This window comes from Hippoglossus stenolepis, chromosome 13, assembly GCF_022539355.2.
Source record: "Hippoglossus stenolepis isolate QCI-W04-F060 chromosome 13, HSTE1.2, whole genome shotgun sequence".
NCBI lineage: Eukaryota > Metazoa > Chordata > Actinopteri > Pleuronectiformes > Pleuronectidae > Hippoglossus > Hippoglossus stenolepis.
In genome coordinates, this window is record NC_061495.1 from 17,800,007 (window position 1) to 17,942,720 (window position 142,714).

Genomic DNA, 142,714 nt, shown 5'->3' on the forward strand with positions numbered 1-142,714 from the left:
CACTTAAAGCTATACACAGCATGTGAAAGTAAAATATTTTCAGATTTGCTCAGTTTCAAATTAGACGGCAAAATCAAGCAACATCATGCAACTGATGCTAAACTGACCCAACTGGGGACACTTTTCAAATCCTGCAACCAAGAGCTCTCTTTAAATCCATCTTGGCACAAACAGAAATCGTCTGGTCAGAAATTCGGTAGATCTCATATGTAGGTAATTCTGTAAAGGAGCTTTCAGCCTGAATTGGGACATTTATGTCCGTTTCACAGATGAAATCTCAGCCCTTGAAGTGATGTTGTTATTCACGAGAATGTTTAGTGACCAGAGTTGAGCTGCAAGTGGAAAAGTGATTCATGAGATGCTCACCTGTGCTATTCCTGTATGCCATCTGTAGTTCTGTGCTCAGGCTGCAGGGTCCAGAGTACTGGGAGAGTCCACTGAGTGAAAACTGAGGGGTGGTCGATGTGCGTCTGCAGTCTCTGATACTGGAGAAGGTGTGGGAGTGGGGTAGGCCGCCCCTCTGCATAGATCCTGTGCGGAACAGTCGAGGCTGGGGAGGAGGGAGCTGGTCGTACCCCTCATCCTCTTCCTCATCCTCCTCCTCCAGATCCATCTCGCTGCGCCTTAGGGAGTGAAGGGAGAAGCTGGAGCTGCGGCGACTGGCCGTTGATGAGGTAGTGGCGTAGTCCTGTCGGAGACCTGCAAGGAGACGGATCAATGCTTTAAGGAAAACATGTACAGTGTATGATACATTTAGTTCTGGAGCACCTCCTCATCCATTTCTCTGGATCAGTTGAACCCACTGATAACTGACTCTAAAGAACACTGGGTGTACTCGAAGATATGTTAACACCTTTTGGAAGAGGACATAAAATCTGAAGTATAAAATCAGGACTATAAGCACAGTTATGAAGATGCTTCCTATAAGTAATGTGAATTGGTTTCAGAAATAGAGGCAAGGCACTGAACACTGTGATATATTCACTTTCAAATCAATTTACGACTTTTAAAATGTGTGAATGTGTGAATGTAAAAGTCCAAGTGAAAGCCCATGGAGTTTCTGCAGACTTTCTCCCCCTCAGAAAGTCCGGAGAAGACGATGTGTGAACACAGCAGGAGATTCCCCCATTGGGTTCAACGCGAGCATCAGAGGATTTTCTTGATGTTGTGAAGGCGTCTGAGCAGAGAACCCCCCGCTGCGTTGTGCATGCATGAAAAGAAACTGCAGAGAAAGTCTGTACCTAAACTTTAGGTTCTCTTTCATTCAAGGTATATTTTGTTTTCTCTCCCCCCCCTAACGCCCACAAGACATTTAGACGGGCAACTCACTCTCCTCCTGAAGTCGTGCCATGACCTCCACATCTGTCATGTCCTGCAGTTTGTAGCCCATGGAGACGGACTCGTCCTCAAGCTCCGACACACCCACCTCACTGTCCAGGGAAGACTGCGGGCTGATGGCTGCATGCCGGCGACCCACGTCTAAAAAGAACACACACAAGAGAAACCCATCAACTTCATCAAGATATTTTAATCTCATCCAAGGGCAAGTGCACAACAGATAAGGGATGTGGGGTTTATTCTACAGAGGTGGATGGTGAATCACGGCAGAAATAATTGACACATCAGAAAATACAGATTTTCTTACTGTGGAGAGCAGAGTTCGACAGGAAGGTGGGCACTCTGTCACTGAGGCTGCAGCTCGTCCTGAGTGGGAGACTTGGCTGGAGGAAGGACTGAGCAGGTGATGGCAACGGGGCTTGAGAGGTGAGAAACACAGCAGAGAAGATTCACACATAGATAAAAACTCATGCAACATGCAAATCAAAAGTCAGCCTGCGTGATCAACCGTGTTCATGTCAAATATAGATAAACATCCACAAGGATTTTTTTTCTGGCAGAATTCGAGCTTTCACCATCTGTCTCCGAGCATGACCGGATAATCTCGCCCATGCAATTCGCTGTAATCTGATTGTAAACTGCAAGCGACAGGTTGTTGGAGGATCTGGGTTACGTTTATACCGCGAGCTCCCAAAACCCTGGGAGCGATTGATGGGATCTTATTACTTCTGATGTGGAATCGAGCGAGGACTAAGAGGTTTTCATCTGAGCAGTGAATGCAACCACATTAACGAACCAGATTGAATTGAGCATTGATTTGAAAGATAAACAGACGTTTATCTTTAAATGTCTGGCCCAAAGGTAAGCTAATCAGCCTTCATTTGCACATTCAGCGGCCATTTCTGTTAATTCACTTTAGATTTTAAAATGAGGGCAGTGATGGCCTGAAGGTTCGAAAAGTTCACCAGAGTCTCCACACTGGCAAAGTAAAACTGCTGAAATAAAGGTTACTTTCATGCTAATGGCTAATGGCTCTGTAAGGCAGTACGAGTGGTGATTATACCCAAAAGCTAACATTATCACTCTAATATGCTAAAATGTTCACTGTCTTAGTTTAGCATGCTAGTATGATAAGGTATGTAATTACCATTAAACACAAAGTAAAGCTCAGGTTTATGGGAATGTCATTAGTCTAAAAAGTATGTGGTCATTGATTGCACACGACAAATTTACACATTGGCCTGAAGGTGGAGCTGGATAAAACATTGACAGATCACCAGTCGTCATAGTTCATCCTGAAGGGGACATGAAAGTCTGTACAAAGCTTAGTGCCAATGTATCCAACACTCATCAAGATATTTAACTCAAAACAAAATGATGTCCAACTGCTCATGAAGCCAATACAAAAAAAGATTGTCATAACTCACTTAAGTCATAACAATTAATCCTCTGGGCACCATGAATGTCTGTTTAAAATTTTATTTAAACATTTTGTTTTTTGTCAATCCGTTCTCATAGTTGTTGAGATTTCTTACAGGATAGGTACAAATGTTGACCTGCTGATGGCACCAGGGTGGAAAAAATCCCCTAAGTCTTGAGGATTTATCCTCTTGGGACCGTCAATGTCTGGACACATTTTATGCCACAAATTAATGGCAATAAATCAAATCGTTTTTAAGATCTTTCAGTCTGGAGCAAATCAGTGAACTAACCAAACTACTGACCCTGCCATCCCTTGAACCAACTGATACCATGACTACAAATGAGAAGATGATAGACATAAAAAACATAATAATACTTACAATTTTTGATTAATAAATTACTCAAATAATAATTGATTATAATGAAATAGTAATTTTTCAGTTTAAATGTATTGCTGCTTTACCAAATCAAGTCTAAAATTCAGCAGCAAAGATCACTTTAATCAAACAGTCAGTTTTTACTGGTCTCATTTGACATGGGACAAACAACAACAACTTGAGGTTAGTCGCAAGGCTAGATCAGTGTGGGTTCAATGATTTGGTCGTGAATAAATAAACAAACCTCGATCCTCAAAGGCCCATCAGACGTTAGAGTGACTGTTAAGTTGTTAGCATGAGTTATATACGCATGTGTAGTAGTGGTTGTGGTGTAGTCGTGTTACCTGGGGACTCGGTTAGTGCAGCAGATTTAGTGTAAGGCAAGACGGGGCAGCTGAGTGTGGACAGCCCCTCGATGCAGCTGTATGGACGGACGGGGGAGACTCCTCTCCACCGCTTAACTGCACACAAGAACGCAGCGAAGGGAAAGTTAGTCTGATTACTTCACCATATACCACAAATACACAAACTCATACAGGACATTGACCATATTCAGACACACTCCAGCCAAATGTTAATCCGCTTTTTTACAGATCAGTATTGATGTTTTAAATGATTGGGACACGGCTCAGACGGAGGAGGCTGATACAGTAAGATGAGGGTTAGCTTACCACCGAAGCTTACTGGGCTAAACTAGAGATTTTTTGGAGGGATCTTGGGATAAGCAGGGATTGTGCATGTAGGTTACATCTCATTCCCAAAATCAGAATTAGATCCACTATATGTTTGACATTTGGGTGATGAGGTTACATTTATACTGTTAAAATGTGATGCTTTTTTATGTGTTACACATACAATATGTAACTTCAGCGGCTAAGGGTCTCTGGGCTTGAGCATCATTGGAAACATTTTTGATATTGTAAGTACACAAGTCAACAAACTATAGAACATAGTCTAGTACTATGATGAAACATTGTTACATATTATATCTTTAATTTCATGAAATAACAATGTTATATCATATTAAAGATTTATAAGCTGTAACTAATGGCTTTAATCATTGTTAAAACATCATTAATTAAGTTTAGAGCTCAGCAGTATAAACCATTGGCAGGCCTTTAATTTGATGTTACCAGGCTTTTGTTTGTTAGCTCCATTGACTGTATATAAAGATGGCTGACATGACAGCCCAAAAGTGAAGCCAAAGGGTCTCAGTCGCCACCCAGTGGCTGGCTGTTGTATAGATAATAAACCCCGCCTCCTCCATGTTAGTAGATTGGACATGGACCAAGTCAAAGTACACATCAAATTATTATTTTGTCAAAGATGGATTCTGTCATTTTAGGTAGTTCTTATCACACCAATGTTTGTTTAATTGTTAATTTTTCTGGTAAGTTTGGTTTTAAGTAGTTATTTGATGTTATATAAACATCATGATTGACAGCTGATACTGACTTGTGATTGGTTGTGCGCATGTCCTACCAGGACCTCGTTAGACCGAGGTTTCATCTCACAAGGTACTGCGCTGGCTCTGGCTCCAGATGACATCTTTGGCTCAAGTGGAAGTATTCTTAAACAGAATATTTTAGCTACAGTATATTTCTGGATAGTGTTTATATATATATTTCCATCTTCATATAAAGTCCATCAGCTTTGATGTTGTCTTATTAAATTGCATCATTTACAATGTATAAGTGCTTAATAACGTGCGCCTCATAAGAAAGTGTTACTGTGCTTTTTCACTGTCTTGCTGATTGGCAGTGAGTAGATTTGACCTGAAATGACACGACTGACTTGAGATAAACTGTCTTCAATGTGTAAACACTGGGTTCTCCCCCCTGATTGGTAGTCAGAGCGTTGCACGCCCGACAGAGCAGCGCATTTTGCATTCCCAGCGCAATTAGCCTCGAACGCTACTGGATAAAACTCACATTCACAGCAAGTTACACAAACAACGGCTGCTGGAGCTCAGTGACAAGGATGTATTCATGACCCCCAGGAGGGGAGCCAACCTTCACTGAATACAGCTCTGGTGAGAGAGGAGGACATTACACACTAAAGAACAAACCCCAAACAAATAAATATGTAGAATTTAATCACAGCTTTGACGAAGAATACGAGGATAACATAAAATCTGAAATGCCCACAGCATAAACCGATGTGTGCAGCAGTGTGCACTCTAACAGCACAAGAGTCTCTTATACAGGCTGTGTAGGACAAATCTGACTCTAAAACCCAGTTAATGTAAGCATGGTTTCTATGGCAACCATATCCCCTTGCATAAGTGTGGAAACAGTAAAGCACCAAATCTGAAACAGGGTCCAGCAGCAAAAATGTTGTTTAGTAGCACACTATATCCTGATTATAAGGGGGATTTGTTATATCCTAGTTATATCTTAGTGCATCTAAATATCATGTCCTTAATGTAGAAACAGCAGCGCGATGAGAAACACAGGATAGAAACAAATAACATATCCAGGTCGACCAAGAGCGTTGGTGCATCCTCAATTTGATTTGTCTAATCATTTCTTTATTAGTCAGAAAAACAAAAGAATGTGACAAATTAAAGTATGACAATAATAATGTTGTGGATGAATTGTATCCTCTCTCCAGCACTAAAGATTATTAAATGAAGAAAAAAAACAAGCCAAAATCCAAAGTAGGTTCAACTTCTTTTGAAATGCCCCACTACCAAATTAATATAGAAAGCTGGAAACTGAATTTAATATGATCCCAGCACATTTTCCAGTACATTCTAAATATAATCAAAACCAGGACAAGACTCAAATCCGGGGCACAAGTGTGAATGTAAATAGACTCTGTAGCAGCCACTTCATCCCCTGATCACTACTGCTCAGACTCTGGCTCCAGATTTCGTCTTTGGCTCAAGATATGTGGGCTTATTTTCTGGGTAGTGGGAGGAAGTGGACGTGTTGTGCATCCTTAGATACAGTCTATGTTAGCGATTTGTGGTCTCGCCCACGGATCCGTGTTATAGCTGATTGATGGACGGAGGGATGGATAAACTACTTTTGGGGTTGCAGCGTTTGACCAGCGCTTTCTAATCATCTCTATACTGTTGTTCATTAATACAATGTAACCTATTCCTCCAAAGTTATCAGTTTTGTTATATCTGCAGGGTTGCAAAATTTCTCTGTGGAGGTTGCGAAATGTGAAAAGTCCATCCAGCTTCACTAACACAGAAATAATCACTCCGTGGGAAAGTTAGCTGAAAGACATAAATATAAAGTTAAATGGTCGATTTGTTGTCACGACTGAGCTGTGTGAAGTGAAACGCTCCCACGGCTCAGGAAACTGAGGCTGAAATCCTGCTGCACGTGGAAACATTTTGCTGCTGAAGCTTATAGTCACATGTCAGTAGCCTGAGAGACAGATGTGGCAGATGTGGCTGCGGATGAGGGCTGTTAATCTCACTGGCAAACACACTGTACCTTGGTCCAGTCTGTGACAGAGGTTCATCTTCGCCAGCGCCACCTCAGGCCCCGGGTGGTCCAGTACCTGCCTGCACCACTGTAGAGGACTGAGGACACTCTCACCCTGCAGCTTGGCTCTGTGACTCACATACAGCCTGCAACACACAGCAAAAAGCCACAGTTTAGCACAAAAATTTTACACTGACATGAGCTGGAGGCTGCTGTGCACAACCAGTGCCCACACAGAATAAAAACTGGAGTTGAGTTTTACAGTGGGGATATTTCTCAGATGTGCAACAGTACAGTGCAGTAAAGCCTTTTTATAGCTAAAGTAAACCAGTGGTTGTGTAAAGGATCATGAAATCCAAATGCCAATACACCCGTAAAGTTCAAAATCTCCACAAAGAGCAATTTCCATTTTATTGACAACAACGTGAGCTCTGAAACCAACAGTGTCAAATAAAAACTAAAGTGCTGACAGCTTCATTCAGTGCAGTGATGTATAGGATGTGAGTGTTGCAACTGCAAGGATTGTAATATTGTTGGAATGTGGAATGTAGATACTTGTAATCGTCAATTATATTAGACAATCAACTAAAGGTTAATCAGCTATTTGGATAATCCATGAATAGTTTCAGTCAATTTTATGCAGAAAACTAATATTTTCTGGTTGCAGCTTCTAAAACTTGCTGCTTTTCTTTGACATATATTAGTAAAATGACATTTTTTGGGGATTGGATACTCCTGGGATTTGACAATACCACCTTGGGCTTTGGGACATGAAAACACAAAGCTATTTTCATTATTATTTAATGCACCAAATGATGAATCAAGGAAATAATCAATACACAACTTAAAGTCATCACTAATTGCATGATCTCGCATCTCTTGATATTTGTCCCTCAGCCAGAAAAAAACTGATAGAAACTGGTAAAATGGGGACGACTGAATAAAGACAATAAAGCATGGCCCACAGTAAAGCACATTCATCCACCAAAGGCCCAACAGTAAATGTAATGAAGCTAAACTAAATTTCACACTATTAGAAAAATCGGTCCCCTTAACACGCCTGATTGTTTCATCAAGATCTATAAATGATTCCCTGGGAAAACAGTGAAGATGTTGAAAAACGCACCTCGAAATTTAGTAGGTGCTTCCCTGGCATATACCTTCCACCAAGTTTCACGTTTTTTCACTCAGCGGGTTTTGCATAATCTTGCAAATAAACAAACAAACAAACTGACAGGGGTGCAAACACAATATCCTTGGCGGAGGTAATAATCAAACCGCCTGATTCGGAATCTTGCTTGCAATGACAAGATAATAATAAATATAAAAATGCGTGTGACTATGTGAATGACAGATTCTTAATGTGTCACTTCTGCGTCCAAGGAGAAGAAGATTATATACCGTGCAGGACTGAGTTGTCATTTGAAACGAGGCCACAGTGTTAAACACTGACTCGGGGGTCAGTTTGCTATGTTAAATGGACTGAGGATACACTGACACTCTCCACGGTTGCTGGATGCTGGATCCCATCCCTGCTGCATCCAGCTGTGTGCTACATTCTTCCACATGATTGCATCAGATGCATAAAGCTATAAACGCTTCAGCAGTCTGCGTGTTAGTGTGTGTGTGTGTGTGTGTGTGCGTGTGTGTGTGTCTTTGTGCTTCCCGAGTCTGCAGATACAGCGTTTCAAAGTAGTTCAGCCCGGGGCTCATGCTGCTGCATACAAAGACGAGCTGTTTGATCCCAGGCTGAAGCGGGTCATTGTTTCTAATTTCATCCCAGCGCTGTCTTCCTCCGAGCTGATACCTGCGCTGCTCACACGGTGCATGCTGGGATGCACAGAGCTTGTGTCAAACCTGGTTTTAGTTCTCCTTATTCTTCTTTCTTCCAGTAAAAACTCACAATGCAAGCATGTCAACACAGTCGACCAGTCGTGTGTTTTGCAGCTCAGGAAACTCTCAAAGATCAGCAGCATGTTTTAGAAGAAACCTAGAGGCTGTCATTCATGCCTTTGTTATCTCTCGTTTGGATTATTGCAATTCTCTTTTCACCTGCTTGAGCCGACTGAGTCGACATAGATCACAACTCGTCCAAAACACAGCAGCCAGATTTCTCACCCAATCCACCAAAAGAGGGCATAATACTCCGACTTCAGCTTCGCTTCACTGGCTTACAGTCAGTTTTAGAATTGATCTTAAGATTTTATTGTTGAATTTTAAGGCTCGTTCTGGACTTATAGGTACATATCTTTTGACAACATGTGTGTTGAGGAATTTTTGACCATCCTCACACATTACTGTATATGCCACTGTATATTATGTATATAGTGTATATTATTTCTGTACACCATTAAGAGAGTGGGGCCTATTTTGTTCCACAGATACTCCCTTCAGGTTATAGATAAAGGACCAACCAACAGTTCATTGTAGCGTTTACGCTTAGGGACTTTCATATCTAACTCAGATGCTCCAGACAGGGAGGCACCAACTTCAACTCTCACCAACTTCAACTCTTTTGCGTATTTCACCAGTGCTAAGACGTACGGACACAATGTGATTTAGGAATGCATATTTAGACTTAACAATCCAACACCTACATGTAACATAGAGAGTGACAGCCATTCTAGCCATTCATGGATGTGCTGTTGTAATGGGTGACGCAAGTAGAGGAAGTTATACTGGGATGCTGTGGGAGACATCTTCAGACTTGGGGGGGACAATTGTTCATGTAATTCTGTTAGCATTTGTATATTGTTGCACCTGCTGGTCTCCTTGATGCATCAAGTCTACATTAAAATCTTCTGCATAAGACATCAGCTGCTGCCTGAGCTCTCCTTTCACCAGCTTCCAGAAAACGTCCACAACAATATGTGCTTGGTCATAATCTGAGGTTCACAGCGAAGGCCCTACTCGGACCAAAGATGGACCTTTTGTCTCAGGGCTCCTACTCTTTGGACCAATCTCTCTATGAATAAAGTTTATTATTATTATAATTATAATTATTATTATATTAATAGTATAGTAGTAATATGTTTACCAGAGCCTGTAAGTCTACTCTTCCTGGATGAGAATCAATAATACAATCAATAGAGGACACATGCCAGGCAGTATTACAAATGATGTCTCACAACACCGCTGTGGCCTGTATAGAATCTGCACAGCCACAAAAACACAAACACTGATTTTAAAAATGCAACATCACAACCACACACTGAACATGCATGTGCAGTCAAGTGGTTGGTATAGTTACCAGCGATCAGGCTCTCCAACAGGGAGCACGGTGTTCAGGTCCAAAACATCCACCTCATCCAGGACAGTCGTGGCTCCGGCGGCGTCGCTGTCCTCCCCCGCAGCGGCATCAGGAGACGCCGAGCTCGCCTGGAAATAGGCGAACGGCTCCTCCGTCGGACTGCGGGCTCCGGGGGCGCACGGATGCTGCTGCGTGGGGCTGGAAACACCGTATTTAGCGTGGTAATCCTCGCTCGGACACGGCGTGCCAACGCCGCGCAGACCCGACAGAGACGTCTGGAGATGGTGGTGATGGTGAGGGCCGACGGAGCAATTGTTTACAGCGTTCGCTCGGCTCCGCAATTGTTCGTTCTGCCTCTCCAATTTTCGCACCAGCTCCTGCAGCTTCAGCACCTCCAGCTCCGCGTTGGTGATTTTATTGTTGCCATTGACGTCTGCCATCATCTGGGGGCTCAACACTTCTGCTTCCATCTGGTAACAAGCACATTGAGAGGGAGGGAGAGGCGGAGAGAGAGGCCTGCTGCTGCAGAGGGTCCTATTCAACTCAGAGAGGGTGTCCAGATCCCCCCTGTTTAGAGCTACTACTACTACACACACACTCACACACACTGATGCTGCTGCTGGTGAGACTGCACATCTTGCATCTCATTGGTCAGCAGCCTGGAGTTCAACTCCCATCACACCACTGCTGCGGAGGAAGTGTTTATTATAAAAACAGTATGGAGGCTGTTTGCACCCTTTAGAATTTTTATGTTTATATTTGCACAGTTCTAAATCTCAGAGGACAGGAAATATTCAAACAACAAACAAATACACTACATATCTCTAATAAATTATGCTTTAGAAACAAATAGCCTTCCGCATTCATACAAGTACAAAAAAATAAATCCCACAAGTACAAAAATATAATTAATATAATATTTTACTGCAAGTACAAAAGATTATAATAACTTGCTCATATTAAATATAAGAGATGACACAGATATTTCACCTCACTCTTGTTCATGGTGACCCCCACTGTCTGTATATCAAGTTTCAGAAGATTTTACTGTAGCATATTTGAAAAAATGAAAGGCAATGTTGCTACTTTTTCATTATGGCAATCATAACCTGTTCATATTCAATATATATGATTTTTAATCCTTGAGAGGTGACACAGATATTTCACCTCACTCTTGTTCATGGTGACCCCCACTGTCTGTATGTCAAGTTTCAGAAGAATTTACTGTAGCATATTTGAAAAAATTAAAGGCAAAGTTGCTACTTTTTAATTATGGCAATCATAACCTGTTCATATTCAATATATATGATTTTTAATCCTTGAAAGGTGACACAGATATTTCACCTCACTCTTGTTCTTGGTGACCCCCACTGTCTGTATGTGAAGTTTCAGAAGAAAATTAAAGGCAAAGTTGCTACTTTTCCAGTATGGCACCCATAATTTCCTCAAATTAAATATTATTAAAATATTCCATCGAGGTCAGGAATAGCGGTTGGAAAGGATATTATTTTGACTTCCCGAATGTATTAATTGGATGAACTGGCACAAACATTTGGCTCCAGACATTCATGGTCCCCAGATGAGGAATCGCAACGACTTCAGTGATTATCATTAATCTATCTCATTTAAAGTCTCAAATTTTTATTGTAAATCCCTTTGAGCTGTATTTTATGTATGAAAGGTGCTGTATAAATAAAATGTATTAATAATATTATTGTTATTATCCCAGACTATTGCTCTTGCGCAACAGTGACGTAGACATTTTTGGTTTGGAAGAAAATGTCTGGATAACTGTTGAGATTCAGGATTAATTAAAACTAGGGCTACGTTGTAGCACTAACGGGCCCGAGCACACGCATTTTGAAGCCTGTTGCGGTCGGTGGAGAGAGCGATCAATGACCAAGCGCACGTCTCTGCGTTGCATGTGTTTTGCGCACTGCGGCAAGGATAAATGCTTCACTTCCTGCGTCCGTCACGCAATGTCGATCCTTGCCTGCTAATTGCTCATTACGGTCCACGCTATCAATTGCACATCACACTGTGAACATTTTATATAAATTGAATGATAGTTGTAAAACAAAGCTTATTTCCTGTTGCCAGTACGTGGCGCCATCAGTATTATTACATACAGACTAATATATCTGTTCAAGTAGGGGCTCTGATGTAGCGTGAGCAATTTTGTGTCAATTGGACAATGTTACAACAACTTAATTATCACACTGATCAGTAGGTGGCACTATGACCCTGCACTAATATTAATATATGGAGCTGTTCAGGTCAGGATTGTGATCATAGGTCAGTAGTTCGGAGCCGGTTGGATAATGCAGAGTGGATTTACAAAGTACTTCCTGTTTCATGGCGAATCAGTAGGTGGCGCTATGACCCTGAGGAAATATTGACACATAGAGCTGTTCAGGCTTGGACTCTGATCATGAGACAGAAGCTTGGTGGTGATAGGACAATGCACAGTGGAGTTATGACAACATTGTCTCCTTTGGCGAAGGATGAATCTTCGCTGCACCTCAATGTTTACACGGTTTGAGGAAATGTCACAATTCTGACCATGGTCCTATGACTTGACTGAGCTGTTTTGAGCTGTATATTGTAAAGCAGCCAACAGCAGTGCATCAAAGTATAAAACATGTCACTTCCTGTCGCCAGCAGGGGGGGCTTTGACAACGAGTTAATATTGACACATGGATCTGATCAGGGCGGAACTGTGAATGTGTGAATGAGGTTTGAGGCTGATGGAACAATACACAGAGGAGTTATAATAAATCCCTCTTTCTTGGCGAATCATCAAGATTCTACGCCACACCACGGTCACACCGTGTGACGAAAAAGCGAAATTCAAGGTAGTTTACATCTCCATCTTGTTTAGATGACACTCACCTCAAAATGAAGTTGATCTGATGAAAGCCCTACGACAAGTTCGTCAAAGTAAAAAAGTGGAAAATGGACACTAAAGTCAAAATGGGGGGCTTCCTGTTTGGTCTAGCATATCTATCCAAGAGATTTATTTGTTTGTTATGAAAAGACACATGTCCCTATCGATTTTTGTACATGTCGGCCAATCGTAGTGCCGGGGCTGCACTTTAGGGGGCACTAGTCATTTTGCCACGCCCATTCCTTAAAACCATATAAATATCTTCATGGGGGGGCTGTTGTTACACAAATGTATTTTGAGGGAGACTGAAGCATGAACACTGAAGTTACAGCAATTTCGTGTGTCACGGCGAGTTGATGAACTTTAACGCCACGCCACTAATATGGCGTTTGACGAAAAGTCACAGTAATCTTATGCCTACATTATCAATATCTTGAGACCCATTTGATACAGTTTGACATGGTTGCGGTCAGTGGATGAGGAGGAATACTTCCAAGTGTAAGACGTTCAAAAAACAAGACATTTCCTGTTGCCACTAGGGGGCGCTGTGATTTTAAGTCATGATTTCTATGTAGATGTCATCAGGCCGGGACTCTTGTCTTACATGTCTAGTTTGGACTCGATTGGACCATGTATGTCCGAGATACAGAACCTCGTGTTTTGATGGCGTGTAATCAAACTTTGACGCCACGCCACGGTCACACCGTGTGACGGAAAATCGATCTTTGAGTTAGTTTGTATCTCCATCTTGTTGAGATGACACTCATCTCAATGAAGTTGATCTGATTGAAGTTGATCTGATGAAAGCCCTGGGACAAGTACGTCAAAGTAAAAATGTGAAAAATGGCCACTAAATGCAAAATGGCGGGCTTCCTGTTGCGTTTTTCATAATGCTCCTTGAGACTTTTTTGTGCGTCTGAACATGATACACCTGTGTATCAATTTTTCGTGAAGATCGGTCAAAGTGAACTCAGGGGCTGTGTATAGGTGGCGCTGTTGAGCCATTTTGCCACGCCCATTTCAAATTACGCCAGAATACGTACATTTCTCCAACTTTTGAATTTCCTGCAAAGTTTGGTAAGAAGTTGAGCATGTTAAAGCCCTCAAAAAGCCAATTCATTTGGCAGAGAATAAGAAGAAGAAGAGAAGAATCCTTTCAATTTCAATAGGGCCTCCCACCGTCGGTGCTCGGGCCCTAATAAGTGCAACAATCCCCAAACTCATCATGAAGCTCCATCATCTGCTCGAAAAGTCAAATATTCGTTTTAGTCTGAAAACTCCTGAACGCGTTTTTCGTCTGAACGCTTGCTGATTGGGTCTTTTCTGTCATGACGTACTCTTTGCTGATTTGCCAACTCCTATCACATGACGTCCATCCCGGAAGAAAACAACAATGAAGGTAGAAACCAACATGGATAACCAAACACAAGCGTTGCTGACTCTGTTGTCTCTGCTAACAGCTGTCGTGCAGTTAAACTCCGCATTTTATCACGCCACCACCGCGTACATGCGCAGGAGACGAGCCATCATTCGAGCCATCTGCGACAGCCCCCGTGTCCCGCGGCGCTTTCAGCCCGCAGCGGAGCGCCGTTTCTGGGTGAGACCGGGGAGAACGAGCGCCTGGTGGGATAACTTCACGAACGGGGTCGTGGCTCCAGAGGAATGGCGAGAAAACTTCGGGATGTCCAGGTCGGCCCTGATGCACCTGAGCGAGAGACTGCGGCCCCATGTGGAGGGAGCCGCGACTAAAATGCGGGCGCCCGTGGATGTTCTCACCAAGGTGGCGTGCACGTTGTTTTATCTGAACGACGAGGGGAGGCTCCGGAAAACCGCGAATGCGTTCGGGCTGTCCCGGCAGGTCGTGTCGGTCATCATCCGACGCGTCTGCAAGGCCATCACCGTCTTCCTGGGCCCGGACTACGTCAAGAAACCGAGCACGGAGCCTGAGGTGGAGGATCTTGTCGTCAACTTCCAGCAAACACACGGTCTCCCACAGTGCTTGGGAGCCGTCGCCTGCACCCACATCGAAGTGAAACAACCCACAGCGAACTCCACAGACTACATCAACACCAAGGGGGCATACTCTTTGAATGTCCAAGCCTTGTGCGACCACAAGTACTGCTTCATGGATGTGGTTGTGAAATGGCCTGGTGGTGTGCACGAAGCGCGTATGTTCACCAACTCCAAACTGTGCAGTGACCTGAAGGATGGGACGATCCCCTCCTGTCCTAAAGTGTTGGTGGAGGGCGAAGAGGCCGTCCCCGTGTTCCTTGTGGGTGATCCAGCTTATCCACTGATGCCCTTCCTCATGAAGGAATACCCGGATGGCGGAGTGACCCCACAGGAGCAGTCGTACGGGCTCACACTGTGCAAGGCAAACATGGTGATCCAGTGTTCGTTTGCACGCTTGAAAGCACGGTTTGCCGCCTTGAGGAGGGCCATGGACATAAACATGAACGATCTGCCTTTTGTCATCTACGCTTGTTTCGTGCTGCACAACTACTGTGAACTGCAGGGGCAGCCTGTGGATGACGAAAGCATGAATGCTGCTCTCCAGTACGACAGGGACTCTCAGCCACCCAGCACGTGTAGTAATTTGAGAGCAGACGACTATGAAGCTGAGGGGAAACGAGTGCGACGTGTGCTGACAACATTTCTTCACCCATAAAGTGATTTAAAAACTAGATTTGTGCCACATCTTCCGAGAGCAAAATGTTCTCCCTTTATACTTGGGTTATGTCCAGTAGTACCAGGGGTGCATATTTCATCTCATTGGTAACACACCAAAGGTCTTGGAAACCGGTTGAATATTCAATGAGTTATGAACATTTTAATCCTTGGTAAACCACCTGCCTTACATGTGCTTTAGAAGACGTGGCTGCACACGTACCAAGGTTAGATTTAATATTCAACTGTGAGGTAAAACAGCAACAAGATGCTGCCAGGTTGAATGAAAATGTGTTTTATTCTGCTGAGGGGTAGAATTAAAGCAACATGTCTGACACATTCTTTGTTTTTAGCTGCAGAGTTGCGACTAACTGGAGGTTAGTAACCACTGTGTGTGTGTGTGTGTGTGTGGGAAGGGCACTGGAGCAAACCGCTGCGAGGCAAATGAGAGGGAGTTTAATCTGCTCTATGTTGCATCTATAACCTCCTTGATATCCGCCACTGAGTAGTACTAGTACACTTTTGTGTGCTGGAGACTAAACCTCCTGCAGTCTTAATGTCACTGACTAAGGAGGCAGTGGTGGACTTTAAGAAGCAAAGGTCCTGAACCCAGTCATCATCAAGGGATCAGAGCTGGATGTTGTCCAGGAGTACAAGTACCTGGGCGTCCACATAGACACTTAGCTGGACACACATGCTGTGTAAGATACGTCAGAGTCGCCTGTTTTTCTCTGGCTCATGTCTGCAGATCCATTGATTTAGCAGATGTCTTATCACTGGTGGCCGGCGCCATTTTCTACGCTGTGGTCTGCTGACACTGAAGCCGTTTTTAGACTCGACCTCTGGAGGATGGACAGAGAATTATTTACGTCGGAACTTTCTTGGGAGGTGGTGCTGCAGGCAAAGGCAGGATCCGCTGCATAGATCACGTTCTTGTTTACAGGACATCAACACCATTGGCCCTTTAACCTAAAGCTCTTGTCTTCTTTGTCAGTGTCTTCTATGTTTGGCACCTTTTGAATCTCCTGCTGTATTCCCACATCTGCTCCTTCGGACATTGTGCAGACTTTTTACCAGGGGACTGGCTGGTGAAAGTCTGCAGATGCTGCCACGGACATTTGCGTTCACACATACATCCCCTCTTGAGAATGTCCTGACAATCTCCAGAGTTCAGCTTAACAGACTCAACAAGCTCTTCGGAACAGCTGGTTCTGTCCTGGGAGTGGAACTTCAGTCTTTGTTGGAGGTGACAGAGAGGAGGATGCTGAGGAAACTACTCAGTATTATAGACTGCCTCTCCACCCATGCATGCCACACTGATGTCACACTGCAGCACCCTCAGTGGTGGACTGAGACCAATGGCAGCACCACAGAACATCACAAGAAGTCTGTTCTTCCTGTGGCCATCAGACTGTACGACTCCTCCCCCTTCTGCAGGGAGGACCACTGATAATCAGACTCTTGGAAAATAATACCAACAATATATACAAAAGAAGCTTTTCTTTTTCATGTGCAATTTGACCACTCGTGCAATAATACTATTCTTTTGCACTGTGTAATATTAGTTTTTTTCCCATCATGTTTCAATATCGTGCAAAATTCCATATTATTTTCTATTTATCATTTCTGCTTACTGTGGCTTTTGTTTACTATTAGTTTGACTGTATTGTGTATCTTGCTTATTTAAATCTCACTGGTTCAACATTACTATGTACTTTTTATTTTATTAACAATTCTTAACAAGTCTTAATAATCTATTGCTTAATTCACTGTTTTATATTATACTGTAATCTTGGAGCAAGATGGAACAAGATTTTCCTTTGGGATTAATAAAATCTTATCTCTTCAGATGAATTTGATGATGTAGAAGCTACCTCATGAATACACATGAACATTCAAGCAAATTTGTGACAGGTTTCTAAATATCAAAAGAATGACATGAGAAGAATATTGTATCTTTGTTTATTAGAGAATTAGTAAAATATATTCAATGGGATCAAAATATATAGAAAACTAGAGCACCATTGTTATTCTGTAAATAGCTGATGGGATATCATAAGATGTGGTGCTGTGTTTCTTACTGACATAAAATTTAGTCTATACCAACAAGATTAATAATTGAACATTCTATAACTAATGTCAATTAATTATGTTCTATATTTCTGCAGAACTTTGACTGTAATCTATATATTAACTGCAGAATTATAACTATTCTTCAAACACACAAGAACCTTCACATTTTACAACTTTTTTGATAAAGATGCATTCGTGATTCTTATTGCACACAGAAAAAGCCCCCGGCCCTAATTTTTTGTAATATCTCTTGTCAGGTTACACATAAGAGTCCCCATAAAGGCAGCAGAACTAAGAGTATCAGAAATGCACATCTTCAAACTATGTTAGAATCGATACAGAGACATAAAATACCACGATGTCAAAAACACAGTAACAACTAGCTGCAATGCATTTTTAAGATAAAAAGTTATATTTGTATAATTAAAACTGTCTTTTGCCAGAACACCCAGATAAAGATCTGTCAGCTTGTTAAAACCTAAAGTACAGGAGAACCAGTATCACGCCCATGTTGATAAACAGTGATTCATCATCATTGATCCAGAGGCTGAATCTCCACTGAAAGCCGGCGAGAAACTCAACGCCGCCATTTATCTGTAAGGGAGGAAGAAATAATATTACCTGTTGGAATCAAGGTTTATTACTTGGACTTTGAAGATTAAAAACTGTATTTTTTTTAATGTTCTTACCTCTGGTAACCTCAAAGCAGTTCTCGCAGTGCACCATGCGGTTGTAGATCCACATGCTGTCCCCGGCCTTCATATGACCCAGAGTGCTGTTACACACCTCACACTGTTCACACACAAACAAACGCACACATGAGGGAAGAGATACACACTGAGCCACTGTTCAGCTGCACAGTCCCTCATAACATCTTGTCGCCAGCGGCAGAATGTAACTGAATACTCAAAATACTCAAGTACTACTTTACCTAAGTATTTTTATTTGGTGCAAATGTGTCTTCATCATTCATAGAACTACTGAACATTATGATGATTAACTAGAATTAGTTTTTATCTTAACCAGCAACATTAAAATGCCCCTGTGTACATTAATGCATCAGTAGTAACATATTTTAAAGCTAGAGCCTCCACCTCCTCTGCATAAATAGTACTTAAAGTAAACTTGCATTAAAGTATTTTGACAGTGTGGTATTGCAACTTTTGCTTTCATAAATGATCTAAATACGTCGTCCTACAACCGCTACACATTGCTGATTTATGTGTGTCTTTAATCTGCTCACTTTGAAGCAGGTAGCGTGGCAGTTGATCTTCAGGTCATCCAGGACCATCTTGGCGTCTCCAGTGAATGGCTTACGGCAGTAAGTGCACAAATCTTTCTCAAGCACCAGCCTGTGTGGAACATAGGTAAATAAAGTTCTTTATTTTATAACTATCAAAAGAATAGTAAGGATAGTTCATTCTTGACTTCGCGGAAGCAGTGGTTTGGCAAAACAAAAGCCAACGTACCTAATTATACATGAGTCTGGTAGATGGTCGATGACACTTCGGTTCAGACAAAGGTTGATAGATCTGAAGAACTCATATTCATGGTTCCAAGAGTTAAACCCATCTAACTATAGTGATCCTATGCCTTTTTCTAGTGCCACTGGCAGGTTGACATTTTTGGCTTTCAGTTAAATATCATGACAATTATTAATTGAACTGGTGCAAAAATTCGGTTCAGACATTCAGAATTTCGGACTTTTCTCCAGGTAGATACTTTTGGTTTTGAGTAAAACTGTTGAAATGCAGGATTTATTGTTTTGACATTAGTGATCCCTTAACTTTTCAGGAAACACCATCATCAGGCCAAAATGTCAATTAGCCCAAAACTTTAGTTTGTGAACAAATACGAGAGAAACTAATGTAACAGCCGTCAGCCTCAAGTGTAATTTGTGTCTTTAGTAACTGGGAATATATTTTAGCAAAACCAACTCGTCCAACATTAAGAAAGACATCGGACTTTTCCTACCTGTCAGTAGATCCGTACAAACTCTTGGTGGAGGACCTGGAGTAGGTTGAATCTCCTAGATTGTCATCTGACCTGCTGTGAGAATCACAGTTATCAGCTGGAGTCTTACTTTACTCTCATATAATGTATAACATACATCCACATTAAACCCATATCATCTGATACCTGCGGCTTCTGTACGATGATGATGATGATGAGTAGGCAGTGGGGCTGCTGATGCTGCGGTCATAGCTATACAAAGACAAAGTGAAGCACAGATCACACATGAGATTTAATCAATACAGAAGTAGAATGAAAATGAAAACATAATGACGTGAGGTGTTGGACGGCTCTGCGTCCTCCTACCTGCTGTCTGTTCTGGAGTAGGATTGACGGTCGCTGCTGTATGGGTCACTGTGTGTGCAATCACAGACCAGATTAGGAATAATAGAAAGTCTGCATCCATAGTGTCATCTGGTGTGTGTGTAACAGTGTGAGAGTAGTCAAATGAGTACCTGGGCGTGGTGCTGACGGTGTAGGAGGAGGTGCGGGTGGTGGGGGAATCGTCAGAGTACCCTTTGTAACTGTGTGTCAGAGGCAAAGGAATGAGTTGGGTACAAGCTGATTTGATTATTTTGGCCGATTAATAATAAAAAAACAGGAAGGTTGAGCAAAATATTCAAAGCATTTTTCAGATAATTCTAAATACTTAAAGACAAAATTACATATGTGGCAAAACGCCCCCTAGTGGTTCCTAGCTAGGGGCCTGAGCTATATTTTTCCACTCATACATGTTTATCTCTATTATTTTTAACTGCTTTAACTGCAACATGTTTACCTGCTTAGTCTTCCTGTGAAGGATGGTGATGTCAGAGTTGGGCTGTTGCTTCTAAATGACACAAAGGAAAATGTCAGAGGAAACCTGGTAATGTAGTAAATCTGCTGTACATAGAAAGACGCAGCACATTCTCCAACATCCATTCCCATCCACTCACCCTCTGCTGCTCTCCACTGTGACAGTCTCACTCCTCGTGATCCTGGAACTTCTGTGATAACAACAGTGTTTTGGGTTCACTGACAGAATAATTACATACTGGTTTTGTTAAGAGTTATTCATCTTAATTAGTATAGAGCTGTAAGTACATTTAAGTGCTTATTAATATGCATTATTTAAAAACATGAATACTTTATTTATCCATTCAAATAGTTCATAACAGTGATTTCAACTGTTGTTTTTGTTATTATCTGTTTATACACTACTATGCATGTCCAAAGGAGGGATTTAGCTGTCAAGAAATACATTAATAATTGCTTTTTTCTTTTTGTATATAATATTCTATCATGTTTTAAAACATGTATTAAACCTTTATTGTATAATTGTTTATTATAATTTTAGGGCTAATGAATAAAATTACACAATATGGGTAAGTTAAAGTAAAGTGTTGTCGATGAGATTAAGCAGGATCTCTCTGGTTTTATTAGTGAGTGCAAACATTACCTGTCTGTGAAATCGTCCTTGATAGCGCTTGGGATCAGTGTACTGTAGAGTTGGTCCTCAGCACTGCAGAGAAATAAATTCAGCAAAGTGTTAATAATGAATCATTAGTGGCAATAATATTAATGAATTATTTTTCCGTTATTATCGTTACTACAGGATGAAACTCACTCAGTGTCATTGCTGCTTCTCACTATCGAAGTCTGAGTTGTGGAGATGGTCCTTTTGCTGTAAAGAAGAAAATAGTACAGCTGATTAGTACAGTTAAAACTACTAATTGCCTGATGTCATGATCAATATAATTGATGGATTTGTAAAAGCATCACCTGTCTGTAGATGAGTAATCATCCTTGATGCCGGAGGGCAGGAGGGTGTCGTAAAGTTTCTCCCCCGCACTGCACAGAAATATATTAAAGACCGCTTCAATTATAGTGTCATGTATAGATTTGAGATTCAAATGTTATTCAATGATAACTTTTGTAACATCTGAAAAGATCTTACTCCTTATCGGTGGTAACAGTCGTCTCAGTCACTTTTGAGGTTCTGGTAGGTGTGATCTTTGAGTAAAGTCCCCTGTGTAGAGAAGATGTTGAAACTTATCTTTAATTCAACATTAGAGGATCAATCAAATCTATTTTCCAGCACTGTAACAGAACAGCAACAAGCTCACAGAGAGTGGAGCATGCATGCAGTCTCACTCCTCGTGATCCTGGAACTTCTGTGATAACAACAGTGTTTTGGGTTCACTGACAGAATAATTACATACTGGTTTTGTTAAGAGTTATTCATCTTAATTAGTATAGCGCTGTAAGTACATTTAAGTGCTTATTAATATGCATTATTTAAAAACATTAATACTTTATTTATCCATTAAGATGTATTTTATCAAATAGTTCATAACAGTGATTTCAACTGTTATGTTATTATCTGTTTATACAACAGCCCCTACTATGCATTTCCAAAGGAGGGATTTAGCTGTCAAGAAATACATTAATAATTGCTTTTTTCTTTTTGTATATAATATTCTATCATGTTTTAAAACATGTATTAAACCTTTATTGTATAATTGTTTATTATAAGTTCAGGGCTAATGAATAAAATGACACAATATGGATAAGTTAAAGTAAAGTGTTGTCGATGAGATTAAGCAGGATCTCTCTGGTTTTATTAGTGAGTGCAAACATTACCTGTCTGTGAAATCGTCCTTGATAGCGCTTGGGATCAGTGTACTGTAGAGAGCAGTGCAGAGAAATAAATTCAGCAAAGTGTTAATAATGAATCATTAGTGTCAATAATAATAATGAATCATTTTTCCGTTATTATCGTTACTACAGGATTAAACTCACTCAGTGTCATTGCTGCTTCTCACTATCGAAGTCTGAGTTGTGGAGATGGTCCTTTTGCTGTAAAGAAGAAAATAGTACAGATGATTCGTACAGTTTAAAACTACTAATTGCCTGATGTCATGATCAATATAATTGATGGATTTGTAAAAGCATCACCTCTCTGTAGATGAGTAATCATCCTTGATGCCGGAGGGCAGGAGGGTGTCATAAAGTTTCTCCTCCGCACTGCACAGAAATATATTAAAGACCGCTTCAATTATAGTGTCATGTATAGATTTGAGATTCAAATGTTATTCAATGATAACTTTTGTAACATCTGAAAAGATCTTACCCCTTATTGGTGGTAACAGTCGTCTCAGTCACTTTTGAAGTTCTGGTAGGTGTGATCTTTGAGTAAAGTCCCCTGTGTAGAGAAGATGTTGAAACTTATCTTTAATTCAACATTAGATGATCAATCAAATCTATTTTCCAGCACTGTAACAGAACAGCAACAAGCTCACAGAGGGTGGAGCATGCATGCAGTGGTAATTTGACATATTCTACCCCCCCCCAAAATATAATAGTAGACATATGTTTTCACCCTTGGCTTGAGGATTTGACTCGCTCAGTGAACGTCTCAGTCATAGTGGGAGATTTCATCACAGGAGAACTGCAAAATAACAATAACAACCAATTTTTATTTATCTGACACAAAGACTCAAAGTGCAGTAAAATAATCTGTGTGACGCTGCAGTGCTTTTTACCTGACACTCTGGGAGGTGGTGATGGTGGTCTCAGTGGTTTTGCCATCCTTGGAGAGGGTCCTGGTTGTGGTGCTGAAGGAAGAGACACACAAAGCTAAAGTTACAAAGTGCCTCAGTGTATTTTCTGTACGTTTCCTTGCTGGTTTGAGATATCTGTTGCGTACCTTGATTTTGGTTCCTCTGTAACAGAACTGGTTCTGTAGTGACATGATCAAAAAAAAACAATGTTACACATTATAGTGATACATGGAGCTTTGCATACAAAAATAAAATCACCAGACTTAGCAGGATTATTTGTGTTATTGTGGAAATTTACCTTTTGGTGTACGGGGATATGGACGTGCTGGAAGGGAGGGTGCTTCCAGTAGGAGAGAGGGAGACATTATTAAGCAACAGTACAGATTCAAATTACTGCAAGTGCATTGATTGGCAAAAAGACTATAATACTGTTTGCATTGTGTACCAACCTGCTCTTCGGCTCCTCCAGAGTTTCACTGAATCTGAAACGACGAGATCACAATCAATGTTTCTTTTCACAATCTGATCACATGACGTTTGCATAGAAATAGTAATGACATATATATAAAAAAATAGGTATCAGATGACAAGTACATTTAAAGAATCGTTACCTCTTGGAGAGAGCATTCACAGATGTTGTCGTGCTTATGGTTTTGGTGGTTTTTACTTCACTGCCTCCACTGTGAGCAAAGACAATGAATGACATTAAACAAAGAACTCAGTGGAGCACATTCCTCTGCCAAGGTCCAACAGTCCCCTTGAATTCAATCAAGCTACACTATACTTCACACTCTTAAATATCAGTTCCCAAAATGTGCCTAATTTGCTTTCCATCAAGATCCATGGATAATTCCCTGGGAAATCTAAACATATGACAAAATGACCTTGGAATAAATAAATAAAAATACGGGACCCGCCTCCCTGTGTAATCCTGCTCACAAACAAACAAACAAACCAACAAACAAACAGACAGGGGTGAAAATACAACCTCCTTGGCAGACATAATTTAAGAAAAATTATTCTTCCCGAAAGATGATAGCTTCCCATTATTTTGCCCTTTTTTGGAGGAATAGTGTTTTTACCTCACAACAGTCTCACTGGTTTTGTAACGGCCCAGAATAGATTTGCCAAAGTTTGGGTCGCGGCTGAGGGAGGAGAAAAAAAACAATAATTCACTCATACATTCAGAGATGATTCAACACTGCGACTTGCAAAAGGAATGTAGCAGGTCTTCTTTTTTTTAAGAAGGTGTAAACCGAGATGAACTACAAGTCACACCCAATAGTTTCGGAATGTTTGTGTAAGTTCAGTTCACCGCGTGGAATGTATGGAGTGTCTGTGCTGTGCGATTCCATTTACTTACTCGACATCTTCATCCTCTTCCTCGTCTTTTCTGATCCAGCTGCCGTCTTTCAGCAGGTTGGTGACCTTAGCTGCAAACACAAGGGAAACATGAGATCTATCACATATCATAAATACATATATCATAATTAACATTGGGCTCTGCTATATATATATATATATGTATGTATGTGTGTGTATTTTAGATTTTGTTTAAATTATTGGCACTACATGGAGTTTTAATAATTGATATTTATCAGTACTTACAAGTCTGATTCGTGTACCTGCTCATTTTGTTACTTCACCTGTAAGTGAGAAAGAACAAGAGGTGAATTCATCACATAATAACACTGCAGCACATTATCCACTAGGTGGTACTGTGGCCTGGGACCTTGCATATATACCATATAGCACCAGCTCTGTGTTGAAGTTTAACCTGAGGTCAAAAAACGCTTTTGGAATCAACGCTTTTCCTCTGCAGTGTCTCAGTATGATTTTCATCTCCTCACATGCACCCGGGTGCACATTTTCAGGCGCTTAGTCACGCTGTGGCAGGTTTGTCACGGAGGCTGCAGTGTATCAACCTAAACTCTGCTCAACCCCACACTCACAGTGATTAAGGACAGAACAGGTTTGTCTTGACCTGAACCCACATGAAGACACCCCCCCTCTCCACCTCCTCCATAACACACCTTCTCTAAACAGACCATTGTCAGCAAAACACAGGGGTGTACCCGTAACATGCCATTAGCTATTGATGATAAGGATCAGGATTTGACTACATGCACACTTTCGCACGAACACCTTCATAGCAGAGGCCTGATGACAGACATGAACAGTCGTGTGGAAAGTTGTAATGGCTATTTGGAAAAATTATATATAATTTTAAGACAGATTCAGTTAAATCTCTAGTTTCAAGATTTTATGGTTTGTAAGAAAAGAAAGTTGCTCCTGAGAATTATACAGTTATAATTCAAATGCCTTTTTCGATTCAGAAATCGTCCTTGATCTCCACAATTCTGCGTGCCAAATTATAATCTGGTTTGGTAACTTGAAAACTTTTACAAGACAGAACATGTTTTCAACTCAACATGTTAGAAAAATGTTTCATATAATTAAACTCGACAGCAATTCTGAGATTCATTTAAAGTCACGTTAGCAGGTTTGGACAGGAAATCCTAAATTATGAGATCGATTGTGTCATGTCCTTATGTCAAGTGTAAGACCGCATTTACATACTCAAAATATAGTCACTATAGAAGTACATTCTATCGTATTATCATCATCGTTGCATTAGTACATAATCTTCATACGTTATACCTGTGTTTCAGATTTTTATTTTTCCAAAATCATTACCAGAGATAAAATCATCTGTATTTTGTAAACCACATTGTCACATTATTGTAAATCACAGGCACGTTAATGGAAACTGACTGAGTGTGACTGAAAAAGTATTCTGCACTCACCTCCACGGGGGGACTCGCTGAAAGAGACTTAGTAGACTCTCACCACAGTTCGTGTCCGGACACCTGTTGATCTATCCGCAGTGTGCAATCCCACCCTTGTCTGCTGCTTTAATGCTGAGGGAGGAGATTCCTCTGACACCCAAGGGTGTGGCTTCACATAACGAATCAAAGAATACTCCCTCTCTGTGCCACTCTGGATGTTTCTCTGTCAGTCATCATCATTCATGCCTCATTACCTGCTCTGCTTTCTGTGCGTGTTTAAAAAAATTGACAGCTACATGGGTGGGGTGCTGAAGGACCTGCAATTCAACTTAGGTGTCAAGGAAGCAGAACTGAAAAATGCATTAGGATTTTTTACGACTTCCTCATTGAATGTAATGGAATATGATTTGAGACATAATTAAATAAGAAGATGCTATCCATATTCTGCAGGTAAAACTATTACATAATGTGTATTGAGGTTAAGCTCATGACTGATATACTACCTTGAATTTAACATAAGATGGACGACTGTTAAAGTATTACCCTGTGTATTAATATCCTTCTGACTTTTTAAATACACTACCTGGTTTACAGTGGCCTTTTACACACACACGCTAATAAAAGTACCGCGAGATAAGGCGCTTTCAACTTGATTTTCACGCTCAGGTTAAAGGTTTGGTTGAAGTCCGAGGAGTCATAATATCCCCGACTTTGAATGAATCTTCAGCTGAATGACATTTAATACCACAAATAATAATAATTACAAGACCTTTCAAACTTTCAAACGCACAGGTCTAAATAATCAGCAGTGGTTGTAAAACTCAAACGACAACCAGGCCTAAACCTGCATGTCATGTTGTCAGGGAGTGCCGTGTTTTATGCGATCAAAGGTATGAAAGGTGCATAGCATGCCAGGGTGTGACAACACACAGGACTGATAAGTGCGCCCCTCCTAGTCACAATGACAGCACGAAAGGAATGCAGACTTCTCGAAGTGACAGAACTACGAGGGGGAAACACCATATGTTCAATCACTTGCCTTTAACTGATCCAGAAGAATGGATGTGTTTGTCATCAGCTGAATAAAGCGTGTTCATAGAATTAAAGGGGAAAAGTCAACCACAAACTACCTCAATGAAACATATTGGCAATATTGTCATTCATTCATTCATTCATTACATTACATTGCATTTCATTTAGCTGACGCTTTTATCCAAAGCGACTTACAATAAGTGCATTCAACCATGAGGGTACAAACCCAGAACAACAAGAATCGAGAAAGTACAATTTCTTCAAGAAAGCCAGACTACAAAGTGCTATAAGTAAGTGCCATTTAAGTGCTACTAAATTGTTAGTTTAAAAATGTTATTCAAGGTATAGTCGGAAGAGGTGTGTTTTTAGTTTGCGGCGGAAGATGTGTAAACTTTCTGATGTCCTGATGTCATTGAGGAGCTCATTCCACCATTTAGGAGCCAGGACAGCAAACAGTCGTGATTTTGATGAGTGTTTAGCTCGCAGTGAGGGAGCAACAAGCCGATTGGCCGAAGCAGAGCGGAGTGAACGGGCTGGGGTGTAACGTTTGACCATGTCCTGGATGTAGACTGGACCCGATCCGTTCGCAGCACGGTACGTAAGTACTAATGTTTTGAAACGGATGCGGGCAGCAACCGGTAACCAGTGAAGGGAGCGGAGGAGCAGAGTAGTGTGAGTGAATTTAGGTTGAAGACCAGTCGAGCTGCTGCAGTCTGGATGAGCTGCAGAGGTCGGATGGCACTAGCAGGTAGACCTGCCAGGAGGGAGTTACAATAGTCTAGGCGTGAGATGACCAGAGCCTGGTCCAGAACCTGAACCGCCTTCTGAGTGAGAAGGGGACGTATCATCCTGATGTTGTACAGCATGAATCTACAGGAATGTGTTGTTATTCATCAGTCAATAGTAATAGTCAATAGTAATCTGCTGCTTTGTACGATACAGCTTTATAAACACAAGTGGAGATCACTGACACTGGGTGGTGCCAGATCCATAAAGGTGGAAATAGCAATACTGATAATTAAATATAAATAATTCAAACTGTTCTACTATGGTGAATAGAAGGGAGCTGTTATATCAGGACAACTAATTGTATTGATAAATCAAACCTAAATAGATTTTTACCAGCCCTCATTCCTGGATGTGTTCATGTCAACTTGATTTCATCTCCACCACTTCAGCTCATGTTTGTGTCCTGACCCATGATGACATCATCTTGGCCCACATACAATGCCAATCCTCCCTCCATCCTCCCTCCTGCAACTGGACAGAGCTGTGACAACCAGGGGTTAACAGTGAGCCACCTCTGAACGCTGAGAGCTGCATCTCCACCAGCTCAACGCCAAATCCTCCTCGTTTTATAACCTTCTATCTAAAAGGCCACTGAGGGAGGGAGGGGTGATGATAACAGCAGTTTGTTATCCAGCATATTTATGATGCTTTTACAACAGATTATTACTGCACACTTCGACTAAAACTCCTCTTCACCTCATGTTTCACACTGAACATCTAATGGCGCGACCCCTCAGTTTTTATGCTCATAAATTCTGCTGTTGGAGACTCAGTTGTCATCACTGATACATGCTCGTGCTCTGATACTGCGCATGATAATCTGTGAATGCTTCCTGGGTTGCTATGAGGAGAGACTGTGGACCGACCCCTCTCTCATCATTGGACTATTGCAAAGCCTTGCAGCCAATAAAGCACCACTAGGGCCTGTGTAAATCTCTCTCTCTCTCTCTCTCTCTCTCTCTCTCTCTCTCTCTCTCTCTCTCTCTCCCAATATATATGCTTCCACATATACATCCACATATACCACCTTTTTAAAGAGATTATATTAGATTTGAATTTGAATATAGGAAGATCCAGTTGATTAAAGCGTTTGAAAAATCCACTCACATGTTCATACATGTTCTCAGTCAGACGTAGAGCATCTGTGTGTCATATTATATGTATTTCTGTGGAATCTGTGCCTGCTTCCTGTGTCGCTTTGCGGGGTATTTTGGTCTTGACTGACATTTTGACTGATGTCGCCCAACTCACAGTGTCTCCTGGTGCCCCCCCTGCAGTGTTTCAGCTTTTTCTCCACTGTTGTCGCACCCTCGTCAGTATGGCAAATGAAAAATACATGTACTGTCATCATCATAATCAGCATCTTGCATTGCTGAGGCACTTCAGTATCCCCATGTCATTAGATATTTTATGCATTAACCCTCAAAATATTGTACATTTAGTATTTCCCTGAGTGTGAACCACATCATCTACAGTCTATATATTCTGTTTACATTGTATATATTGTCTCTATTTTATACTTATGGTCTTTTGTGTGTTTTCTTATTTATTACTTTTGCTGATGTCTCTATTTTGACTGTCCTCTTACTGCTGTGACACAAATATAGTGAACTATAATGATCATATAGTGTGTTTGTTGTATCGCTGAGTGTGAACCATATCCTCAGTATTCTACATATTTTGTAAATATATTTATAATTTATATATATTCTTAATAGTTCCTTGTGTTTATAGGCTAGTGCGTGTTTACTTGTTTATTACCTTCATCGATGTCATTATTTTGACTGTCCTCTTTGTGGCTGTAATGTGGCAAATGTCCCCATTGTGGGAATAATAAAAGATAATCTTGTCTACCTTATCTTATCTTACTTTTTAAAAAAGCACAGTAGTGTCTATGTGGGCCTCGACTGAGGTCTGCATAGTGAAGACCACTGTAACACTCAAGATGATTGAATGTGAAGGAGGCTGCAGCGCTTGTGCAAAACTAATGAGTTCAAAGGGCAACACCTCGCAGTTTCTCTCACTGGAGGATGAAGCCCAATGAAAACACTGAGCATTATCATTATTATTATTATTCCAGGAAGCTGCTGTTAATTGATTGTAAGTGTGACTGCATTTCATCGCTTTTAAGCATCACACTGTGCCAATTTTAGATCAAACTGGGAGGGGCTGTGGATGAACCCTCTGCAAATTAAATGTGCACAATCAAAGTGTCATGCAACATAGAAAAACAGCAGCATAGGTTTCTATCACGTGTCTGCAGTGCTATCGTCCACTTCCACTGATGTCAAACAAGAAACATGATCATAAATGAAACGAGCTGCGAACAGGGGAGGTCATTGTTCGGGTAGAAATCAATGATAGCTCGGTTTTGCTCGTATGAAAATATCCCGGCATGCTAGCGACGCAAGACTCCGCCAGGGAGGGGAGGGATGATGGAGCTAAGATGGCAGCCCAGCTGAGGGTGCTGCCTCTCCGGGGTCAAGAAATAATCAAGCAGCGACTGAGACCCAAACAACCATAGGGTGGATTTTTTCCCCTGGAAAATAGCGGTTCTGTTTATCCCACCAGATATTTTGTGATGGCTCGGTGAGACTCATTCTTCGGGGCGACGGGCACCGTGTTGACGCCGAGGCTGGATCGGAAGACCGTAGTTGCGCCACCGGATTGGCTTCAATTTGCGCTAATAACCGTGGATGCTAATTGTGGTTTTTCCCCGCAACTCGGAGCGAGCAGATGATGTAACATGTGGCGGATTTAACAATCGAGCGGACCCGCTTCTGATGGCTACATGTCACCTGGTCGTGTCGTGTTTTGAGTGATATATGCATTGTTCTCCAAGACGATGATGTGTGCTGCTGCGGCAGCGGCCGCCGGCGGTGGGATCCTGCCCTCCGCATCACCGTCCATGGGGCTGGGTGTCCGGGTCAATTCTGGAGCAGGAGCCGAGCTTTCAACCATCGGTACGGGCATGGGTTCCTGCCCGACGCCCGGAGCCCAGTCGGACTGTCGGACTCGGTACCAGCTTCTCCTCTCGGGACGAGCCCTGGCCGAAAGATACAGGCGGATTTACACGACCGCTATCAACGATAAAGAGCAGGGGTTGAATCAAGGAAGGTGAGTGATTTACGTGGGAAAAGACAGAGATGTCTGCCGGAGCTGGTCTGTCATTTGTGCTGCTAACCGAGCTAACGACCGTAGGCTAACATTAACCCTTGCTAAGCGGCACGTCGGAGCACCAGCAACACTCAAATTAAAACACATTCATGGCTCGTGAGTTAGTTTAACGCGTGTCACTGCATACATTGTTTGAAATGCTAACTACACACCAGGGGCTCCACGGTTTGGACGAACCGTTCTACGAGGATCGGCTTTGCTAGGTAGCATTTGGGCTTTGACTTCCCTAGCTTATCCGTGTCATCTAAGCTAACGTTGCTTTAGTTAACCCCTGCGCCGGGGATTTACACCACGGCTGCTCTCTGCCTGTACACCGTGTTTCAGCCTCACATCGACCGACACACTGTAATAAACTGTAAAGAAAAATGTGCATTCATTCATATATCGCCATATAGCCGGAACAAGCTAGCTGGCTAACTGTCATGACAGCAGGTTGACAATTTGTTTTGGGTAAATAGCTGCTACCTAGCTAAACGTAAACAAACGTATGGCTAGTGCAATACTTAAATTAGCTTGTTAGCCATTTCAAACTCGCATTGCTAACATTGTCATCACATTGTACACGACCTTACTGGGACTTTAATATAATTTTAGCAGTGTATATTCAGGCCCACTACCCGGTAACGTTTCGATAGCTAGCCCGTTCGCATCAGCCCTTCCCCAGGTTATGCTAACGTTTTACTTGGGTAGTACAAAATGTGTTTTAAAGCAGAGCTCATACAACATGCTGCTCTTTTCACGTTATAGCCATGTTTCTGGAGGAGGATGAACTCGTTTGTTTTTTACGACACCAGCGGTAAATGCAGTTACGTCATTGTCAGTCAGGTTGTAGTCTTGAGTAGCTGGGTCGTTGCAGCATCCTCCTCCCTCGTAAACAGATCTGTTTTTGCCTCAGACAGCCATTTACAATGCCTGCTTCAAAACGTGGGCCAGTACACTCGCATCCACATGCAAAAAGAAAAAGTTTGGGCCACCGAGACAAATCCAATCCTATCAAATATACTTAATTGTCCCCATGGAGAAAGCAGCAGAACAGTACATTGGGCAACAAACAACAAAGAAACAGTAAACAAGGACATATCGTGTAAGACCCAGAACAATTATGCAGAGTAAAAGTGAGTTGAATATAGCACCTGCCCTAAATACACTAAAAAAGATGGCACACTAAAAGGATATAACGCATAAAAGATGAAAAACAAAACTGGTATTAAAATCTAAAAACCAGAGTGTAAAATGTGCCAGACAAAGTGCAAAGGTTACTGAGACATGATGTGATGGACGTTGTGTCTTACACTTAAAGGCTCTGTAACGTCTACCTGAAGGTAACCAGTCAAAATCAGACAAACAGAATGCGTGACGGGTCATTAAGGATCCTGTGTGCGCGTCTGGCCACAGAAACGTCGTCGATGATCCGAAGGGAAGGATAGTTCTTTTTTGCCCATCACCTTCATATCTGTTGGCACAATCCCTGTGGCAAAATGCACTCTTATTATAATTAATGATCTTGAGAAAGACAAACACAAACTGTAATTGGGACACGTGGGAGACAAAGTTTGGGCACCCTGCTAAGTGTGTGGGTGGAAATCTTCAGTTTTGGGGTTTATGTGGCAGCTACCGGCACAGGAAACATCTGCACAGATGGAGGGAGGAAAGGATGCCACCAACTATCTGTACATTTGTGATGCAAATGTAATGCAGCAATTCGTCAAAAACGAAACCGAAGCTTCCTCAACAAGGCAATGATTCACAGCACGCCTCATAATCCACCATGAGCTACACCAAGGTTCACAAGCTGAAAGTATAGGGGTGACCCTCGCAGTTCCTGGACTCAGATAGATATTAAACATGCTGTGTGTGCAAGACGGCCTAAAAATATCTCAGCCCTCGAATTGATCTGCAAGAAGAAGGAGTGGGCGAAAATTCCCAAATCAAGAATAAAGAGGCTTCTACTACAGAATGGGTTTGCAAGCTGCGATATCTGCCATAAATAAATAAAATATGTAAATTGTCCTGGGGTGATATCCTGGGGTCTGTGATATGCGTCACTAAATTGATGAGTGCTTTTATCAATGGTCTGCAGACTTGGCTGGGGCAACTATCTAGCAACACAATGCTTTGTTCATTATGATACGTTGTGACATAATTTTCCTGTATTATAAAATTGCAGCACCTGCCATTTGGATATTTCATTTAATATCATTCCATCATAATATTATGATTTCGATAACATATTTCTTTCCCATAACCAGCTGCATTCTTAATCAACATCCATATTATCTCATAGCAATCTTTCTTTGATTTAATGGAATAGTCTTAGACTTTGTTTTGGACTGTTGAATGGGATCTAGAAAACTTTAATTTTCACATTTTATAGATGATATGAAGATGAAAGTTGCAGCCCAGGTCAGATAAATAGAATCTTTAGGGAATTAATTTGGAAGCCATTTCATATAAATGAGTGCCAGTTTTATATTCCCTGATGGATTTGTAGATATTACCAGTCTGAACAGTGGACAACATTATTATACTGTATTAACACTTATAAAATTGCCACATTTAAGTGTGATGAAAAACAATGATCTAAGTGAAAGATAATCCAAACAAATAAAATGATAAATGTTTTTTCACCGTAATCATGACCAGCTCAAAGAAAAATGTGGCGACATTACCTCAGCACAAGCTTTTCATCATTATGATAAAATGAATTATTTTACGTGTTGCTTTAAACATACATTATAAATTGAAAGATTTAGTGATCACTTTTTACTTTCAGGGGAAAAAAGGCTTTGAGTAAGAAGAAACTGAAGAGGCGACAGAAAGTCAAGTCAAAAGTGAAATCAAGAACAAAGGTAAGAAATGTTTTACTGTCAAATATATTACACAATTCTACACTTGTGCTTCTGTGTAATGGTATACAATTGCTATATTTACATTCAGATATTAATAATTGATGTGTTTTGATGGCTTGTAAGGCCAAGGCTACACTGTACAAGGCCCTCAAAAACCGTGGAGGTAATGATTGCAATGTTGAATCACAAATGGGTACATTATTCAACATCCTCAGTACTTAAACTATATCATAGACTAATCTTTGACAAATGTCGATTGTAGTATTTTGCTTTTTGAAAATGATAACATGACGGTTTTTATTCGCAACTTTCAAAGCAGTAGGTGTGCATTGGTTATTCCTTATAGCTGGTCGGACTATTTAATGAATTTAACTGATTGTAATAAGATTAAAGATAAAGTTAGATCATCTTAAGTCTCAAAGGTGTTTGGCAGAGTCATTTTCTTTTTTTGGTGGCGTTGGTCAGGTGCCAGGAAGCTCATGCACACATGAAGCCAGAGATTTGGACAGACAGAAAACGAGACAAATGGGAGTGGCTCTGGCTTGTGCACGATGTCCTGTTGCCGAGCGACCTAATGTGTTCCACGTTTCCACGGCAACAGCTACCGGCCTCCATCTCCCCCATCCGAAGCGGGAGCCGTAGTCTGTGTCAGAGGATGTGGTTGTATTTTTTTGCCTCTGCTGTATACTTGGCATGGACAACATAGGTTGACTTGTCGATCCCCAATTTATGTCAACATAATCCACTAAGATTACATCGACTCATCCCGTTGTTGTTTTCCTCAGAGTGAGAGAGCAGCCTGCTCTATGGTTGCTCTGTAATGCTGTTAGTCACTGCTTGCATTTAACCTTATTATATACATTTTTCCCAGCAGCTTGCAGACAGAGGCTAGAGAGATGTGATATTAGATAGTAACAGAAAAGGACAGTTATTCAGTGTAGAGTGAGCTAGTCAGTTATTTTCTCTCCAGATTGACTTGCTCAGCAAGTTGAACATTATCCGATATTATTTTTTAGGGGCAGAGAAGAGAGCCCGAGACAAGGCAGGCAGGCAGGCAACCAGGCATAAAAACATGGGTAGTTACACAGGCAGTCATGCTGTATTTGTATGTCTTGTCCTCACTATTGCTCTGTCATGCCTCTCACTCCGACACAGTCAGACAAGAGTGTGATTTCAAAGTGCCTCCTCTCCACCTTTTTTGTCTGCCTCTGTGTCTCTACACATCTGAAAGGGGAGGCAGAACAAAAGACAGAGCATAAACACTTATCATCCCAATGAAGGTGGTGATGTAACGTCTAGTGTACAGGGACATGAGTGATTTATCTTTTTTCAAAAACTATAATTATCATAATAATGTAATTGCACAAAATTATACATCTAATAGAAGAACTCGTCGGATGACCACTGGTTTGCCCGGGGACTGTTACACTTGATTGGCTGTTTCTCTTTCAAAATGGTTTGGCACAAACCGTTATTATTAAGTCATAAGGAAGGGGATGCCAGAAAGAGATAAGGAACAAAATCGGATTTCATCATTATAATTTGATAGCAATGCAGCAGTTTAGCTGTTGCAAGATGGCTCACATGCAATTTTCACGTGATTTGCAAAATTTGTTGTTGTGCCAGTAATCCCAGTTTCCTTCGGTATATCTGGTGCTCGACTTATTGGGGGTCTTGTCACAAATTGGAAAATGATCCCAGACTCAAATTTTAAACATCATGCTTGCGTTGTGGTAACTCGTTAGCCTCCCATGTGCTCATGTGTCCTAGCGTCAGTGCTGGTAATGTCAAAAGAGAGATGTGCGCACACAAATATTATTAAGATTAAAAGTGTCCTAATCTGCAATAACTAAATAAGGTTAATGGATAATGAGTATTGTTGATTTATTATTTCTTCTTCTATGGGCTATTGGTATTTTTGTGGTAATGCATTAATAATAATAAAAAATAACGCAGCATTTGAATACTGATTTGGACCTTGATTACCATGGCAACAGTCTAAGATAAGCACATTTAGGACAGCCTATACTAGATGGAGAAACAAATGAATAAGACAAGTTAAATCAAATTAAATCGTACATACAACTGTATGTCTATATGGATATATACACTAACTGTTGAGTTAGTTTTTTTTGCTGTAGTATCTGAAAAATTAGCAATCTTTACATATGAGGGGTAGAAGTCATTGTGTGCATATACAGCTTTAACATAACACTTGAGTAACATAGCTAAGCATCTTTGTCTTTGAGAAATGAACCTACATTTCCTCTTTATCTTTCAGAGGAAATGATGACAAACTTGACTTGAACATATGGAGAGTAACGAGCTGCTGAAGATGTCTTAAGTGCGGTCAGGGGCTTCATACCAGTCCTTTTCCAAAGCTTTTAGATGGCCATTAAATAATCATTTCAGCACAGGCAGAAACACAAAAGAAACGATCAGATGACCAGTAGTAAGAAAAGAAAGTGAACTCTGTGCAATTATGTCGTTTTCTGAATTAACTGGGTCATAAAATGCAATCTGATGGTCTAAGTAAGAAGTATTGACAAACACATTAGTCTGAAGTTAATAAAGCACAAACAGTTATAATGTTTTGTGTCTTTACTGAATACATTCCTTAAACATTCGGTGCTGGTGGAAAAAACAAGTGAAGCCTTGGATTTAGTTACTGGTCAAAACCTCTTTTGGCAGCAATAACCTCAAGCAATCTCCTTCTGCAGCTAATAGCAATTTTGTACCGTTCCTCCTCACAGAACCTCTTCAGCTCATCCATATTCTCAGGATGTCTGCTCTGAAATGCTCTTTTGAGGTCATTCCACAGCAGCTCAGTGATTATTTATTTTTACATCCTTAAAAATCTACTAAGGATTTTAGCTTTAAATGCTTTCAAAAAATGGAGACAACCAAAATATTGAAAAATCCATGAAAAACCAAGCACATAGGATCTTAGTAGGGGCCCCCCTGGTATGTGTCGGCTAAAAATGACTGAGCTTCCTATCTTAGTACTTTGGATTGTACTCCACCCTTTTGTTTTGCTGTTATCGCCCAAGAAACCAGTTTTTCTCTTGCATGCTGCTTTGGGTTTATAAAGCATTTCTACATTTTAGATTTAAGTGCTCATTCGAGGCAATCCCCTCCTCTGTGAACGCTGTACAATCACTTTGTCACAAATGCTACATTAGCAGCAAGCAAGAGAGCGGTAGACTGCACTGTTGGATGAGAGGGAAGCTAATATCCTCCCTGGTGGTTTGAGTTGAGAATGAATAACCCCTCTCCCCCAAATAGATGACATCACTCTCTGATGATTGTGATGCCAAAAGCGCAGCACTGAGAGAGAGGCCCAATCGATCAATACGGTTCTCTAGAGGTTGCCCCAGGACTGTAGTTAAAAAAGGCCTTGTGTGGCCTGATAGGGAAAAGCTTATCAATTAGTTAGTTCATCAAGTTTCTCTGTGGAGTGTACTTCCTGTAATCATAATGATTATTTGTACGTAAGCGTTTGAGCTTTTCTGTAACGGTTTTAATGTACATTTCCCCCAATGGCTTTTCCAGCTCGTTTATACCTAATTAAGTTTGACTCAATATCACAAATATCTCACAGTTCACAGTACTGACTCCAAAATCAACTCTTCCTAATCAACTCTTGATCATTTAAAAATACAAATGTATAACATAACAAAATAAATATAGTATAAGGATGACCCACATTTGGTAATCCTTGGAGTTGATGGGCAATAGTAATTTAAAATGTTGGGTAAGTCATATTGTATTGGTGAAAGCTGTGTTGAGCTGATCGAGAAATGTTTAAACACTTGTACAAGTGAAGCATACGAAAGCGAAAGTCCTTAGGAGTGAGTTCAAAGACAAAGGAGCTATTAAATTTCACAGTCGTGTCCCTGACTAAATACAAGACAATGACAGAACAGACTGTTTTAAAGACTGGTCATGTTGAGCTGAGGTTTTTCACTCCAAACGTATTGTAGTTAAGTTATTTTGCTTCAGGTCAACTGGCAAACAGCTAACATCTGTCGAGAGTCCTTTATGTTTATATCGGAGGGGCCTTGGGCCTCGCAAAGCCAGATGAGAAATTGCTCCACCTATTGTGGTCAGTTGGCGTCTGCTTTGGTCAGGAGAATCATTTTAATAACTACCAGCCAGTCTGTTTGACATCGTGTATTATGGCAAAAAATGTTTTGGTCTGGACCAAAAATAGCTGCTTCTGTCATTGAAAGCTCCAATCATTTCCCCAAAAATTGCTCACACCTTGGAGATCTCTGAAAATGTATTAAAACGTTCTACAAAAATGATCCGTCACTTTTGTCTTTTTAATGTTTTATTTTATATATTTTATTATTGTTTCTTGAAGGCAATGTTACAAAGTATGTTTCAACAAAACAATACAAAAATCCAGAAAGGTGACTTGTCAAGGATCAACAAAGGCTTCCTCCTCTTCATAAATAGGCCTGCTCATAAAGAATTGACATCGGGGGTTTGCTGTATTGATTATCAGTACTTGTGGTTAGCAAGAAAAGGTTTTGTTGACCTTGCTGACTACCTCCACTTCCTGTTTTTCCCCACAGGCCGAGAGTATAGATGGAGCCCTCTGTGTGCCGGACATCAAGCTGCACAGCAACCCATCTGCATTCAATGTCTACTGCAATGTGCGGCACTGTGTGCTGGACTGGCAGCAGAGAGAGGCCTCCCTCGCGCTGGCCTCCAGGAGCTCGGCGCAGAGTGGCGACTCAGACAGCGAGGAGGAAGAGGAGTACCGCGAGCCAATCATCAAGCTGCCAAAGGTATGAGCACAGGGTAGTCTTGGCTGCTTACATGGTGGTAGCAGCGCTTGGTTTCAAGGTGTGAGCCAGCCTGTGCTCTTTATCTGAGGCATGCACCAATCCTTTATCCCCTGGGGTTTGTATGTAGGGCTCATCACTTTTAATGTTGTGATAATTTACACTTTACCTGAGGTCTGAAACTCCTATTCTGTGAGGAATACAGCTAGTCCTGCACTGTTTCCTCCACCTCTGTCCTCTGCTCAGCACCTGCTGGTTTATTTTTTTTACTGTGGATCAGGGCAGTCTCTTTATTTTTATTGTGAACCATCCTTTAATTGTGGGAACAAAATTAAAAAGATTTATCTGTAAAGATCTTTTCTAAAAGTACCTGCCAGACTTAAATTTGCAGTTTGACACATACCTTAGGATTCTTTATTAATATGTATTAAAGATCAGTAAACTTTGCTATTGATGTCTTCTTTGATAACTTAAAATGGAGAAAACTATCAAGCCACAATGAACAGCGAAATTACAACACAAAAGCATCTGAAAAGCAAAGTGTCAAATGATTTTGTCAAGCTCAAATAAGAGTAGTAAAGTTAAGGGAATAGTTCACCCAAAAATGATACTTCACTCATTATCTACTCATGCCGATGGAGGGGTGGGTGAAGAGCTTGAGTCCACAAAACACTAACACTGGAGTTTCAGGGGTAAACAGCAGCAGCTGAATCCAATACAACTGAAGATATTAGGGACTTTTCTTCAGACGTAAACAAACAACAGAAAAAACATGTAACTTGTCTCCATACTGCTTGTGTGGCGTCATCCAAGTGTCCGTAAGCTCCAACATTCATATTCGACTTGAAACGGCATCATTTACATCGTGGAGGCTCGAAGACACAGAGCTGACTAGATTTCTAGCAGGCTAAATATCGATGAATGGGTGACAACCACAGCCAATTGGAGCACCGTATGTGCTGAACGCGTTATAAAGAGGTCGAAACCCAGAAAGGCCAGACCAGACTAGCTACCGGTTTCTCCTGGTGAAAGATGGTGTTGTGTGTGTGTGTGTGTGTGTGTGTGTGACCCCCAGTTGCCAGTCTGTGATATAGTATGACAACGACTGCAAGACTCCCAATCACAAGACAGCAAGTCATGTATTGTGAACTGCACAGCGATCTGACATCTCTGACGACAAGATTATTTAAATGTATTGTACTTATCGTGATATATCTTTTCCGTTTGGCACAAATTTTCTACATTTACTTACTCTGTTTTCTTTTTTGATTCGTTACACGCTCATGCTAAGCTTTATTTTTACTGTTACACAACAAGTTCTTCACTGAGACTGGAGAGAACATTGGATCATTATTTGATGAGAGAGAGAGAGAGAGAGAGAGAGAGAGAGAGAGAGAGAGAGAGCATCCTTTTCTAGGCCAAACTGCTTTGACTACCTCCCCTCTCCACACACTCAAGTGGGTCTCTCATTGTAAACAAAGTTAATGGTGAATGCTGAAGTCAGTGGTAGTAACTGCACTACCAGCCCCTTGATAAATGGAGTGTAGCATGATGAGATCAGGCTTTTAAAAGAAAACATCCACTCCAAGCTCTTGTTAATCAGTTCTGTTTCATTACAGTCCTGCCATACATCTACTTCTCTGCGCAATGTCAGCATGTTTAGTCTTCACATATATCCATAAAGTAGTATCACAGCTAGTCTAGCTCGATATTGGCTGGAGAATGTTAGCATGGGGTTCATTAGCTCATAGCAATCTGCTTTTTGTCTGTGTTTGTTTCTGCAGATCATTGGCATTGGCCTGTGTGGGGTATTTGAACTGATAAAAGAGACCCGGTTCTCTCACCCCTCACTGTGCCTGCGTAGCCTGCAAGCTTTGTTGGACATGCTACAGGGACAACAGCCTGAGGGCTTTCAGACTGAGCCTCCTGATGTGCTAGGTAAGGCTGTACATTAATAAACAAGAGTTTAATTAGGTGCATATGTACAATTCTATCCAATCACACTTACACAATTTTGATTACAAAGCTTAAAATCTGATCTTTTTTTGGGCCATAGTCCGTTGCAATGGCTAATTGGACCGCATTTTCATTTTTTCACAATTTTTAGTTCAGCCTGAATCACGTACATATTTTTGTTTTTCTCTGCACATATCTCTAAGCTCTCCTCCCCTTGTATGCTTCCTCAGAGTCTCTTTTCCAGCTTTTGTTGGAAACCACAGTCCGGAGCACAGGGCCCAATGACCCGACAGGACAGGCCATCACTGCCCTGTCCTGCGCCTGCCTCTTCAGTCTGGTGGTGGCCTGGGGAGACACCGGTAAAATCTTGCAGGCTGTGTCTGCCATCCTCACCAACAATGGCAGCCATGCCTGTCAGACGATACAGGTAATTCACCAGTTTACATCAAGTAAATTATACTGCACTATTTTATTCGTTCTTTATGCAACTCTGGAATTCATATGAAAAACGAAAATAAAACCGGGGGTGCTAGGAGAGCACATACCTCTGCTAAGGCTAACCCACTATCTTGCCATGTTATGCCCCACCCCTATACAGCATTTAATGGAAATCGGTCAAGTAGTTCTTGAGTAACCATGCTGACAGATAATGAAAAAAAAACCTCCTTGGCAGAGGTAATAAGACAGAAGAGTCAGTCAGTGTATTTTGTTATGTGAGGCTTTACTGGCACAAATATCTTTGCATAATCAGATGTCATCATCTAATCTTTGTACTGATCACCTGTTCAGACTGTTTCACACTAAACAAACACAGCGGAATTCCAGGTGGTCCTGTTTCCTGCAAAAAATTTAAAAGACATTCCATTTTCATATTGGTTGAATTTGACCTGTTATGTTTTCTTAACCAACTCCTCCAAGAGATCTCGACCTTTTTATTATCTATCCATGTATTTCTGCCAGATTAGTAGCAGTGCATCAGACCACCAAAGAAGCTTTTGGGTGGATGTAGTAACCTCTGGCTCCTCCAAGCATTTCCTCTGTGCAGTGTCTGGACAGCACAAATTAAGTTTCGGAAAATGTCAAGCCTCTCTGATTCTTCTGTTTGATTATGTTACCCGGCCTACATTCTTCCGCCAATTATCTGATCTTCTGTTTGCTTGGATCTCTAGTTTGTCTTCTCTCTCTACTTTGTTTATTCCTCTTTGCTTCTGCCTTATATCAAAACTGCTGTTGTAAAATGTTGGGAGAAACTTCAGACAATTTCAGTTCTGCTTGTCAATGAAAATGTGTCACCTTTACCTGCAAGTCCAATACTTGACCAGGGTTGCAGAGGGGGTTTTATTCACACATTTTACGCCCCACAGACATAGGCCTGTGTTTTTTTTTCTTTCCTCCTAGTTCATCACTTTTCAGATAATGAATGGACTGTGATTCATCACAATGGCAGGCAGGCTGAAAGGAAGTGGGGGCTTACGTGTGTTTGTGTTTATATGCATGTGTGTGAATGGTGAGAAAATGCAAATCCGCACTTACTATAGTCCCAGTTATTTTTAAACTTTTTCATTCAATCAGCAACAGAGAAATGTCCCTGTGTCTGTTTCCGCCTTGTGCAGACTATGCTTCTCAAATCCCCCCCCCCTTAAATCACCCTCACCACCCTCTCTTTCTTCCTGAATCTTACCAGGTGCCCACCATACTGAACGCGCTACAGAGAAGCGTACAGGCTGTCCTGGTGGGAAAGATCCAAATTCAAGACTGGTTTGGGAACGGCATCAAACGCGCGGCCCTGATGAACAAGTGGGTGCTGAAAGAGGTGGCCATCGACGAGGATGAGCGCTGTCTTCTGCAGACCGACGGCTCCTTTCTGTACTTGCTCTGCAAAGATGGACTGTACAAAGTGGGCTCTGGATACAGTGGCACTGTCAGGGTATGTAACACGTACAGCTGCATGTTTGCAATGTTTAGTAAAACTATATTTACATATAAATTTGGTGTTAAGATTTTTTCAGATAAATAGGATGTTTCTTTATGGGTTGAAAAGATGCTCTCCTCTTCATTTTGGAGTTCAATGATTTACACAATTGTCTGATGTGTGCAACAAAGAGCAATCAGTAGCTAAGAGTATGTACATTATACGCCCATTACAGATTTAGGTGAACTCAGCATTCTATAATATTAATAGGAGTTTATTATTTATTGTAGCCATTTTGCTTTATGTTAGTATTGGAGAACAATGACAGTAAAGAGCCCTAATTCTGCCTAAAACTACTCTCTGGCTTTGAAGAGGTTTATGACACAGATTTTTCTTCAATAAAACTCCAGCGTTTCGTCTGCCAACGTTGAATTAAAGGTTTTTCAGTGTTTGTGATCGTCTGCTCATGTGTTAACGATGCCTTACAGGGCCACGTGTACAACTCCACATCCCGAATCAGGAATCGGAAGGAGAAGAGATCATGGCTTGGCTTTGCTCAGGTAGGTAGTGGAGCTGTCATTAAGATGCTCCCCACATACACTTCAGTTGAAAACTTCTGATGTGACATTCTCAAGACGTGTAAGACTTTTAAAAAATCTAACTTGTTTAAATACACACTCATCTTAACCATTATTGACAGGCTATCCAAGTTAGAACATAAGCTACGCTGTCACTTACACAAGTTTAAGTAAATATTATGTTATGAATCGTCCTTTCTGATTGCAGATTAGTAGTAATGTCTGTGTTGTCTATTTAGGGATACTTGTTGTATCGGGACACAAGTAACAACAGTATGTCGGCCCTCAAGATCAACCCAGAGACCTTGGAGCATGAGGGGACTGTCACCATGCCAGGTGCTGAGAAGACACAAAAAAAAAACACCTCATGGGGGTTGATCATCAAAATATTAACTAACAAAATATTGAAATTCTTTTTGTGTTGCTCTCAGGGCAAAACTCAGACGGACAGAACATCATCTTCACAGATGGAGAGTACATCAACCAGATCGCTGCCTGCAAAGATGTAAGTTAAATATTCCAGCTAAAGCTCTTTAAAAGAACAAGACTGAAATGTGAAATAATTGAATCACTTTCATTAGGGGTGGACTTCAGAGTTCCTCTTGATGCATAACAGAAACCACTGACTTGCTTTATCACAGTGGTAAAGTTATGGTCTGACAGAGCAAATGTCACATAGTACTGTCAGCTGTTGTCCTACTAACTTAAGCCCCTTTTCCACTGGTCACAAAACCCACTAACACGCACATCTGGTCTGTGTCTGCAATGGGAATGGATACAATCAGCATTCACTCAAATGCTGTAGAAATGTCTGAGCGCCAGTAATGAAAATGTGACACCCAGGTGAACGCGCTAATTTGGCAAAACAGCGAGGTGAGAGAGTGTCTCAGTTTTCAGTGCGTTTGTGGCGTTGAACGTGACGCAGAAAGGAAAAATAAACTCTTCTTCTGGCAATGGGAAAAGAGTCGATCGCTTTTTTATCACGGGTTTACCCTCATTAAAAAAAAAAAAAGCTGCATATTCCTGCTAATGTTGGTGTAAAAGAGGTATTAATAACAGAATTTCCAAGTGATCATTTATTTATATGCATCAGTGCAATCACACAATCAATGTTTTAATCTTGTGCAGATGTTCCATTTTCCAAATCTTTTGTTAGTTTAAATAAAATAAATTGTTCCGTCACCTCCTCAGATGTAGAGGCCCCAGCCTCACTTGAGGGACCCTCATGATGACCAGCTGTGCCACACAGTTTGCAGCTCTGTATGAGTGTATATAAGTTATGCATATGTGGGCGTGGCAGTGAGGGCAGTGGGACCATATGTGGCCCTTCTCCAGAGAGCTTAATCTCACAAGCAGCAGTCATCAGCATAAGCACCATGTAATGTGGGTGGGGGAGGGGGAAGATGAGAAATAGACACATTTGCTGTCACTCCAGCCTCCCTCCTGGACAGCAGCTTCCTGGTTAATCAAGGGGGGTGGGGTCCTCAGAAGCTGTATGTATTTTACTGGTCAGCCAGCAATAGCAGATGTGGGGGGAAAGGAGGAAGAGGATGATGAGGAGGAAGGTATCACGCAAGGATAGAGGCGCTTACTTAATGATTTGAGTGCCACATGTGCTCTGCTCAGCAGGAGTCAAAGCACTATAGATGAGCCTGTCATCATTACCACACAGTGGAAACCAGATCATCCACACACTACCCCTCATCCTACTATTATATCCCTGTTGTCTCCCAGTTATTTCCCTGTTGTAGTCCTTTCTAAACTCTGTTCCTGTCCTGTAAATGTCCCTTTTCATCCACATCCCCTGTAGTATGACTAACCTGCATCTCCTGCAGCTGTATCATTTGTTATGTGACCTACATTGAGTGTGTGGGCTGTGGATAGATGTCACACCCTCCATGGTGTTTTAAGATATATGGATATACTATTAATACTGACATGGCTTAGGTTTTAACTACTAAATACCAAAAATGACTGTGACACATCCTCAGTAGACTGACCTCCTGCTGATAAATGTATCCATGACATAAACCATTAAGGTTGTAATCCATGTGTTAATCCAAACAGCATCCAGCAAAACATGCCTAATTTCCCACTGCAGCAAAATTCACACTTGCACCAGTTACACAAATGATTTGATGTCCAAACAATCATGTCTATGTCCCCGAAGCAAAATATTGGAAAATGACTTGCTTTTGAGAAATTAGCTTTCTTGCTATCTTCACATCTTTCTTATATATACACATATTTATCAATGTCACTCTCATGGCAGTACACTTAATATTCATATTTGTTGTGCTTCTATTTAAGTGGTGTTGATTTTCTTACTTTAGGCGAAACATAAAAGAAATGAACAAATAATTCTGAACCGTTCATTCATTCATTTTGATTGTGGCATTCAGTCATCTGAAGCAGGGATATGTTTGTCATCAATCAGATGGACTCTTAATGCCACACTGTGACGTAATGTAATGTAGAGTCGTGACACTTAACGGTGATTCCTCCTCTCGGCCCTGACTCCTGCAGGATGGTTTTGTTGTGCGGATCTATACAATGAGCGTAGACCCGGCCCTGCAGCAGGAACTGCAGCTGAAGCTGGCAAGGAAATGTCTGCACGCCTGCGGCATCTCTCTCTTTGACCTAGAGAAGGATCTGCACATCATCAGTAAGTGATATTAAATATACTATAATCTGTAGGTGCTTGTGGGAAGTGATTCCCATATGTTCTCTGTACACCTGCTACTTCATACTGTATGTGTCTACAAGGTTGCACATTTGTCAGAAGTTGCTCAAAACCCAGAGGAATAAAAAAAAAAGTACTTTGCAACCTTGTCTCCTTGTGTATTTGGCCCTAAATAGTATGTTGTTCTCTCAGGCACAGGCTTTGATGAAGAGGCAGCGTTGCTTGGAGCAGGCAGGGAGTTTGCTCTGATGAAAACTGCCTCAGGAAAGGTGAGACTAAAACTCTTCTGTGGTGGTGTGCCTTAACTGCTTAATGAAAGTTGGAACGAGTTCAACTGCTGAGCTCTTAACAACTTCTGTCTTGCTAATGACTTGCCAGGAAATTTAGAGAGTGAACCTGGGGGAAAGCTCCAAATGAATTATGTCCCTTCCTTCTACACTGGCCACATGAAGCCCATTATGCAAATTAACTCTTTGTTCAGAGCATCTGTAGAGAATTGGTTGTAGTCAGATTTTTGTGATGGAATTCTTAGCCCTTCTCATAGTCATGTGTGGATAAGATAAGATAAAACTTTATTGATCCACACACCGTGGCAATCAAGTTGTTACAGTAGCAGGCAGGTCAGAATGAGGGAGAGAAGAGAATAAAAAAGGCAATAAAAAAATGAATACAATTTTAATATTGTATTCACCTTTCACTGTAGTGGTTTGTATATAAATGTTATAAAGTAAAGAGTAAAGTTATATTTGACTTATTATATGCTGCTTTTCCCTACGAATAACCCAAATTCGTTTTTAACATATTTTCCTAAGACCGATTTCTAACAAAGCATAATAACAAGAGAACAATACATGTCCTCTTGTTTTCAAAATAATTGATGGCTTTCTTAGTTAAATTGTCTTCAAACAATATGGACTGAGGGAGCTGTATTTGTGGGATGTTCATTATGCTATAGACTGATCTATCATGAGGAGATTATAAGGTGACATCCCTGCTTAAATAGGAGTAATTTCCCCTCGCTCAGTAGTAGCTTATACTACTTAAACTGTTACTATTGACTATTGGGATCTTTATATTCCTGGTTATCAAGCAAAGTAGGGCCAATCATTGTCGGGAGGCATTGCCATGTTGAAGAAGATATTTCACTTTTTTGTGCACACTGTCTCACTCAAGAGAATGCTAAATATGTATGTTGTTGGGGTGTGTGGTGGGTGTGGTTGTTTGTCTCTGTACTTTAGGTGTGGTGCAGCATGCTTCTTTTGTAGATAGCTGTTGCACATTTCTGTGTCTGTGTTAAGACCTAATCTCATAGAACACTTTATCTACAGATTACCCTAACCCAGAGCGACTGGTTGGGTAAAAATAGGAGCAGCTGACCTGTGTCTTGGCACAAAGGTCACTCATCACTTGGGCTGGACATTGTGCCAAGCATGTGATACCACTTACAAACATCAGAAGCGCTCCCGATCTGTCTGCATCCAATGTTTTGTGTCAGAAGATTTGAGTAATAAAAATGATCTTGCCCACAAGCTGCCTCTGAATGAGTAAACATATAAATGGGTCTGCAGTGCATTAAAAACACCAGGTCCTCATTAGAGATGGCTACCAAAACCTGGTTATTAAACAGGCTCCCGTGCTTAATTATTAAAGGCCGAAGTATCAATTAGATGTTATCAGAGTATTAGAGAAATTAAGAAAATAGATTTTCTATTTATTAGTGAGGCATATAAGTTATTTAGCACGTTTTATCATTAATTCCGTTTTTGATTAAAGTATTTGTCCATGATGCATATTCACTATTTCCAGTTCAGATGACAGATCTCTCTCTCACAAGCTGCAGCCCCGAGCGGCACACACATTAAGAGAGACCTTGTTATTAGTGACAAAGGCAGAGAGTTAAAATGTGTGGTTATACTTCAGAGTTGATCTTGACAATGCTCTTTGCCACAAATGCAGCATGTATTTTACATGCAAGGGCAGAAACACAAGCAATCTGTCAAACAATCAATGAAAGTCCATCACATGCAGACTGAGTATGCTAGCATACTATATTTAAACTAAACTATACAAACATTGGTTAATGATTACATGTAACTTAGTTCAAATGATGCTCTTAACATTTCAGATTAAGTTATTAACGCAAACATATATGTTGTCTTATATTAGCCCAGGGTTGTCTGCTCAACCTTAGTCACGTCACATCACAGTCATACATGTGTATATATAGTACATTCTCTTCTCTTCAATAATGGCCTCTAATATAAATATTTTTTAATTTTCCTCTGATCGGTTTCCTCTCTTTCACTGTGTTTGACTGTCTTTCCTCTTCTCACAGATCTACTACACAGGAAAGTACCAGAGCCTGGGTATAAAGCAGGGTGGCCCGTCAGCTGGAAAATGGGTGGAACTGCCTGTTACAAAGTCTCCCAAGATAATTCAATTCTCAGTTGGCCATGATGGTTCTCATGCTCTGCTAGTGGCTGAAGACGGAAGTGTGTTCTTCACAGGCTCTGCCAGCAAGGGAGAGGATGGAGAGTCCAGTAAGACAACTTTAAACTGTCTACAAAAATTCAACAGTTGGCTCAACCTTCAGTAAACACAGAATCAAAAATTATCTCAGCTGAAGGTCTATAGTTGATGTTTGTTATTTTCCTCTGCAGCTAAAAGTCGCAGACAGCCCAAGCCGTACAAGCCCAAGAAGATGATCAAACTAGAGACCAAGACGGCAGTGTATACAGGGTGTAACAATGGCAGCAGCAGTATTGTCACCAAGGATGGAGAGCTCTACATGTTTGGCAAAGATGCCATTTACAGTGACAGTACCTGTAAGTTGACTGGGACATTTAAAAATGCTACGATTCTGGGAGTTTTTCTGAGGAATACTGTTTTAAAAATAAACAATTCATTTGCCTATAAATATATCTCTGTTCGAAACCCACTCTTTCCGCTCCACAGGCCAGGTGACAGACCTGAAAGGTCACTTTGTAACTCAGGTTTCCATGGGAAAAGCCCATACGTGTGTCCTGACCAAGAGCGGTGAAGTGTGGACATTTGGTGTGAACAACAAGGGCCAATGTGGCAGAGACACTGGAGCTATGAGCCAGACAGGGAAAGGTGAGATAATGTAAAAAACAATTACACATTACAATACACAGTATATTGTATCTTACACATGTGTATATTGACTCTAGTACATTCATTCTCCTGCCTTACCTGTTGGTGTGTATGCTCTGTGTAGCGTTTGGTGTGGAGAGCATGGCCACAGCCATGGATGAAGACCTGGAGGATGAGCTGGAGGAGAAGGAGGAGAAGAGTATGATGTGCCAGCCAGGCATGCACAAGTGGAAGTTGGACCAATGCATGGTCTGCACGGTATGTGGAGACTGCACTGGCTATGGTGCCAGCTGTGTCAGCAGTGGTCGGCCAGACAGAGTACCAGGAGGGTAAGAGGACACACACACACACACACACACACACACACACACACACACACACACACACACACACACACACACACACACACACACACACACACACACACACACACACACACACACACACACACACACACACACACACACACACAGACACACACACACACACAGTAGTAGAAGAATCAAAAATGTTTATCTGACTTGAGGATAATCTAAAATCTTTTTTACTCATTTTTTCTTCATCAACCAGTATCTGTGGCTGTGGGTCTGGAGAGTCTGGCTGCTCAGCATGTGGCTGCTGCAAGGCCTGTGCCCGGGAGCTCGATGGTCAGGAGGCAAGACAGAGAGGCATCTTTGATGCTGTGAAGGAGATGATTCCACTGGACCTGCTGCTAGGTAGAAAAGCTTTCTAATGACTTCATGTTCCCCCCTTTTTTTCTCTGTCATTCATGCAACATTTACATCTCATCTGTATCACCACTTCTGTTGCTTACATTTTGTTCAACACTACAAAGTCTGAAAGTCATAAGCATGTTGGAATCTCATAGGCCTACATGTACCCATTGCATACATTCATGGTGTTGACATTGGAGCCCGATCGATTTATCAGTCAATAATATTAATAAAATCGGTAGATATGCGCCTCGTACAGACATATTTGTTATGTAGCTTATGTTTGCTGAGAAGAGATTTATGTTTACAATTTATGCCCCAAAAAATTATGTTAATTTGATCAATTCAAGCTCTATATATTTGGTTGTATTGGTGTTTTCTTTATATATATTGATATTTATGTAAAGTTTATGGTTAAACTGTAACATTTAAACCCTCAAGTACATTTTTGTCATAAGGGTTTGATAACAACATCTTAGGAATCATTGCCAATTTCTTAATTATAATATATATATATATATATATATATATATATCAGTAGAGGAAATATTTTACTCCCCATAATTGGTATCAAGCATCAGCCCCCAGAAAACTCATCAGTCAGGCTCTAGTGGATATTACATTTGTTGGTGATTTGCGGTATCTTTGATCCTATATAATTGATCAAAATAATTGACTGTCTTGAGAACGGGTCTTGTGTAAGCTATCTGTCCTGAGCTGTGCCAGGTTGCTGCTTATGCTGCACATATCATCCTGTCTGTTGCATTTGCTTGGATGTAGTATTTTTGCGCACCTGCCGTCGCCTGGCCTTCATTTTGTTGTTGTGTTGTGCAGAGTCATTGCTTCTCCATCACCTCTCTCCATCTTTCATTGATGTATGTCTTGTTTTGTTCTGCTCCATCTTTCCGCCTCCTCCTCCTCCTCCTCCTCGTCCTCCTGCATCCTGTCTGGGCTGCCTGTACCCGGGGCCTTTTGTGTTTTCAGCTGTGCCTGTCCCTCCCCCCCCAGGAGTGAACATTGAGGAACACATTCAGATCCGCCAGGAGGAGAAACGACAGAGGATCAACCGCCGGCACAGGCTGGAGGAGGGCAGAGGTATGGAGCAGGGCTAGACGGAATATGATTATGTGAGGGGAAGGGCTTTGCGGTTTTTATTGGCTTTAAAAGGTAAATTTATCTAGGGTAGACCATTCAACATAGGCACAGGGGAGTGGGACTTAGAGAAGAGAGTGAAGCTAACATTATACCCTCCTGCTTAGTTTCAGATAACTTTCAGGGGCTCTGTGAGCTTGGGTGTTGTGCCTTGGTGACTTTCCCCTTGCTTGTGTCTTTTTTTTATAATTTTTCAGTGTGTGTGAATAGTTGTGGTGTAGTATTTTTTCATGTGTTCTTTCCCATTTGTGAGCATTGTGCATGCATGTGAAAGTTTCTTTCTCCCCCAGGCCCCCTTGTTTTTCCTGGTCCCATTTTTATGAACCAGCGTGAGCAGGCCCTAGCCAGAATAAGACCCCTTCAGGCACTAAGGCATAAACGGGACAAGCACAAAGGTACTACGGTCTTCACTAACTCAACGGGTGCAGAGACACCCACTTGACTCATCTCCCAATCTGGCTGTCCCGCCCACCTCCTCTCTCACTCTCTGAACGCAGGACTCTTGTGTCTTCACCAGGTTTCATGGTAACAAACAAATGTAGCCTATTAGCAAGAAGGACTCACTGTGACTCACAGTGGAGAAATAAATGGGCTTTTAGGCCAGGGTAAAGTCTAGTCTCTTTTAAAAGGTTGGTTCCCTTTTGTGTTTGATTATTTTAAGTTGTGTTATAATCTTCATGTAGAAAAGAACCAATGTAAAATTAAGATTTGGGCTGTTATACTACTAAAATTTCTGGTTTAACAGCTCTAATCCTCAGAGTAGGATGCCTGCTCTGCCCACTGCTGTTGTTCAGACCTAAATATAAACCAACGTCCTTGTCTAACTGGATTTGCCATCACTCCCTTAGCAGCTGATTTGTCACTTCCTGACTGCAGCATACAAGCAAACAAAACAAGCACTGGGGAGAGAAAAACTTTGATAAATAACAAGCTGACAAACACGACGCAGTAGGAAGTAAGCAGAGATGATAGCTTTAAAACATTTTTTGGAGATGTGAAGCATCTCATGGAAATGTTAAGAACTCACAGACTCACAAACATCTAAACATCTGTGGATCTAATATTAAGCTTTTCAGGCCCTTGACCTTCAGACAAGTTAGTGTAAGTGTAAACTCTCTGGAGAAATAAGTTTCAACCAATATGATTTGAATAGTAGCTGCATTAATTATTCAAATATTGAGCAGAAAGGACAGTACAGGGTTATCCTTTATTCCTATGCATTTTTTCTTTTGTTTTGTTTTGGCCTCGGAGTCTCAGCATCCTTTGTGTTTTGGAAAATGTGACAAAAAATTTGGATTTGGTTGTGAAGGTGTATTTTTCTTACCTTTCTAAAGGGATCAGGACGGAGGACACAAAATGACATACTGTCCAATGAATCTTGTTATCAGTATTTAGAGGCATATAAGCTTCAGTTAAAATATTAATTAGTAAAATATTAAAGGTCAAAGAAACACAAAGAATACTTATCACTGCACAAAAGCCTATTTTCTTACTAACGCAGGTTGCTCTGACACTTTATTTGGATGTCATCGGTTGGGCCTGATATTTGGTGACTAGCTTTCATGAAAGTGTGCCCTTGTTGACTGCCCCCTGAACATGCACAATTGGAAAGCCTTATCAATAGAAACTCATTGTTTGTGATAAATGGCTTTTTTTCATGTCACTCTTTTAAATGGGAAAGATTGACGCCACAAGGGTATTTTATTTCAGAGCAGCAGTGGTTTCCTCCTTTATGTCAGTTAGGAAACTGAGGCTGTCCTACTTTGCTGAATAACTTTTCTCCCGTTGTGGTTGATGCTCAGCTGTAAGGCTCGATGATTTGTGGTACCTCCCCTGAGCATCCTTCTTCATGGTTTTCCACTTATGAAGAGGAATGGAGGCTCTAAACCCCCCACCTACAATGCTGATGTTCCTGAAGCACTTCTGTGTAATCATCAACATTGTCAGTTGTGTCCATGAGCTCAACTTTAACCCCTTTCCTTTGAAACTTTGGGCCACGAGCCAGTCAGTATTTATTCCACATTAATTGGAAAGTTCAAGTATTACAACCAAGCTGTTTTCTGATCCGGCGGGCTTCAGTTACAGAGGCACACCACAGTGAGCTGGTTCCTGGTCCCAAAAATTATTGACAGTCATTATGTTTACCGTAATGCATGGGTCTCTATCCAACTTCTGCCACTCCCACACCACAACCTTGACCTCTAACACAGGGCTCTAGGTAAACCAGATTTCCTCATCCTCATTAAATACAGAGAAATGTTTAAAAGATAAGAAATTCTTTGCGAGATCATTTTGAAATTTTTAATGGGTCTGGTTGCCAAAAGCCTTTCTGTTAAAGAGGTGTTGTCCCCTCCTCCCTATTTCGGCATGCACTTCCCTTTTCTCCCTATTTTTTCTTTTGAGTCCTCTTTTCCCTCCAGCTCCCCTTTTCCAGGACTGTGCAGAGACATCAACCTCAGCGGTCTGAAGTCGCTACTAAACACCACTCTCTCCTCAAATGTGCTGACTTGAGTGTTTGCCTTTTTAGATGGTAGCAGCGAGCGAGGAGAGAAAGACGCCAGCAAAATCACCACCTACCCCCCGGGGGCAGTGAGGTTTGACAGCGAGCTACGAGCTGTACAGGTCAGCTGCGGTTTTCACCACTCGGGTACGTTCACTTTCTCTTGCTCCTTCAGGTCAGGTACTTCCAGTCGATTTATCAGCACATTACTTAAAGGAAAATTTAACATGAAAAAACATTTAACATGAGTGGTCTGACCTTGAAGTAAAGAAAGTGGGGAAAGTAATCAGGAGTAATTAGAGTCTTGATTATGCTGCTTTGCAGTGGTGTTGATGGAAAATGGAGACGTCTACACATTCGGTTATGGCCAACATGGGCAGCTCGGACATGGAGATGTCAACTCCAGGTACAGCCTATGTTGATTTTTTTTTTTACTTTAATGCGATTCCTATTTGAATTAAATTTATTAATCATGATATATATATAATTGTAAATTTGAGAAAATAAAATGCAGTGTTTCATTTCCATTTACAAATAAAGTAAATTCAACCAAATTGTTACATATTTTGGAAATCGCATTATAACCACAAACATTTAAACTGCACTTTTCTATCCGCCAGGGGTTCCCCTACTCTGGTGCAGGCCCTTCCGGGTCCGAGCGTCCAAGTGACAGCAGGGAGTAACCACACAGCCGTTCTCCTCATGGATGGACAGGTCTTCACATTTGGAAGCTTCTCGGTAAGACAAATATTGTTTCTCAATGAAAGGGCAATTCTTTAAAATCCCAAACTTCATTGTTCATACAAATTGGAGGTTACACTTGAGATGTAAATTAGAAAATGAATGTGTCTTCTTCTTGTCCAGAAAGGGCAGCTTGGCCGGCCTATCCTAGACATGCCCTACTGGAATGCCAAGCCATCCCCCATGCCCAACATCGGTGCCAAATATGGACGAAAGGCCACCTGGATTGGTGCCAGTGGAGACCAGACGTTCCTACGGATCGATGAGGCTCTTATCAACTCCCATGTCCTGGCTACTTCAGAGATCTTTGCCAGCAAACACATCATTGGCCTCGTGCCCTCCTCTTTGTCTGAGCCAGCTCCATTTAAATGCTTGCTTATCAACAAAATGGATGGAAGCTGCCGGACCTTCAATGACTCTGAGCAGGAGGACCTGCAGGGATTCGGCCTGTGTCTGGATCCTGTGTACGATGTCATATGGAGGTCAGTCCAGGGAAAAATTTCTGGGAATAGTTCTGTACCACATACTGTAATGTACTGATTTTTTAACCCCCTCTGTGTGCTATCCCTGTGTCCTCCCAGATTCTTGCCAGCCTCAAAAGAGATGTGGTGCTACAACGCAGTGATAGCTGATGCCAGGATGCCCTCTGCTACAGATCTACAGGCTCGCTGCAGCATCCTTAGTCCAGAGCTGGCTTTGCCATCAGGATCAAATGCAACTACCACACGCTCTCACGGAGCCCTGCACATCCTTGGTAATCCTCTGCACTTGCCATTCATTTGGGCATCTAGAACTAGTTTTCGATCAGTTTGGGGGGAAAGTTGATGTAAAAATATCTCTTAGATCATACCCAGACATACAGGTATACATTCTGCTTGCAGGAGTAATTACAGTACGTTATGAACTTTTGATTTCTATCCACATTTAACGCTAATAAATATACTGCGTTGTCCATTTAGGTTGCCTTGATACGTTGGCAGCCATGCAGGAGCTAAAGATGGGTGTAGCCAGCGCAGAGGAAGAGACCCAGGCAGTGATGAAGGTCTACTCCAAGGAAGACTACAGTGTGGTGAACCGCTTTGAGAGTAAGTGGCTTCTCACAGAATACATGACAAGTGATTCATGATACAGCATACTGGGAGATGCTTTTGGTTACAGTAAGCTTTGATTTGATTACTGTAAGTCAAAAACCTGCATTTAAATTGTCATTGTAGATAAACAACATACCCTGCACATTCTGTTCCTTTTTTTATTGATCCTATTGATCCCACGTGTGATGTTATAGGTCACGGCGGTGGTTGGGGTTACTCAGCTCACTCTGTGGAGGCAATTCGCTTTTGTGCTGATGCTGACATCCTGCTGGGTGGGCTGGGCCTGTTTGGGGGTCGAGGGGAGTACACTGCCAAGATCAAGGTGAGCGGTTCTGTGGCACAAAGGTCCATTGGCTTTTAAGCCCTTTGTTCAGTTTCCATCTCGTCTTTTGAATGTATTTTTTTCTAAATTAAAGCAAGTTCAACTGGGTTGTCAGTTGATTGTCAGAGCTTCCTCAAAAACATTAAGTTTCTGGACCCTATTCAGTTCACAAAGCTAGAAAACGTTAACTGCAAAAGACATGAATAAATTACCACTGGAGGATAATACACATGCTTTTAATATATATTTTCTCATTCTTCTTGTGCAGCTTTTTGAGCTGGGACCTGATGGGGGTGACCATGAGACAGATGGTGATCTGCTGGCTGAGACAGACGTCCTGGCTTATGACTGTGCTGCCAGGTACTGTTTATGTTTCCCTTCTGTTCTCACAAGTATTAACATAAGGAGAAAAATATGGAACGATACAGTCTTTATATTTGATTGCTATAAATGATGGTGTTTTTACTCCTAGGGAGAAATATGCCATGATGTTTGATGAGCCCGTGCTGCTGCAGCTTGGCTGGTGGTATGTGGCGTGGGCCCGAGTGTCTGGTCCCAGCAGTGACTGTGGCTCGCACGGACAGGCTACCATTACCACTGACGACGGGTAAACCTTCTGTCATTTGATCACATTTCAATAATGTTTGAATTTTGGTCACAGCCATTGATTGTTTTTTCCCCCCCTCTACAGCGTTGTCTTTCAGTTCAAAAGCTCCAAGAAGTCAAACAACGGTACCGATGTTAACGCGGGTCAAATACCTCAGCTACTTTACAGGCTAGTAAAGATCCTCACACTTTCTTACTAAATGAAAGCTTCTGTTTAGAGACTTGTCAACTAATTGTTTATCTAAAAATTCACTTATATTTTATCATTAGGCTTCCTTCTAATGATGGCAATGCATCGAAAGGGAAACAGCAGACCAGTGAACCAGTCCATATCCTGAAACGCTCATTTGCTCGCACAGTGTCCGTAGTGAGTACTGTCTCCATGGTTTCATGTGTCTTGCCTCCTATCTGTTTCTCCCTGGGTCTTAACAGGTCATTTTGTATAACTGTCTACTTCCATCTCTTTACAGGAGTGTTTTGAGTCTCTGCTGAGTGTCCTTCACTGGAGCTGGACCACCTTGGTTTTGGGTGTGGAGGAGCTGCGAGGGCTGAAGGGCTTCCAGTACACAGCCACCCTGCTGGACCTAGAGAGACTGCGCTTCGTTGGCACATGCTGCCTTCGCCTGCTCAGGGTCTACATCTGTGAGATCTTCCCTATTGCGGGTAGGAACACAGAGAACCTTAAAGTATTGTATCAATTTCTTTATAGTGGTGTAATCTTTGCAAAAAGAACCACAGTGGTGCTTTGAATTTAAAATAAGCACGTATAGTATATTTTCCTATAGTCAAGAAGATCTTTCTGAATGAAAGACAACAACCATATTTAGATAATGTCATATTCTAATCTCTTTGTCCTGTGTTTATATATCATGTACATAAAATAGTAACATCTTTTTTATTTAACAGAGAACATTTGAATGAAATCATAGAGGGCAGCTTTTGAAAAGATTTTGTTGTTTGACTGTTGTTTGATTTCCAGCCAGCACCAAAGCTGTGGTGGAGGAGTCGAGCAAGCTGGCAGAGTGCGTGGGAAAGACACGCAGCCTGCTGAAGAAGATCCTGTCAGAAGGCATGGACAACTGCCTGACCAAGCTGGACAATGACCCCCAGGGCTACTTGTCTCAGCCCCTTACCCTGCTGGAAGCTGTGCTTCAGGAGTGTCACAACACCTTCACCGCCTGCTTCCACTCCTTCTACCCGACCCCGGCTCTGCAGTGGGCATGCCTCTGTGACCTGCTCAACTGCCTCGACCAGGTATGATATTCACATCTACTTCAACTTTCCTAAACCTGAAAATCAGAGATCCCTGAAAGTATTTCCTTGGTTGTTGAAAGAACATCCGAAAAGTAAAAAAAAGATAAGATAAGCATTTCAAATTTGTTCTTCTTTTATTTCAGGACATTGCCGAAGCAAACTTCCGCACATCCAGCAGTCGTCTGCTGGCAGCCGTAATGTCAGCTCTATGCAACACCTCCGTCAAGCTGACGTCCATCCTGCCCATCGCGTATGACGGAGAAGTGCTGCTGCGTTCACTCGTCAAACAAGTCAGCACAGAGAACGACTCTGCCCTCGCTCACCGCTTCCCCCTGCTGGTGGCGCATATGGAGAAACTAAGCCATGTGAGTGGTCCATGTCATAAATGTACTTAAGGTATTAGTGGTGCACCGATGTATCGGCCGTATATCGGTAGCGGCCGATATTCGCCTCGTTTACTGCTATCGGCGTATCGGTAATAAACTTGACTTTCACCGATAACATTGGCCGATATTCATTGGTATGTTTTCTGCAGCCTGCCAATCTGGCATCCAGATTATGGTACACTGACGCCGGGTTACACCGGGCGCTAGCGCCGCGCAGCGCAGCGCCAAGGAGCCAGGCGCCTCCCCACCCCCACTACAGCCACACAAGCAGTCATATAGATAAAAAGAGAGAGGGGGGGCTAAAGGCTTGCTTGGAGAATACGTCATTTACCCCCGACACCCGACATTGAACGGGTTACATACAACAACAAGCGGAGAATCACGGGCTGACCGACGGGAGAAATGCGGGTCCGTGTGAACAGCCAGGCGGCTGCGCGCTGAGAATAACGCTGCGCGGCGCGGGGCGGCACTTCAGCGCCCGGTGTAAACCCGGCGTTACACACCAAGAAGGCCACATGCAAGTAATAAACAAATATCGGTATCGGCTATCGGCTAGATTGTTGTTTTAAATATCGGTATCGGTATCGGCCAAGAATTTCCATATCGGTGCATCCCTATAAGGTATCTTTATTTCAAAATGGTGGTTGGTATTATTGATGGAACTATGTGATCTACTGTTGTTGTTGAAAAACTTTGAATATCTTTTTTGCTCCTGCAGACGGAGGAGAACCTGATGGGCATGACCAGTTTTCGAGAGGTACTGGAGAAGATGCTGGTGATTGTGGTGTTGCCAGTGAGGAAGAGTTTGAGGAAGGAGGTGGAGCTCTTCTCTCCACACCTGGTCTCCAACACCTGTGGTCTGCTGGCCTCCATCGTCTCGGAGCTCACGGCCTCTGCCCTTGGCTCTGAGGTAACGACACTCGCATGCCCCAAACAAACACACACATAAGGCATGTGTATGGAGACGCAGGACATGGCTGAGGCAAACATATATTTCCAAGCCCTGATAGGCTTATTCTTTAAATAAACTCACTTGTTTTTGTCCTGGACATTCACAATGAATGTCCTTTGTTATTTGGATGGATCAAAGTTGTTGGTGTCACATCTATTTTAGTTTTGCATACAGCCTGCGTCATAATCGCATCCACTTCCCGTTCTGTTAAAGTCAAAGTTGTTATACAGCTTGAAGAGCTGTAGATAGGATCCATCAACTAGACTACATGTCTCCACATTTTTTCTCTCTTTATTTCCTCATGCCATACCCTCTTAATGACTCTTTCTCTTATCATCTTACTTCTTACCTAACACTCTATCCTTACTGAAGTCATTTTTCACAGTGACAGGCCTTTCTTGGGACGAGGTGCTGTCTTCTATCACTAGAAAAACGAACAGAAAGGGTATTGTTTTTATAATATACTGAGTCATTCAAAGGGTGGGACCGACGTCTGTCATTCTGCCTATTTCACACTCTTCTTGTTGTTATCCTCATTCGCCAGCTCACATGCATATCCGTATGCTTCAATCGGGACTCTTTAGCTCTGGTTGTCATAGTAACCGTCATTCGACGACAGCCCTTGACATCACTGTTATGCACCTCAGTCTGTTGTCAGGGAAACAAGTCTTCCTCCCAAGAGCACCCAGATAAGTCCCTCTGCGGCTATGTCTGGCTCTCTGTAGTCGGCAGGCCGATATAAATAGTAGTAGTTTATTTTAACTACCACAGGCCAAATATGAGATGGTCTTTTTTCAGTTCACATCATTTTTTACAGACCATCCATTTTCTCTCTGCACTGTCTTGGTCTATAAATAAAAAACATTGCTGGCCTTCACATTTAGGTAACAGCCATTATACACACATCTATGAGATCTTTAGATCTACAGTATTATTTGAAATTGATCAGTTTTATGCTTTGCTCTCACTATTGCCACCTGGTGGTATAGATAATAGTCTTAAAGTGTAAGGTGGTGGTTATACAGATACAGAAAATGATTTATATTCAGTAGTTCATTGTTTGCTTTTGTTTTTAGTAAAAATATCCTCCCTGCCTTTTATGGTTGTATAATAACCTGGGTAATATGTTCATGCTCTTAAGGTTGATGGACTGAACTCACTCCACTCTGTGAAAGCGTCTCCCAACCGCTTCACTAAAACGAGCCAGGGCCGGAGTTGGAATACGGGGAACGGTTCGCCGGATGCCATCTGTCTGACAGTGGACAAGCCAGGCGTTGTGCTGGTGGGCGTCTGTGTGTACGGTGGAGGGGGCATCCATGAGTATGAACTAGAGGTGTTGGCTGATGATGTAAGTGATTAGAAAAGATTTTGAGGTAAAAATGTGTTTATATTTGACACGTCATCTGGTGTTGCTTAACACGTTTAGCTCATTTTTTTGTTCCTTCACCCTTCAGGCGCAAACAGAGCATCCAGGGGACTCGGCACATTCTCACAGGTGGACATCTCTTGAGCTGGTGAAGGGCACCTACAGCACTGATGATTCTCCCAGTGATATTGCTGAGATTCGCCTGGACAAGGCTGTGCCACTCAAGGTACATACACTGTCAGAAAAGACATAGTTTTGTGTTGATATCCAGCTGTTACTGTAGCTGTTGTTGCTGGTTTGTTGTGAATGCAAACTATCACTGATGAATTTATTCTGTTGCAGGAAGGGGTAAAGTATGCCGTACGGTTGCGAAACTATGGCAGCAGGACAGCTAATGGGGACGGAGGTATGACCACAGTCCAGTGCTCGGACGGTGTGTCCTTCACCTTCAGCACCTGCAGCTTGAGTAGCAATGGGACCAATCAGACCAGAGGACAGATCCCACAGATTCTCTACTACAGGTATTCATTTTAAACTCTTTTTTTGATTGATGATTATGTAATGTTTCATCGTGATGTGTTTTTTCTGACTCAAATTTTTTTTCCTGGTGGAAGGAGTGAATATGATGGGGACCTGCAGTCTCAGCTGCTGAGCAAAGCCAATGAGGAGGATAAGAACTGCAGCAGAGCCCTATCTGTTGTCAGTGCTGTGGTCAGAGCTGCAAAGGACCTGCTTCATAGAGCATTTGCTGTCGATGGTGAGCACAGCAAACCTGCACCTGTCGTTCAAAATCACTGGTAATTATTGGATGAATTTAGATCAGATATGTTCAGCCTCTTTTCAGTTTTTTCTTTGTCCTTTGCTCTTTCCAGTTGAGGACATTCCTGAGTTACTAAGTTCCTCCAGCCTGTTCTCCATGCTCCTGCCCCTTATCCTGGCCTACATTGGCCCTGTGGCAGCATCTGTACCTAAGGTAAGAGGTCAAAGCAAACCCTTTGTCTTCTAGTCCTGAATGGAATATTGCTGGCATTGTGATAAAACCACTCCTCTTCTTCATCCAGGCTGCTGTCGAGGTCTTTGGACTGGTTCAGGAGCTGTTGCCTGCCGTCTCTGCCCTCAACCAAAAATACGCACCACCCACATTCAATCCCAACCAATCAACAGACAGCACGACAGGAAACCAGCCTGAGCAAGGCCTGTCAGCATGTACCACCTCAAACCACTACTCAGTAATGGAGAGTGATCACCCTTACAAGCAAGCGGGTGTTACACAATACAGAGTAAGATGGTTACTACTACTACTACTACTACTACTACTACTGCAATTTGAAAAAAACAAGACACATGAATATAATTTAAGTTGAAATTAATCTTGTTCTCTCTCACCTTCCCTCAGGTATCATTCCCAGACTGCGTCCGTTGGACCACCATTGAGTTCGATCCTCAATGTGGCACTGCACAGCCAGAGGACGTCCTACGCCTGCTCATCCCCAGCCGAACCCTCCACCTGTCCGGTGTGGGCGGCAAACCTCTGGTACATGACACCATCAACACCTGGACTGAGCTGAAGAAGTTCTCAGGCGCCACAGGCTGGCCAACAACTGTCCTTGTGCTGCCAGGTATGAATAGCTTGGCTGGTCAACGTTTATTGGACATGCAGCTTAAAATGTTATGATGAAATTAAATAAGGTTGCAAATACAAAGACATGCGCTACATTTTAGTAGTAGACTAGTGAAATACAATAGTACGTATTCAAGAACTTTAATATCTGAAATGTCTACCAAATTTTACTTCAAATAAATATAGAAATGTTAATATGAAGCACAGTTGTTTGCCAATTTTGAAGACTCTAAAATCAAGAAAGTTACCTTTGGAAGACAGATAATTACACATCACAAATTTGCTTTCTGCTTTTAATATCTTATATATAAAATAATGCCTTCATCTTTTGTCATTTTAGGTGCTTGCTAGACTTGAAGCTGAAAGCAGTCAAACATTAATCAAAAATGGGATGATGTGCGTCATGTGTTACTGGGCAAATTGAGGAATAGGAAATTCCCAAGGTTGCCTGTACAGTAGTGACCAGAAATCTGTAATAGGATAAGCAGGCCATCATATATTGTTTATTATGGTAGTGGCACTAATTGTTATTTGTGACAGCACTTGCAGTATTAATGATTGAACATGTTGCACGATTAAGCATAAATAATGAGCAATTAATTAGGGACACCGTTCCAAACTCAACGGTTATTCTTGCAGCCCAGTTGTTGTTCATTGATCTTAATTGTTCTCATGAGTGTTTTAATCTGCTTAATGGTGCTTTGCTGTGCCACCTGTCACAGCAGGCAGCCATTAGTTTACCAGTAGTTGCTTACAGATCTCTACCAACCTCTCTTTTCATCCATTATTTTCTGTTCTCCCAACTTCAGGAAATGAAGTTTTGTTCTCACTGGAAACGGCCTCAGATTATGTTAAAGATGAGAAGGCTTGTTTCTACGGCTTCAAGTGTGTGGCAGTGGGATATGAATTCAACACTGGTCCTGAAGAGGGTATTATCCAACTAGAGAAGGAGTTGGCCTACCTGGGCAGCGTTTGTGCTGCAGCCCTGATGAAGAAAGACCTGGCCCTCCCTATAGGTATGAGAAACTGTGGATAATAGAATTTGCCTGGACTACTCACTACTGGGAGCAGATTCATCTTGTGTGACATCTTGAGTAAAACATACCTCTGTTTTTCTAATATTTTTAATTTCAAGGCAATGAATTAGAGGAGGATCTTGAGATTCTAGAGGAAGCATCTTTACAGGTATGTTATCTGTTTAATTCAAGGATTTTCTTTAAGACTTGTTTTGGTCTTGTGAAAAGAGCACTATATCTTGTTCTTATTTCCTTTGCCCCTTTCACCAGGTGTGTAAGTCTCACTCAGGGATCCTTGGAAAGGGTCTGGCCTTGTCTCACTCCCCAACCATCCTGGAGGCCCTGGAGGGGAACCTGCCCCTTCACCTCCAAACCAATGAGCACTCTTTCCTTGAGGACTTCATCACCTGTTTACAGACCTCAAGTGGAGGACGTCTGGCCAGGTGAGATTTCGTGGCCAGCCTGCTGGAGCTCTGGCTGTCATTTTATTGCAAAATACTTGATATAGATTAGGTTTTGATTTGGCGATTCCTCTGCTTTAGAAATTCCAGTCATTTCCTTCCCTGCCTCTCTCCCTTTCTTATTTCGTCGCATGTAGGTGGCTGCAGCCAGACTCTTACGCAGACCCTCAGAAAACGTCTCTGATCCTGAACAAAGATGACATACGCTGTGGTTGGCCAACTACCGTGGTCGTACAGACAAAAGACCAGTATGGAGATGTGGTGCATGTTCCCAACATGAAGGTCGGGATAGCTCCTTTGGCTTTTCTTCGTCTAGCTGAAATTAACTGACTGTATAATTTTGTCTGTAAAGTCAAATCAAGATTGTTGTTATTGTTATTTGCAATTCAAAGGTGTTGCACCTTTTTGATTGAGCTTTTCCTTGGTTTCATGTCCAGGTGGAGGTAAAGGCTGTACCTGTTTCACAAAAAAAGTCAATGCAGCCCGAGAATATGAAGAAGCTGCAGCGGCTACCTGGAAGCTCCTCCCCTTCGTCCTCTGGTCCTGACCTTACCTTTGGAGGTCTGCCAATGCCCAAGCTGGAGGCTACGTACGAGCCCATGATTGTGAAAGAAGCTCGATACATTGCCATTACCATGATGAAGGTCAGCCTCGTGTAACTGGCTCATCACTCACCCACAAAGTCACTTGTTTACATTTAGTGGGCCGCAGATTCTCCACAAGGGGGAGTAGTCTGCTACCTATAGGAAATGGCATTGCAGACCTGAAGATGTAAACATGTTAGTCTTGTCAAATAAGCAAAAAAGCATAAACATTTGCACCACTGCACCTTTCAATAGCTGCTGATTTTATTCGTTAATACAAATCATCTAGTAAAAGAAAAACAATTTATGGAAAATGAAGCAAATTGGCAAAGAAAAATAAAACAAAACATTAAACTCACTAAGTAAAGACATGGTTTGGAATGGCTAATTTACTGTCAGATAACATAAAAGAAGCCATACACAATGAATCTTTATGAAGCAAGTAATGAGTTCTGACCAAATTCGCATACAAACACAATCCATGGCCTTTCATATAGCTAAAGATTAAAGGTGTTAAGATTAAATTTGAATTTAGGCAAAATAAAAAATATGACTTCCATAATTGTGAAATTGCCAAATATTGTTCGGCTATTTGTGGTGCTAACACGGTTTTATTTATTAGCCTTATAGTTGTGCTGTGTCTCTTTTAGGCGTATGAAAACTACTCCTTTGAGGAGCTGCGTTTTGCTTCCCCCACCCCAAAGAGGTAAGTGAAGTTATGCAGAAACAAAACTCACTGACCAGCGAGTTACAGTCTGTACTTACTGATCATTTCCCCACACAGACCCAGTGAGAACATGTTGATTCGTGCCAACACTGATGGAACCTACAGCGCCAACTGGACTCCAGGAGCAGTAGGCCTCTATACAATCCACGTCACCATTGACGGCATTGAAATAGGTAAGAAAATGTAAAAGTCTGTAAGAAATACCCCTTATTTTAACAACATGACATCTTTTACAATGTCCCCATACACTGTAAATTATCTTTTTGTATAGATGCTGGTATGGAGGTCGAAGTCAAAGATCCTCCCAAAGGAATGATACCACCTGGAACTCAGATGGTGAAACCGAAGGCCGAACCTCAGCCTAGCAAGGTGAGCTTTTTCTTTACCAACAGGAGCATGAACATAAATACACCGATAAAATGCATGTGTGCCTGCACTCACCCATCAAATACAACTCAACAGACCAGAAACAGTTTGTCCTCCCTTGTACCTGTTACCTTTAACGAAACTCTTTCCGTAAATGACACATTTAACAAGAACTATCAATATAATAATTAAACTAGGCAGTTCCATTAGTGCAAAAGGATTGTTTACATTGCCATTTCTAATTGCACTGAGATTCAGCATTTCAGTGTGCACCTCTGTGCAGCTTTTAGTTGTTGTCACCTCCTCCTTTTTTTGCTGGTTGGAAGAGCCAAACAAAAGCTAGTCCACAGAAAGCAGTGGAGTCTGACAGTAGGATATCGGACATTTAGCAAGGAAAAGAGACATGCATCTTTATACATTTCCTTTGTAACTTGAGGAGATTCTGTAAAGGATGCTTCATGTCCTGGACACCTCCTGTTTGACCTATTTCCCTCTGGCAGGTGTTACAGGAACCGAGACCACAAGACTCAAAGAGAATTTGTTTTCCAGGTCCACAAACACGCTTAACAACTACAAGCTCTGAATGATCACATATGGTGATCGTCCTTCTAGGGCAGGGGTCGGCAACCTTTACTATCAAAAGAGCCATTTTCCCCCTCTTCCGCCAAATAAAAGTAGTTTGGAGCCGCAAAACATATTTGATAACACAGTTTATAAAGTTTTATATATAGTTATACTCCGTGTTGAGCCAGTTCACACTTAGAATGAACTAGTTCAAAGTTCAGTTCATGCAGAAGAAAATGAACTAGTTCATGTTCATTTGTTCCATTTTTTTATTGGGATGATTTAGATGACAAACGTACGATCATGTTTTTAGATATTAATCGATGGTGTCATGTATGTGTGTCGCTGCTGACTGTGAGCGTCACGTCTCGTGTTGTATCGAGCACAAAATGTTGACGAGTCATTTTTCATTATGTTTAAATGCTGTCTCAAACTCTGGAGCGAATCAAACAAACACAAATTGACTTCATGTACTGATCAGGTCCTGATAACTAGTGATGAGTGTTTATTAGTTAAAGTGAGATACAAACCAACTGCAGCTTCTGCTCGGATCACTGAGCAGCTGTGACCGGAGAAGCTCTGTGTTTTCACTGTTCTTCCACAAAGTCACTGACCGGCTGCTTCACGTGAACGAGCTCTGATCTCACTGCGTGTGTCTCTCTGAGCGAGTGAGTGGGGCAGCGGGTTGTCGACCCTGTTCTAGGGCAATAAAAAAGTCTGCAGAGATTATTGCTCTGCATTCAGATTAGTGGTTGGAAGTTACTTTTGAAATCACACATGCAAAGAGCTAATTAGCATCAAGCTAATGTTCAGCATATTGTGGTCATCATCATTTTGTAAAACACGCACTCCCTAATGGGGAAACAAGCAACAACTTCTCAAAACGCTTTAAATCTACACTGGATATATTCCTTCTTAACGTATGTTCTATGGTTTTCCATGCACCCACTTATATGTAGCTGGTGCTACTGAAAATCGAGCAGCCAAAGTTTCCTCATCTTTTGCTGTGTGTATGTGCGCACTACGCAACAACAAGCTCTGTGTGGGTTAATGCACGCACTCTGCCACTGTCAACTTGTCCTGCTTCCTCTTCTTTCTCCTCCTGCTGCACTTCTTGTCTTTTTTTCTTTTTTAAATCTTTCTATTCTTTGCTCCTGCCGCTCACGGTCTCCATCTCCCCTCTGCCTCTCTCAGGTCCGCAAATTTGTGTCCAAGGACAGCGCAGGCCTGCGTGTGCGTAGTCACCCCTCCCTGCAGAGTGAACAGATAGGCATAGTGCATGTCAATGGCACCATCACTTTCATTGACGAGGTAATTGACTCTAGACCAGGTAGAATATAGTAGACTTTGCTGGAGCACTATCCACTTTTATTCTATTTCTGTGGTTTTTCTTCTTTAAATCAATAAGTAATAAATATTACAATACATTTTGTCTAGTTTATAAGGTACAAGTAGTTTTGAGTCTTAGATGGTTTCTGTGTATTATGTTATTCCATCTTTCTGTAATGATAACACTTTCTCTCAAAGCTTATACATTTGTTGCTCTTACCTTATGTTGCTTCATAGTCTTGCAAAGTGTTCTGAGGCTGCAGGAAAGGCCTCAATGCCTGCACCATACAGCCAATGGATGAGGTGGATTTAAATTCAAAATAAAAATTCTAGCAATTATTTAACTATTGCACATATACCAGTACTACACAATATTTGCAGTCTCACCCTTTTGTCACAACACTTGTGATACCATTCAGACCTGATGTCAATACATCTGCACTGAATGATCTGATCACAAGTGAACAGTGCTAAATACAGGTTACACATTATAAAATCTTTCTTCATAGATCTGTGCACAGCTCATTGATTCTCTCTCTCTCTCTCTCTCTCTCTCTCTCTCTCTCTCTCTCTCTCTCTCTCTCTCTCTCTCTCTCTCTCTCTCTCTCTCTCTCTCTCTCTCTCTCTCTCTCTCTCTCTCTCTCTCTCTCTGACACGACACAGACACACACACACAAACAAACACAAACATTGTCATCAGACACATCTGTAAACTCTGTCCAGCCGGGGGAAAAACATCATTTGCTCTTCGCCAGCAGAAATGACACAGACTTTGAAGTGAGATCTGATCACAAGTGGCCACAGGAGACACATTCAGGATGTATTTTAATGCAACATGTAAAAAGATCTCTCAGGACAGATGTTAAATACCAGGTCTGAACAGGGCCTATACGTATCAATTGCACCGTGCTGCAATAAATGTCAATTTACAGTCCTCCAATATGGCCTTTCCTGCATCCTCAGTGTGTGTGTGAGTGATTGACTGAGTGAGCGCCGTCCTTCCTGCTTCCACAGTAACAGGACGGCATGGCTGTGCTGTGCTCTTGTTGCTTGTTTTCCCGTAGATCCACAATGATGATGGTGTATGGCTCAGGCTCAATGATGAAACAGTAAAGAAGTATGTTCCCAGCATGAATGGGTACACTGAAGCCTGGTGCCTCTCATTTAACCAGCACCTGGGCCGGAGCCTACTGGTCCCAGCCGACGTAAGTAGAAGGCGGCCTGCTGAGCAGTCGGACTTAGTTTACTGATAGCAGAGGCTCCTGTGCTCTTCATTTGGGGAAACGCTCAGAGAGATTACCTTTGTTGGTTAATGATGATGGGTTTTCAAGGGCTTAATTGTGTTTGGCACTCACTCCACAAATGTCTTCAAAGCATGGTGGACCGAGAACTTAGGTTATAACTACAGGGGTGTTCTCCTGCATGAAACATCTATTAAAGCAACACTGAGTATGAGCCTTTTACTAACACACTGTTCAAAAGAACAGCAGCTGGGAGCATGCGTGCATTAATTCATGTTTGAAGGTTAAAACCATTACATGACCATTGTGTGTTTAGTTCAGTTGGACACAACACTTGTAAATGCTCACATGCCTGGGGGAGTATATTAGTGCACTGAAGTGTTCCCCTAAGCAGGAACTGACAGGTAGAGAAATGTAGTGTGGTAGAGTTCATTAGTCTGCACTGTTCAGTCTCTTGTTCTTTGTTGCCTCTCACTCACTACTCATGAAGACCTGCACACTACAGCATGTGTTAATGAAGGATTTCTCTTGTATTTTGCTCCATGCCACAAAAACCGCCGTAATATGCAACAGTATCAAATAAGGAATTTGACTTGATTTAAAAAAAAAAAAAAGACATGAATATTGCAGTCACAGGAAAGTATCAGAAAGAAGAGATGATAATATCCAGGTGGTTTTCTGTCATGAAGCAATAACTGGTCCATGAAAAGTTTCAATGGGAAAATGTACCTCTACTGCTCTACAGTTCCACCTTTACATTGGGATGCTTTAGGTGCTATAGGAGGGTTCCATGTAAGGTCTCTGTCTGAACAGCATGACACACTACATCATCCAAGTGGGGGATTTTTTTGGAAGTTTCTTCTTTAAATGTATTTGATTTGGTCGTGGATTTGGAAATAACGACCCTGTGGTTTTTAAGAGTGAATCTTCAATCCTTTCTGCAACTGGGTTTTCTATATTTTATAATGCATTTGAAGTTCCTTGCGGCCTCTTTTATCACTGCTCCACAACTAACCGGCCTCTCTGACACCAGTCAGATTCTGTCTTCTCCTCTCCACTTTCTCAAATAACCTCTGATCCTGGAAATTCCACAAGAGCCAGGCCAAAAAATGTTCTTCCAAAAAAATACACGAGCAACCCCATCCTGTTTTCTCTCCATTCTCGGGTCGTCTACTGTTTCTTGACTGTCTCACAATCTGTTGCTCAGACTGTCTTTAACGCTAGCCAAGGAGTCAGGGATATCGGCTTTTTGTCGTGGACCCCCTTAACTATATTCCCACCACAGGTGAGTTGTATGAACGAGGGATAAATAGCTTGACTGCCCCATAGCTTATCATCTATCTGTTGCGCTACTTGTCCTCTTGAACCCCTTGTGACTTTTTTAGTTCTTTTCCACAGTGTTAATCAGGCATAAGAGTTGGAACCACAGTTGCATGGTTGTGTGTACAGTGATGATACAGTACTGAATGTCAGCGACCACTTCTCTTGTAGACTACTAGAGTATTCACATTTTGGAATTTTGAGTAATAATTGTTCGAGAGTCTATGTTGCATGGGGTTGAAGATACTAATGTCCAGTCTGTTGCATGAGGCCTCGTTTGAAAAGCTTGTTTAATATAGTCCTGTATCATTGTGTGTAATAGCATGCCTCCCCTTAGAAAATAAGTGAACATTGTTTTTAATTGGTCTGTTGTTTATCGGTTTGCTAACTACATTCATTCACTGTTAAATGGGAAATTTAATTCTTTTTTGTAATTACTACGAGTACTTTCTTCAATTGAAACATTTACCTGCATTCTTGATATTTCGGGTTTTTGAATATGACTTGAAGCTGTTGAAGATGGAAGTTTATGTATGTTTTCAAGTAATTTAAAACAAGTGTTTAATCATTTGAGAGGAATATAGCCTTGCAAAATTGTTAAAAGGAATAATTCAACATTTTGGGAAATACGCTGATTTGCCTTTTTGATAGTTAGATGAGAAGAATAATACAGCAGTCTGTCTCTGAAATATAAGGTTACATGTTATCTTAGCTTAGTATAAAGACTGAAACAAAGAGAAAGCTTAGTTGGCTTTGTCTTTGTAAATGTTGTCTCATTTATTATCCATACAGATCAAAAGATGTGGGTTCCGATAACCATAAGAACATTGCGCAACCAAGAAATAGCCGCATACATAACTACCTCATTTTTATTTACAGATTAAACAAATGTGTGTGCTAGTGTTTATGCTAAGTTTAGCTAAGCTATGCTAAACGACTGTTGGCTGTAGCTTCAACATTGACAGACAGGTGTAAGTGTGTTTTCAGTCTTCTCATCTAAGTTTTGGCAAGATAGTCTTTTCTCAAATGTTGAACTGTCGATTTAAGACCTTGAGGTCCTCTGGATTTTTGATTTCTTGATATGAAAAATACATTTGTTGGCAATATTCATATTTAAAAAAAAATAAAAATAAAAAAAAATGTATACAGCAATGGTTGCCTGAGCACACATGCTCTTTTACGACACCCTGTTACACTTCTAATGGTGACTTTTCACCATTATAATTCAGGACTTTTAGTTGCCTGAGCCTTGTCTTGGTCTGATATTTCTGCAGCCTTTTGATGATTTGTTACTCTGCTTCTAATCCATGCTCTTACCTCTTGCAGGAGGTCAGGGGCCAATTGGAGGAGAACGTAAAGGAGGTGAGCAGCTGCCCTTCCCATGAGGCCCCCATTCGGGTGCAGAACAGGGCAGGGCAGGGCGGCGGCCCGGGGCTTTATAAGGTAGTGAAGACCGGCCCCTCTGGTCACAACATCAGAAGCTGTCCAAACCTTAGGGGTATCCCCATTGGAATGTTAGTACTTGGCAACAAGGTCAAGGCCATAGGCGAGGTACGCACTCACCCCAAATAATGCAATGTTTTTTTTGTGGCTGGAGATGATTAAATTAGTCTGTTTAGATCAAGTAATGTACTTATGTAGGTAGATTGGCCTTAATTCTCAGTAATTAGTTCCCTGTTTTTTCCTCAATGGATTTTGGATGTTAAGAACGTAATCTGTCTTTCTAAATAAATCTGCTGCTTCTGGGTGTGGGTGGGTGCTCTGTATCTTTCCACTTTTTGGGTTCTAATTAACTCTCGTGGCTGCTTCATTTCTGTGTGCCTCCTGACTTTACTAATTTCAGTTTGTCTATAAATCCATTGCAGTTTCAGGGTGTCATATTCAGCTGCCTTGGACTTCTCAGGGGGAAGTCTGATCACAAAATGCTGGAGCCGCTCTGTGCCTTGACTATATCTTTCTTGCACCTTTTGAACTATTCTGTCAATATACTTAATCTATATACTATCTAAAATTTTCTTTGGCCTGGTGATGAGTGGAGCTTATCCTCTTTTTTGGGATATTACCTGTCATTGGCTGCTGTGGTGTGTCATGCTGTTCATTAGGTTTTTTTTAACCTGAACTGAATGCCCTTTCTGGATCTGAGACTTGCAGCCTGCAAAAACTAATACTTCCACCTATGTTTGTTTTTGAAATGTTACTATTTCGGGAGGTTGAGGAAAAAACACTTGCATTTACCTGTCTTAAACCTGACTACGTTTTTATTTCAGTTTTTTACTGATACACAAAATCAATTTCATGTAATTTGCTGGTGTGGACGTGTCAATCAGATGAATTTGTGTCATGGTTTTGTCTGTAAAGTAATAACATGGGTGTTTGGGGGTTGATAAAATGGTAGTTTTTAATAGACATGGTGATTAAATGTGTGTGTCCCGTGTGTGTGTGAGTACAGATAAAGAGTATTGTTTGTGTATCAGGTGGTCAACTCAGAGGGGACCTGGGTACAGCTGGATAAGAACAGTGTCGTGGAGTTCTGTGAGAGTGACGAAGGAGAGGCCTGGTCACTAGCCAGAGACCGCGGCGGGAACCAGTACCTTCGCCATGACGACGGTAAGCCACAGCTTGACCTCTCTTCACAACACTGCTCATAATCTACATTTAAAACGTTTTTTAACCTCAATATATGAAGTTTTGCAAGTTAACATGATGTAATTTGCTCTTATAGAACAAGCATTGATTGAGCATGGTGCTCAGACCCCACCACCAAGCCCTTTCTCCGTTCAGGCCTTCAACAGAGCCGCGACTTCAAACGGAGCACAGGGCTTTGACTACGGCATCTCCAACAACAAAGGTGAGGTCGACTCGAGAAGTTTCAAGACACAACATTTTAAAAACATATCTCAATCTGCTTTTCTCTTTGCCTCTAACATCACCACATCCTTTGACTCTGTTCATTTCCATTTGAAGTTTTAATATCATCAGCCTTGTCAAAGCTTTTAACCGATGGTTTAGCATAACGGATGTATTCCTCACACTTTCACTGCACCCCATGCTTTTCACTGAGACTTTTCTCACAAACACTCTCATACATTATCACATTTCAATTGCACAATTAAGTCCATGTCGTAACACTACCCAGTCTATTGAAAATCACAGGAGCCCTTGGTCAATGATCTATCAAGTCTTTTTATTTATGCATGCTTTCTATTGTGTCTGCCGTCGTTATTTCATGCCGAACATCTCGTCGGTGTCAGACATACTGTATGTCTGTGTCTGTGTGCATGGGACAGTCAGTCACTGTGCTTCCGCTCATCTGGGAGACTGTGGACTTTGTTTAGTCGGGTACTGGTGGATAACTGACCCTGAACACGTCGCTGTGATTTCACCCTTTACTTCATGTTGTCTTGAATTCAATCTCTTAGAAGCCATTTGATCATTCACTGTTTACTCATAATTACTGGGAACATCACTTGAATGAGCTCATCAGTTTTGCTACTCCATCAGAGATTGGCTCGCTCCAAACATGTCTGTTTGTCTTTCTGCCTGAATACTGTGCTGACGCTGTGTCGAAATTTCCTCGCTTTTGCTTGAAAAAGGAGGTTGATCTGTTGAGACAGTTTGTTATCCAAATAAATCTGCTATCAGAATGCTTGCCGTCGCGGATTAAAGGCCACATTTTCACTTGTCCTTTCAAGTGTCTGGATAAAAGCCAGATACAATTTCTTTTCTCTTTGTTTTACGACACTAAATTAAATCTGTGTCGGTCTTACTCCAGTCTAGAGGTTGATGAAAATACACCTGAATCTGTTTGCTCCACAGAACACTAACATGCTGTTAAATTCTAACTCGTATAACTAATTTTAAAATTGCAGTTGCTGCTTTTTTATGACATAAAATTGTGACTAATAATTTCAGTGTCACTGTGGCTGCCATTAAAACAGACAGACCCTAAACGGTTACTTGACATGGAGAGATGGACATATTTAAACCCCAAACATTTGGATGTACTGGTGCAGCATCAGCCTAAAATACAGGATATGGAGAGTGGTGAATTATTTCCCCCCTGTACGTAACTATGTATCTTTGGATCCTCTGGTGTGGTCACACAGAGAGATTCTTAAGAATCTGAGGAGACCCCTCTCTACCCCTCCCTCAATACATCTTTTTCTCAAATAGAGTTGTGAAATGGGAGGAGCTGCTTGTTCTTGAAGGATTTATTTCTGAAGTCCTATGTGAACGTTTTCTATCCGTTATATTCTTCCTGATTGTTGGCGTAGAAACTCTTTGAGTTTTCTGGATATTTGAACTATGTGTTACCTTTGTATAATGACTATCAGATTTAGTTATTCAAAGAGATTATGTATTGGTTCATTATAGTAAATACTACAACAGCTGACATTGCTCTGGAGAGACATTCATATCAGAGCTTTAGCTTACTTGGAATGCTTTTTTTTTTTTAGCATAAATAAAATATCACAACATAGCTGTTGGATTTATCTAAAATCCCATAAGAATTAAAAGAAAACTAATTTTATACATCTTATGTAATCAGGTTTTTACAAAGTGTATTCTTTAACTTCTTTTCTGTTGCGTACACTTTAGCAGTGCATGCAAATGAATTCTGTCCTTGGTGATTGGATGCTTTTTGCCAAAGTAGTCGTAGTTCTATCGTCTTTCAGTTTTTTCCAAATACACACAGGCGTCTATCTTTTAACATTAAAATCAAACAACCAGATATTTCCTATAGCTGCTCACCTTTTGTTTTTCCGTCATCCAGCAGAGTTTCAGTTGCCCATCACTTGATGATGTCCACAAAGAAAATGAGCACAGCTTTAACTTTCAGAACAACGGATAGCTGTATTAGCTCCTCCCATTCTGCATATCTATTATGTTCCAGGAGAAGATTGGATCATTGATAGAAAAATTAACAGTGAATGACCCTCACCCCCTTTTGGAAACCTCATACCCTAGTATAAGCTGTAGTTTTTCCCCTTCCTCTGTCTCCATGTTTGCAGGTGACCGGTTGAGTGCCATACTGAATTCCATTCAGTCTGGGCCTTTCCTCTCAGCAGCTCCCTCCTCCTCCGTATTTGAGCAAGCCGCTCAACCTCCCTCCTCCTCCTCCTCCTCCCTTGTCCACAGCCCATTTGTGTTTGGACAATCCCCCTCCCAACTGTCTCAGCCACAACCACAGCTTCTGAGTAAGTCTGTCCTGCTTTCTGACAGCGCTCGCTTGCACAGGTGTAGCTCCTTCTCTTCACAGCTTTATTTTGTTTTCTGAATTTGCTCGTAGTTTTTTTTTCTGGGGAGGACGAGCAGCGATGTGTGAAACATAACGGTGCAGTTATGTTCTACGATGCAGAAATATCCATAACAAGTTAAAATGTCTATTATTCAATGTTTGAATCTTGTTTATGAAAAAACAAGTGAGGTGATATTGACTTGTTTTTTAAAACAAGATTTTAAACTGTAATACTAGACTAATCCTCTTGTTAAAATGGATATTTTTTGCCATGTGCTGAAGTAAAAGGCTGAGATACTTATTTTAATGCTTGCTTTCTTGTTCAATGGGCCTTTCCCTCCTCTTCTTTACCTTCTTCATCGCTGCTTCCACTTTGGATCTGCATCCTTCATGATTTAAACCTCATTTCCTGCTTCAACCAGCCCAGAGCTTCACTGACAAAATAGTTGCCTGTTTGTCTACACTAAATTTCTAAAACAGCTAATTTTGCATACCCTCACTATCTCACTGAATATTTCAAATAGAAAAACACAGAATCACAAAAAACAACAGAATCACAAAAAATTGTGTGTAACCTTTTCAGTCTGTAGGGCTTTCTTTCTTCCAGTCTATCTTTTCTTTGTCTTGCTATTTTCTCTCTATTGTAGGATTTACTTCACCTGTTTCTCTTTCTTAAGGAGATGTCATGGAGTAAAAAATCAACTTGGTGCTAACTTATCACCTTCATGCCATTAGTTGTGTCTTATATCATTCACACTCTCGATATGTTTGTTAGGTAGCAGCATTACACCAAAACTACTGGACAGATCACCATAAAACTTGGTGCGACGATGCAGTACAGGTCAGGGAAGAACCCATTGAATTCAGGTGTTGATCCAGGATTTTTCTTTATTTAACATTGCAAGATATGGCGTTTTCTCAAGAAATAATGCAGAGATCATTATAAACATAGCCTTTGTAGAACGCTATTATCTTGGATTATGTGACATTTTGTGAAGATCTGCATTTGATCTGGATTTTGTGAATCGAAATAAGTATTTTTTTGGGGGGGGTGATCTTTATTCTGTTACTGTAGGGTAACAAATGTTTCTTTCAACGATATCAGAGCATGGATATTTTGCCTACATTTACTGTAAACAATTTGCCTTTCTAACTATATTAAGATTTTGGATTTATATACCGGATATACTTTCGGTTTTATTTTTTTAATCCCTTAAACCAATTCACAGGATAACAGAATATTGTCAGACAACCATTCATATTGAGGATGTTGAATAAAACGTTTGGGTTCTGGAGAGCATTATAAATGTCTTTGTCGTCTTCTTCAAATTTGAGACAAACTGAATGCATCGTGCCAAAGGATGTTTCCTGCCCTCTATTAGTAGGGAGAATTTTCTTTTTCTCCATGACACCTCAGGGTTCTATCATTTCTTTTTTCTTCTTTAAGTGTTCTCTCCTCGTGTCTATCAGTTTCCCTTCCTATCTATTGATTGTTCGCTCATTTTAACGTGTTGTCCTCTTTGCCTTTTTCTATCTCACCCTCTTGACTTGACCACCATTGCCTCTTTGTGCTTTCTTTCTCTCGGCGGTGGCCTTGCATTCCATGGCTTGTTTGTTTACCTGCTCCACTGTTTTCCGCTGTAGATGGTTCATCTCGCAGCCTCGCTTCTCGTGAGCGTATGCACAAAAGCAGTGTGTCCGTGGCTGGGCATGGTACTGCTCTCTCATCTCTCGCTCTGAGGCAAAAGGGTGGGTAATCACAGCATGCATGCCTCCCTCAGACTGAACAGAGGGTAGGCAGGAACTCCGGAAAAACCCCCAAACACAAGTTTGTTGTACTTGAGCTTGTGAATAATACAATTAGTGCATTAAATATTAGTGCTTAGTTTACCTTCTAAACTGTACAGAAGTCAGTACCCGATTGACATGAGTTTTAATGCTACTAATTGACTTCCAGACAATTTTAGGAGGTTACTATACAAGATGCCTGATTTCTGGTTAAGACCAAGGCTTGATCCAATTTTAGTCGGAGAGATCCCAGAACTGGGCTGGAATTCATCTTTCATCAACTCCTCCATGGTTCACTAGCTATTCTCATCCATATCAGTTTGTCTGGTAATAGACAAAGCTGGCAGAAAAACCCAACTGCAAAACGTTGTTTTTCAAAATCAGTTGTTATTTTTACCATCCTCCACTTTTGGGACTTATCTGTCTTTCTGCCGTTCATTTCACTTGACCTTATCCTTTTAACATTACATTTTTTTTCACTCAGATGTTGATTTTGCAATCTAGAGTTGCAGTAAATGGTTAAACTCTTACCACTGATGCTGCACTGTTTTGTGGTATAACAGTTTAAATTTGCAACTTATAGGTGAACGAGGGAGCCTGATGTCTGGTGCACGACCCATGTCCCCATCCTCCAAACACCGTCAGGAGAACCGCTCGCCCAAACAGGAAAGTCGGGGAAGCCGTTCATCTGAACAGAGCAGGAGCAAGACGGGTGAGGGTGGACTCTCAGCCAGCGAAGCACTCATCCTGCGCTCAGACACGGCCAAACTGAGGTCCGACTCTCACAGTCGCTCTCATTCGCCAAATCACAACACTCTGCAAGCTCTAAAGGCAGACGGGAGAAATTCAGGGCTTCGGGCCGAGTCCCCAAACCCTGGCTCTCGCTCCTCTTCTCCCAAACAAAAAGCTGTATCCTCCTCAGGCAGGTTGAGTCCCTCCAATACCTCCTCCCAGCACTCCTCTTCAACCCACCATGACAAGAACCTCCCACCTAAAGTGAGTCCATCTTCCAAAGCCCGACTCGACCCTCCCAGAGAGAGATCCAAATCAGATTCATACACTCTGGACCCGGACACACTCAGAAAGAAGAAAGTTCCACTTACAGAGCCACTTAGAGGCCGATCTACCTCCCCCAAACCCAAACTATCTCCTAAAGATCCAAACCAAGGTGTTAGCAGTAATGCAGAGAACCGTGTTCCTTCTCCTCATGTGACCCAAGAGAACCTCCATAGTGAAGTAGTGGAGGTTTGCACCTCTAGTGCTCTCCTCTCCAACGAGGAGGGCAACGATGAGAATGTGGAGGCCAGTAATTCCGAGGATGGCTCGAGTAAGGTGCACTTTAGCATTGGCAAAGCTCCTGTGAAAGAAGAACTTGAGAGTCGCTCTTCACCTAAAGTCAGTCGCAAAACCTCCAGTCGACACACGCGCCCGAAGAAGGACAAATCTGGGCCCCTCTTTAAAGGTGAGAGCACATCGAGGGTCACAGAGCCTGCCAAACAGGCCATGTCGCCCTCTGTGGCCGAATGTGCGCGAGCAGTCTTCGCAGCATTCCTTTGGCATGAAGGTATTGTCCATGATGCCATGGCCTGCTCATCCTTCCTAAAGTTCAACCCAGACTTAACCAAAGAGCACGCCCCAATCCGCAGCTCCCTGGGAGGACAGTGTGCTGAGGATAAGGAAAGTAAGTTAAAGAACCGACACTCTTTAGAGATTTCCTCTGCACTTAACATGTTTAACATTGCTCCACACGGCCCTGACATCTCTAAAATGGGCAGCATCAACAAAAACAAGGTACTGTCCATGTTGAAGGAACCCCCATTGCCAGAGAAGTGTGAAGATGGGAAAGGGGAGGCCATTTCCTATGAGATGAGTTCTCATCCCTCTATGAGGGTAAAGTCGATATTACCGTTAACGTTGCAGCATTTGGTCGCCTTCTGGGAGGACATATCAATGGCCACCATCAAGGCTGCAACTCAGAACATGATCTTCCCCAGCCCAGGGTCCAGCGCCATCTTAAAAAAGAAGGATCACGAGAAAGACAATAAAAAGTCAAAGAAGGAGAAGAAGAAGAGGGAGAAATCCGACGTGCGTCCGAGAGGGAATCTATTTGGAGAGATGGCACAGCTTGCCATGGGTGGACCGGAGAAAGACACCATCTGTGAGCTGTGTGGGGAATCTCACCCGTATCCTGTCACCTACCACATGAGACAGGCTCATCCAGGTAAGAACCTTTTATGTTTAAGTATAAGCACCATAGTCATTTAAATAATCTTTTAATATTACAATTTCACACTGCAAATTTAATTCAAGTAGCATAAATTTAGAACATATTTTAACATCCTTTTATTTGTGTTTCTGTGACAGGGTGTGGACGCTATGCTGGTGGCCAGGGCTACAACAGTATTGGCCACTTCTGTGGTGGTTGGGCCGGGAACTGTGGAGATGGAGGCATAGGAGGCAGCACCTGGTACCTGGTGTGCGATCGCTGTCGTGAAAAGTACCTCAGAGAGAAACAGACGGCTGCCAGGGAAAAGGTACCCTACTCCTGCATCAAGGTTTTGGCATTTAAATCTCTTACATCTATTTTATTTAGAAACACTGTCTGCTTTTTTTCACACCGTCTGTATGGTTTTTGCCAGGTGAAGCAGTCGAGGAGAAAACCTCTGCAAGTGAAGACCCCGAGGGTTCTGCCCACAATTGAGGCCCACCAGGTGATTCGGGCAAACGCTTTGTTCCTGCTGTCCCTAAGCAGTGCGGCCGAACCCAGCATGCTGTGCCACCACCCTCCCCGGCCCCTGCACTCGCACCTGCTTCCCAGCCTCAAGGAGGGCGTGTCGGACGAACTGCCCAATAAAATGGGCTGCCTCTACCTGCAGACACTTGCCAGGTAAATAATAGGCTGCCTTTTTATAGATAAGCAAAAAAATACACCAATATGTCTTGATTGTGTAATGATTTGAGTCACTCTCCTTATATTCCCCAGGCAACACACAGAGAACTTTGGGTCCTACCAAGATGATAACCTCTTCCAAGATGAGATGAGGTATTTGCGCTCTACATCTGTCCCTGCACCTTATATTTCAGTCACCCCTGATGCCTGCCCCAATGTGTTTGAGGAACCTGAGAACAACATGAAATCAATGCCCCCCAGGTGAAACATCTTAATCGTGCTATTTCCTTAATTTCTTAAACTGTACTTCATTCATGTGCTAACACTAAATTCCAGATGATGCTGATTTTAATATCGGTAAAGATATTTCCATTTGAGGTTTAACAGTAGGTATCTGTGTTTGTCCCAATTGGCTCTCTATTAGTCTCGAGACCAGTCCAATCACAGACACCGACACGGCCAAGCGTACGGTGTTTCAGAGGTCTTACTCAGTCGTGGCCTCCGAGTATGACAAGCAACACTCGCCCTCTCCAGCCCGGGTCAAAGCTGTGCCCAGACGCAGGGTGCATAGTGGTGATGCAGGTAAGCATCAATAACTTTTGAGAAATAATAGGTGACTCTTAGCGTTAAATGGCATCATCTGATACATTGACTTCCTCTACCCCCCCATTCAGAGGTGGGCTCCTCCCTGCTGAGGCACCCGTCTCCAGAGCTCTCTCGGCTGATCTCGGCCCACGGCTCCCTCAGTAAGGGGGAGAGGAACTTCCAGTGGCCTGTGTTGGCTTTTGTTATCCAGCACCATGACCTGGAGGGCCTGGAGGTGGCCATGAGGCACGCACTGAGGAAATCTGCCTGCAGAGTGTTTGCCATGGAGGTACAGTAGCAGCTATCTGGGCAGCAATATCTGTCTCAGGCTCAGAGCTCAATCATGTAGACTAAAAACTAAATTTGTTTTTAATTTGACTATAGAATTGTCTCTGTGTACGACTACTTGGTGTGATTTACTCTTGGTGTCCTTGTCAGGCATTCAACTGGCTGCTGTGCAATGTGATCCAGACCACTTCTCTGCACGACATCCTTTGGCATTTTGTAGCATCTCTCACTCCATCGCCCTTTGAGCCAGAGGATGAGGAAGATGAGGAGAACAAGGGCAACAAAGAAATTGTGGAACAGGTAACGAGTGGTTTGAAAAGTCCAAAATCCTGCCTGAACACTTTGAGCTTTGTTGTTGTATCTTTTAATTATGATTATCTCCGTTCTGTGCTCAACAGGAAAGAGACCTTGGCGTTTGTGAACACCCTCTGTCAGATATTGTCATCGCAGGGGAAGCAGCTCATCCTCTCCCTCACACTTTCCACCGCCTCCTTCAGACCATCTCTGACCTCATGATGTCACTTCCTAGTGGCAGCTCGCTTCAGCAGATGGCACTTAGGTAGAATTTTCTAGAATGAAATTGTCCAGTTTATGAGCAACAAAAGTTTTGTTTGTTTTATGTAGCAATGTTAATGTTTGTGGATCGCTTTGTTTTAGGTGCTGGAGTCTTAAATTCAAGCAGTCGGACCATCAGTTCCTCCACCAGAGCAACGTTTTCCATCATATCAACAATATTTTGTCCAAGTCGGATGATGGAGACAGCGAGGAGAGCTTCAACATCAGTGTGCAGTCAGGCTACGAAGCAATGAGCCAGGTAGGAAAACAACCTCACCACATTATTTTTAAACAAATACTACTTAATTATACATCAGATCTGTGTCTTCAGTTTGTGTCTTTTTGTTATCCATCCGTCATACACTGCTCTGACGCCAATCTGTCCCTGTGTGACGATAGGATCTCTGCCTGGTGACCTGTCTGAAGGATCTGACCAGTGTGGTGGACATCAAGACATCCAGTCGTCCTGCCATGATCGGCAGCCTGACAGACGGCTCCACAGAGACCTTCTGGGAATCTGGAGACGAGGACAAGAACAAAACCAAGAGCATCACCATCAGCTGTGTGAAAGGCATCAACGCCTCCAACGTGTCTGTTCATGTGGACAACTCCAGGGACATTGGGGTGAGGAGACATTGAAGTGTTTCAGGCTTAAAAAACTGCTTCTCAGCTATACTAGAAATTAACAGTGTGGATTTGATGATGATAATGTATTTATGTGCGTTTTCTTATTTTTCTCTCCACAGAACAAAGTCACAGCAGTGACGTTCCTGTGTGGAAAAGCAATAGAGGACCTCTGCAGGATTAAACAGGTGAGTTAAGTCCGGTACATGTGAATGGAGTATAAACTCTTTTATTTGTGCTTTATGAATGCTGTTTAAGTTTAAAGAGTCAGTTTGAAGTCTAAACATGCTTGGACTTGAGTGTTTGAAGTTCAGCCACTTACATTAAAGCTGTTTTCAAAACACAAAGAGGTGTCCCTCTGCTGCTGCTTTGTATGTTTTGTCTGTTTTACGAATTATATTGACTCTTATTAAATCAAGTGATGTAGAAACAATAGTGAATTTCATTATCGGGCTGTTTTATAAGATGCACTTTGGTTAATTTACCAATGGGACAGAGCTCTGTGAATGCCCTTATGAATTTTCCCTCCAGGTTGACCTTGACTCCCGTCACATGGGCTGGGTGACCAGTGAGCTCCCTGGAGGAGATCATCATGTGATCAAAGTGGAACTGAAAGGTCCCGAAAACACCCTGAGGGTGCGGCAGGTGAAGGTTCTTGGCTGGAAAGAGGGTGAAAGCATCAAGATTCCTGGACAGATCTCAGCCAGCATGGCCCAACAGAAGAACTGCGAGGCTGAGACCCTCAGAGTTTTCCGCCTCATCACCTCACAGGTCTGTCTCAACGGCTTCAGCCAAACAATCACCTGACAAGTTATTTATCTATCACTCTACCTGTCTGTTTGAAAATGGAATTGCGTTTTTGGTGCTGTTACTAATTTATTGTGTGCCCTTAGGTCTTTGGAAAACTAATCTGTGGAGATGCAGAACCGACTCCAGAACAGGAGGAGAAAAATCTGCTTTCGTCGCCTGAGGGAGAAGATAAGGTCTGAATTCTGATAGTTTTACTGACCTGTTTGAATAACATGCTTATTTAGTGCCCTTTACCCTAATGTTTTACACTTTGCATTTCTATGAATAGGCTCCATCTGATGCAGACCTTAAGGAGCACATGGTGGGAATCATTTTCAGCAGGAGCAAACTGACCAACCTGCAGAAACAGGTAAACAATCAGTTCCACTGTTCATTCAACAGGATGAAGTATTACTTTTGCCTCCGCCCTCTTCTAACCTAGCGTGTGTTCTCAACTCCAGGTGTGCGCCCACATCGTCCAGGCCATCCGTATGGAGGCCACACGTGTGAGAGAGGAGTGGGAGCACGCCATCTCCAGCAAAGAGAACGCCAACTCTCAGCCCAGTGACGATGACGCCTCCTCAGACGCCTACTGCTTTGAGCTGCTGTCCATGGTCCTGGCTCTGAGTGGCTCCAACGTGGGCCGCCAGTACCTCGCTCAGCAGCTGACACTCATGCAAGACCTGTTTTCCCTGCTGCACACGGCTTCCCCACGTGTACAGAGACAGGTGGGCAAGCGCGCGCGCGCGCACACACACACACACACACACACACACACACACCTGCTTGCACACATCTGCTTGCACACATGTATCACTGTCATTCTTATTGCCTGCATTTCATGGCCCGTTACTGTATTTATTGGCACATTACTGCCACCTACTGTCAATTAGTGAAACAGCATGAAACTGGCAGCAGTGATGTGTTTCTTGTGTCCTAATGAGCGCACATATTCAAGTTTCAATAAACAAAAAAGTTTAAGCAGGTCAAGTAAAGAAACATAATTCTCAATAAATATTTAGCTTGAATTCACAGCAGTGGGATTATCTTAGATGTTATGCAATGAATTTGTTGTTTTACTTGGTTCATCTGTTTGTTTAGACTTCTCAATGCTGATAGATGATGAATGGTAATATGTTTAATCTTCAATAGCTGTGACTCATGTCATTTAAATTGGCATAGAAGAGAGAAAATGATCCATTATTTTTATCGAGCATATCAGAGCCTTGTGTGCGACCAAATTTTCCTGACCAAAATATTTCAGCTGGGACTAAAATATAGTTTACTGTGGTTTTGGAGTTCGAAATTGTTTTATAAGATCTTTTTCTTTGTATACATTTCAGTAAATATCCTTTGATAAAACACAAATTAAAAGTTCTTGTTTACTCTCCGACTCTGCCTCCTCTCAGGTGACATCTCTGCTCAGACGGGTCCTTCCAGAGGTCACACCTGTGCGACTTGCCAGCATCATCGGGGTGAAGGCTCTGCCGCCGGCAGACATCAGTGACATCATCCACTCCACGGAGAAGGGTGACTGGAACAAGCTCGGCATCCTTGACATGTTTCTGGGTTGCATCGCCAAAGCCCTCACCGTGCAGCTGAAAGCCAAAGGCACCACCATCTCTGGCACGGCTGGCATGGCTGCTGGTAAAGGGGTCACCACCGTCACGCTGCCCATGATCTTCAACTCAAGGTGAGTTTCTGCAGAGAGTCATCACAACACAAATTCACTTGGTTTGTCACATTATTTTCTAAAAGTCTTACGTTGTACCTTCCTGTTGTGTTCAGCTACATCCGCAGGGGGGAGAGTCACTGGTGGATGAAAGGCTCCACCCCTCCTCAGATCGCAGAGATCATAATAAAGCTGGTTAAAGACATGGCAGCTGTAAGTCCATGGGGGTGTTATTGATCTATCGTCTTAGTCATTTGTATATTGTATTTTGTAAAATCTGTTAATACTAAAAAAGTTTTTCTAATAGAGTTGTGTGTTATTTATTTAGGGCCACCTTTCAGATGCCTGGTCCAGAGTAACCAAAAATGCAATAGCTGAGACCATTATAGCGCTGACTAAAATGGAGGAGGAGCATCGGTCCCCTGTACGCTGTATCGCCACCACAAGGGTATGAATACAGATTTACTCATATGAGAACATTTACCTGTGTTAGAAATATGAATACATTTGGTAATCATTACCTGTTCTTCCTCATAGCTGTGGCTGGCCTTAGCATCACTGTGTGTGCTGGACCAGGACCATGTAGATCGACTGTCCTCCGGTCGCTGGATGGGCAAAGACGGACAGCAGAAGCAGATGGTGAGAATGGCCAAGAGTTTCCCTGTGAGAAAATAATTGATAGATAATCAAACGAATGAGTAATAATCATCCTCTGCTTCTTTCCATAGCCTATGTGTGACAACCACGACGACGGAGAGACAGCAGCCATTATACTGTGTAACATGTGCGGCAACCTCTGCACCGACTGTGACCGCTTCCTCCATCTGCACCGACGCACACGCTCCCACCAGAGACAGGTCTGCTTTACTTGAATATAGATAATGTGAAACAGATTATAGAAGGAATGTGGATTATCGATCAGGCTGATATTATAACTTACCTTCATGACTGCTTTCAGGTGTTCAAGGAGGAAGAGGAGGCCATAAAGGTGGATCTGCATGAAGGCTGCGGTAGAACCAAGCTCTTCTGGCTCATGGCTCTGGCTGACTCAAAGACTATGAAGGCTATGGTGGAGTTCAGAGAGCACACAGGTAAAACAGAAACTATTAATGTATCTCTATGACTAAAAACTTTCTTAAATTGCACAATCTTGCAATCAAATATGTTCTTTCCGAACTACAAAATTCCCTCAAGCCTTCCTTTTAACATGTGTAAACCTATCCTGATGAATCTTAATATTTTTGTAGGTAAACCAGCCTCCAGCAGCTCTGATGCCTGCAGGTTCTGTGGAACGAGGAATGGCACTGAGTTGTCTGCAGTGGGAAGCGTCTGCGCAGACCCCGATTGTCAAGTACGCAACATCAACTATAAACAACAAAACTCAACCAAACCTTATTGTCTGCATATCTTTCTGTTACTCTTTGTAGTATCTATTAAAACTGTTGTTTTATTGAAAACTTTTTTTCTATGTCAACAAATGCTCACAACAGAAACACTAATAGGAAAACTAAATTATTATTTAGTTTTATAGTTTTTTTTTTTTATCCAAAATCTGTATCATTCTGTAAAAACTGATTATTTATATCTATACTTAATCAAGATAGAAAAATATTTTACCCAAGTAAAAATATAGATTAACAGATTTTGGTCTTCTCTTGGTGAGTGGAAATATTGCTTGAGAATATTTATAATGAAGCATCACCACCTTGGAAACTTGAATCGCCTCAAAAATAAGTCTGTGGTGAATGTAACAAATAATGTATCAGGTGAAAAAAAAAAAAACTATAACACAATGTAAAGTTGTGTAGTAAAGTGTATATTATATAAATTAGAAATAACACAAGTTTCTCTTGTGTTCTCCTTTAGGAATACGCTAAACTGGCGTGCTGTAAGACTCATGCATGTGGTCACCCCTGTGGAGGGGTTAAAAACGAAGAGGCCTGCCTCCCATGTCTGCACGGCTGTGACAAGAGCACCGGCTGTCTGAAACAGGACGCAGACGACATGTGTATGATCTGCTTCACAGAAGCGCTCTCTGCTGCTCCTGCAGTACAGGTACTACTGTCCATTCGATGTAAGAGTTTCACCCCTGGATTCCGATTTGTCCTTGTTTCAACACTTTGACTCTTTGTTCTGTTCCCAGCTGGACTGCACTCACGTGTTCCACCTTCAGTGTACTCGCCGTGTTCTTGAAAATCGCTGGTTGGGGCCCCGAATCACATTCGGGTTCATGTTGTGTCCAATTTGTAAGGTAAGATGTTACCGGAGCTCGTCTGATTTAAGAGATTGATTTAGCAACAAAGAGCTTTAAAACGCTTTCCACCACGCCTCAAAGAGGATTGAGTTCAGTTTACTTATAAGCTTTGTTGAAAATACTCAGATTACTGTGACGCAGACCGTGACGTCTTTGTTTACTGTCGTCTTTGTGAAATAACGTTGACGCATAATGTGACTCAACAGAACAAACTTAATGAACATGGCCACCTGTTTGTCTTTAGAACAAAATCAATCACTCCGTGATCAAGGACCTGCTCGACCCCATCAAGGAGCTCTATGAGGATGTGAGGAGAAAGGCCCTGATGAGGCTGGAGTATGAGGGTCTGCACAAGAGTGAGGCAATAACTACACCAGGAGCGCGATTCCACAACGACCCTGCAGGCTTTGCCATGAACAGATACGCATACTATGTCTGTTACAAGTGCAAAAAGGTGCCGTGTGAACTAAAGATGCAAAATGTGTGAAGTTACATGTTCTTGGGTAGAGAATTAATCACATCCTATTTTTCGCCCAGGCCTACTTTGGTGGAGAGGCTCGCTGTGATGCAGAGGCAGGACAGGGAGACGACTACGACCCCAGTGAGCTGATCTGTGGAGCCTGCTCAGATGTCTCCAGGGCACAGGTGGGTATTAGATGACTGCCACTTTAGACACAAGCTGGATTCAGTGGCAACTATCTTAGCTCAGTATAAAGACTGGAAACTTGGACGAAGAGCTGGCTCTGTTCAGAAGTGACAATCTCTAAAGCTCAATAATTAACATGTCAAATGAGCTCGCTAATTACAGGACGAGTCGTGCTTTTATTGGGAGCAACTTGCTGGAACTGTTAAATGGCTGGTGACTTTTATTCATTATAGCGAATATGTTTGTAATTATATGAAACTATTCCTTTTAAAATGGTGCCAATGTGTTTTTATAAAACAAAATATAAACACAACACTGATGTTTCATTTTTACTCTCACCAGATGTGCTCGAAGCACGGCACAGACTTCCTGGAGTATAAATGCAGGTACTGCTGCTCGGTGGCAGTTTTCTTCTGCTTTGGCACCACACACTTCTGCAACGCCTGCCACGATGACTTCCAGAGGATGACCAGTGTCCCCAAGGAGGAGCTGCCCCATTGTCCTGCAGGTACGCAATGATTCTAGTGACTGTACTGAATTATTCACACCCTCTTGCAGACACCGGAGTCACAATGAAATAGCACTCTTCCTGTCTAAGGCATTTGTTGTATGATCATTTTCCAAAGGATTTAAATCAAATCCTTTACTTGTATTGTAAACTCAGAAGGAGGAAGATGAGTAGGGAGAAATAAATTAGGTATTTAATAGACCTCAACCACACTTTTTGGAAATTGTTAACAAAGTTTTTGCCAACTGACATACAATCATAGCGACTAATTGCATTGCTCTGATAACTGAGACCATATATCCATGACTAGAACACACCAGCTAAATGTTACGTGTGGTTTTATATGATGTGCCTCGGATTAAATGTGATTGTAGAAATAACTGCATGTTCCCTCAACACGACATCAAAATACTAAGGTTTGTCAGGGAGGAAGAAAAACTATTTTTGATTCTTGGTATATATCGAGATAATTTAACAACTGACAAAAGACCTTTAGAGATTGTATTTATCAATCGACTGTGACAATGACAATTTAAAGACAATGACTGACTGCAAAAAACAGACTGAGTTGAAAAGTAATTATTGTCGTTTCTGTCACAGGCCCTAAAGGCAAACAGCTGGAAGGTACCGAGTGCCCTTTGCATGTGGTTCACCCGCCAACGGGGGAGGAGTTCGCTTTGGGCTGTGGGGTGTGCAGGAATGCCCACACCTTCTAAACAACACGGGACTTCAAATTGAGAACCAGTTCGTCTACTGTGATTTCTGGCTGCTGCCGAGGCTCAGCCCGCGAAGCTTGGCTCTTGCTCCGTCGAGTGTCCTGGACACCGGACCAGGTTTCTGCTCGACACCAAGAGTCCTCAGGTCTGCCCCTCTACCTACATCAGTAACCGGGCCCTTCTACAAAGACAGGCTGTGGCTCCTTTGGAATTCAGAGAGACATGAATGGTGGAGGGAAAAAAAGAACAACAGAATTTAAAAAAAGAAGATTTAAAAAAAAAAAAGAAAAAAACTTGTGACGTGTTTGCATGCGGCCGTTGTATTCCCTCGGCTTCTATAGAAGTTGCACACCTCCTGAAGTGTAACAATACAAGATTAAACATTGAATATGAAATGAATTTGCTTAAAGGCAACTGTGGATAAGTGTGGGGTTTAAAAAAAGGAACAGGCCCTATTCCCAGCTTCCTAACTATAAATTTAAAATATTGTTGTATGTAAACCTTTTTCGTAATCTTGTACAGTATCCTCCACTGTCAAGTGCATCGTGGGTTGACGGACAAAAAAAGCTGAGTTGGTGAGTAAGACTGTTAAAAATATTTGGGCGGAAAGTAGTGTACGATTTATCTAATCTTGTATATAACGATACTATTCAAAAATAGCTGTATTCCGAAGTTGCTACTCTTCACTTCAGTTTTGTTTGATATTCTGGGTTATGTTTTGAGCCAGAACTTTTAATGAAGTGCAATACTGGGTGTGCCTCCTATTTTGCAGCTGTTTAACCTATGGAATGTATGTCAATAAAGCCACTGTACATTTTTATACAGTAGAGAGTCGTAATTTCCCCCCCTCTTCTTCTAAATGTCAGATCTCCTATGTTGTCTAGAAATGAGGAGGAGGAGCCTGGCACCCGCAGTGAACGATGGTGGATGTAAATCCCATTTACAACTCTGTTAAAAAAAATAATGCAAAAAGAAAGTACCAAATCCTACGGTAATACAAAAACACCTCACAGTGAGACTGATTACAGCTGAATGATTTTAAGGGGGCCAGTCGTCACACCAAATACAAATTGTGCACCTGTAATGCTTTTCCCCAAGTAGGAGGCAGGGGGACTGGGGGGGTCGGGTGAGGGTCCGGGGAACAGAGTGTGGAAAAAAAGCAGCTGCTGTTATATAAAAAAGCTTAATACTTGTGAATCTGCTCTGTAATATCTGTGGTGGATGGAGTTGAATGGTAATAAACCAGGTTCTCTGTTTCACGAAGTATCCAATGTGTGGTTTCTTAATGAGAGGACACATTTTCTTTCATTTAGCCACCTGCTAGCATTTGGTGTCAATGATGCTCCCAAAAACCGTGATACAAATGTCCCCTAACATGCGATTCCCCAACCCACTGCTACATCTGCGCCCTCACATGATTATTTTGATCCAAGCATTTTTGAGTAAGCACAGCTGCAGTAAAAGTTAGGCTATTTTAATTAGGCCAAGATGAATATAATGCACATACAAGCACACTTGTGATATTTAGGTTTAAAAACATTAAGACCCCCAAAAAATCGAGGTCTGAACCGAACCGTGGATTTGGAGTCAGTGCACTGTTGAGTAAATACTATAGTCAATATTCAATACTTCAAATACTTAGATACAGATAATGATGTTGATTACCAAAGGTGAAGCATAACTGAACTGAGAAGTGATCTACTACTGACTAATGTCTAATCATTAGGGTAATTCTCCTGAAAGTATTTACGTTTGTTTCTGAAGTGGCCTAAAATAACTTGAGGGTCACTTAGTAGAACTTTTTGTTATGGTTTATAGTCTGTATGGTTTATCATCTCACGACCCCTCAGGTGTATTTTGTGTTCGCCTCATCCTCCACAAAGGGGACAATTCAGTAATTGGTTATGAACTTTATTGAGCAAGACGACATTCACTGTCTCCAGCTTCTCAAACATGAAGTGTTATTGTGTTTGCCATTAGGTTTACGTTGTTAAGCTTTATTTCTGACTCATAGGTCCATATCAGTATAAAATTTAATAAGTATAGATAAAAAAAGTGTAAGTCTTAATATTCATCACAATTTACATGTCCTCATTATGACTGCATAGGGTTTGGGCATTTGGGTTTTTGTCAAATAAAACATGTTAGTTAATCTTTAATTAATGTCATCAGACTGTGGTAAAATATTACAGGCGTTTCTCAGTATTTTCTCTCTTTGCATTGATTATCATTGATTGTTCTCTTGATTAAGTATATTAATGAATATTAATGTAACAGTGATCAGCAGACAGGATGCATCATAAAGACAGAAATACATTTGCTCATCAAAGTCTGTAACAGGAAGTTTACTTGAGAACACAACATGCAGACTCTATTGTCGCGCCCGGTGAATCATCGCTCCGACAGAGACGATCTTCGCCAACAGCCATTTCGCATTGCATCTTCCCATGATGCAGCGCGGCCGTCACAACAACATTTCGCCATTTCGGAGGCAGCGGCTCTGCGGCGGATGAAGTAGGTCAGCCGAGGCGGAGGTGTCACTTTTCTTCCCCGGGGAACGAGCCTCTCTGGTCCCCTCGCTGCTTTACAAACGGGCGGCCCGGTCATGGTGCTCCCATGCAAGTTCTCTGGCCGGTGCGAATGAGCTTTTCCACCGCGGGTCCGGGCTGAAGCATCTACCTGCCAGGTGTCGGATTTTCCTGCTAACGTAAACAACCAGGTATGATGTCCGCCTGGAGGAGCTGTGGTGCGGGCGTCTCAGCGGGAGACGAGGCGTTAACAAGCCGTTTATTTGTGTTATCGCACGAAGGCTAGTTTCTAGTTGTCTCACTGAGCAAATCAAGCTAACGGGGATGTTTATTCGCTGCTTCGCTTTCAGTGTCGGTTTCCTGCTAATTCTGTGTAACCAAAACATCGATGCTACTAAGCTAGCTGCACATCCACCCACCTACTTAACACTGATTTAAACCTACCACCTTGCTTTTAATCTCAATTCACAGACTGCTACTGCGTGTGTGTGGCCTCTACATAGATATATAGACATATAGATAGAAACAAAATAGACAAACACAAGAGCATAAGAATAACATCGTTTAAGTGAGTCAACAATAAGTTCCCTGCAGTGAGATGGAAGTCCAGCCCCCAGAACTACTACAAAGCTGTCACTGTAAAGAAATATGAATGGAGATATTGTCAGTACACATGTTTTAAGTATCAGGTGATTGAAAGACACACGTGAGTATTGAAGGCAAATATAAATCCAGATTCAAAGATAAATAACTGAAGCATAGCCTGTAAAATTATTATGGTACAGCAGATGTGTATTAAAAAAAAGTACAAGAGTAGAACTAAAGACTATATATATAAAATCAAATAAAGATATACATAGGTAGTAATGGTGACAGTCTGGTTGGCCCAGTGACGTGGTTAATGTGTTAATCAATCTCCTTGCACCATGTCTGAGAGGAGTTGTACAGTCGTTGCCTGGTGTCAAAATCTTCTATATGAGTAGATGAGCAAATCCGACGCAGATGCTCTCACACAGATTGACTGCATGCTACTGCTAAGCTGGTATTATCCCACAATGCCCTCTGGTGATGCACAGAAGGCCCTGTCCAGTCTGATTTAGTGACAAGATGGCAACATCCACGCACGTGGGGAAGAGGGTTCACCGGGAGGTCACAGAGGAAAAGAGATCCAGCTGCACAGATTAGTCGGCTGACTGGTGGTTTAACAGCAACGGTGGCTAAAGAGAAACCTGTATAATTCTGTATATTGAAAAAGCAGCAGAGCAACTCTTCCCTCAGAGTGCCAGTGCAGGATGTGATCACACTGTGTCTGCAATAATAACCCACTCCATCCACACAGAGAGGGATGTCAGAGGAGGTCTGCAGTGCATCAACCCCTCATTACAAAGAGGATTTGAGGGTTCAGTGGTGCACGGACCTTAAGCACCGGTCTGCAGAGATGTGGGGAAAAAGTGATGCAGTCAAATGAGTCATGCCTCATCATATTCTCCACCAGCACATCTTGCATACATTAATGTTTGACCCTTTAGGGGGGGGATCTGGTGGCTCTGCTATGGTGTCATTTTGCTGATGTTCTTTAGTTCCACTTATCACCCCCAGTCTATGATGAAACATGTCGGTCCTGATGGGAGTGGTCTTTTCCAGTGTGGCAGTGCCCCATCCATAGGGGACACAGAATTGTGTCACAGTGAGAAATACTAAATCCAGCTAAAAGGAATGGAAGGTTTTGGCCAATGGTTGGTTTTAATTGGCAACACTAATGCCACCCCTCAAATCCCCTGCTAGGGGGAATTAACGTTCATCTATTGTTTCATTTAATATACATATGTTTATGAAAAGGACTGGTGTCTGGAACAGAAAACTGGAAACTGACTGTAGTATCAGGCTTCACCTCAGTTGAGTTTAACCTGAATTGATTTACTAATCCACGTAATTAACTGTGTAATGAAAACCTGTCTTTAACTTGTTTTGCCATGTTGGATTTTACCAAGCTGTTTCATCTCCATGTTTCAGGATGAAGCGGATAAAAGGAGCTGAGGAGGGCAGCAACGGCTCCCCTAGCAAAAGCCCACCGGAGGCGCGCAAGAAGGTTCGGAAGCAGTTGAGCGAGGATCCAGAGGCCGTGGCCGGCAGCGACTGGGTGCGGCTTCCTCAGGAGCTCCTGCTCCACATCTTCCAGTACCTTCCGCTGCTGGACCGGGCGTTTGCCTCTCAGGTGTGTCGGCGGTGGAACCAGGCGTTCCACATGCCTGAGCTGTGGAGATGCTTCGAGTTCGAGCTCAACCAGCCGGCTAGCTCTTACCTGAAAGCCACACATCCAGACCTCATCAAGCAGATCATAAAGAGGCACTCCAACCACCTGCAGTACGTCAGCTTCAAGGTGAGACAGCAGCACCACTGAAATATGCAACACAGGCGATGTCTTGAATCTTGGCTGCACCATCTGAATGATTTTAAATGTGTTTTTTTTATGTTCTTCACGTGTTTTTCTATCTGTGTTTGTACTTGTCAGGTGGACAGTAGTACAGAGTCTGCAGAGGCTGCATGTGACATTCTTTCACAGTTGGTGAATTGCTCACTGAAGACCTTGGGGCTTATCTCTACAGCCAGACCAAGTTTCATGGAGGTTCCAAAGGTATTATTAACCCAATACTTTACAGTATCTTGTTCTTGAGATTTAAAGTCCACTTTTGTATTCTCATAATATCTAAGGACGGGGCTGAAAAGCAACGTCTGTTCTTGTGCACAACCAAGGACAAATTTGTAATTATTTCCACAGACTCATAAGGACGCAGGATGTTACTTTCGCATTCTTATTTTGTCGCTCTGCAAACTAAGGTCTCACATGTGTATGAGTAATTTTATGACTTACACCATTTTTATCACCACAGCTTGAAACTTTTAACACACACTGTACATGTATAATCTTTGTCTCCCAATATTCTGTACATGTCATCGTCTTTGAGATTCCATTTCTTAGACATTTTAAATCTGCAGAGCCTCTGCATGCTCAAGAGATATCAGTCCAAAAAATCTTGTCCAAGAAATATTTTTGTGCATTAAAAATTTTGGACAACCTAAAAAAGGACGGAAAACTGTAGATTAGCTAACCTCTTCATTGAGTAGATTTTGTTAGGGTCATGGGTTACAGCCAATGATTGTGCATAAACTATGTTCAAGTTTCCTTAATCAAGTAGACATTTCGATAAATAGAGTTAATGAACGGGAGAGGCAGAGTGGGAGCACCCACACAAGGGCTAATAGACAAAAAAATGAATACCGTGCAAATCAGACATTTTATCCCCCCATTTCAAGATAAATAAAAATGTAACATTGATCTGCAATATATGCTTTGGCCATCTTCATTTCAAATCCATATTATTAAAATAACCATTTTGTCCATGAAAATCCGAGACCTGGTTTTCATCTTGCCACTTCTAAAAATGTGCCGTCGGCCTCTTAGTGATTTATAATTCAGCGCATAATTTTTCACCCCTCCCATAGTCTCACTTCATCTCAGCTCTGACTGTGGTGTTCGTCAACTCCAAGTCGCTGTCCTCGCTAAAGATTGACGACACGCCAGTCGATGATCCGTCTCTGAAGGTGCTGGTGGCCAATAACAGTGACACCCTGAAATTGCTGAAGATGAGCAGCTGCCCTCACGTCTCTCCCGCAGGTACAGTCACAGTAAAGACTCCTACGACTGGTTCACTGCTCAACATCGGAAAGAAGCAGCTTTGTCCTGATTTTTATTTTTGTGATATATTATAAATGAACTATTTTGCTGCTTTCCAGTTTCCCCCTCTCGCATGCATTTTTCCTGCAACTTTTTTTTAATGTCAGCTATGATAATGATGCTGGTTCAACTGCAACTTCTGGCAAATATAGTGGATATTTTTTTTGCGTTGGAGCCGTTGATGGCCATAGATTTTTAGGAATTCTGTCATCTTTAGTCGACTTAAAAAAAGTTTGTTTATGTTTTAAAACCACAATCTGTGTATTTTTAGGAATCCTATGTGTGGCAGACCAGTGTCACGGGCTGAGGGAGCTCGCACTGAACTACCACCTCCTGAGTGACGAACTCCTGCTGGCCCTCTCCTCGGAGAAACACGTCCACCTGGAACACTTGCGTATTGACGTGGTGAGCGAGACCCCTGGCCAGCACTTCCACACCATCAAAAAGAGCAGCTGGGACGCTATGGTGCGGCACTCGCCCAAATTCAACCTGGTCATGTACTTCTTTCTCTATGAAAACGAGTTTGGTCCTTTCTTCAACGAGGAAACCCCTGTCACACACCTCTACTTCGGCCGCTCAGTCAGCAAGGATGTCTTGGGCCGTGTTGGCCTCCACTGCCCCCGTCTGGTGGAGCTGGTGGTTTGCGCCAACGGCCTGCGCCCTCTGGACGAGGAGCTGATCCGCATCGCAAAGCACTGCACCCAGCTGTCAGCCATCGGCCTGGGGGAGTGCGAAGTCTCCTGCAGTGCTTTTGTGGAGTTTGTGAAGATGTGCGGCCAGAGGCTGTCCCAGCTCTCCATCATGGAGGAGGTGCTGATTCCCGATCACAAATACTCCCTGGATGAGATTCACTGGGAGGTTTCGAAGCACCTGGGCCGGGTCTGGTTCCCAGACATGATGCCGACATGGTAAAGTAAATCCCCAGAGCAGTTCAGTACGTGAAAAGCGTGTGGTGTAGAACACGGCCTCCATGTTTGCACTGAAAAGCCTTTAAATGCTCAGCTGTAGTGGAATGTTTGGTGCCATCCTGGAGAGCATAGACTTGCTGAACCCCTGTGTCGTGTAGAGTGCAGCTCAAGGGTATAGTGCGGCAGCCGCCTGCTACACAATGTCATGTAGTGCAAACACCACAGAAATCTCACGTGGTAGAAATCAGACTGTGGATCCTGCTTTATCCAACGTGGAGAAAGCACTCGACAAGCCGGCTTCTTCACATGTTCTTCAGACCAGTGCAGGGGGACATTTTTGACAAAAAAAGTTATTTTTATAACTCTAAACTGACATATTTGGACATTGTAGCCTGGTTATGATAATCTATATATTTGTGTGTGTGTGCGCGCTTTAATGTCGTGGAGTAATGTGGGACAATAAGGAACACGATTGCATGGTGTTTCACTACCACTCGGCCTACTTAAATCCAGTCTGCGATAGCAACTCTGCACTCTGTAACACAATATGCCATTGGAGGATTTCCAAATGGCTTTATTTATTTAAAGTTATTGCAGATATTTTTTTCCAGCAGTGTACATAAATTGGCTTGAAAAAAAATATTTTTGTTTTATTATTCTTATTTCCTAAGCACCTTACGTGAACACCAAATAATCACTAGGACAAACCAAGTCCTTCTGCTTGACATGAAAAGCAATGAAACGATTGTTGTTAACAGTTTGCCTTAGTTGGACCCAGATTTAATTGCTGATTATTGAGGCTGTACTGGGCTTTTGACACCAAGAACAATATATTGAAGTGATAAATCTGCAATTACTGATTGAAAAAGAAGCAAGCAGAGAAATGATTCTTTGTAAATACAAACCCTGCACAGGCACGTCTGAATCTTTGTAGTTATTCAACAGATCGACGAGTCTCTGCAGCTATTTGCTCACAGTGCACGCCGAGAATGCAAAAGACAATCAATTTGTCTTGCAGGTGCATTAAATGAATATATTTCCTATGTAGGTTTCATTTGTGTCTTCTGCTATTTGCCTGTTCAAGCTCTGAACCTGTCGTGAATACCTGCCCTCCTTGTTAGCCCACACATTGCTCTGTATCATGTTATCACATTGTACGTGCAGGAAAGGAAGCAGTGTACTCACCCGTCTCATTACAAACACCGTCTCTCCAGTTTTCCTTCATGCTCCCGTTGCCCAATATCATCCAAACCATTTCAGTCAAAAGAGATTTGGCAAGTCAGATGAGTGAAACAAATGTTCTTTTCCTTTAAGAAGGAAGTCAAATGAATCTGTATATAAAACGCTGTGTGTTTGATTATTATTATGAATAGAAATGTACCCTCTGTCGGGGTTTGAAGTTTCCTTTATGGCTTGTGTCTTTTATAAGAGTGCAAGTTATCCTTTGCTAGATGGATAATTTTCATACTATTGTCACTAGAGAAGTCAGGCTGTGTAATTTATTGATGCGACTGCTTTTCTAATTAATTTCTTCTTTTTGAGTTATACAAAAAGAAAGCACTCATTTTAACCAGCAAGCAGACCAGCAGCAGGATTTGGTTCTATTGGTTCCACTTCCGTCTTTGTGGCTTTGTTGCAGGCAGGTGGTGTAAAAGTTCTGACTTCACTACGAAAAAATTTTTTTAACATAATATATCAATATATGGAGATTAAAACAAAGATGTAGCACACTCCATTCAGGGAATTTGACCCTGCACTCTTTATGCAGAGAAAGGCCAAAATTGTAAGAATTTGTATAAAAGATCGTTTGTTTTGCAGCAGAAAAGCACTAGATATCCAACCTCATGGTTGAATGCACTTATTGTAAGTCGCTTTGGATGAAAGCGTCAGCTAAATGAAATGTATTGTAATGTAAAGTTACAGGAATCAAACTGTTCACCTGGAAAACATGTAAAACTTCCAAAAACCCAACTAGGATCTACTTAAGAGATCTGTAGAAATGGGTGGGGGAGGGCACTTTAAATTGCTTGCAAAATCACTATCAAATGCAAATTTTAAATTGCGAGTAGTGTCCAAACTTTTGGACGTCGCAGTATGCCATTAGGATTTATGTAAAAACCAAGATTTTTGCTTTTTACAACTTCTGCCAGACTTCATTCCTTTGTATTCATCATTCTCATGTAGACACTTAATGAAGCTAAACTGTAACACAAACTACAAACTGAGACACTTAAGTTGCAGGATATCTAACATAGTTTATTATTGTATGGGTCTCTGGTCACTGAAGTAGATACCTGTGCTGATTGTTTATGCTCGTGTACTTTAGCATCTTAACGGTACAGTAACATATCGCCTGATTATTTGTATTAATTTATGCAGTGCAGTAAACAATAGTTAATGACAGCAGCTTTGAACTGAGGTTGTGTCTTAATAGCGCTTCTCGTTTCTCTTTCATAAAGATGCCTGTTCACAGTAATAGTTATTTTCACCTCAGTTGTTCTGCGATTCCTCCGGTAAGTTTTATTTGGAATAAACTGGTGTTGACAATGCTGTCCTTAAGTGTTGCTTCTGTTTGGCAAATGCTTTGTCTACTTTGCTTTACTGGTCACCTGTCTTGAAATGACAATTGTTTTGGATATGTGATCTTATACCGGTAATAAAATTTCTGAATGTACTCTGCAGCTGTCATTTCATTCTTTTCCAAACACTGAAGTACATCATAGATTAAATAAAACGAAATAAAAGAATCCTGCTACATAAAATGCAAGTGTAAAGTAAAAAAAATTAAAATAATTGCAGGGTTTTTTTAATCCGTAAAAACAGAAAATGATGTGTGAAACAGTCCTTGTTCATTTGGTGAACATCCTCATATACTTTACAATAGTTTGTCCATAATTATCAAACATCTCAGAGTCTCTGCTGGGAAATGTGCTCAAAGTTTGACATAGTCCCACCTGAGAGCTTGATATAGGTTGATTAGGGTGATATTTATTACACTCTATACATAACAGGCACTTTTTCTATATATGGAAATAGTTTTTCTCCATTTTTACAAACCTCTTGTCAAAATGAGTTTCTTCCTGTACATATTTACAGTATTTAAGCAGCGAGTTAGGAAAGCATTCAAGCTCTCCTGAACAACCGATGATTAAAGTGAAGGGTCAGTTTGTCACCAATTAAACATTAACAAAAAAAATGTCCACCAATTAAAAAGACAAATCTAATGAAAAGTTCCATTTAGTAGCTGTTCTGAAGATCATATCACATTTTCTTCATCAGCAGGTGGCGATGACAGTTCAGCAATGCACCAAGAGAGGCAGCAAACAAACGGGTGGAAGAAAGCACAGTGTGAAACATTCAAAACATGAGGTCTGCAAATGTTTTATGAAGAAGAAACGGCAGTAAACAAGCCTTGAGGATACATACAGTGCATTTGGTGAGAAATACTGGATAACAGAATGTTTCTTTACAAAAAAACTGCAGAGGGCACTTTAAACTGAGCAAAATCAGCTGATGAACATCATTAATCATCAAAAATGTTACTTTGAGCGTCGACAATTATTTAAATAATCCATCATTTAAACGACATTCACTGGTTTCTGCTTCTCAAATGTGAAGATGGGCCATTTATCGCTAATACTTCGGATGATCAGTTAATAGACTGATTCATTCTTAATGAAAATGATTGGTGCAGATGGGACGTTAAGGCAAAGGCACCTCTTCATATGTAATCTGCACATAAGGAGGTTTCATTGGCAGATGCCAGTACTCAAAGTTGTAGTAGAGGTAAAAGCTCTTGTCCAGCACAACCTTTTTATACGCCTCCAGTAGACTGATGGTGAAGTCTATAAACGACTGGTGCGGCCGGAACCTGTGGTAAAATGTACGGATGTCCGTTGCCAGGTTCTTCAGAGCGGGCTGACTGAATATGGCGCTGTCGTTGCCGAGGTAACTGGGCTCTCCGCTGTACAGGTAGATCTTGGTGTAGTTGGTTTGTGATCGACTGGAGAGTTTGGCTCCGAGCTCAGAGAGTTTCCTGTATGTGCGGTGGACAAACTGGGAGCAGTCGTAAGACTCGAACCACACTGTGGCATTGGGTCCGGGGTCCGAGCGAACTGTCCACGTCTCGTAATAGATCCCGGTCTCGTTGTCGTCTTGGACCCACTGAGCCATGTCATTGAACTGGCCCCCTGGAGAGAGAAAGGAAAACTAGTAAACAGTAAGTATTGAGCAGGAAGCACAAATAAAAACTTTGTGTGTGTAAATAATTTATAATTTTAAACAACTCACAATACTGGATTCCAGAGAAATTGTGTCAATATAAACACTCACGGAACCAGAATTGGCATTTGAAAGTTTAATTATCCATTTATCTATCGATTTGCTATTGAAATTGCTTATTTCTGGATCATGGGAGATCTTGTAGCTGTTCCCAGAATGCAATGGGGAGAAGTGGGCATCTTGATACCAATGAAATATCAAATCTAGAACCTTCTTGCTATTAGACAACTGAGCTATTGTGTCTCCAAAAAGTAAAAGAAATTAAATAATCTAAAATGCAAAACAAACAATGAAGTGATTGAGATTTGATATGTGGATAATTTCCCATATTCCACAGGGGGCAGTACTGAAACAAAGGGATCATTCAAGAATAAAAGAACATAATTCGCATATAAAGAAATATTTTGTATTAATATTATTATCGCTGTCCACAGTTAAACTGACCGGATTTAAAGTGGACTGATGCAGCGGCATCATATATCAACAATTAACCTGGTCAGATGTCTTTTCAGCTTGTGATGCTACATTGACAATGCTAGGCTTCTTTATTTCTAAGTGATGAGATGTTTTGAACTCTACAACTACATTTCTGGGGATTATTTCAATATGAAAATTAAAAAAAAAACTAAGAATAAAATTAATCTACATCCACATTATTGATCGTACATACACTTATAGCCTGGAAAATGATAATGCTGGTATTTTTCTATATTTCAGACTTTTCCGACCACAAACGAAGGTGTTAGTCCATCTTTCGGTTTCAATTCTTCAAAAGGCTAGAGAGTGATTTCTCCAAACAGCTGGGAGGGTTTTAGCAAATTAATCTCAAATATGACTAAATGATGCATTTTCAGCTGTGGATTCATACGTAAATCGATCAAAAACAAATCCACTCGTATTCATATTTCCTCACCAGTTATTTCTCCTATTTTCTCCAATGTGCCGTTTTGTGACCAGTGTGGGTCATCGATGCCGCCGAAGAAGCAGGCGGCTCCCTGGTTGCACCAGAAAGGTGCGAACACGTCGGGTCGCAGGTGAGGGAAGGTGCAGTTTCCCAGCTGAAACAGCTCATACCACTCCATGGTGTAGTTGGCCCCCGTCTCTTTGCTGCTGAACCCGATGGCATCATGCATGATATGCTGTGGACCAATCAGAAACATTATACTGGCTCTATGTGAGGAGGAAGTGTGTGCAGTTGCAAATATAGTTGCACATTTCCGTTTTTTGCACTTTCTTTCTGCACAGATGTTTCCAGGATGGGTTTATTTAGTTTTAGTTTGTTTAACAAAAAATATATTTGCAGTAATATTGATTGTCACTTAAGAAAAATGATTTTAATCACCAGCTTGTCTGACCACAAGAGGATCGACGTACTTACAAATTTCCCCAGCAGATCTCCGTACTTGAATTCCCACACAGGTGTTTGCAGTCTGTACACTGAGATCACGTCAGTGTCGCTCATGGAGGGCATCCGTCCATCGCCGTCTCCGGTGGGACAGAACGGGAAGAGAGCTTCACAGTAGGAGTCGGCAGCAGGCCGACGGTCAAACCGCCTGGGGAGGACATGAGGAATGTACCACACCAGGTTTTACACCAATACAGAGGCTTTTCTTTTCCATGGTTATGATCACATGAGGTCTTTCCTTATGATTAAAATAAAAACATTTAATTTAGTTTTCAATAATCCTGAAACTTTCTTTCTAAATATTTAATGGATAAATCCCCAGAGTTCACATGAATCAACAAGTCACAACTAGGGTTGCAAAATTCCGGGAATATTCAAAGTTGGAAACTTTCCATGGGAATTAACGGGAATATACGTGAATTAACGGGAATAAACTGGAAATTTTGTGGGTAATTTATACTAACTGTATTTACCTTGTCATATACAGATATAAATATAAACATTTAGTTTTGTCACAAGCTGATTTGAGCCCTGAGGAAACTTTGAGCACTTGACTATATGCTTCTGCATCTTTGTGGCATTCTTAACATAGGTCTTTGCACAGTATTTGCAAATGTACACAGCCTTTCCTTCTACATTGGCTGGGGTGAAATGTCTCCACACATGAGATAGTGCACGTAGCATTGTTCTGTAGAATAAGATGAGAAAAAAGCTTGTAAAAAACACTAATGCAATGCCAGAGATATAAATAGTTAGCTAAACAATTGGAATCGTCTTTAAAAATATTTTACAATTGATGGATAAATGAATAGAAATAGGTTAGAGATGAACAATTCTCAATCAGCATGCTAATATATTTTCCCAGTAATATCATCAAAACTTCCCTGACTAGTCCTTGGGCTAATGCAGTAGTGTGGCCTCAATAGCCCTGCTGTAGTGTGCAGGATGCTGGGAATTATCTGTGCATGTGATGGAGAAATGCACAGTGCAGGGTTGAAATTCAACGTGCAGCGTGTGCTGCATTCCATACATCTTTAAAATAGAGTTTTGAATGACGTTTTTATTGCTCAGCGTTTAATTTGCGGCAATTCTTTTTTTTCAAAATTCCCAAAATTCCCGAGCTTAACTTCCCATGGAAAGTTTCCGGAAAGTTTCCGGAAATTTACCGGAAATTTTCCGCCCCTTTGCAACCCTAGTCACAACACCTAGTTAAAGTGATAAGTGGTGGTGTTGCCTCCATGTACCGAACAAACTGACAATTTAGTGTAGTATATCTTATGATTGAAATTAACTGAATTAAAAGTCTATAGATCAAATGGGGATGGTTGTGGTGACATTTGGAGCTTGACTCCACATTTAGACTTTTAAGTACCATTTGTTCAGCCATTGTTTGGTTTTTGTATGTATTTGTGCTCCATATCATGGACTGGAGTCACATTTAATAAATAAATGACAAATGAAATATCCACGATTGTGTCATGTGATTTTTTTTTTGCTCAATAACGACAACGTATATACAATATCTGTCATTATATGAAAAACCATAGAAAAGGATTACAAATGTCAACGTTAGTATTCTTGTTCTGGAAAAAGTTAAACAAGTTCAGATTAGTTGAATTAAATGTATGATTGTACCAGTGTTTCTTCCACAAGTAAAACTTCAGAATAATTATAGAAAAAAAGTCCTAAACAAGTATTACAAATGTCCTGTGTGGTACTCTTGTTGCAAAAAATACTTTTTTAGTTTAGAATTACTTTAATGTAGTTTGTAGATAAGTTAAGATTGAACTCAGTTTAATATCTACTACTCCACTGCACAAATTAAAATGTCTGGTTAGCAGCTAAAATAAACGTAAAACACATAAAACGTGGCAGTGATGAAAGTGAAGCTGATTTAAACCGAGTTTTTGACGCGGACAGTAAATTAAATCGAGTTAGTTTTTAAGAACAAGATCTTGAGTCTCCAGACCAGTTTTGAACCATCAGTCACATGACTTCACAACAAACACAGAGGAACATGCTGCAGTAATGGAGGAGTGTTGGTACCTGTAGGGAATCGGCCACTGCTGCCGGACATTGTCCCTGAGCTGAGCACCGACATCAAGAAACAGCAGCAGGCTTAAACACACAACTGACCCCGACATGTTTCCTACAGACACAACCGACTCACTTCCCATGATACTTCTCCCTCACTTCCGCATCACCGCTCACGTGCTTTTGTTGATTACGCGACATCACATGACACGAGTCCCAGAAGAAACTAAAATGTGAAAATGCAAAGAAACTAACAGGGAAATAAATGAATAAATAAATAAATAAATATATATATATATATATATTTAATTTGATATAAAATGTATATCACGGCAAATAATAGTTTTCAGTACTCAAGAAAAGTACAAAATATGAACCGTCTAGTAAGAAGTATAGTTGCACTTTTGGCATATTGTGTTAAATTGGCTTGTTTTTGCATATACAGTTTTCATTTCATTTACATTTTTATTTTGGCTTGTGAGGTCTAAACTTTACACCACGGCGTGGCGCTACAGCACTGCAGACGCCTGTGTGCACATGTTTAAACTGCAGCAGAAGAAGAAGCTGGCAGATGGTCCTCTCTGTGTCCCTCCGCCATGCTGTTTTCTGTGCTGCGGCTCAGTGCTCGTCACCTGCGGACCCTCAGCCCCGTTCACACCGTCTCTCAAACTTACTACTCCGCACACATGGCGAAGCGCGTAGCCGTGGTGCTGGCGGGATGTGGTGTCTACGACGGGAGCGAGATCCACGAGGCCTCCGCTATTCTGGTTCACCTGAGCAGAGGAGGAGCGAGTGTAAGTGTGTGTGTGTGTGTCTGTGTAAGTGTGTGTCTGTGTAAGTGTGTGACAGTGTGCGTGTGCGCGCGTGCGTGACCCCCTCTACAAGCAGATTATCTGTACTTTGATTCAATGCAACCTACTGAACAGTTTTGTTGTTTTCCTGTTGTGGTGGTGGTGGTGGTGGTGGTTGTTGTTGTTGTTGTTGTTGTTGTTGTTGTTGTTGTTGTTGTTGTTGATGTTGCTGACTTCTTGCATGTGTGTGATTTAAAGCTGGAGAAACACGCTGCAGGTTTAAGCTTCAGGTCAGAGAGGCCTGACTCCGGGTTCACACAGTGAACCCGGCGTAAACCTGCAAAGCAACTGAAGTTAGACCCAGTGGATCCCACAGCTACAGTAGAACAGAATATGAACCATACAACAAACACATGCATCATAGTTCGCTCTACTTCGTTTAGAGACACAAAACATCAACAGACTTTGGTCAAACACACACAAACACAAACACATTGTGCATGACTGTAAACCATTGTAAAGGTTCACTTGTATTTAAAGGTTCAGTGTGTAGAATTTAGGGACATCTAGTGGTGAAGTTGCATGTTGCATGTTCCAATCAGGAAAGAGAACCTGTCGTAGCCTTCAGTTGTCATAAAAACTCAATAGGTCTTTAGTTTGTCCAGTCTGGGCTACTGTAAAAAAAACATGGCGGCCTCCGTAGAGAGGACCCACTCCTGATGTAAATATGAAGTACTTAAATATAAAGGGTCCATTCTCGGGTAAAGAAAACAACAATTCGTACAATTTAGATGAAACACACTATTGTACCAAACTTAGTGGAGTGATGGAAGAAAACCTTACATATTGGTCTGGATATGGTTAAAGGAGCAGATTTAGATATTTTTTTTATCAACATTTTCAACAACTTCAAATAACATATGGCTCTTGATATAACAAATTTATGGGTTTGAGAACTTTTTGTAAAATTTGGTGCAGATCATCATAATAATCCAGATTTGGTGGAAGAACGTTTTTGGAGTTATGTGTTATGTATTTCTGGTGATGACATCAGAGTCCAGACCTTTGTCTTTTTTCTGCTGCAGGTGAAGATGTTTGCCCCCAACATTGAGCAGATGCACGTGGTGGATCATCTGAAGGGCGAACCATCCCAGGAGAAGAGGAACGTGCTGGTGGAGAGCGCACGCCTGGCTCGGGGAGACATCCAGGACCTGTCCAAACTCAGCGTCAAAGACCACGACGCCATTATCTTCCCAGGTGTGGTCGTAGCAACATGATTTCTTTTCCAGTCTAAATTCACTCCTGTCTATACGGTGATTGTATAGAATATTCTCAACTCTTCTTCTGTTTTGATGTTTGTCAGGTGGTTTCGGGGCAGCGAAGAACCTGTGTACGTGGGCGGTGCAGGGGAAGGACTGCTCCGTTAACGACGAGGTCAAGGCGGCGCTGCAGGCGTTCCACGGCGAGGGCAAACCTATCGGACTCTGCTGCATCTCGCCTGTCCTGGCTGCCAAGGTGCTCCCCGGCTGCGAGGTCACCGTCGGCGTGGAGAAAGACGACAAGTGAGTCTGACCAAACCTGATATTCAAAGTTTAGAGCGATCGGGGATAAAGCCACAGTGTTTGGGTCCGGTCCTGCCAACCAATCACGAGTCAGTCTCAGCTGTCCCTCATGATGTTACGACCCATTTTTATATCATCATCAAACTATTTACAACCAAACTTTCTAAAATAATTAGCTTTATCTAAAATGAAAGAAACCATCTTTGAGAAACATTTATTTCACTTTTGAGTTTGGTCCATGTGATCCACTGACATGGAGGAGGCAGGGTTTATGACCTATACTGCAGCCAGCCACCAGGGGGTGATTGACGTGATTACTTTTTGGGGGCAGTCAAGTCGTCCATCTTTGCTGTGTTAAACTTAGATTTTAACTTCTCGATAACTTTGTCAGATATTTTGGCTCGTTCTCGTCCTATCTGATAATCTGAAGACTCACAGTTTTCTTAGTTATGTTGCTATATTCCCAGATTGGGGATTTTCTGATAAACTAAAGATGAGAAAGCCTCACTGATGCATTTCTTTTAACTAACAAAGATCTTCTTTTTTGTAACTGAACACTGTTTGGTCCTGCTCTCTTCATGCCAGGTACCCAGACACGACAGGCACCGCGGAGGCCATCAATCAGCTGGGCTGCAAACACGTGAGCAAGAGCGTGGGCGAGAGTCACGTGGACGAGAAGAACAAGCTGGTCACCACCTGCGCATTCATGTGCAACGCTCCCATCCACGAGATCTTCGACGGGATCGGGTCGATGGTGCGGGACGTGCTGAAGCTGGCTTGACTTGACTGGAACTCAAAGGAGAGTTTAAGAGAAGAAGAGGTGGTTGCCTGCTGAGCTGATTTTGAAGAAGATAAAGCATCGTCTCGATTAGAAGCACTTCCAGATACTCGTTTGTAGAAAAAATTTGCACATCATCCAGGATTATCTATAACTATGACAAAGATCTGTTAACTCTGTGTTACTGGATTATATTCTGAAGCAGCGGATCAGTGTCACAACAGTAGTATTGATCACATATTTGAAAATCAATAGCAGGAAGAGTATTGTACAGAAAATGCAATAAAATGAAAAAGTGGACATTTTCAGTTGATTTTATTTCAGACTCCTCCACCACAGAAGAAAAACATTTAGTGCACGTGAACATGTCATGTTAAAAACGTTTATCAGACATTTTTACAAGGATTTTAAATTACAAGGATATTTGAATTTCAAATACAAAATATTACGAGGATTATTCCAAATTTAGATACAGTACAATCACATATACCTTACGCTGTATAACTGCTCGTGTGGACTACTTGTCATCCTCAGATATGAACCCAGGATCTCACATTCACTCACTCGTTCAATGTTTCCGATCACATCGATCAATCCCTCCACTCCCTTTGTGCACAACACTGACGAAGCATTAACTCTAAACTTATCCACCAGGTCCTTGTTACTCAGTGGCTTCCTCCAGTGGCCGTAGAAGGTATCGCACCTGGCTGTGTAGCTCTGCCCCTCGACTGTTTCTAACTCGACCTCGCAGTACATCTCGTCAAAGCTGGGCCGGTTGTCCTCAGGCGTCTCCACCCTCACTCTGGACAGGAGCTCCCTCAGAGCGGTTCGGCTGATTTGAGCTTCGCTGAAGGAGGCCACCGTCACTTTGTTATCCAGCAGCGCGGAGCAGGCGTTGAACTGAAACGAGTGCCTGGCCTGGTGCTCTGTGGCTGGTGAGGAGCAGTCAATGTACTTGGACGGAGGAACTTGCAGTGTGATGTGCCGTATCTGCCTGAGGTCAAAGTTCCTGTCTGCTCTCACAAGCTTCCCTCGAGCTGCCAGAGCTGCATCCACGACCCAGTGCATCCCCAAGTGAGCGGGAATGCGCTTGAAGGCCACGTCCTGATCTTCCAGAATCCATTTAAAGCCACTGGAAGCAGAATCTGGCATCGCTGAGGGACTGTAGTCTTTGTAGTAAACCCCAAACCCGCGGTCCAGATCCAGGATGTCTGGATTCCCCTCCAGTCCAATCTGGGCCAGCTGAGCTGCCTCCAGGCCTCTGCGAGCTGCGTTTCCTATGTGGAGGGGTTTGGTCTGTGTGGCAGCGTTGGCCAGGGGCGCCCCAGCAGAGGAGGCCGCGATGGCCAGAGCGTGAGTGCACTGTGCAGGGGACAGACCCAGGAGCTTGGCTGAGGCTGCAGCACTGCCCATCACCCCAACAACACTGGGGGGGTGGAATCTGGGAAAGAAAGATGAGCAAACTATGAGGATACATCCAAGTTTATTATAGCAGCTAAGGCTTTGATTAAGGCTGGGTGGAACCATTTGTAGTCAGTGATTTTTGGGGGTTTGGTTATTTATTGAAATGAAAAAAGGTCCTTGAAAGAAGTTTTCTTTGCAAAGGAGGTTATGTCATCTGTGGTTTTTGTTTAGTTAGCAAGCAGGATTATGCAACAACTGCTTAACCAGTTCTCATGACATGTTGTGGAGTGGTGGGGCATGAGTTAGGGAAGTTAGCATTAAATATTGGTGCGGATCCAGATAAGGGGACAGGTGCAGGATTTTTATTTACAATTTCTGTAATATTGTGAAACAGAGCATTTTTCTTGATTTCTCAGAGAATAATTCATGGATCTTGGTGATAAAGATCAGGCATGTTTGAGGGACTGATATCTATGAGGGTGCAGATCCCCCCAAAAATGTGGTTTCAATCCACAATCTACTGGGGGACATTGAAATGTTGCATTTTTGCACATCATTCTCAAATGCTGTGATTATCTCAGACTAAAATCCATTCACCCCCTAAAACCCAACCTATGGTCATGAATAGACACCACTTTAGGTAGGTGTTGGTCTTTATGTCATTCAGATGAATCAGCTCTTCTGTGCTGTAATATCTCCAGTCTATGCTAACTTTCAATGAGACAGAACTTTGCACTAATTTCATATTTGGGGCAACATTTGAAAGTACGTCACCTTTCAGGGATGTTGTGCGCCTCTCTGGAGAACCTCATGAGTCGGCCCTGCACCTCGATGCCAACGTTGAATGCCAACAGCAGTTCGAGACCGGAGGTCCGGCAGGGCAGGGTCTCTACCAGGGCCAGCAACGCAGGCAGCACGGCTCCCGAGGGATGAGTAGCAGGGTGCCATGTGTCGTCAAAGTCCATGGAGTGAACCTGTGGTCATAATAATCAGGTCAAAACAGCACCACACCACATCTTTGCTTTCTGTATATCATGATGCTTTTATTTGAACAAACTTACAGCGATGCCATTGACAAATGCAGCATAGTGGGGAGGCAGAGTTATGTTGGATTTACCCCAGACGCTGCTCCTCTCTTCAGACATGAACGACTGCAATCACACAAAAAGGGATGTGAAAATAAGTTTACCAACTTCCAGGAATCAATTCTGGGCAAATAGCAAAACAAGAATGAACCTCAGTAGAGTGCACAACTCCACCAAGGCCCAAATGTCTCCTTAAAGCAATGATGTTGCAACAAATTTCGATATTTTTTTTCTTGAAACGGTTGTCCCATCCCTAAATATTAAAGAAAGTGAAAAAAGTTCCTGGATTGGGCTTCTGAAAACGGAACGAGTACCACATCCCTCCACCAAGTTGTTTTTGTGAAATCTTGCTTACAAACAAAACAACAAAAAACATAACCTCCTTGGCAGAGGTGATAAATTGTCATCCATGGATAAAAGTGTAATAAGACGAGTGATGTAAACATGTAAAAGAAATAGTGGTTTCCCTTAATTTAGTTTCCCATTAGGTTTTAAAAGCTTCATATACATACAATGTCATGTATTTTAATTCAATTCTATATCATTTGTATAGATCATAATGTACATTATCTCAAGGCACTTAACATAAAACGGGGGTGGGGAACCTTTTTTCTATCAAGGGCCATTTTCAGTTTCTTTGATTCGCTCCGGGAAACGCTGGAATATTAACCTAATACAATACAAAGCTAAAGCTCATTTAAACCATAACCATCCCATCCTGTTTACTGAGCTGGTGACAACACAGCCTGAGAGTCCTTCTTATTTACTTTTGTGGGTGTGTGTGGTTTAATTTATATTTAAATATCCTTATTCATCAAGGATATTTTAATATAATTCAAATGTCAGACTGAATATTCTTAAGAATTGAGTTCATTGCTCTTTGAATGGGTGAATGATTATGCTGTAAAATTGTCATATCAGTGGTATGAAATAGTTTCAAAATGATTCATCATAATGATTTCTGGGACAATTTATCGTCCAACAAAAATTGTTATTGTGACAGGCCTGCCTTCAAATTTTTAATAACACACCAAGTTAGAGGTTTCCTTGCACAGTTAAACATGTCCAAGCAAAATTTGTATTTTACAATGAAATATCCTCAACTGAAAAGATATTGAATCGAATCGAGACCTTGTGAATTGGGATCGATTAATAATAAACAGCAATTTAGTACGCCCCTCGAAGGATGTTATGAAAATTAAAATGACTCTTGATAGATAACTTTTATTAGGTTTGAATGTATCACCTTTCTGTTTACTTTTTGGTTTCATTAATTCAGGTGGTCGGGGGGCAGACACAGTTTCTATGGGATGACGTGGGGGTGACGGCTCTAATAGAAACACAGAGAAGTTTGTAAGACCGCAACTCAGCCTCCTGGTCTCAACTCTGGACCGTAAAGGTGTTGACTGTTTAATAAACATTGTGATATTTCTAGTTATGAGAACCGCTCCAACCATACTGGGATGAATGCCGTCCAACAGTGTCTTTGCATATGTACACACCGAATCAATATAGATTTTTGCTGATGTCTTTACTGCCGACATGAATAACAATCTTACTGTATTTACCCTCTGCCAGCAGTCTTAAGTATGACTCTACGTTCTAGCCCCAAGAAAGCATTTATCTGTGGTCGCTGGTGTCGCTAACTTCTATTCTCTAGTAACTAATCAAACAGTTCACTGTACCTGGCTGTGCGTGAGAGCCTTGTTGAAGACAGCTGTCCTGGTTCCTAATAACCCAACACCCAGGGTGTCCAGAATCATCCTTTTGCTCCTGTTAATCACCCCATCTGTCAGCTGAGCGGTGCTGAGGGAATGGACGGCAGCTCCAAAGCTCTCTGTAATACCCTGGTGAGGTGAAGCAGGGCCAGTCAGTTCCAAAACTCACACAGACCAAACTGCAATTCAGAGACTAAGAAACTCAAATATGCTGCTTGTATTTGTCTAAAACATGTCGTGAAATCTTGGAAAACCACGAGACAATCTGTATCAGAAGAAAAGATAAATGTGTGATACCTTGCGCAGCATTGTTGCAGCTCCACAATCTCCTCAAATGCTAGATTTTGGATGTGCAGACGCCTTTTATGTGTCATGACACGGTCTGAGGGCAGGACTACCAACTTTCCAAACTGTGTACAAACAGCCAGGAGGAGAAGTAAGAAGTTTCACAATGACAGGTCCTCATCTTTGATTCTTTTTTTCTTTTGGCTTTTTCGTTTCTTTTGACCGCTTGGTAGACAATGTATTGGGAAATCCGTTTTGATTTTAAATGTCTGAGTTTGAAATCTACAGTTAACTTCAGAGTGTTCAAGTGTTTAAAACGTCGGACTGAACCAAAAAACCCTGACCGGAACATAGCTACCTTTCACAACCTGTTTTGTTTTGACAGACTTTGGGAATTTTCTGCAATGGGAAGTTCTGAACAGGGAGTATTCAGCAAATCACACGCTGATCATCACAAGACCTCTGTAATGTTACACAACATTTATGTCATTATCAAAATATCACACTAAAGGTTAATGGTAAGAGGTTCCCAACAACAGCAGAAAGAAAATCTGAGGATTTTAGAAGCATGTATATAAAAATAAAAAGATGTGAAAATGTAAGTCATTTAAAAGAACAGATTTTAAGTAACATGTAAAAATTACATTTATAAGAATACAAATTTAAAAATGACTGCAAAGTTGTGGAACTGACTGCCGCTAGATATCAGAGCAGCTAATCCAGTAAACGTCTTTAAAAGAAACAATAAAAACATAGATCTTGCACTTGCCAGTTATAATTTTCTTTCTTTTCTTTTTCTATGCATTTTTTTCTAATTTAATTTCTTTTTCTTTTTTTATTGCCTTTCCTTTTAAATGTAATTAAAAAATGTAACTTCAAATCTGTTCTTTTAAATGAATTACATTTTCACATCTTTTTATATTTATGTTTCTTGTATGAAAGGTGCTTTACAAATAAAGTTAACTATCATAACAATATTTTGTATTGAAATGAACTATAAGTACATTATAACAACGCATGATGGCAGAAGATGGACATTTCATTCATCAATTACTTCTTAAATCAGCAGCAACTTCAGTTTACTTTTGTATTTTTATGCTTTTGTCCGTCCACTTCTTTTATCCAATCCTTTCAACTCATTATTCATTACTTTATTCAATTCTTTCTTCATTTCAGAGAATAATTATTTGACAATGCTTTAACAGGTTAAATCAGGTATCAATTACTAGCTAGTTAACTTTTTTAACTTCTTTGTTTACATGCAGATTAGTTTGCACTGTGTCAACTTAATCATGACTCAGGTTGATGGGAAATGTACTGATTATTTTACATTTATCATAGATCAGCATTACACTAACTTGTGATCCTATATATATATATATATGTATATATGTTATTTATATCTGTGGAGATTCTCAGTCGTGGTGTCTTCAGGAGTTGAACATGTGAACAGAGGCAGCTGGAAAAACAAATTAAGAAGAAGACGCAAGAGTTTGACTTTAAATTCATAAAAACACTTTAAAAGGTGCTGCAAACTATAACTGATTTGATCTCTTTTTTTCCCCGAGAGGAAACTTGGTGGCCCAAATGGTTTGTGAGTTTCGAATTTGATCAGAGCCATCTGGGCTTTAACGAAGTGCACAGGCACATGCAACAAGTACTGTAATATTTATATAAAGTACTTCTTTACTAACTGCTTTCTCAATTCTTACATTTCTACTGTAATTCATACTCATTACAAAATAAGCACTTGAGATCAATCTTGTGACAGTTCAGATCACATTTATGGTAAAACGGTAAACGGTCTGTATTTATATAGCACTTTTCTAGTCTTGATGACCACTCAAAGCACTTTAAAGGACAGTTTTACATTCACCCAGCATTCACCAAAACATTCATACAGTGCATCCATGTGCAGCACTTATATGAGAATGGGCCATTTCACATGGAAGGGGAAGACTGGGACCTACCAGCAAACCTTCTGGTTAGAGGTTGACCGCTCTAACCCCAGAGCCACAACCACCCTTTTACCTTGATCCTCAACTGTAAATTAATGAATGTAGTTAAATTCACTTTCTCTTTATCTTTCTGTTTGTGTGTGTGTGTGTGTGTGTGTGTTTGTGATGTGTACGATGCTGGCTGCATTTCCCTCAGAGCTGCAATGGGTGTCACTCTTTCCATATTTTCCTTCCACTGCTCAAAGCTGAATAACTTTAACCAGCTGCATGATTTGCGACCGTGTGTGATCCTGTGGGATTTGAAGAAAAGGAAAATCCTCTCATAAATGATTTGATTCAATAAATAATCTAAAGACCTGTAGAGCAGGCTGAATTTATATCTGTACTGAAAAGGCCAAGATGAAACAAATGACACATAATCAAATGTGTCTGGAAGAGACTGATGCTACCTCTCTCTCTCTCTCTTTGTGTGTGTGTGTGTATTTGTACTTATATCTTTGTGAGGACCATTTTGAGCATAGAATTTAGAGTGAGGACATAAAGGGAAAGTGAGGACATTTAGTCAAGTCCTCACTTTGTTAAAAGCCTGTTTGAGGGTTAAAACTTGCTTTTAGAGTTAGCGTTTGAATAAGGTTTATGTTCAGGCTTAGGTTTAGGTTAGGTTTAGGCATTTGATTGTTACAGTTAGCGTTAGAATAAGGTTTAGGTTTAAATTTGCTACCGTCAACTTTACAAATTGAATTATACAACTTGACAGCTGTAGCAGCTTAATGGGACACTGCTTTGTAAAGGTGTGTGTGTGTGTATCTATAGTTATGAGGTTCAATACCATCATTGTGAGGACATTTTGACATTGTGAGGACATTTTGGCTGGTCCTCACAAATTCAAAGGGCTGTTTGAGGGTTAAGACTTGGTTTAAGGGTTAAGGTTAGCAGTAAAGTGGTGGTGGATGATGAAGATGGATTGTAGATCATGGTGGCGGCTGCTCGGGGACTATGATTCCAGCAAGACTGCTCTCTTATGTACAAATACTTTAAACATTGACACCCTTTTTCATTATGCTACAAACTGTTTTTTCTCATCAGTGTTGTAAATCCTGTTATTTTGTTTATGTGTTCAGTTACACGTCCGTCCTGGGAGAGGGATCCCTCACATGTGGCTCTCTCTGAGTTCCCTGTGGTTTATTTCCCTGTTAATAGGGTTTTTAGTAGCTTTAGGGTTATGAACAGAGGATGTCTCACCTTGTTAAGCCCGATAAGACAAATTGTGATTTATTTGTGAATATGAGATATACAAATAAAATTGTAATGATTAATTGAATCAGGTTCAGCTTTAGGTTTAGGGAGTTGGTTGTGATGGTTAAGGTTAGGGGCTAGGGAATGCATGATGCCTATGTGCGTGTGTGTGTGTGTTGTTGGGGGATCATACAGGACAACTCAGCCATGTAACGGTTAAATATTAACTTAACAGTCAACACGTCACACACGCGCACACACGCACGCGGTAAGCCCAGGCTTCATAAACAAGCCGCAGCCTCTTCGCTGCTCAGAGTCTCCACTGATCCCACATCAGTGCAGCGGCGCGCACAGCAACATGGCACTGGCCGACACTGAGTGCGGGGGCTCCGGCGGCTGCGGGGGCTCCGGCTGCGGGGACTCTGTCTCCCCGTTCAGCGAGATCATCGAGCTGAACGTCGGCGGACAGGTGTACGTCACCAGGCACAAAACTCTGGTCGCCGTCCCGGACTCGCTCCTGTGGAACATGTTCAGCAAGAAGTCGCCCAAGGAGTTGGCGAGGGACAGCAAGGGGCGCTTCTTCCTGGACCGGGACGGCTTCTTGTTCCGCTACATCCTCGACTACCTGCGGGACCTGAACCTGGTGCTGCCGGACTACTTCCCGGAGAAGAGCCGCCTGCAGAGGGAGGCTGACTTCTTCCAACTGCGGGACCTCGCCAAGCGGCTCAGCCCCCGGGTGAGTAAGGATAATTCAATCAGCGAGGAGATCAGCCACAGCGACACGGAGGAAGGCGCGCAGCTGTGCGGCTCCTCCGTGCAGGGCATGGAGACTTTACGCGCGATGTCGATCACCGGTGCCACGCGCTCCCCGTCCCTGGACTCCAGAAAGTCGGGCTACATCACGATAGGATACCGCGGCTCCTACACCATCGGGAGAGACATCCAGACCGACGCCAAATTCAGGCGGGTGGCGCGCATCACGGTGTGCGGGAAGACCTCCCTGGCCAAAGAGGTGTTTGGGGAGACGCTGAACGAGAGCAGGGACCCGGACCGGCCCCCGGAGAGATACACGTCCCGGTACTATCTGAAGTATAATTTCTTGGAGCAGGCGTTTGACAAGCTGACAGAGGTGGGCTTCCACATGGTGGCCTGCAGCTCCACGGGCACCTGCGCCTACACCAGCAATGATCCAAACGAGGACAAAATCTGGACGAGCTACACTGAATATGTCTTCTGTCGGGATTAAAGCTGCCCATGTCGTGTTGATGTGCATAGACATAGAGGGGGGGGGGTGTCTTTAAAGGTGTTGCATTTGCTGCTGTGCTGAATGGAAACGTTTGGCAAAAGGCTAGAAACTACAAAAACATATATACCCCCATTATTCTAAAAATAGCCAGGTAGCAGTGTAAACCCACTCCGAGGTTAACCAGGGACACAGAAACGCCATAAAATAGATGGTACTCAACAGTATGTCAAGAGAAGATTATGTGAGCAGAGCATCATATGAGTCGACCCACTCAGCCAAAGGCCCCGATGCGTGGAAAGCACCAGTAAAATGCCATGATCTCTATTTCATGGAACTGCATGTCAACGTTTCAGTCATATCTGGCTAAGCGCTGTGTGAATTGAGCAGCGGTCCAAGAGCAGACAAGCAGCGATTAGTGTTCAGTGTCATTGTAAATTCTAGACCTGCTTGATGACATGTTTGGCCAGGTCCTGTATCACCAGAATAGGATCTTATAGCAGTTTACATGACATGATTGTAAGTGTATACGTGCTTTCCTGGTAGAGTTGTGTTTGTTGAACCTGTTCAGATGAAATAAAATCTTCTACTCTGTTATTCCCAAGCCCTGTTGCCAGTCATCCCATCTTCTTCTTGCACAAAGTGGACAGTTTAACAAAAATACTGGCACTTTTACTCTTCAAAGAGAGTCGCCCATACTCCAGAAACCAGAAACTTTCCAGAAACCCAGCTCAACAAAATCTGTTTAAGCCCAGAAGAAGCTTCACAGGCAGAATTGAAATATGGGCCGCAGTGATGTGTCTGAGTTGTTGACTGATCTCGACCATGCACTTTCCTTGGCTCTGACTCCAGGGCGCATCACTCTTGCAAAAATGCTCTTTCTATTTTCTGTCCATCTCCGCCCTGTTATTAAATACCACAAGAAAGAAAACCTCCATCTCTTGCGAGTAAATATTGCAGGAGGATCCTCCGCCACCGATCCATTCTGTCACCCAATCTCAGCCGTGTGACGTGCGGATGCAAAATACTGCAGCTGTGCACACATGATGTCATTATCATTTCAAGTGTAAATAATGAAAGGGTCCAGCTGCACACAAATAGCATGGTTCCATCTGCCAGGGCCTGTGGATAATTGGGGAGTTGATTGGTGCACCTCAGCTGCAGAAGCAGAATTATTTGACTGTCCAGCAGCCTCGGATTATGTGCGTTTCATTCAAAACAGACGTGAAAAGATGCCCTTACATTCGGAGCCTTGGGTGGAATTATCGACCATCAGGGGCTTATAGGGCAGAGGCAGTGATGTAACCTCAGTGGGGGTCCGGGTACATCCTCCCAGAGGGGAGGTCGCAGGGGATTCATGTGCTAAATACATCTGCCTCACTCAAAATGTTCTGTTTGGACAGGGATGGAAATTATCTTTGGGAGTTTGATCTCACTGGGGATCATCTGAAATGTCTTTTTTTCTTTTGACACATGACAGATAGAAAATCAAAATAGGTTGAATGATGGCTGGATTCCATTTGGCTCAAGGGGTCCTGCACGCTGGACCCATGAACTCAATAGAGCCATAACCCCTGTGCTTTTCTCCCGAAATATAACTTGGTGTTGAAAAGACCTTAACTGTCAGAACCTAAAAATGAAGTTAAATTATGTGTCAAAAACAGTTTGGCTCCATTTACATGCACATTAATAGTTAAACAAGTAAGTTAAAAATGTACAGAGTAGAGCTTTGACTGAGTCTAAAAATATAGTTCCGTTGCAAGTAACATCATTACAATTAAGATTCTCTCGTTGAAATTAAAGAAACTAATGATTGTAGAAGAACAGTAACGATAGATTTACAAAGGTTTTGCTCTCTCACTTTGTATTAATACTTTCTTACCGAAGAATTCTCTATACTTGTCTTGAGTAAAGCAGGAAGACTCAGAAAAGCTCACTATACTTGGAAATATATATTGGTCCTTTGTCCTACTTGGGTATTTCCAGGAAGCTCAGAATTTACTGTTGCCTCCTTTTTTGGTCTCGATATGACAAAAGAAAAGACAGAAAGAGATGACACACACAGACTTGTTGCAGGCTAAAACAATTATGGTTAACTGTACAGATCACTGCCACCACAGTGGTAGATGTGAGTATCTGTAAATTATTCTCTGTTGCATTCTTAACATGGTAACATGTTTGCTGTAAAATGTGGTATATCCTTCAAAATAAAGTATTCTAAGATGAAATTTAAGATAAAAACAATCTGGACAGAAAATATGTCTGCATTTGTTTCTTATAATGTTCAAAAGAATTAAGTGTTAGGATGATTTTGTTATTGCAACCCTCATGCCAACCCTGGCATGATCTAGTTTCCCCCAGTAATAAGATTTGAAGATATATTCAAAGGCTTATATGAAATTTCTTGTTTTTTCTCTCCGCACGGTAAATGATTTGCTCAGTTGTTGTTTGTATATCAGCAGGCATTGGATGAATGCAGGGAAAACACCCTGGATCATGTCACCAGTCCGTCACAGATATCAGCCTACAAACAATCACTGACTCACAGCCACATTTACACGCAGAACAGTATGAATCTCCACCACACTTCAGGCGCGTGGGAGGAAACACATTCGAACATGTGCAGCAAAGGCTGTCATTGAACGCTGAACAAATTGTTCAACAGATTTAGCAACAACCTTACAATCATGCATATCATAAAAAAACACGCTAAAACCAAACATCACACATTCAACAGTAAAGACCAATACGCCAATAAAACCATGATGTATAATTTATGATATCGAATGATCTGTTTGTCTAAAGAGGCTGTAGATTGTGTGTCTCACATGTCATTGGCGAAAGAGTGAATGCATTACTACACTAAATGACAATCTTCTTTGTGACTTCCTCCTGATGTAACATATCATATGATATCATACGATGGGGAATCATTTTCTGAACGATATAACCTTTCGATTGTCTCTCTATTACTTCAAAAGAATCTTGGAAAATCTGTTTTCTGAACACTTTTGTTCAGCTCCACACATTAATGTGTTGTTGACTTATTATGTGCATACACACACACAGGGGCAAAAACATGACCCTGCTTCCAGCTAAGCCAGCACACAGTGTTCATATATATCTGATACAACCTGTGAATGCTGCTCTCTGCTGATTATTCCATGTTTAACAGTAAACTAAGAAGAATTTCACACTCCAAATATGTTTCCACGTTAAATTCAACCAAGACATTTTTTTGACTGCTGCTGCTAAATCGGAGAAATGAAATGAGGACTTATAAGAACAAAAAACAGAACCAACAATATGATTCTAGTTATAGCATTAAATTATGTAATGAGAATTATTTTAACAGTACAGATTTCAGCCGCTAAAATTTACCATCAACCCCTATGACTGTGTTGCCTTTCAGTCAAATGGAAATGCAATGGACGGGTTGTCAGGATTTTCAGGTTGAGTGATGATCAGAAAAAAAAAAAGAAGGAAGCCGTGAGACAAAAGACAAAGAGAAAATGTAGTTTTGATTGTCCACCACTGTCACTGTTCTTTCCTTTCTCATACTCTTATGTCTATCTGTTCAATGTGCGCATGCTCTGCATGGAGCTCCCTGACTCGAGTCTCTGCAGATCAGCCCTGTTTGAATTCCATGCATGGGTCCAGCGTGCGCTTCGGCTTCCTGAGTTATTTTAGATCAAAGTGGGTTTCATTAGCACATCACAACAGTTACTCTGGACCAAAGGCTTCATTATTCAAATTAAATTCTGAGTCAGAAATACATTTTCAATTTGACTTCGCAACAGGGGATATGCATCAGTCAGGGTTCAGATGAGGGTGGTTCCCCCTGTTGTGCGAAGGCAAAACATTCTGGGGTTCCTTGAGGTAAAAGGGCTCATGGTGTTCACAGAACCGAGGTGCAACAATAAAATCCATCATAAGGTGCCGCAGCAGAAGATCATTGAAAACATTGTCCGTTTACTTTCAGTTTTAAAGCAGAGCATTTGAGAGTGCTATCCATCTTATTCAAAAACTACATTTCATCTTCTTCGTATGATTTGTAATATGAGCCCAGAATAGAAAGATGTTAAGAGGATTTTCTTTTTTTCTTTACTTTCTTTGAAATTACCTTTTAACTTTAGAAACATATCATAAATAGTGGGTCAACTGTGTGTCACATTTAGATGTTCATATTAATTAACTTTATCATAAGAATGTGAAGATGAAAAAAACAACAACTAGAATGGTACTTAGTAGAGTTCAGACTTCCGCCAAGGCCCAACAGTCTCCTTACATTCAGTCAAGTGGCACCAAATTACAAACACTAATAGATAACAGTCCCTGAGGCATGTTTTTAAAAAAGATCCATTCATTATTTTCTGGGAAATTGTTGAAAAAGTCAGAAAAACAACGTAATGTTAAAGAAAGTGAGACAGTAATTCTGGATCCGCCTTTATATAGGCTGCGGCAAAATTAAACAACTACTACTTAAACCAACCAACCAAAGAATTAACCAACCAACCAACCAACCAACCAACCAACCAACCAACCAACCAACAGCCAACCAACCAAACAACCAACCAACCAACCAACCAGCCAACCAACCAGCAACCAACCAACCAACCAACCAACCAAGCAACCAACAGCCAACAAACAAACCAGCACACCAAACAACCAACCAACCAACCAACCAACCAACAGCCAAACAACCAACCAACCAAACGACCTAATAAACAAATGGACTTAAGAATAAAACAAGTATTAAAGGTTGTACAATCTTAGTTTCAGGAAAATAAACTATAATTGTCGTGTAAATCAACTTCAGAGAGCAGCCAATATCTGCTTACTCACACCCAAACACAGAAAGAAAGCAAAGAGGGAAAAGTTCCTTCTCACATTACAGCATAGATAGCAGCTTCAGGAACAACAACAATAGCAATAATACAACATTAATGATAGTAACGATTATTTATTTACTCCAAGCTGCAGCTCAATTCACAGTGGGTACTATATGTGCATGTGCCTGCATTTAGATGAAAGAGCTAAATTACAAATGCAAGTCAGGCAAAAAAATATATAAACAAGATATGAGAACGAAAAACACTGTGTCCCCACTGAGGCATAAGTGTGATGGCATTGCCACTGGAGCGGCTGCTGCTGATATCGTTATAACAGCAATAACATAATGCTAAGCACGTCTCACATATGGCAAACGATGTCGCTGACAGTGCATTGCTTAGAGAACTGATTTTCACGAGAGCTTTCTAATGTTCACTGCACTCATTTCATTTCAGACGTATGCCAGACAACGGCGAATGCCACAATTTTCGATCAGCAGCCTCCCGACTAATTCAATGTGTCCCGATCGTCTGAGCCGAGGTGCTGCTCCGTCTACCCATTCGAGGGGTCATTAAACCTCCCACCTGTCATGCCAGCTGAGTTCTTTTGAAAATTACAGTCATCAAATAATAAATGCTCAGCTGCTGTGCACCCCTGTAGAAGCTGCCTTACAAACCGGGGCCTTTCACTTCAGAGTTCTCTGCATTACCTGAGGGCAACGCTGAACCTGATTACAGATACCTGCAATTTTCTTCTATTTGATCCCTGTGCCAAACATGGGTCAACTTTTTGAATGCAAATCCCTTTTTGAACCCCTGGATTTCAAGGCCTGCATCAGTAAATGGATAAGAAAGCTTTGCAACAAGTTAGTAAGTAGACCTTGAGTTTAGAAATGTTTCACGGTGCACAAAGTCTAGAGTGAACTTTTACACTCTCACTAAGTCTTGAGCTATTTTTGTCTCTGAATGGTCAATTTACAAATCTTTTTCATGTGGGACACATCACAAGTGCTCAAGGTTATATGTACAACATCATATTTTGCACCACATACATTTCAATATGTACAACATCATATTTTGTACCATGTAAGTTTCAATATGTACAATCTTACATTTTATACAATATCATTTTCAATGTGTACAGTATAATATCATATTTTGTGGCACATACTTTTCAATATGGTCAATATCAGATTTTATACAACATGTATAATGTCATGTTTTGTACAACATACTTTACAATAGTATAATGTTAGTGTATTTCTCCTTCTCACAGACTATGGTTAATGGACTGTATTTATTTGGCGCTGTTTTCAGTCTTATCAACCACTCAAAGCGCTTTATACAAGTAACACTCACAAACATATATTCATACATTTATCACTCATTCATACACATTTGGGGTTCAGTATCTTATCCAAGGACCATGTGTAAAGTGGGGCTCAAACCATCAACCTTCTGGTAGGTGGAGAACCCACTGTTCCTCCTGAGCTGTAATGGATTGTCTGAGTAACCCCTTTTGAGAGGAGAATCAATCCACAATGACTGGATTCTTGCTGTGGTTAGTGGTTTTCACATAGATTCAGAGCTTTGGTTTTTGAAGCCGCTGCTCCAGTCTCAGGTTTTCCACTGCTGGGTTAGTTTTTGGAAGAAGCTTTTTCTTTGAAGGGGCCAGAATTACAGAGTGCAGTAGCATACTAACTTCAAATTCAAATAACAAGCCACATGCTCATGTCTGAGGAATAGTCTTGATTAATGTACTGGTGTATTACTTTGGACAGAAGTGTAAAGCAGGATCAAGTGGAGTTATGCAAATAACTGCTGTGCTCTGCAGCGACAGCTCTGTACACTGACGCACTACAATACATGGTAATTACTGCACAACCTGGGGAAAAGCAATTAATTTCTAACAGCTCTTTTTTCCTCAACAGAGAGTCCAACCTTCCCTCACTCTCACACGCACACACACACACACACACACACACAAAATTTGGGTGCAATCAAAGGAAAACTGTGCTTTTGTGATGTAGCAGGGATTTCAAATTTAAACCAAAGGCTTCTGCTTTTGACACATCGACTTGTGTTTCCTGGAAGTCTCCTCTCGTCTTCAGTGTTTGAAGTTGATTTGTTCTACCAAAGACTAAGCGGTCTGCAGTTTAAACGACTTTCACTTTGTTGATGCGCTGTTTTTATCCTTCATGTTTAACCTAAGCATGGAGTATATGTAAGAATATTTGAAAGGATTCCAACTCATTTCATGCAGAATAATGGCTAATGCATTTAAATCGGCAGAATTCTGCTGTTATTTTTAAATGTTTTTTTTCAAATCTTTATAGAGAGAGATAAATAGGACCTGGGCTGGATTCAAACCCATACCACTGCAGACAGTAAACAGCCTTAATGGTTTGTGCGTAACCAGGTAAACTACCAGTGTTCAGCTATTTAAAGGAATTGCTGACATTTTGTCACTTCTCATTGGCCCCTCCCTAGCTCCCTGTACAACTGTTGTTTTTGGTAAATAGCTCAGATTCAGGTGTTAATACTTGAGCTTTAGAAGTGCTGATAGATGATTTTTTTATTATTTGAATAGGGTTGGAGCTTCGCCCTCTTTCAAAAATATTGAACTACTCTTTCAAACCAAATTCATTTGAATAAATTAGTCGAGAGTAGTTAAGCGAGTCATTTGATCTCTGTTGAGCTCAGACTCTTTTACACTTTACTGCCTTTTTCACTGAACTGGATCAAAGACTGTAATATCATGTATGTGGACGTTAAGAGATGCTTTTATGCAGCGCTTTTTGTAACAACTAACCCTGAACGCAAATTAAAAAAGAACATGACCCACTCCTGCAATGAAAGGCAGCTTCAATTCTCAAATTATTCTTTTGGCAGTAATTACAAATATTTTAGTTGTGCTGTGCAGCCTGAATCATCTGAAAGTAAGAATAAAAGCTGGTTTGAATTTCATGCAAAGCCCGTCATGATATTAAGACAATGATGGTTTCCAGTTTTGTTTGAGTTTGCACATTTCTATTGGGCAGAACGCTGATGAAACATTTTCCGCAAAAGCTAACAGATGCAAACGTATTATTTGCAGTCTAAAATAAATACAGTCCAACAATAATTAAGCTGAAAGAAATCCAAGGACATCATTTATATTTTCAAGTAAGGTCTAATATTGATGGAAAAATTTCAAATACCTCTTTAAACACAAATTGCACTTAAGCTATAATTCAATTCATAAGCCCATATAGGAAGGTATGTGAAGATGTCGTTCTGTTTATTCATGTAACTTGGAATTTCCACCACAGTTTTCTCTTGTGTGGGAGGACGCCTGTGATCACTGACCTCTCTGCAAAAAATACAAAAAACCACATGTAGCCGCAAGAGAATTACCATTCATAGTAAACCTTACAATGTTGAGTTACATCTAAACCCACAATCTAATGCTGTCAGAGCCTTTTCATTGCAACAGGCTTTTCTTTTCTTTATCTACGCTTCATATTTCTGCACCAGCCTCTGTGCTTTTATCTTTTGTTTTCATTGAATGCCTATTCTTCCTCATGCTTCTAAATAAATATACAAATATCAAACACATAATGGAAGACCAATGAGGAACATCGAATTAATTTAGTTTCCCTAACTCCTTTTGAAATAATCTGGAATTTGCATTAGTTAGAATTCTAAACAAAAAGGATGCACGTATTGCATGTTATTGCAAACTAACTGAGGAAATATTGAGATGCTAAGTCTTATGGCCACAAATCAAAACAGAAGCTGATACAATCACCATGACAGTGGTAGTTTCCAGATAAAAAGGAATAAATGTCTGCAGATCTCAGATCCGATCACAGGTGATTTCATCCAATATGCTCTGAGCTTTGCTGCATTGCTTATCTGTACACTGTCTGAACATCCTCAATGTTTAGCAGGAGAATCAACACTGGAGTAGCTGATGGAAGCCCCAAAAGGAATTACATAACCCGTGCTAAATCAATATCATCTGACAGGGATACGATACAGCTGGACTCTGCTTCTATTTTTTTTCTTAAATTTTGCATCTTGCATCAAGTGAAAAGTACCAGCTCTCTCTGAAGAGTTACACCAGGCTGACAGACAGATAGGAGATATCCATCAGAGCCAGTGTTAAAAGAGGGAACTGTTGTCAGCAGCAGCAGCACAGAAATAAAGCATGAGCTTTGCAGGAAGTCTGTGGTGTAATATGTGTGATCACAGCGATGACTTGTCCCCATGTTCAGGAACAAGAACAATGTGGCGATGACGCAGTGAGCAGAGCTATAGAAATACGAGCTTTTTGCAAAAGCCAATCATCGAACATCTGCGTGACTCCTCTCTGACAGATGTCAGCCTCCTCTGCAGGACTTGTTTATAGGTTACAGCTTGATTAGATAACTGGGTCGACTAAGCTTCCATCACTGCAGACGGCTTTTAATTTGCAAATATGCAAGGGCATCCAAGAGTCTTCTTTTGTTATGGAAATTAACATTATATATATATATATATATATATATATATTTATATATGTATTATATGATACCTTATATTGGTTGCCAGGGATGAGGATGAAAATGTGGAGACTTGTCATCTGTGCTTAAAATTAGTGTAAAGCCACACTTGATATAAAATGCAAATATAAAAATCCCCTAAACATTAGTGTTGTGGTTTTAGATGCAAAGGGATGAGTTTCGTTTTGACAGATGATCCGAATCAAATCACTGCAGCTTCCACCTCGAGGCAAAGCTTAGACGTCAGGAGATGTTTTGATGCTATGAAAGCTTGAAACCAAAAGAACAACTTTTTGAATGTATTTGGATGTCATGTTATATATAACAGCTGCCTCAAAAGAGGCATGTGCATATGCATTTCCATCTTTTCTTCCTTTGAATGATCTCTCTCTTCTCAAAACCAATTATTCAAGCTCATTGGTTACAGTGTAAGACAGTGAACGACACATGCCTGGGCCTGTGAATACCTGCGAATGATATCGTGACCTGGAAAATAATAAATGAAAAGAGATTCCCAGTGCACTTAAGGTGATATTTTCAATCCAAGTGTAAAGTGGAAGAGAATAATGCAATTTTCTTGCCACCTCTTTCAAGGACATTGTCAGATTCACAGAGTAGATTCACAAGTAGTGATGCTTACCCTTTAGGCAAGGACTGCTGAACAGGAAAAGGTTGTGGAATTAAATATATATTACATTTTATCTTACAAGCTGGTTATCTTATTATTATGAACAAGGACATTGTAATTTACTCTTGTTAAAGTGATATTTGCTAGAAACCACAGGGTCCAGATGCTTCAGGAAATAACTGAGCTTTCAACTAAAACAAAATTACATATTTGTGATCACAGTTTTTTTCAGAATCATTTTTTCTAATTATATAGTTTCATTAGCTCAGCCACAGATTACTGAGAGACAATATAATGACCCGTTTTTACACTATTTATATATTTGTTTTATTTATTGACCATCTACTTTTTACATAACCAGATTTATCCTGCTTGTTATGTTATTGGGTCTAAACCATAGACTGTAAATAAAGATGGAGACGCACCTCCACTTCCTCCCATTGTACAAAATGAAGCCAAAATATCCCAGATACGGTGCCGCCATCTTGCTCTTTTGACATCATTTGCAGCCATTTGGATACATGCACTCAACGCTGTCAGCTGTCAATCATGACATTCACCCCATTTCTACAGCATCAAATAACTAATTACTGCCAAACTTACCGGAACATTTTGCACTGAACTACCTAAAATGATAGAAACCATCTTTAAGAAATATTTTACTTTTTAGGTTTTGGTCCGGGTCCCATCAGCTAACATGGAGGAGGAAGGGTTTATGACCTATACTGCAGCCTGCCACCAGAGGGCGATCAAGATGATTTGGCTTCACTTTTGGGGAGCTGTCATGTCATCCATCTTTATACACAGCCAATAGTCTATGAAGGTGTTTTTTGTAAATGTTGTTTAAATGCATTTGAATCATTTTAATTAAGGAAACTGAAAATCTCTGCATTTTCTCATGACTTTTGGCTGAATGAACACTGAATGAAAGATCATTACAATTAATATGAGGAGATTATCAAATCTTATCGTGAACAAATTGGTGTCACTCAGTCAAGTCTCAGTCGGAGGAGAGGGGGTAGTTGTGAGTCACCCAGGAGATGACGTGGAGCTTGTTATTTTCAAACAGAGCACTGACCCCACTCGCACAGAGATACCTTTCATTGCGCATAGATCTTGGCCATTAATGCAGCGAGCTCAGCAGTCTGCAGTCAAATACCATCAGTGTATTGACTCTGACCGTGTGTATTTGATCCTTTCTACAAAAAGCCTTTTGGTTCTGCTTGGATCAGAACGCAGCATCAGAAAATCTGAAAACCAGCTTGGCTCTGTCAGATAGACATGTGGTCGGTGGGGAGAGAACAGTGAACTGCTTGACTTTCATAAAATACTCACACTGATCATTACATTTAAAGTCCTAAACAGGTCATAATACAAGTCTGTGTTTTAACAGCAACGAGAACTATAGTGTCATATAGGACAGATGGCTCCATCCATTTCTTTAGACCAATCTAACGTTGAGCATCAATTAGCCTTCGGAGTCCTGCTATGTTGGCTATTTTTTTATGCTTTTGATTTAACCTTTTTACCACAATGAAATGAATACCATGCCAATGTTTGGTATCTTTTTTCAGCACAACATTGCCTATATGACCTGACAATTAAACTTTCACTTGGACGTATATCAACATATTGGACCCCAAAAAACACAAGACAAATCACATGATTTGATCAAGACGGCGTGATTGTAGACTGTCGAGGGTTCATCTGTGTGAGCCGCTCAGAAACCTTACAAGTATAAACATACCTTTGTGGGAATGGGATCATGTTCCAAAGGTTGAACGTGATAAGCAGCGTCTCCTTCATCATTTCATCTGAATCAAATTCAAGTGGCAGATTAGATGAGACGAAGGGGGAGGTAGAAGATTTAAGAGCAGTAGGAAAACGTCGCCAGTTTGGATTTTAGTCTTTGTTCGAGATGCTGCTGTGAGAAGAGCTACGATAAATTACTTTATTCATTATTGAACTTGTTGACTGTGTCTTGTTTTGTAGTTAGTTTTTGCTCAGTGTGCTAATTCTCTTGAATCCAGGGTTTAATTAGCTTCAGATAACCCGTCAGGAAGTTGCCTGGATGTAAATAATTAGTTTCTCACTGATCAAAATGTGGCTGATGATGACAGTGCAACAGGTGGTCTGAGGACTTCCACTCAGTACTTTGCTTTTTTTTTTACCTCTGATCACACTGAGACCGGTGACATTTAAACAGCACAGTCCTTCGGGGAGATTTTTTCTGGAAATGTAAAGGTCAGATGTTGTTTTATCAGGGGATATAGTGATAATCCTAACCCCAAGTGGGTACTTTAGAAATACGGCAATTTGTAGTTTACAAACATCCTTTTTACAAACATTCTTCTGTTTTAATACACGTTGATTATATTTTCTGTAGATCATTTTCTAGACCTCTAGTTCAACCTAAGGGTCAGGAGACCTCACGGGGTCGCAACGTAAATCCGAATGGTCGCAATATTAGTTCAGTGTCAAAGTCTAAGAATGACAAACATTATCTGCACTGGCTGTGTCATATACAGTATACAAAGGTTGTGTGTGGAAAAAGAGGAAAGAAGTAAAAGATTAAAACTGTGCCAAGGTCCCAAAAATAGGAGAAGGAAGGAGTACATTTTGATTCCATTTAATCACTGAAAAAAAGAGGTAAACCTATTTCTGTTCTCAGGCCACTTTTATTATTTACTGATGTATTTGGCTTTGTTTGTGTTTCATCTGATAACCTTTTTATTGCCTTTTGTCAGTTTGAGACACGGGGATGAAAGAAAACAAGTGCGGCTTCATTTTAAAGGTCACAAATTCAATAGTTTGGGTTCCTGGACCAGCTCTAATCTCTGTGCTGCTTTAAAAAAAAAAAAAATGAATGAAGAATCACTTGGGTCTGTCATGTTTTCAAGTCCATTAGATTCACAGAACGACCCTGCGGAAGATGATCTACACCGTGCAATCATCTGTTGCTGTGACACCACCATTTCTTGTCTTCATCACTTACATCTGCTCTATTCTTTGTTGTTCATCCAACCTCGAAGGGTGTGATTTCCCTCTCTGATCAAAAGCAGCCGTCAATCTGATGGACACAAAGGTCCCCGAGTGATGGGAACCACCCTGACAGCTCACGGAGAAAAGCATCATCACGGATCTGTGAAACAAATATAGACAGCGCTGTTGTGGCTCCAGTAATATCATCAGCATGCATGTAATTTCAGGAAACATCCACTTACTGTTCATGTTATACCTCATTATAGACACCGATCTGTGCAGCTGGGCAGAGCATAGCTGCTGCTGTATGGGATAACGTCCATTCAGTCAAAGAAAACAACACAATCCTTGCAACTTCAGTAATGTCAAGCTATGACTTAAACAGAAATAATACTGTGATAGTTGTCTGTGCCTCCATCGATACAGTTCAAACAGAAATAGTTAAAATCTAAAAATATATAAACAAATATAAGGTCAAAGGAACCTGTTCTCAGGTGGTAGCCCACAGAGCATGGCAACATGTCACTTCCTGGTTTCACCCCCGAATGCATTCTTGGAGCTGTCGTTATTTAGCAGATTGACGGCTGGGAAATAAAACTGCATCCTTCAAATCCTTAACAAATAAACGAGTTCCAAAATGACAACTTTTTTATTAGCATACATGCTAACACGACACAAACACAACAGAAAAGAAATGTTTTGCTGGTTCTACGCTTTAAATAATATCAGCAAACTGCCAAATTTAAAGGTCAAGACTGTTTATATCAGCGGCTAAATTAAACACATGTAAAGGTGCTATAAAAAACGGGGTGAAACGACATTTGAAATGGCCCCACAATTGGTCTAGTGTGTGTATCGGTGGGACCGCAATACTGCGGCTACGCAGACCCTGGCTCCATTTTCACAAGATGGCGGCAGTTCATATCCGGGATATTTTGGCTACATTTCTGGATAGTAGGAGGACGTGGAGACGTGCTGCCATTGTTCTACAGTCTATGATGCTAACACATGCTAAAAGCCTCCTAGTTAATGCACAGATATAAAAGTAGTATGAATCTTTTACTTTTATGAAAACAAAAAGGCAATATTTCCAAAATGTAACACTATTTCTTTAAGATTAGTATAAAAAGTATGAAAATATATTGTTATATTTGATGATTTCATTTCATGTGCGACCGTCACTGGATTTATGAAAGAATTCTCTTGCTATTGAATTTCTGTGTGTTTGTATCCAGAAGTGTTGTGCGCCAGGATAAACTGCTTTGATGCTGAGTACTCTCCGGTCGACTTCCTTTGTTGTTGTTGTTTGTCTGCTGCTGAATGTGTGTGAAGCTCCTGGAGCTGTAGTTGTCCTGTACAGGCTACTGTTTAGGCCCCGGCCCTGTTTAAAGGCTGCCAGCTCAAACAGAGGAGAAAGTAATTACACTTGTAACAGACTGGCCCATGTTCTTACTATTGATGCATCCTTGGATTGGTGTGGAAGTCAATTGAATTTACAGAGATCTAATGACCGGGGGTTGTTTCCTGTTACAATTCTCCCACAGTGCTGTCAACAATTATCCACCCATCCATCCATCTATTTTCTATACCACTTATCCTTTGAGGGCCGTGAAGGGAGCTGGAGCTTATCCCAGCTGACAGTGGGCGAGAGGGGGGTTACAACCCGGACAGGTCACCAGCGTATCAGAGGATCGACAAATAGAGACAAACAACTATTCACTCACACATTCACACCTATATGGTCAATTTGAAGTCTCCAATCAACCTAACCCCAATCTGCATCTCTTTAGACTGTGCGAGGAAGTCAGAGTGTAAAGATAAAAACCCACACAAGCTAGGGCTTTGAACCAGAAACCTTTCTGCTGTGAGGCGACATTGCCAACAACCGCAGCGCCATGTTGGCAATTATTTTTTCCTAATGATCATATTCAGGTCAAATTACCCCCTTAAAATATGACTGTTCTGTACGACAACATTATGGCAAACATTGTTAGTTGTAAGGGAATCTTAAAGTTTTCTTGTGGGACTCAATAAGTCTCTAATGCACGAGTCCTTTTGCTATAGAAGGGAAAAATTGCTTTTCCTCTATTTGAACATGTCACCCAGGATATCCTTTTGTAGTTACAAGGAACCTTTTCAAATGGAGAAAGTCTGGATGCTTTATAAATTCAACAGCGTACAGTGATAAGTCACACTCCAGAGGTGTGAAGATTCATTACAGAGAGTCATCCAGGACCAAATCCTGCTGCAGTGACACGATGAAAGGCAATGTACGACAATACTTTGTTCTGCATTGGAAGCTGGATAAGAGCTCACTGGCTGTCAGCTTGGCTCCTTCTCCTGTTATACCATTAGGGAGCATGAACAATTATATCAAAAAGAAAGTATATAATGGGCGATTGGCAAAGCCAGCAACTGAAGGAAGTAATTGTCACTCTTATCAGTGTCTAAGAGCGGTTATAGAGTTACAATATATTGAATATTCAGCCTGCCTTTTTCATTCTTACCAGAGAGCAGATGCGTCTGTGCCCTCACACCCCAGCTGTGCTCTGATCTGCGAGGGTTTATGGAGGGCACAGCATCAGGTTTTCCCATTAGCCTCCCATCAGCCCACACCGTACAGGTCTGAGGTACGTAACCGACCTCACCTGGTGTGGATCTTGTGCCTCATCCTGCTCACTTAGCCGGCTAATCTCCCTCTACCTGAGCAGCCATTGACCCAGCGCAAGACATTCTGCAGACAGGATAAGGCCAGATGGGATGGCATATTAGTGGTATTGATTGCTTATTAGATCGGAGAGAGTTCGTCAGGAGCACAGAGGTGGGGGGGCGTTTCGGAGGAAATGCAAACCTAGCCTATACCATACGACAGCTGTGCTCCATCCTTGTGACCTACAGTTAAAAAAGAAGCAACCCTCTCAAATCAGAGTCAAATCTATTTCATTGTAGATGTCAACAGCTGCCACTCCTCAGCCAGGAAATCGGGCTGGCTGCGAGAGATTACAAAAGGGCAGGGGGGGATTAATGGGCACAAAAAAAGAAAGATGTGAGATTTAAAAAAAACACACAGGCACAACATGATGTCAGCTGATGCACCTCCATTTGTTTTCCGTGGTCTGCAACACAACATACACACATTTCTAAAAGAGAAAAAAACTGCTGTCAAAAAGATGAATAGTAACTGTTAACCTGAACTGAATTTTGTGACTTTCATCACTTAAGTTGATATTTTGATTTAGTTGAATAAGTTCATATTTTTTGCGAAGTTAACTTTAAGCAGGACACGTGTACTACAGCTGAAAGTTAAATGAGAGGATTGATACAGCTCTCAGGTCTGTATAATCAATGTAAGCCTCCAGTTGGAGCCACTTAGCTCAGCTTTGCATAAAGCTCACTGATTACCATATCATATCACACATACAGTAGTTATTCTGCACAAAAACACATGGGAGTTGTTGTCTTCACCACCAAAGCCGATGGAAATCTACCTGACACGACTCAACCACAAATCATGTTCACATATGAGGAAATGTATTAAAGTTTTGTTCACATTACGCAGCAAATGAATGTTCCATTACAAGTGTCCAATAGAAACAGTGGAAGGAGAAAACAGCTGACTGGTTAACAGTGTGTTTTTCTTTCGTCATATGTTGTTTGCCCCGGAGTCAGAGACGGGCAAAGCCGCAGGTAAAGTGAATATTTATGCAATTAGAAGGCAACCGGAAAACATCCTGTTACCTTGAATAAAATTGGGGATTTCTCTGGGTTTGAACATTGTTGGAAACATTTTGGATACTGTAAGTGCACCAGCCAACAAAATATATAACACAGGTCTAATCGTTTTTAGACATTTTAATGAAGAATTGTTACATATTATATCTTGAAATGTCCACGTGAATGCATACGAGAGTAGAAACATCTTTCTCATCTGACTCACAGTGTGAAAAGGGGCCTGCCTCCCTATATTAAAACATTTGGTCATTTGATTATTATTAGAATTTTGACTATCAATTATATTATGTAGATAATCTGGTTTTGAGTTGTGTGTTGTGCTGTTGACAGTTTATTTTGTTATGTCTGTGATGCTGCTCTGTTTGATGGTTGTTTTCCAGATATGTGTGTGGGGTCCGATCAGCAGGTCCATCAGGGAGAGTGACAACAGGTGAGTAGGATCAGGTCTGTGCGAGAGGAGGGGCTGGGCAGACTCAAGGTGACAGAGAATGGGTGAAGTGTGCTGCATTAGATTACATTTTAGTCAACCTATTGCATTGATCTGCTGTATTTTTGCAGATAGGTTGAATTGATAGGTCAGCAGTAGCCCAGAGTCCAAACTTGGTCTTGTCTTGAGTGTGGTTTCTCTTTGTCTTTCTGTTTAGCTCACCTTATACTTACCAGCACGGGTGGTAGGTTCCAGGCAGGTGAGGCTATAAAGCAAATTAGTGAGTGAGTGGCTGCAGATGATGTTTTATGCTCTTTTTCTTTCTCTAGTATGATTTAAGTTTATTTTTGCATTTCCCAGGGTTATTTTTGTCTTTCTGTTGTACTACCTTTTTGTCAAATGAATGCAAATTTCTTTCCTCTACTCCTGCTTCTTCAGTATTGCTTTTTTTCAAGTTTTCAGTGCCAGATAGCCCCCTCCACCCCATCTGGGGGTTACGGCGCTACACACAGCAAAATGTTTCAAAAAATCCGGAACATTCATTTTAAAAGGGCTCAAAATTTATTCTAATTAAAAAAGAAAAATACTTCTGATTAGGAGTTCCGTCTTTTTGTTTTAAATACAACAGAAGCTCGGTGGAAATATAACTATGTATTTCCACCATCAGTGAGATCTGAAATGATCTTGAGAATCAATGGGTGGTTTAGAGAAACATGCTCTGAATAACATCCTCAACTGACTTCCATTATTATTCGATGCAGGAGTTTATATTAGAAAACAAACTGCCTGGCTTAGTGGTGTTGTTAATTAAGAAAAGGGATTATTCTCCAAAATATTTCGAACAGAGCCGGGGGAAGAAAAGAGCCACTGCAGAAACTAAAACCGCCAGAAAATTATTCAGTAGCCGGGAGTTGTTTTGGTTTTGCTGATGGTCAGACAGCTGACGATGTGAATAGATGGTGTTAGTGGAGAGCTGACGGGCGTCTGGAAGTAAAAAACCTGTTAATATCTTATACTAAAGACAGAAAATCAACAAGGCTCCTAACACTTTAACGTTGCATCTGTGGCAACAACAAGGGAGCGAGGAGGAATGTAAAGATCTAATGTGGTGGAAATTAGATTATAATTATAAAATTATTATATTATAAAATAAAAATGATCATTACTTCCTATGAACTATACCAAAAATTAACATAATAATAGTAGATAAATAATAAGTAAACGTGCAATATAAAGATAAGATACATTAACAGTAATATTATAAAAAAGGAAATATATCGTGCATAAAGGATTGTACATGTAAAGACACTGAAATTTAACTGACAATTGAAGTATTGCACAGTTTAAATGAGATACAACATTCATCATATTTTTGCACAGCCTTTGAAAAAATGACGATATTTAACTTATGTGTATTTGTGCATAATTCCAGATGTTTCGTTCAAAATTCGTCAATACCAAAATTGTATCATTTATTTTTAATCTCTGACACGTCAAAGTCAATAAGTCACTTTTTTTTTAACTGAGCCTACATTGGTAGTTAGTTATTAAATAAACAAACATGTTATTGAAACAAATATACAAACAAGAGTAAACTTTCCTCTTCACACTCAATACAAAATAAAAATAAAAGATATAAAACTTTATTGAAATTATGCTTTGAACTGCTCTTTAATTTAAATGCAAACTCAAGACCTAGATATTTAATTGGTTTTGTAATAAAAGTTTGACTTAATTTATATATTTATCAATTTTGTGTCTATTATTTGTTATTGAATACTGACTAACTTATTTACTTTCTCTGAATTGATTTCACTTTAATACCTTACTTTTTAATCTCCTCTTTAAGCATTTGATTATTTTATCTTTTTCTCATCTCTTTTGTTATGTCATCTTTATTTTTTTACCTGCCTTCTGTGTTTTCTCATTTCAAATAAATGAGAAATACAATCATGTTTCCTCAGTTACCATTAATACTGTTTTACTGTGTGCATGGGTGGAGGGATGAGTGATAATGTTTTCATTGCTATTATTCTGTGAAGCACTGTGTTATATTATTTGTATGAAAAGTGCTCTACAAATAAAGTCTGATTGATGGATTGAAGTGGACATGAACTAGATAGTACAGCACATGATGTGCACAACTCTGCCGTCTTTTCTTAACATTTCATTGTACTAGTATTTTCAGTTTGAGCTGTTAAGGAATAAGTGGACGAGGGTAAGTTTGTACCTCAGCAGCAGATCTGTTAAGGATCAACAGGCTTAGAAACCCTGACAGTGACATTTCCATCGGTCCAGTTTTTCCTCCGGATCGTGTTTTTCCTGCACAGTCAAAGTAACGGCACATGTTTGCAGCGTGGCACAGGAATGATCCACTCCGCTCAACCCGCTTCATATCTCTTCGTCCTGAGGACATTAAGCATCAGCTCAGGAGAGCATGAAATTGAGTTTAGAGACAAAGGGACTTAAGTGATGTTTTCATGATAACCTAGAGCAAACACCCAGGCCATTAGTAAGTTAATAAGTCAAACACTGTAATAAGCCCAGCTTTGCTCCTTGCTCTGTGCATGACTCTGGAGCACTTACAGGGTTTAATGATGAACAGAGGTAATGGCTGACAATAAAGGAGGGGGAGGATATGACCGGGACAGCTGGTGGTCTGAGTATCACTTTGTTTTCCAACCGTGGAATTTGAAGTCATATCTATCAGCAGGGCGGCATAATGAGGGAGCCTGGGTTAGTTAAGACAACATGTTCTCAGGGATGTTGATTCAAGCGAGATTATAGTTTGCATTCAGACTAACTGAGAGGAAGGAGAGATGGGACATGGAGACTAATAAAATACAGCAGAGTGCAGAGGGTTTACCTTTGGCCCCTGAGGTGGAATGTCTTTTTTTCAGCCTTGTGCACACTGGAGCAATGGCAAAGCTTTTGTTTTCCCTTTGAATTTACAACGATATAAGAAGCAAAGTTATTAAAATGTTATTTCCCTCTGCACGGACAGCCCTCACAATATGAATATGAATGACGAGCATTCATCCATAGCAAACAAATTGTCAAACAGTGATGTAGGAGCGAGGGCTGTGGAGGAATCCCAGAGGGAGGCCCCTGTTCCAGCTCCAGCTTCATTCCCCCCGGGCCTGCAGTCAAGTATGAAGAAGATAGCAGCTGGCGTAGCTGCGTCCTTTTCGCCTGGGACTTCAGGGCAAAAGCATTAAAAAGTTGAACTTTGTAGCCTTAAAGTCCAAATTGCATCACTTTGTGGCTGACAGTAGAACATCTGAACAATGTGTTCTTTCAAAAGCCTCATCCTGAATGGTTGAACAGCTTGCTGCTGATATCACAGCTCTTTTCTCCTCCAGTAAATGCAGCTCAAGTCAAGTATTCGATACGTCAGGACCATTTTATCCTCAAATTCCTTATTGACGTCCATTTCCATTCTTTGTATATACATGGCACGGGCACAAAACCTTCTCCAGTGTAGCCATCAAAACCATTAATATCAATATATTGACAACAGCTGAGCTCCCCCACCGCAGCACAAACAACACGAGGAGCTTTCAGGGCAGGAAATGATGGGTTCTGGAAAGCTATTCACCATACAGTGATTACAGCTCTGCGAGGGAGATAATGATGTTGAATGGACCACAAACAAAAGGCTGGACTGACAGCTTTGTGTTCCAGCGGCGCTTTTCAGATAAAATATTGCCCGCTTGCGGCGAAGTCTCGTCTTCTTGCCCGCTGCCTTTTCAGGAATCTATTCACCGCACAGTCTTGTGTTTTGTCTTGGAGACACGGAGTCAGTGAGAGGTAGACTCAGTCAGGAGATTGTATGAACCGCTGTAAATGCACAATGATTTTATATCCAGTGGGACATTTTTCCTGAATTTGAGTATTGTTCCAGCCTTGTGTTTTAGTCATTTGATGGCATAAGCAATTATGGTCAGAATTACTTTCTCTACCTCTTGATTAGTTACAATTAAAACTGATCGTGAATCACTGACTCAAGGCAAATCACAAGAGGACAGCACAAACAAAACAAAAGAAAATCATAATTGCTATTTGCAAGAATTTAGTTGTGCATGGTGCTGCAGTGGTTAGCACTGTCACATCACTGCAAGAATATTTCCATTTTGAATCCCTGAAGTTTGCATGTTCTCCCCATGTCCGAGTGGAGTTTTCTCCGTGTACTCCAGCTTCCTTCCACAGTCCAAAGACATGCACATTAAGGTCAGGGTAACTGGAGATTCTAATAGAAGGATGGATGGATGAATGGAAGGATGTTTATTGTTTTTGGTGTTGGATTTTTTCCACAGCCAAAGAAACAACAGTTGTTTGTCAGAGCTCTCTTTGCCTGAGGAAGACGGCAGCGTATAAAGCTCTAAAAGGTAAACATGACAAACAGCAAGACCAATCTTTGGTCATATCATTCTCTCTGAGAGAATCAATGTCTGTCAGAAATGTATGAGGTGAAGAGCCAGAAGCCAGATATTAGTCAAAGCTGCATCTTGACAAATTGGCCACTACACGTCAGAGTAGAGCAGACAAAAACATGTGTGTCATAAAACGTACACATATTTGGTGGAATAATAGCCAGGCAACAGATTCACTTGACGTCTCAGATGCACTTACAAAAATATGCTTTAACCTGATGTGTCATCATCAGTGTCGTCTTTACACATCATTAAAGGAACGAAAGAAGAAAAAAAAGCAATCATATTGATACAACGGTGTTAATTTGGTTTAAGAGCTTATCAGGCCAGAGAAAGGAAGAAACACTATCAGATCTATTTCCTGCTTTATCTTTCGCTGAGTGTGGCTGCAGGGATTATCCTGAGAGCAAGTCCAAGAAAGAGCTGAGCTGTTGGAGAAAGGCATCTGACTCATGACGGAGACTTTTCTTTCTAGGTTGAGTGGGCAGCAAACTCCTCTTGATATTCTTCTACTAAAACAGTGACGCTTTTGGTTCTGCTTGTGTGAATGACTAAACCCTTTTGTGGGCCCACACTCCAAATGTAAAACACAACAAATGAGTACTACTTATAGCATTTAAAATCACTATTAATAACAAAGAGTGGCAATGGAGTGTGCAAATATGTACAGTTATATACAATGTCAGTGCTTATTCTCGAGCTGGACAGGAAGATAGCAAATTGAGCAGAGTGGTCATACTCTGCACATACATTGTCGCACATGTGCATCCTTAATCGTGTGCACAAGAACAAATCGTGGACCCACCCAACCATTAAAGTTGATACTGGTCCAAAACTACACAACTACTTTTAGCCAGAGCAGTAAACTTATGGAATACTTTTGTTTTTTTGCAGCTGCTGGAAACACTGTTGAAGAGAGTGGAGTGAGCACACAGTGCAAGAGAAGCAAGGAGCTAAAAGAAGCTAAAATGCACCAAAGCAGCTTGATAACACACTAAAAATCACTGGTTACAACACAATGCTGGATTAATAGATTTTTTTGTTATGTTACGGTTTAGGTCATTTATCCAAACTAAAATATGTTTATTTTGATCCAGTCTCAGGCACCACAAGCTCGTGTTTTTCAAGTCTTTCTAAAGATGGATGACACGTCTCCCGCGATCCAGAAATTAAGCGAACATATCCTGTATACGCTGCCATCTTGCTCCGATAACATCATTCGTTCAGGGGATGGATTCGCGTTTGTAAATCATCAAATAAGTAATTAAGACCAAACTTGACAGAAAAACATACATCGGTATCATAAGATCTACCAAAAATGACAGAAACTACCGTCAAAATTTATTTCACGTGTATTTTGACTTTTTAGTTTGGCCTGCGTCCCATCCGCTAACATGGAAGAGACAGGGTTTAAGACCTATACTGCAGCACTATTAGGGAGCTGTCATGTCCTCCATCTCTATATATAGTCTCTGGTTTTACCCCCAAAATTGTCACAATCACAAAAAACTAAACAAAACAATGTGCAACCAATAACTAATATAGCAGATTATACAACGTAGTTGTAGTTATTGCTTTGGTGTAAATTCTCAGTGTGGTGATTCTCTGTGGGTTCATCGATATAAGCATGTCACACAGGGTTTTTTGACCCAATGTTAATATTTAAATATTGATCAGTGGAGCTGTAAAATATTTAAATGACAATTAAACTGAACAAACCCAGTAAGAGTTTACATTTTCAATTTATCTGGGGGCCCCTGATGGCTACGAGACCATGAGCGGCTGCTTAGTTTGTTTATGCCTCGGGCCTGCTCTGCGCCAGAGTCAATCATAACAGTAAACTTGTGGGTCAGAGCTGAAAATTGCTCTGTGAAGCTGAGGGGAGGTGCAGGTTCAGGTAAATATCCTCTGTAGGGTCATCAGTATTCACAGTGTCATGTTCAAATATGATTTATTGATGTAAGAAATATTCATTATAGCTGCTTTAAAAATGTGGACCTTGAAAATCTCGCTCACTCAGCCCTGGTGCCATGTCTGCACATACATGTACTTGTGTATATCAGCATGAAAATGGTTTGGTATTTAGATATGTAAAACATGGGCTAGTGCATTATCTCCAAAGCTGGCAACCAAAGTAACTGAACTCCACATTTACCATTATGTAATCTGCACAACACACTGTTCTGTCTAAAGTGGTGGGAGTTCCACAAAAATATCCTATTTTAGTCCGAAATAAAAAGAAGGATTAGAACAAAGCAATGAATCCACTAATGAACTGTTGGGAGGAAGCTTTACTCGTTTTTTTTTTAGATATTCAGAATCTCTCAGGTTGGGAAAAGTATAGTGTGTAAAAAAGCGAGCACATTCAACACTATGCAGGTGAGTGATTGTCATTAGTTTTATCATCATTTGAAACAAAGACAGTAAATGGTTTTGCTGTCAATCTGTTTGTCATCGAGCTGTTTCGGCCTCAGGTTGGCCTCAGACGATCCAGAGGATTATTGAGTTGCCCATATGGCTACTCAGAGACACAGACAGAGAGAGAGAGAGAGAGCGTGGAACAAAGCACGGCTCTGGCATCGTTACATCCAGCGGTGAATGAGCGGCGTTCATGCACAGTCACAAACACTCTCCACAGCTCCCTGAGGCACGTAGTGTGTGTGACAGTGTCCTGGCACAGATGAATTTAACCGCGCTGCTCCTCTTTTGTCAATGCTGCCCCCTCTGCATCACCACAGACACACACACAGACTAACACACTCTTATTGGCCCTTGGCTTGTGAATATGACACCTATTGTATGATTAATGGCTCCTGGAGCTGCACATTTAGATTAAAAGTCAGAAAAACTATGCATTTCCCTCATACCTAAATCTAACTCTGACACACGACAAATGTTAACAATAATATTTCTTCAATTCACCTCAAGTTAGTTAGGAAAACCTTCCTCTCTGTCCGTGGTTGAAAATACAGACTGGGCCAGCACGGTTTCCAAACACTTTAAAAGAACATTTTAATCTGCACATCCTATTTATAATTTTTTCAACTGTACCATATTAACCTGGCTGCAGTTTGGAATTTTTAAAGTGCAATATGTGATTTCTTTTCTCTATGAATTATAATGGAGCTTTAAAATCCACAAGGAACATTAAATATGCAGATTACATGATCTAACTGACTTTGGTTGCACCCTGATATCTTTGTTATGAGTCAATAGAGCTTTGTAACATCCCATAAAGAGTAATTTGAATCGTAGCTTCCCTGTGAAATCCATCTGTCCGTCCATTCGTCCATCCCTCCATCCAGTTTATCGTTTTGTAGGGGGAAGCTGGAGACTTTCACACAAACACGGACATTTTAATTTGACTTTGTGCACCCATACACCAACATGGAGGAGGCAGGGATTATTATCTATACTGCAGCCAACCACCAGGGGGCGATCAAGATGAATTGGCTTGACATTTTTCTTGGGTCCTCTGTGGATGTGACTAGAGATGAAGTGGATTTGTCACGTATGCACATAGCCTACGTGTGTTTGTGTTACCTCTGATATAAAGTTTTCAGTTTATCTGATGTAACTGTTGCCAACGTGACAATACTACTCAAGGAGACTAGTTGGAGACATTTCTGTGTCAGGGACTGTGTTGCTGGATGTTGTGGGAAACAGGCACAAACAGGACGTCCATCATGCCACCTGACTTTGTAGTGATGCGTGCGGCGCAGACGTCAACATGAATCTCCCGATATCAAATGAAGGGCAGATTTGCGAGTGTGTCATCCTCTCTTTTAAGTTTCCCCGTGATGAAATTCTAATTAACGGGGTAAAAGATGACCTCTCTGTGTCGGGCTGCGGTACGACGTCGCGGTCAGATTGTGACAGACAAGCGCTGTGGTCCTGGACTCGTGGTGAACCAGCACGGCTGCTGCTGTAACTCTTACAGCAGAAAATACTACTACTTTTATCAATGTGACTGTGTTGAAAAGATGACATGCACCCAAAGATGCATGGATGACGGCGGAACAGATGGAGCAGGCCGGGAAGCAGCTTTGATGTTCAGTGCAACAGTATCCAGGCTCCAAATAGAAAAGATGAACGGGGTAATATTTGGCACATTGATACATTTGATATTGTTCAGGCTCAGCAAATGATTTCTCTCCTCTGTTGATCTTCCCCTGATGTAAACACACAGCAACACCAGCTAGAAAGTGGAGAACGCTTTTAGCGAGAATCAGTATTCCGACTCATCCACGGCTGCATAGGACTGGATCGGGATGAATTAATATGAGGACAGAAAAGTTGGTCCCCCGTCACCTCGGGCATAATGAAGTCTCAAGCATATCAGGGTGTCCCAGCTGTGACCGTGCAGTCTTATCATTCCAGAGTCATGTAACACTTTCACCGCTCGTTTTCTCTTCCCCCGCCAACTGCAAAAGCGACTCCAATGCATTTCATCGCCAGTGATGCTTTTTTACCTCCTCAGCCGCTAAATAGAGGAACGGAAATAAATCAGAGTGCTCTTTAAGGTCACGAAAGGGAAATCGCAGATGTTAACTTTCCTGTTACATGGCTGCATGGAGTCCTCCTGCATGCAGAGGGGGACGGAGACAGAAACACTTTCTTTTGTTTCCTTTTCCTCCTGCATTTGGATTACTTTAATGATCATCTGCAAAAAACAAGTTGTGCTCTGCTTCTATGAATGAGAATAACAGACTCCCCCTCATGTGTTGGGAATTTACAGGTTTGCACACACTCCATTTTCCTATAATCCCTGCGGTTAATTGAAGTCATGACAAAGCTTCGAGCTGCATGCATGACGCCTGCAAGCCATGGCAACAGATCTAGAGAGACGGTACCTGCAATTACATGAGTAATTATAGCTTCAGTTTATCTGCAGGTGAATAAGTGCCCGATGGCTCCTCTAAATTGCGAAAAGCATCCTTCTAAGTGGCAAATGGCAGGAGGTGCAGCTTATTTAAGATGCCGGTAAAGAAAATACTGTTGACTTGCAGGTCGCACCTGAGTTAAAAGTGGAAATTATATTTGAACTGTGATTAAACCCCCCTGCTGTCATGACTACCGCTTTCATGACAGCAGGCCCAGGCATGTAGAAAGCTGCTCACAAAGAATATTTATCATCAGCAATCAAACCACACAAGATTGGAAGGGTGATGCACCGTCAGAAAACGGTCAGAAAACCGTGTAAATGACCGTGTAAATGGCCGTGTAAATGACCGTGTAAATGAAAAGAAAAGCATCTCAGCTTGAGGAATCAGACTGCTACTGCATAGATGGTGCAAAAATGCTAAACTCATGCGCACACGCTGCATGAAGGAGATCAATATGAAATCTGCTGTTTTTTGTGCTGAGTCGGCCCAACATTGTCCAGGCCAGTCGGGTTCATTATGCAGCAGGCACAAGATCAGAGCCCTGAGCACATTAACGTTAATGCTGCTGATTACATTAGCTTTCATACCATGACATGTGAAAATGTCTGGCTCTTTTATGGTTGATGTCCCTGTGACTCTTGCTGTGTCCTGTCAGTCATAGGGATGCTGCACAATGCACACAGATCAGCCACAACTTTGAAACCAAATTAAATGCTATGTATTCGTCACAGGCTGCGACAGGAAAAGTCCAAGTGGATCGTCAGCAGACGTAAATCAAATTAATTTCATCTTGTCCCAACCGGTGGAACTGAATCATAGAGATGCTGTTACTGTCACGGACACTGTTATATAGAGATGAGACTCCATGTTAATCAGTCATGTTTGTTTACAGACTAGACTGAACTGGATAAAGTGGAGTTTTTAAAAGAAACCTTTTTTATTCTGCCAAAACAACAGCAGCTCTTTCAAATGATGGACAGATGATGGAACATTTAAGATTTACCTTCTAATGCTAGACTGGTCATTTACCACCACCAGTTATTAAGTGAATTTTGTCATACAAAAATATATGAATTCTTCTTCTCTGTCACAGTGACCTTGACCTTTGACCACCACAATCTCATCAGCTCATTCTTTAGTCCAAGCCATTTTTCCTGCGATATTGTGTTAATGAGGAAAACGATACTTATACCTATAGGTGACATGAACCTTGATGTTAGACCACTAAATTCTAATGTAAATTTTATGACGGAAATTTCTGATGGATCATGTTTGGGAAAATGTAAGTTCAGAGTGACTTGGGGCAGTTGGCCACCGAAGTCTGACGAATTCATCCTTAAATCCAAGTGAACCTTTGCACCAAATTTGATGAAATTGCCACAGTGTTTCTTGAGATACGACGTTTACAAGGCAGACGATGGACACGATAGATGGACATAAAACCTGAAGAACACAAGGTCTCCAGCTGTGACTGTGGCACAGAGGAGCAAAACCACAGATTGACGCTTTCCGAGTTATTTTGGTATCATTTATGATACATTTACAAACTAAGCCACAAAATCCTATAACATATTACATGAGGTACTATGTTTTTAAATTACTGTCTTTGATGCTAAATGACAACGCATAGAAGTGCAACGTTTTCATCCAGCTGCAGCTTAATAAAGATCATTTGAAGCCTAGATCACAGTGCCCCCTTCTGGTCGGTCCAAGCCACACAAATCTCCTAACAGATTCTTTGTCGTGGAAATGGAGCATGACTCGTT

At 41.4% G+C, this 142,714-nt stretch overlaps 9 protein-coding genes across 34 annotated transcripts in view; 5 read left to right on the forward strand and 4 right to left on the reverse strand.

The window, feature by feature from the left end:
• slain1a (SLAIN motif family, member 1a) overlaps positions 1 to 10,450 on the reverse strand; it is a 13,524-nt gene extending 3,074 nt beyond the window's left edge. The window contains exons 1-6 of one of the 2 annotated variants that reach the window (XM_035173772.2): positions 9,831 to 10,450; positions 6,590 to 6,726; positions 3,482 to 3,598; positions 1,646 to 1,756; positions 1,330 to 1,479; positions 367 to 699 (exon numbers count right to left, since the gene is read on the reverse strand). In XM_035173772.2, coding sequence (XP_035029663.1) covers positions 367 to 699; positions 1,330 to 1,479; positions 1,646 to 1,756; positions 3,482 to 3,598; positions 6,590 to 6,726; positions 9,831 to 10,300 — 1,318 coding nt within the window. In that variant the 5' untranslated portion in view covers positions 10,301 to 10,450. The remainder of the gene's footprint in view (positions 1 to 366; positions 700 to 1,329; positions 1,480 to 1,645; positions 1,757 to 3,481; positions 3,599 to 6,589; positions 6,727 to 9,830) is intronic. The other variant, XM_035173773.2, reaches the window with a different exon arrangement.
• Positions 10,451 to 14,224: 3,774 nt separating this feature from the next.
• On the forward strand, positions 14,225 to 16,834 carry LOC118120265 (putative nuclease HARBI1). Its single transcript, XM_035175053.1, has 2 exons — positions 14,225 to 15,273; positions 16,552 to 16,834. The coding sequence occupies exons 1-2, from the start codon at positions 14,225 to 14,227 to the stop codon at positions 16,832 to 16,834; spliced, it is 1,332 nt and encodes a 443-aa protein (XP_035030944.1).
• A 496-nt stretch (positions 16,835 to 17,330) lies between these two features.
• Positions 17,331 to 25,948, reverse strand: scel (sciellin). 6 transcript variants are annotated; one of them, XM_047342689.1, is made up of 27 exons: positions 25,820 to 25,948; positions 24,621 to 24,658; positions 24,376 to 24,445; positions 24,095 to 24,157; positions 23,624 to 23,692; positions 23,462 to 23,494; positions 23,311 to 23,352; positions 23,159 to 23,191; positions 22,995 to 23,066; positions 22,832 to 22,900; positions 22,583 to 22,654; positions 22,408 to 22,476; positions 22,252 to 22,308; positions 22,093 to 22,146; positions 21,407 to 21,478; positions 21,232 to 21,300; positions 21,077 to 21,133; positions 20,909 to 20,950; positions 20,406 to 20,456; positions 20,249 to 20,299; positions 19,926 to 19,994; positions 19,777 to 19,824; positions 19,597 to 19,662; positions 19,432 to 19,506; positions 18,701 to 18,809; positions 18,147 to 18,249; positions 17,331 to 18,051 (listed from the first exon to the last, which is right to left on the reverse strand). In XM_047342689.1, the coding sequence occupies exons 2-27, from the start codon at positions 24,643 to 24,645 to the stop codon at positions 18,035 to 18,037; spliced, it is 1,557 nt and encodes a 518-aa protein (XP_047198645.1). In that variant the 5' UTR covers positions 24,646 to 24,658; positions 25,820 to 25,948; the 3' UTR covers positions 17,331 to 18,034. The 6 variants fall into 6 exon arrangements, with proteins under 6 accessions (XP_047198645.1, XP_035031022.1, XP_035031021.1 ...); XM_035175131.2 differs by having other exon boundaries at positions 19,432 to 19,503; positions 20,909 to 20,971; XM_035175130.2 differs by having other exon boundaries at positions 20,909 to 20,971.
• Positions 25,949 to 30,023: 4,075 nt separating this feature from the next.
• mycbp2 (MYC binding protein 2) lies at positions 30,024 to 88,370 on the forward strand. Of its 20 annotated transcripts, none has more exons than XM_035175330.2 (84): positions 30,024 to 30,739; positions 33,573 to 33,648; positions 38,229 to 38,444; positions 40,226 to 40,379; positions 40,628 to 40,824; positions 42,082 to 42,324; positions 42,798 to 42,869; positions 43,127 to 43,223; positions 43,319 to 43,392; positions 45,414 to 45,552; positions 45,763 to 45,839; positions 47,906 to 48,110; positions 48,231 to 48,395; positions 48,526 to 48,684; positions 48,809 to 49,013; positions 49,255 to 49,400; positions 50,382 to 50,492; positions 50,840 to 50,944; positions 53,077 to 53,196; positions 53,374 to 53,455; positions 53,670 to 53,787; positions 53,914 to 54,272; positions 54,372 to 54,544; positions 54,750 to 54,875; positions 55,076 to 55,203; positions 55,472 to 55,563; positions 55,676 to 55,810; positions 55,895 to 55,978; positions 56,080 to 56,176; positions 56,280 to 56,472; positions 56,789 to 57,063; positions 57,207 to 57,428; positions 58,168 to 58,359; positions 59,543 to 59,749; positions 59,856 to 59,993; positions 60,110 to 60,288; positions 60,382 to 60,524; positions 60,640 to 60,740; positions 60,829 to 61,047; positions 61,164 to 61,386; positions 62,198 to 62,404; positions 62,524 to 62,573; positions 62,675 to 62,847; positions 63,003 to 63,147; positions 63,303 to 63,509; positions 64,100 to 64,155; positions 64,234 to 64,349; positions 64,448 to 64,545; positions 66,301 to 66,417; positions 67,500 to 67,640; positions 68,884 to 68,961; positions 70,323 to 70,547; positions 71,471 to 71,603; positions 71,719 to 71,844; positions 74,009 to 74,194; positions 75,880 to 75,984; positions 76,607 to 78,244; positions 78,388 to 78,578; positions 78,663 to 78,910; positions 79,007 to 79,174; positions 79,326 to 79,495; positions 79,588 to 79,787; positions 79,937 to 80,086; positions 80,185 to 80,345; positions 80,444 to 80,600; positions 80,741 to 80,965; positions 81,088 to 81,153; positions 81,497 to 81,736; positions 81,859 to 81,948; positions 82,044 to 82,124; positions 82,216 to 82,482; positions 83,164 to 83,447; positions 83,543 to 83,639; positions 83,755 to 83,874; positions 83,964 to 84,065; positions 84,155 to 84,283; positions 84,385 to 84,517; positions 84,674 to 84,777; positions 85,293 to 85,481; positions 85,570 to 85,677; positions 85,925 to 86,134; positions 86,218 to 86,325; positions 86,669 to 86,834; positions 87,435 to 88,370. In XM_035175330.2, exons 1-84 carry the CDS (start codon positions 30,468 to 30,470, stop codon positions 87,548 to 87,550), a joined length of 14,400 nt encoding a protein of 4,799 aa, XP_035031221.1. In that variant the 5' UTR covers positions 30,024 to 30,467; the 3' UTR covers positions 87,551 to 88,370. The 20 variants fall into 20 exon arrangements, with proteins under 20 accessions (XP_035031221.1, XP_035031222.1, XP_035031232.1 ...); XM_035175331.2 differs by having other exon boundaries at positions 79,338 to 79,495; XM_035175341.2 differs by having other exon boundaries at positions 79,007 to 79,066; positions 79,338 to 79,495.
• A 1,626-nt stretch (positions 88,371 to 89,996) lies between these two features.
• fbxl3a (F-box and leucine-rich repeat protein 3a) lies at positions 89,997 to 97,396 on the forward strand. Its single transcript, XM_035174119.2, has 5 exons — positions 89,997 to 90,269; positions 92,092 to 92,458; positions 92,591 to 92,713; positions 93,583 to 93,754; positions 94,086 to 97,396. Exons 2-5 carry the CDS (start codon positions 92,093 to 92,095, stop codon positions 94,724 to 94,726), a joined length of 1,302 nt encoding a protein of 433 aa, XP_035030010.2. The 5' UTR covers positions 89,997 to 90,269; position 92,092; the 3' UTR covers positions 94,727 to 97,396.
• A 116-nt stretch (positions 97,397 to 97,512) lies between these two features.
• On the reverse strand, positions 97,513 to 102,619 carry cln5 (CLN5 intracellular trafficking protein). The gene is made up of 4 exons (XM_035174121.2): positions 102,455 to 102,619; positions 100,382 to 100,556; positions 99,917 to 100,142; positions 97,513 to 98,912 (listed from the first exon to the last, which is right to left on the reverse strand). The coding sequence occupies exons 1-4, from the start codon at positions 102,583 to 102,585 to the stop codon at positions 98,425 to 98,427; spliced, it is 1,020 nt and encodes a 339-aa protein (XP_035030012.2). The 5' UTR covers positions 102,586 to 102,619; the 3' UTR covers positions 97,513 to 98,424.
• A 370-nt stretch (positions 102,620 to 102,989) lies between these two features.
• zgc:162944 (uncharacterized protein LOC569993 homolog) lies at positions 102,990 to 105,873 on the forward strand. Its single transcript, XM_035174124.2, has 4 exons — positions 102,990 to 103,236; positions 104,319 to 104,490; positions 104,597 to 104,795; positions 105,381 to 105,873. The coding sequence occupies exons 1-4, from the start codon at positions 103,039 to 103,041 to the stop codon at positions 105,574 to 105,576; spliced, it is 765 nt and encodes a 254-aa protein (XP_035030015.1). The 5' UTR covers positions 102,990 to 103,038; the 3' UTR covers positions 105,577 to 105,873.
• Positions 105,870 to 110,104, reverse strand: acod1 (aconitate decarboxylase 1). The gene is made up of 5 exons (XM_035174118.2): positions 110,078 to 110,104; positions 109,748 to 109,909; positions 108,039 to 108,128; positions 107,752 to 107,951; positions 105,870 to 107,014 (listed from the first exon to the last, which is right to left on the reverse strand). The coding sequence occupies exons 1-5, from the start codon at positions 110,087 to 110,089 to the stop codon at positions 106,054 to 106,056; spliced, it is 1,425 nt and encodes a 474-aa protein (XP_035030009.2). The 5' UTR covers positions 110,090 to 110,104; the 3' UTR covers positions 105,870 to 106,053.
• A 3,430-nt stretch (positions 110,105 to 113,534) lies between these two features.
• On the forward strand, positions 113,535 to 115,106 carry kctd12.1 (potassium channel tetramerisation domain containing 12.1). Its single transcript, XM_035174123.2, has one exon. It carries the CDS (start codon positions 113,618 to 113,620, stop codon positions 114,503 to 114,505), a length of 888 nt encoding a protein of 295 aa, XP_035030014.1. The 5' UTR covers positions 113,535 to 113,617; the 3' UTR covers positions 114,506 to 115,106.
• Positions 115,107 to 142,714: the final 27,608 nt, after the last annotated feature.

Coding starts and splice junctions, on each gene's coding strand:
- LOC118120265 (XM_035175053.1), top strand. CDS start 14,225: ATGCGCAGGAGACGAGCCATCATTCGAGCCATCTGCGACAGCCCCCGT. Junction 15,274..16,551: donor AGCATGAATGCTGCTCTCCA/GTACGACAGGGA, acceptor GACAATCTCCAG/AGTTCAGCTTAACAGACTCA.
- scel (XM_035175130.2), bottom strand. CDS start 24,645: ATGAGCAGGTACACGAATCAGACTT. Junction 24,158..24,375: donor GAAGAGGATGAAGATGTCGA/GTAAGTAAATGG, acceptor CTCCTCCCTCAG/CCGCGACCCAAACTTTGGCA. Junction 21,301..21,406: donor ACTGTTACCACCGATAAGGA/GTAAGATCTTTT, acceptor ATTTCTGTGCAG/TGCGGGGGAGAAACTTTACG.
- mycbp2 (XM_035175330.2), top strand. CDS start 30,468: ATGATGTGTGCTGCTGCGGCAGCGGCCGCCGGCGGTGGGATCCTGCCC. Junction 82,483..83,163: donor CCCCACGTGTACAGAGACAG/GTGGGCAAGCGC, acceptor GCCTCCTCTCAG/GTGACATCTCTGCTCAGACG. Junction 84,066..84,154: donor ACGGACAGCAGAAGCAGATG/GTGAGAATGGCC, acceptor TTCTTTCCATAG/CCTATGTGTGACAACCACGA.
- fbxl3a (XM_035174119.2), top strand. CDS start 92,093: ATGAAGCGGATAAAAGGAGCTGAGGAGGGCAGCAACGGCTCCCCTAGC. Junction 92,459..92,590: donor TGCAGTACGTCAGCTTCAAG/GTGAGACAGCAG, acceptor TGTACTTGTCAG/GTGGACAGTAGTACAGAGTC. Junction 92,714..93,582: donor GTTTCATGGAGGTTCCAAAG/GTATTATTAACC, acceptor CCCCTCCCATAG/TCTCACTTCATCTCAGCTCT.
- cln5 (XM_035174121.2), bottom strand. CDS start 102,585: ATGGGAAGTGAGTCGGTTGTGTCTGTAGGAAACATGTCGGGGTCAGTT. Junction 100,557..102,454: donor CAGTGGCCGATTCCCTACAG/GTACCAACACTC, acceptor TGTCCTCCCCAG/GCGGTTTGACCGTCGGCCTG. Junction 100,143..100,381: donor GAGATCTGCTGGGGAAATTT/GTAAGTACGTCG, acceptor ATTGGTCCACAG/CATATCATGCATGATGCCAT.
- zgc:162944 (XM_035174124.2), top strand. CDS start 103,039: ATGCTGTTTTCTGTGCTGCGGCTCAGTGCTCGTCACCTGCGGACCCTC. Junction 103,237..104,318: donor TGAGCAGAGGAGGAGCGAGT/GTAAGTGTGTGT, acceptor TTTCTGCTGCAG/GTGAAGATGTTTGCCCCCAA. Junction 104,796..105,380: donor GGCGTGGAGAAAGACGACAA/GTGAGTCTGACC, acceptor TCTTCATGCCAG/GTACCCAGACACGACAGGCA.
- acod1 (XM_035174118.2), bottom strand. Junction 108,129..109,747: donor AGGCTCTCACGCACAGCCAG/GTACAGTGAACT, acceptor GTGTGATTGCAG/TCGTTCATGTCTGAAGAGAG. Junction 107,952..108,038: donor CATTTGTCAATGGCATCGCT/GTAAGTTTGTTC, acceptor TTATGACCACAG/GTTCACTCCATGGACTTTGA.
- kctd12.1 (XM_035174123.2), top strand. CDS start 113,618: ATGGCACTGGCCGACACTGAGTGCGGGGGCTCCGGCGGCTGCGGGGGC.